This window comes from Rhinolophus ferrumequinum, chromosome X (genome assembly GCF_004115265.2).
Source record: "Rhinolophus ferrumequinum isolate MPI-CBG mRhiFer1 chromosome X, mRhiFer1_v1.p, whole genome shotgun sequence".
In the NCBI taxonomy this organism is placed as follows: domain Eukaryota; kingdom Metazoa; phylum Chordata; class Mammalia; order Chiroptera; family Rhinolophidae; genus Rhinolophus; species Rhinolophus ferrumequinum.
Window position 1 is genome coordinate 8836339 of NC_046284.1, and position 144179 is coordinate 8980517.

At 46.1% G+C, this 144179-nt stretch overlaps 1 protein-coding gene across 1 annotated transcript; it reads right to left on the bottom strand.

Moving 5' to 3' along the window:
• Positions 1 to 303: 303 nt before the first annotated feature.
• Positions 304 to 120980, bottom strand: MAMLD1 (mastermind like domain containing 1). The gene is made up of 5 exons (XM_033116015.1): positions 120716 to 120980; positions 58468 to 58627; positions 38211 to 40022; positions 2943 to 3027; positions 304 to 1681 (listed from the first exon to the last, which is right to left on the bottom strand). The coding sequence occupies exons 2-5, from the start codon at positions 58561 to 58563 to the stop codon at positions 531 to 533; spliced, it is 3144 nt and encodes a 1047-aa protein (XP_032971906.1). The 5' UTR covers positions 58564 to 58627; positions 120716 to 120980; the 3' UTR covers positions 304 to 530.
• Positions 120981 to 144179: the final 23199 nt, after the last annotated feature.

Genomic DNA, 144179 nt, shown 5'->3' on the forward strand with positions numbered 1-144179 from the left:
AATTTCCTAGGCGGGGCACACGATAACAACAGCGTCTGCTGTAATATGCTCATCAGGAAAGAGCTAGCGGGAGACTGAAAGTTTACAAAAGTGACTAAGAATCACACAAGGCGATCGGATGTTCAGTGAAAATGGAAAGAAATGGCTAAGTGGTTTTCTATTTGGCATTTATCAGCTTGCACGACACCTCTTGGTCACATCCACATCTCCCATTGCATCAAAACCATAAGCGACTCAACAACACAGTCTGCGTTTTTGCAACAATGTATAATAAACACAAACAATGCATAATAAACACAACTGTACTGAAACGAAAGCTGTCACTTTATTTACAAAGTCACAAAACGAAGTATAAATACTTCTGTCATTAATGTTTAGGAAAACCATTTACAAAATTTTTAAATATGTACAGGTAGCTTGAAAAATCACCAGCTTTCCATTTTGTCACAGAGAGAGAGAGAGGGATGGGCATGGATGGTTACTACTCAAGGAAACAATTGTGTGGCTGTCTGGGGCCGGTTGTGAATTTGCTATGGGTTCACGCCACTCCCTAGAGTGATGTCGACGTGGGGAGTGTTACTCTGGCTATTCTGGGTGACTTGGCCAGCATTCTTGGCTGCGGCATTTTGGGCAGCAGCGTGCTGCTGTTGCAAAATGTCATCGATCAGCCTCAGGTTGCACACCCAGTCTTCATCTGGGCTCACGCCAGGGCCTTTCAAGAGAGCTTCAATGAAATCCACCTCACTGCAGTCAGGTGGTGAAATCAGATCTTTTAGTGGGGGTTGGGGCTGGGGCAAAAAGTAATAGGGTGGCAGCTCACGGGAGGTATCCATTCTGTTGAATGGATCTGGGGACTGGCTGGCAGCGATGGAAGAGGCAGCGGCGGCGGCGGCAGCAGCAGCCACATAGCTTGGCGGCGGCTCGATACCCTGTATGGGACTCATGTGACCAAAGCTAGCTATGCCCTGCTGGAGGGACTTGGTGACATTCAGCACAGGCACGGGACCCCGCACTGGGCTCTGTCTGAGGCTGAACCTGGGGTTGGCCAGGGCAGCACTCACCTTATGGCCAGGCCTGCCTCCTGGGGTCCCCTGATTGGGGGGCATGACTGCTTGCTGTGATGGACAGGCTGGAGCTACTAGGGGGACTCTCATGGGTGCCTTGGCGAAGATCGAGTTGCTATCAAAATGCTGCTGGATGCTATTATTTACTTGGCTTGGGGGTGGTTCCCTCAAGACCACTGGGGTTGCAGCTACTGCTGCTGCTGCCGCCCATGCAGCATCACTGAACATGGTGGGCATTCTTGGCATACAAGGCTGTCTGAGCTGGTGGGGACTCAGGGACTGGCTGCCCAGGGGGCTGGGACTGAACCCGGGCAGGCGCACTCCCAAGGGGACGGCCTTGGGCATCTGTGTATGCCGGCAGACAGAGCCGAGGCTGCCCAGGAGATTCTGGCCAGAGCGCAAAGGTATGGGAAACGGGGGACTAGAGTTGAAAATTCCTTGCCGTTTGCCTGGGGTTGGTGAGATCATGCCCTCATGGCTTTGGTGCCTTCTGGGTGGGATCATTCCTGGACTCAGATTGTTCTGAAGGAACCCAGCTCTGGGTGGCATCATGTGCTGGTTGGATGGGGGGCTCGCCTTGGTCCGGCTACAATTGGAGGTGATTTGTTCTTGGACGGCTACAGAAAGAGAGAAGGCGGGTCAGTTCCAAAGGCATCCTCAACGCAGTCTGCAGCGGCCAGCAAGGAGCTACCAGCCCAGCACCGACCTCTCACCTTTTGCCCTTAGTTCCTACTGAGAATCATCTGCTCCCCGAATCTTCTCAACTTCCCTTGTTCCTCCACCCTCAGCCTGGACTACAGTTGCTCTGGGGAGCCTTCCTAGACTCTTGGGTCTGTGCTCACGGGCCCCACCCACCAAGTGCAGATCACGTGGGTTTGAAAATGCCAGCTCCATCTGTCTTTTCAAGTATATTGTAAGCTCCATGAGGCCACAGTCAAGGTCTGCTTTTATACTCAGTTCTCTGTACGCAGGCCTGGCACTGCCCACCCCTTCACAGATGGAATGGTTTTCCTGGACCTTGTCTGCTTTGTCCCGACTACAGTTGAAGCGTGCCTGATCTGGGCAGGTGGGACATTCAGTTGATATTAGGCCCAAAGGAACAGGGGTTTTGCACAAGAATGGAGACGCAATGGCGTGAGGGTGGCATTGGCTAAAATGAAGGTGCTGACCACCTGCTGGAAGGCAAGCAGCCTTCGCTGAGCCCCAGGTGAGAGTACCCTTGGCCTAGCACAACATCATGATTGGCTGATAAGGGTTGCTCAGCACACTTCTACCTGACTAGTCTGGAAGCTCTGCGAAGTGGGGACCATGCCTGATTTCTTGCAAACCCAGGCCAATACATGGTGATTACATTCACAGCTGCCATGGTAGGGTGGGGACCCTCGCAGTCTGTGGAGGCTCTGGGAATCCTCTACTACAGACTCATTGAGGCAGAGCTTCTCCAACCCCTTTTCCATGGCCCACACCTGAGAGATGGCCCAGGAGCCCATTAGAATGGGAGGTCCCTGTGGGGAGGGCAGGATCCGAACCCTGGGGTTGTGGCAGCCCTCAGTTGATTCTGATAAAACTCCAGGGGGTGTGCCCTTCTCTTACTGAGAATAACTGCTTTAAGGTGCTTGACTCAGTTTAGTCAATGTCTTGAATTAAACAGTAACATCAGTCATTAATACCTGACGTTCAATTGGGATCCTACTTAAGCTTCCAATGTGAGAGATCCAACCAGGGTGCCACTGAACTGACTCAAAGGCCCCCCCACTTTCCTTCAGTGTTTTAAGAAACATCCACAGTAACGGCTTATTCTGGGGTGAATTCTCACCTTACCCTCACACACATACACCCTGGTCTGTCCCTTTGGGAATATTGACCTTAACTGCTTACCTTGAAATTGACTCATCTGTTGGGTGATATATGCACTCCGCTGTTCAGGGGTCACTGCCATAAGACCTGATCTCTGTTTCTCTTGCTAAACAGAAGATGAAAAAGACGTGTTAGATTATAACTACCAAGAAATAATTGCCTTGGGATCACTGTGTGGGGACCCAGGACTTGGCTTTGGTGTAGCAGAAAGCATGAGTGAACACACCAACACACACTTGCATGCATGCCTCACCCTCCCGAGCAAAACTCCACAGATATAAATAAAAGTAGGATTCAACCTGGGTTAAAAAACCAACTGCGACAGCATAGGATGGGGTGGGAGACACAGAGCTTAAACAGCGAGAGCACGTAGAAAAAGATTTAGGCATTTTGGATGTCCTTCTGCTCAGGATGGGTCAGCAGTGAGATGTGGTCACCAAAAGAGCAAATGTAACATTAGGCTGCATTAATAGAAGCAGAGTATGTAGTAGGAGGGAGGTGACAGTCCTATACTACTCTGCCTTGGCTAAATCATGCCTATAGTACTGACAAGAGTCTGGGCATGCCAGCCTCAGGGAGGCCAGAGGAACTGGCTGCATTCAGAGGACACTAAGTGATGGGGGTAGGGCTTGGACTCCAAACCACACAGACAAGAATGGCTGAGCAAACAAGGGGGGCTGGGGCAGAGCCGACTCTGGGCTATGTGGTGGTAGGTGCCCAGCTTCTGCGGGCCTGTCACGGGGAAAGGGCTGAGGCTTGTTCTGGGTGGTCCTGGCATGGACAGCAGGATGACCACCTGGTCACATAGACGTACTGTCCAACACCCAGAGTAACCACTCATTGCCAACTTCACTTCGTTCTCTTGACTGGCTGCAGCATGAGCAACTGGGACGAGCTTTCTGTCTCCGTCTCCAAGCTGGGTGGGCAGGAGGAGGAGCCAAACTTCAGGGCCGCTGTCCCAGCACTGAGTGTGGGAGCAGCTCAAGGGGACAGCCTGGAAAGAACTAGATGAGGGCACGTAGAAGGCGCAACTGGTCCTTCGCCTGGAGACCCTCAGCCATTCAGTGCCTGGTTGTGACTGGGAGCCAGGTCTGACTCCCAGTCCAGTGCTTACCTACTGCCATCTCTACCCGCTTCTCAAGGAGCATGCTCACTAGTGTGCCAACCACCAAGGCAGCTGCATCAGGGAACACCCCCCGGAGTCCACTTTCTGAGCTGTGTCCCCCCAGATACCAGAAGACCCTACAACATGGGCTGGCCCGCTTTTCTGCTCTCAGAAGGGCTGGTGTGGGATGGTGGGGGGCGGAGCCAGCACTTGGGAGAGTGCCCGGCTCTCAGGCCCGGCGGCAGTTCCTGGCCTCAGTTCCTGCCAAGGCAGAGAGGACAAACACATGGCACTGGGCAGTTTACTCTAGAAGCGATTTCACCATCCTGCCCTTAGCCTGCTTCCTGTCCGAGCGTTTGCCCCCACCCCGGGGCTGCTGGGATGTGGGCAGCGGGGGTGCTGTTTCTCAGCCAGCCCACGGAGGTGCCCTCTTCCTGCTAAAGCATGGTGTGGAGGCAATAAGACCTCCTTCATGCGTGCTCACTGTATGGAGTGTCCTGTACCCATTACTGCACATCACCTCACAACAACCTTTGAAGTAGGCAGGTTATTCTCCAAGGGATGCTGATTTGAACACTGAGGAGCACAGCGGCCCTGTGACCTCCCAAGGAAGTGGGGGAGCGCTGGATGTGCCTGAGACGCTCAGGGTGGGCAGGCATTTCTGAGGCAGCTCTTTCACTTCTGTTCTCCCCTTCCATACTTACACCAGCTCTAGGAGATCTGGGCAGAAAATCTACAGACCCCAGCTTACTGACATGACAGCTGAGGCTCAGACAGACAGGTTACATGACTTGCCCAAAGCAACATGGCTGGGAAGTGCCGCGTCTCCTAACTGCAGACCGACCCAGTGCTTTTGCCTGGCCAGCCTGCTGCTTCAGGGAACCTGCTCCTGTGGCCAGGTAGGTGTACACCGACCCTAACTCCGTCCCCACCCACTGCCCTGTTAGTTTCCTCAAATAATAGTTGTACAGGGCTGGGGGCAGGGGGACAGGTAGAAGCCATAGAGTGCGACCAAAGGAGATGCACAGGGAGAGCAGAAGAGCCCAAAAGGGAAGAGGCAGAAAGGAAAGACATCCAAAGGCATGGGAGACAAAAGTCAGAGGGTGGAGGAATCGGCTAGTGTCTGCCAGAGAAAAGAGTGCTTCTCACACAGTCCAGGGTTACAGGATAAGGGGGATGTTGGCTAGTGTTCATCCAAGGAAACACAAAACCCGGAGCATCCAGAGTTGGAGGGAAAACCTGTCCAGCAGCATGGCTATACCAACTCCCAAGTCCAAAGGGCGTACTTGACGTTCAGCTTGCAGGCCCGGCCCTCCGGTGTCCGGGGGCACTGCGGTCAAGCGGGGGTCTCTTCATACTGCTGAGGTCGTCCAGGGCACCACTAGCCCTCTGCTCCCAGCCTGGTCCTGTTGTCCCTGGCCCAGTGAGCCAGAACCTTCTCTCCAGGCCTCCCTAGGAGGCTGCTTCCTTTGTTTTGCAGATGGAGGCCCCCAGCCTTTGTTCTGCATCACTGTGCTCCACAGATAAGCCCCAAGAAAACAGTGGTTGCCTTTGAAACTGACAATGCTAATCATTGGAAAACGGAGACATCAGGAAATGACAAATGTTTTCAGTGACCAGGAGGAAGTTGTGGCTGAAAATTGTAGCTTAGTGAGCAACACTCATGAATGATGGCCCAGGCAACCTGTGGCTTTTCTTAAGCATGTTTATGGCTGAAGTTATATTGTGCCAGGAGACAGTGACAGGGCAACGTCGGTGTGCCCTTTTCAAGCCTAGGTGCACTTCCCTCATGCTGCTCACCATGCTGAGCCTAGGTTGGTGCCAGCAGGAAGTCTCTCAGAGAACTCGGGCCATGGCTCTTCCCTGTAATACTTCCTCCTGGTCGCACTGGGCCAAGGGGCCACATTCATAGGCAAGTCCCAGCCAGGATGGCGACCTGGGAAGTCAAGGAGTTCCTTTTCTAGAAGCTTCTTGCTGACGTGCAGGAAGCTGCAAAGCCCTGGTCCATGTATGGGGGCCCATAGCAGGGCTAGTGCTTCATCCATGTGCTAGTCAGGAGAAAGAGACAAACGGCTGGCCCAAGCTCCACTGCTGCCCATGGCAAGCTGAGCCCAACACAGGGCCTCCCAGCAGGCCAAGCCAGGTGCTGTGTCAGCTTCGACCTTCATCCACCATCGGTGGAAGGCTCATTTAAGTCCCGTGGAATCACCTAGATGCTTCCTCTCACCACAGCAGGGGAAGAATGGTCTCAGGACTGATGCAACCATTTAATCTGGCAAAGGGGGTGGCGGATGCGGCCAAGGCATAAGGACAGAGGATCAGCAGGACTCGCACGCAGGTGCCCGCAAAGGGTTCCTGGATTTCAGCCAGATTCAGACTGAAGTTACCGGCCCCGTGATCCTCAGGAGGAGAGCATTCTGACTGGGAAGGGGATTCCAATGGACGGCCTTCTGGGGGACGCCACAGGATGAAGCCTTCCGGAGTACAGCACATTGAGGCAGGGAAGGAGACAGGGGAGGGAAGGAGAGAGGGAGGGAAGGAGGGAAAAGACAGGCAAGGGGGAAGGAAAGGGAGGGACAGGGGAAGGAAGGGGGAGAGAATAAGAAGGAGGGGAGGAGGGTGGAGAGGAGGAAGGGGAGACTTTTTCCCATCACTAGGGAACCCTCTCCTTTCCCAGCAGATGCAGCCTGTGAGTGCCCCCGCACAGAGCCAGCCTGCCCAGCAGAGGAAGGCACTCAGCTCTGTATTAACAGGTTCATAGGTTAATGAGCTCTAGTATCTGGGTTTGTTTATTACTCCACTAGGGAAAGCACCTTCTTTTGTAGTTTTTGGAAGCCAGATTTGGAAACACCTCACCCACCCTTCTGACTTTTCCTTTGAAATGCCAGGAAGACAGCGCTCTGAGTGGAGATCAAGAAATCAAGACCTGAATTCTGGGGCTCCCCCACCCATATGGATGGGGAGACCTCAGACTTGCCACAGCCCATGGATGGAGGCAACGTACACACTACACCGGAAGCCCTGTTTCAGGGGGTGTGAATGCTCTTAAGTGAAAATTTTCCTCAGGTGTTCTTCAGAAACTGCAAGGACTTCCTACAGTGAAGGCAGGCGAGGTTCTTTTCCTAGTCCCTGCTGACTCTCGCAGCCTGTGACTCAGTTTCTTCAGAATGCCTCCAGAGGAGACAGTATCATTGGGAGTGATCCGGTGCCATCACTTCTCCTCCCTTCAAATCCCTGCGGCCAAGATCTGGGGGCTGGGGGCGGGGAGGCTGCTCAACACCTGCCCGGGCCCTGGTACAGCCAGTGAGGTTTGGGCCTCACTGACTCGGGGGCCCCCAACGAACCTGTCCAAATACCTGATGGGAGGAGACGGTTTACTTGTTAGTCAGCTGACAGGCATTTCTCGTGGGTCTACTTGGGGAGAGCACTGTGCAGCTCTACTCTCACGGAGTTTGCAATGGAGGGGAGACTCAGAAGACACAATAAGTCAATCAGAGATCATTTCAGATGGTTACACATCTTCTAAAGAAATGATGATGAGTGAAGGGATCGGGAGTGGGCAGGGTGGGGGGCACGGCAGAAACCTCGGGTCAGGACGTGGGGTCCTGAAGGTAAATCAGAACCCGCCACACTGTTCTCTAAGTTGGGCAAGACCGGGAACAGCACTGGCCTGCTGGGGTCTTTCTTTGCCTCTCTGGGCTGCTGGCACAGGACCTGGGGACCTCCCTCACCATCATGGTGCTGCCCTGCGGTCTGAACCGGTCTGAAGCTGTCACTGGGGGCTTCAAAAAATCAATGACATCGAGAGTAAATGGCAGAGAGCTCTAGGTCAGCTTTTTCAGTCTCCATTTTCTGTCTTTCCAGTTGACCTCTGACTGCATGAACTCTATTCTGACTCTTCCCCAGTCTCCTTGGTGGTTTCAGGGCTGCCCGGTCCGGGAAGGGCTTGGTCTCAATGCTGGAAATATCCCAGGGCGGAGGAAACAAGTATCCTTGTAGCTCCCCTTTCTTTTTCCCCTGTGGTGCCTGCATCCTCTATCTGGCCTTCCTGAGTCACCGGCTGAACTTGCAAGATCCTGTCCCCCAAAGCGCTCCCAGGTGGGCCCAACTTCCAAAGCTTAGTAGGGAAGATTTGGGGGCCGAGCACCTGCTCCACCCACCCTTCACTGCTGGGTGGAAAGCCTTGGCTTAGGTAGAGACATAACAAGGAGGAGATAGGAATATGCGAGGCAAGTTAGCTGGGATCTCGTTTTTGACTTCCAAGGACAGGGAAGGGCTGGGTGGGACACAGAGACATCCTGAGGGGACAATGTCCCCATCTGTTTTCGCTAATTCTGTTTCCCTGGTACTGTTGTGCTCGACAAGATTTCTCAGGTTTCAGCTGAAGATTACTGTGACTCCGAGAGTACACAGAAAACGAGAAAAAGACAAAAAAAAATCAATAGCCCTTAAACGGAAAGCACTGCTTGTTCTTCCAGGCCAGGGCAGGCAGATAAAGAGAACAAGGCAGTACGTACCAAAGCAGAATTTCCATTAAAGGCCTGAATCCCGGAGGCCCTTTCAGCCCGATGACCATCTTCTGATCACTATCATTTAGTAATGTTCATTTCTCCAGTCTTCTCTGCAGACAGGGCAGATGTCCTGTGTGCAGTGATATTTCATGCGCCAGAAAAACAACTCCACGATCAAAATGAACTTCTCCGCAAAGGCCCACTCTGGCTAGTATCCACCATCTTGCTCTCGTGACCACTAATGTGACTCTTTAGGGCAAGTCAGGCCATTCTTTCTAGATTATGCCGGATGATCCAAACTCACAGCCATGTTGAACAGGCTTGGCTTGGATTCCTTCTGCCTGCCTTTCGCAGGCTGCCAGTCCTCCAGTGGGGAAATCCAACTGCCCACTTGTAGGGTACACGAGTCCTGGGTGGGGTGAAGGACCACCTTGGAGTGCAGAGTCCACAGTGGATTGCTGTCGGGAGAGGCAGTTCCTCAGCACCCACGAGGTGTGGAGCAGGCAGGCACTGGGGGGATTCGTGGTGTAGAAGCGCAGCCCCTGTCCCCCTCGGGCTCACAGTCTGGCCACAGGGACAGACAGGCAGGGAAGGAACTGGGTACCGAGAGGTGAACAGCAGGGAGGGAGCAACTGCACTCGGGGCAATCCCCACTCATTTCCCTGGAGGTGAGGCTGAGGCACCTGGAGCACTCTGCTTGCCTGGCTGTTCTCTGTGCCAAAGACTGGCCGGGACACAGTAGAGCAATCCCTCCTAGGTGTACAGAGCTTTATGGGCTGTCACCTCCTGTGTTCCACCCAACAACCCTGTGAGGCAGGCGGGAAGGCTGAGCAGGGGACTGTGCTCCAGTTGACAGATGAGGAAAGCGAGGCTCAGGGGAAGTGACTTACCTACAGCGTCGCAGCTAGGCAGGAGTGGAGCGGGCACCTGCCTCCAGGCCTTCGGATCCCAGCCGCCCCAGGGCGCTGCCTCTGAGGTGCCGTACGAGGAGGTGACTCGGGCCAGCTCATGAGCAAAGGAGCTGCCGGGCAGGAAGGACTCACTCCCCAGGGCCTGGCAGGATGGGGGCTGCCGCCCGAGGCTGACCTGGGGGGGGCTGGCTTCCCAAAGCTTGCAGGCTTTGTCTACATGAGTCTACAACAACCGATTGAACAATCCATCAGCTGCTTGGCCACAAAATGGTTCTGACTGATCTTGTCACTTCCCTGACTGCCTAGCTAGGTCGTTTGGGTGTCGTGGTTATACACACCAACTGGTCTGGGCAACAAAACCAAACAGCTTTGCAGTCTTAATCGTCTTGGGTCACAGACTCCTTCGAGAATCAGTTAAAAGCTATGGTCTCTCTCCACAGAAAAAGCATTTACAATGGTGTCTCCCCCTTCCCAGCCCAGCAACATTTTACATATAATTTCAGGGGTTTTCTGGACCACTTAATACCCATCCGTGGATCTCAGTTAAGGATCCTCTGCCTTGACCGGTCACTGTCACGTTGGAAACGGGAGTAAAGCTAGGTCAGATAGCTGGTTCATCGGCAATGACCTTGACCAAGCCCGATCCCCCCCTCCCCACTCCCCACCCCCCACCCCCCACAGCAGAGCACACTGCTTTGTAGGTATGTGTGGAGACATGCTGAGGAATCTGCAAAACCAAATGGTGAGTGCAAAACCAAACAGTCAAGTGGAAATCTCACAACAGCCACGTCCTGAACTGCAGCCCTCACTGCACTTCACCTTGCTAGGGCCCCAAGGTTTCGGGATTTGTGTGTGTGCGGGACCTCCCCTTTCCATCATGTTTCAGAAGACGGGAATTTCATCAGAACTGATCTTTGACCCAATTCTTTCAGCCAAAGGTAATTAAAAAACCCACACTTGATGTCCATGTTAGAGAAAGCTTCAAGACTCAAATGAGCTCCTGACATCCTCGTGAACACACCAAGTGCTTGGCAACAGTGGTGTCCAAGAGGACCAGGGGGAAGTCTGCTTGACAAGAAGTTCTTTCTACGTGAGACAACTTCTTCACACTCATGCTTTTAACACCTGAGCTGCAAGTGATCAGCTGTGTCTCCTACCAAACATTCCGGTAGGAAGGGAAGTACTGATCCCCCAAATCTAAACTAAACACTTAGAGTCACTTCGATTCATTGCAATAAGCACTTACTAAGCACCTACTGTGGGCAAGTCTCTTTAGTGGATGACAGGCCGGTAAATAGTTGGATGCATTATTTGAGCAACAATAAAGAATTGCCACCACTAAATTTATTGATTCCTTGCTATGCACCAGGCACGAACCCAAGTGCTTTCAAGATTCAATCTCACTCAATCCTTTAAAAAGCCGTGCATGAGGCGAGAACTGTTATTGTCCTTATTTTACAGATGAGGACACTGAAGCCCAGAGAGGTTAACTGAGTTGCCCAAAGTCACACAGCTAGTTAGTAGCACAGAGAATGCAAATGCAGGTTTACCTGGTTCCCAGGCCCACGTGTAGTTTGCCATGGTGTGTGTGTGTGTGTGTGTGTGTGTATGTGTGTGTGTGTGTGTGCCCTTACTCATTAACTTGCCATATGGAAAACAAATTTTGAAATGTAGACTGTTAAAATATGCCATTGAGAAAAGTACAGGCTAAGTTTTACAAGAGGGCTCCAGACAAATGTTTAAGAATGAATTGTAACTACTTAAAGATGGGTTTAGGAAGAGGTTTACAGATTACACCCTCCCCAAAACAAAACAAAACCAATAAACAACAGGAAACATTCTTAGCAAGTAAAAAAAATGCACTTGGGAAAGAAAACTTCTTTGCCATTTGACGGTGTACCAACTGTGGAGGGCCCAGTACCGCTCCCCTTGGGATAATTCAGCACAGAGCTGAGCTCACTGGCTCCCTCCAGCTTCACTGCATCAGGTTCCAATTTGTCCTCGGGTAAAAGTCATCTTGGACATGAACAGAAATGACACTTTCTACAATTGACAACTCTTTGTACCAGCATACCTAGTTCCTTGATTATCTTAAAGACAGCTTTATAGCCACATTGGAGTTTTTAACAATCCCAATTTGCTAGACATTACTAGAGTTCTGATTGCTGGCCCATTCCATGACGACACATTCTAAAAGCGATGAATGGGGCTTACTCGTAAGCTCTTGCTCAAGAATCCCGGGTAGCTTCATGTGACTTGTAGGATGTCAGTGATGGGTCAAGAAACAGATCCCCCCACCTCGGCATTAACATTCGCGTGCAGTGCCTCAGTAGTTCCTCAGGCAGAAACAACTACAGATGGCACGTGGGAATTACCGGCGGCAAAAGATGCCCCCACAATGTGGGTAGTTCTGTTCAGTAGCAATTGGGAATGGGCCTGGAGCCATTCATTCAAGTGGAAGAGAATGGGAGCAGGCAGTCCAATCCCAGTTAAAAAACAAAAGAAATAAGACAGATGAGATCCGATTGATTGACTCGACTGATTGACTAGGAGCTTTATAGTTGATGCTTATGCACCTCCTCCATTTTATGTAACTTGGAAAAGACACTGTGTATCACCCACCCTTTAAGTGTGAGGCCCAAGTTCCAAAGAAAAGGTTGTTAGGAACATTTCTACTCCTAGAGGTTTCCAAAAGTAAGGTACATCCATCTCTCTCCTTGAAATCACTAGAAGCTCAGTAAAGCAAGTCCATCAGTAACTGGTGGCCATGACTAATAGCTCTTGGACTGGCTGATTCCATACGATTCCAAATTTCATCAAATTTAGACCATGGGATGGGTAGGGTCTAACAGCAGTATCTGATTTCAGAAACCTCACACCTACTCAGCACCCGGAATGGGGGCTACCCATAATTACTAGAGGGCTTGCTGGAATGAAATTGGCCCAGGGTCCCTCTGTCCCTTGACTTCCCACCCGCTTGGAAGCCAGGTTTCAATTTCCATAGTGTCATGTACTCTACCCTTCAGTCACACTGATCTTCGTAGAGCTAGCCAAACAGGCTGCCACTTGTTTTCAGCCTTCTCATCTTGTGCTCCTTGGTTCACCCAGCCTGGAATGCCCTTTATCCAAGTTTGCAGTCTGGTAATCCTGCATGTCCTTCAAGATTCAGTTCCTCCACCCTGGGAATTGTGTTCTCCTTCAGTCCTGCTCCCGTGGCTGAACCCTGGGGGCCTGAACAGTCTTGCCGGGCCAAGTCTTCACCACCTCTGAATCCTTCTGGAGCCCAGACAGTGCCTCAGTCAGGTGAGGGGCCCAGCAAATACTTGGAAAAGTCAATCAACTTTACTCTGTTATGAATTTAGCATGATGTCCCAGGCACCTGGTGATCAGTGCACTGGCCTCTTTTGGGGATGAACGTTAATGATAAACCGAGCCTTGAACCTCATTTAAGTACATCTACTCATCCCTTTTCAGTGCCGTTGTATTAATAAAACCCATCAATAGAACAGAGAAGGATCAAAATGACATCATGAAAGTAACATCTGTTAACACATTTATTGAGCACACACTGTGTGCTGGGCACTGAACTCTGTGCACACATGCATTCGAGACTGTCTTTAATTTACAAGACAAGAAAGTGCAGATAGGCTTACCCAGGACACACAGTGGCAGGTCGGGGTAAAACCTGGATTTGATTTACAGAGTGACTAAAACCCAAGCAACTCCTGGGTTTGGAAGTGCAAAGGCTCCTTCTCTGCACATGGAGAGGAACAGTCAGCTGTCTTCATTCACACGGAAGTGGCACCACCTTGTTGGCTATTCTATGGTATCGCCATAACTCAAATGGGCTCTGGTGAAAGAAGCTAAGATTATGACTGACCCCCATAGATATTCAGCTGCTCTGCAAGAAATGGACAGAAACTGCTCGGACTTTCTAAAGTATTGACTGGATTAGAGATTGGTCCAATCTTCTCCACCATGGAGATTCGGAAGGAGGTATACATGTGTTGGCAAGGCTATAGTTATATAGTATAATTCTACTGGCTTCTGGGAGCTTAAAGATTTCTAGACGTAATCACCAAGGGGTTTCGGAAACAAACCCGGAACGCCTTTCTTTCCTTTCTCTGGTCTTTAATAACCACATAATGGAGGTGAGCAGAGAAAGCCCAGAAGAGGGAACTGGAGACTTGGCACATATGTAGGAGACTCTCAAGGCTCACGGTCCTTCAGGGCTGGCCTGACTTCAGAAGCCAGCTCCAGCTGTTAAAGTCACTAGTGAGATGAACATGGTAAGATACTAAATGTTTTCCAGATAGCCCAAAGAGGTCAAGGTAGGGCTGTGGAAGAAGCTGGATCTTTGGGCAAATTGGTGAATGCTCCTACCTGTCGAACAGAGGTGGCAGGAAACGATTTTGTAAATCTGAAGTCATGCATTGGAAAAGCAGGAAAATTTAACGTGAGTCAGACTTCTTGGTCTCTTGCTTGCTATTACGCTACCTGGCCAAGTGCAAATGGGATTTCAATATATCACAACCATGTGTCTATTAATAACAAGAAAACTATACAACTCAAGTCTGAGATTTTATAGGGAATAGAATCCCAGAAGTGCTATAAGCAGCACTGTCCAATGGAACTTTCTGAGATGATGTTGAATCATCATCCTAGAAAGAACAGAATGTTCTATACCTGCACTGTCCAATGTGGTAGTCACTGGCCACCTGTGGCAATTGAGCACTTGAAATGTGGCCAGTGCAAATGCAGAAGTAAATTCTTACTTTTATTTACTTTAAATAGCTACATATGGCTGCTGGCTACAATACTGGAGAACACAGCTCTTTGGCACAATGGCAGGCTTTGGAGAAAGAAGTTCTGGGCTTGACTCATGGATTTGCCATTTCTTAGCTATGTAATTGTGGGGATGTAACTTAACCTTTCTGTGCCTTAATTCCCTCATCTGTGAAAAGGAGGTAATGGCTGTACCTTACTTATAGAGTGGTAGGGGTTATAAAGAATAATTGAATTAACACATATGCAGTGCCTGCATGTTATATGCTCTCTTGGAAGGCTAATTAGTGGTAGTCTTAATGACTAATAACACCTCTGCCATATATCGAGCACTTTTACAATCCAGGCACTGTCCTGTGAATTTTACATGGGTGAGCCTGGAATTGGACAGGTTGCTCTAGGGGTGGTCTGGCCAACACAGCTCAGCAAGGCCATCATATCTCTTATCTTTTGGCAAAATAGACCAATAATAATGATAAATGATCATTTTGATAAAATTAGAAAACTTTATTGAGAATTCCTCAACGTAAGGCACTAGGCTCAGCCCTTTCTTGAGGTCATTTCAATTCTCAGAACAATCCTATGGGGAAGGTACTATTATGCTCCCATTGTAAAGATGAGGAAACTGAAGCACAAAGAGGTTAAGCAACTCGCCCAAGGTCACTACTACTGAGTGACCTTGCCAGAGCCTGGACTAGAACCCAGATATTGTCTGACTTCAAAGTCCATGCCCTGAGTTTTGCTTGAACAAACTGCCCAACTGAAACTTTTGCAATTGGTATAAGCAGACCAGCAGCAAGAAGATTCTGGAGGGCCACTAGGTTCCACAGCTGTGCAATGGCTTCTGGGCTGGCTACTGTGTGACCCAGTATTCTTTTCTTTTTACAACTGTATCGTAAAATGAGGGGAACTCCAAACTGGAGGAGTTCTGTTATGATACATGAGGTATTGAGGATGGGAAGGAGACAGGGCTGACTAAAGAGATTCTGCAAAGAACTCTAGGGTAGCACCAATCCTACCCATTTCCTGCATATCTTCTGTACATTTGCATTTTGTTGTAGTTTCCTTGGAGCAGAGAATTCTCTATGCAAGAGCTGGAAGAGTTGGAGCTTTTCTGGATTTTTCCTCTATAAATGCATATAATTTAACCTTAATATTTCAAAGTTTAAATGTCTAAGGCTGACTACAATTGATGGGGACCAAAATCAAGTTCACTTATTCAATCAAGTTCGCAGACTTGGAATTTAATCACAGGCTTACGCTGAACTGGGAAATTGCTACTTTGCCTAGAGAAAAGAAAAATAACCCAAGAACACAAAAAGGTAAAATCAATAATGTATAAATCAATTAAGGAAGGAAGAAATACACATCTTTTTCTGCACCATAATTCCAATGAATAAGCAAGCAGCCGATTAACTCCCTGGGGTAGACACTGTGGCAGACCCTCCCGTAGTGCTGGGCACAGAGCAGGTCTGCAATATACTCGGCAGTTTTCTGTGGGGCAGGTGTGCAGAGTGGCCAGTGCTGAGCCTGTCGTCAGCAAAGCTGGGTTATGAGGTAGGAAGACTATGTGGTTGGTCAGGCTAGTTGGGCCACTGGGAATCATTACAGGAGCAAGTTCAGGTTAAGAGCACTGTTGTGGGGACCCCCAGGGGCTGGGTCAAAGGGCAAGGACATCAAGGATCTCCAGAATCTGGAGTCTCAGTAGCTAGGAGAGACTGTGGCTCTGACAGCTTCTGGAAGGTTGCTCTTGTCTCATGATGATGGTGGTGATGATGATAACAGCTACCATGTACTGAATTTGTTCAACGTGCCAGGCACTGAACGAAACACTGTGTAGTTTTTATCTCCCTTAATCCCCGCAGCAACCCGGAAAGATAGGTACCATTATTATCCCCATTTTATAGCCGAGGAAAATAAGGTTCACAGAAGCAAAGAAACTTGCTCAAAGTCACATGGTAAGTAAGTGGCAGAGCCAGAAGTGGAACCTGTGTCTGACGTACTCCAAAATCCAGGCTATTAATCACCAAAACTAAAAATGCAATGTCCAAAGTCTAACCCTTATGCTTATGCATATCCTCCCCCCTATTTCCCCTAGTGTCTCCCTGCTGGGTACAGTGAGCACTGCTGACAGGTCCTGGGGTTCCAAAGGAGCCATCCAACTAACTATCACATTCAGGCAACCAAGGAAGGGAGTGGCAGGATTTCCTCTGGAGACTTCCGGATTTAGACAACAGATTTAATGCATGCATCTAAATCAAATCCCTCCCAAGTTCCCACTAAATGTACGGTAAGGCTCTGGTTTTGTTTGTGAAGATATGATCCCGCAATGACAAGGGGACCACTCCAGGAGACAACAGCATCATAACTTGTCAAGCTCAAAAGTAGCTAGATCAGAGTCAACTGACTACCCAGCTCCAGGGAAACTGAATCATAAGGTGGCAGAGGGGAAAGCGGAAAAGCAGGTTGGTCTACATGACAGAATCTTCATCAGGCTGTCCCTGCCGCTGGGAGGTGAAACGGACAGGGGTGGCCAATATAACGGGGTAGATCCCTGGATCGCCTCCCTGACTCCACGTCCTTGGGGTTCTGTCTCTCCCTCACCCTGGAAGAAATCTGGGTTGATCTTTGCTGCTGCATTTCCTGCTCTGCCTTCCATATCCTGCTGCCTGCATCAGGTGGGGACGCTCACTTCACCCCACAGAGGTGTTCTGCCTTGACCTACACACCTGGAGGCTGGAGGTCCTGAAGGCAGATGGGGAACTTGCCAGCAAACACAGAGCAGCCCACTCCCTCTGGCCATACGTCTGGTGTCCAGTGCCATGGCCGTGACTCTGCCTGGTGTCTGATGGTGGTGAGCTCCGTACATTCCCTTTATGGGAGGGAACATGCTTGTAGCCACCGAGTCCCCAAGAGGGGAGCTGGGGCAGCTCTTCTTTTTGAAGTCTTCATCTAATAGTGGCACTGTGACACTTTGCTGCTTATAGACGCACCTAGATTGTGCTTGCCACTCAGTTCTTCAAAATGAAGCGATTGTTTGAGTTCATGAATAAGTGGTGAAACTATATACACACACACACACACACACACACACATATATATATATATATAGAGAGAGAGAAACGCAGGAGAATGACTGTCGGAATCAAGACAGTGGTCACTTCTGGGGGGAGGGAAAGGCTGTGATCAGAAAGGCATACAGAGGACTTCTTGGGGATTGACAATGTTCTACTTCTCAACCTAATTGATGGTGACAGTATGCTTCTTTAAACTGTGCATATCGACCTTGCACACTATTTTGTATTTATGTTATATTTCACAATAAAAGGGAAATATATATATGTATGTATATAACTTGATGTCAGTAGTGTGAAATATATATTGCTGCATAGAAAAATAATGAAATATTGTACCCCAACATGTTAACGGTGGTTACCCCTGACTTACAGTATATACTTATGTTTTCTGTATTTTCCTACAGAAAGTTTACTACAAAGAGCACATATTATTCTTATAATCAGAAAATCATTTAAAAAGACAAGGTCCCCATGTAAGATTGAAACTAATGAAGATCAACACAAGACAGATGGAACGAGCCATCTGGAAATCCACGCAAAAGATACCTGTCTAAAGAGATTGGCGGTGTGCCTCATCTGACGAGGACGAGCTCGCTGCCCCCCAAAAACCTAGGGTGTACTCCTGGAGTCGGCTCCCCCCCAGAAATCAGTATGGTTGTTATCTCTGGGAAGAAGAAGGACTTCAAAGATATTTTGAAAGTTCTATTTCTTCACCTGCTTCATGGGTGTGTCAGTTTTATTCTATGTTTTATACGCTCTTCTGTATGTATCACATGGATTTTAAAAAACAGGAATTATGTAAGCAGAAAATACTGTGCTATGTCAAAGCAACAATTCAAGTTCATATAAAATCATCATCATGTAGAGGTTAAGAAAGTTGCTTCGGAATTTTGATTTTCTTTTCTTTCTTTCTTTCTTTTTTTTGCTGCCATTCCCAGCTCTTTCTGGAGATGCGCCAGTCACAGGAAATTAGTGTGGGGTCAAGGCTGCAAGGCCCTAGCCCAGCATACTTTTCATGGAATTTAGAGCTGAATTGGTGTTGGGTCTCTGAGTCTTATCAGGTATGCCACCCCTTCCCAGGCTCAGGATTTGGGGCCTGCCTTCTTCGCTCAGATTTTTGTCCACAGAGACACACAAGTAGGTATTCTGGAATTCCAACTACAAATGAACCCATGCTTTCCCGCTACTGCTCTCTCTCGTGGCTACCTATCTGGTCACCTTCCTTCCCCACCTGTATGGGATGGGGACGGGCATCATTCGCTAATTTCCTTTCACTGAAGGCCTCATCTTCTGCCTTCTTCTGACCCACTCTATCTCCCTGGAGCTACTCATCTCCCTACTACCCTACCATTTTACAACTTGGAGAAAGGAAAAATCACCTCCTCAAGCCATCACTCTCAGTACATGAGATCATACTATCTCCCCTGCCAGGTAAGCGGGGAGTTATTGTTTAGTGGGGACAGAGTTTCAGTCTTGCAAAATAAAGAGTTACAGAGAAGCATGGTGGTGACGGTTGTACAACAACGGGAATGTAGTTAATAAACTGCTCATTTAAGAATGGTTATGATAATAAATTTTGTGTTATGTGTATTTTACCGCAATAAAAATAATTGGGGAGAAACACTATCAAGCAAGACAGAGTCTGAGAGTCAGAGACACCTACAGAGAACATCTATCGCCATTGTCTCCGAGGGATCAGTCTCTGGGACTGGAGCCCTGCAATACCACCCTCTGAGAAACACTGGTTGCCACCAACTCCCTACTTGGTAGGTGGGGACACTGAGGCTCGTGATAAGGAAGGGCCGTGGCCAACTCAGAGCAGACCAGAACTCAGCACTCCTAGTTCCCAGCCCAGGATGCCTTCTTGCAACCCCTTTATCCCAAAGGAAGCCACTTTCCCTGGTCTGAATGCCAGGAAGGGAGGAGGGTAGAAGCTAGAGTACACAGCTTTACTGAACAGGCTTTTCACATCTATATGAAAAGCCCATGGCATGAGGAAGAAGAGGAGAGAAGAGGGTGTCCCACACAGAGCTGACCTCTATCAACCCCTCTGTAATTCTCTCTGAGAGTAAGTAAAAAGGATACTCCATACTTCTGAGTTGAACAGGCAGCCCAGCGCTGGAAAAGCCCTGTTCTGCGCACTGCTGAAAGCTACTGCACCCCACCATAACCCCCAGGGTTATGCCCCTGGAAATGGCCTGCAGCCTCAGTGCCTGGCTCTGGGGTGGACCTTTCCAGAACGCATTTTGAAGAGGTGAAAGAGGTTTCGGAGGCCCATTATGGGGGGGGGTAAAATGGGTGAAGTGGAGGGCCCCTTGATGGTGAACCAGATAGAGGAATAATAGCCAAATGTCAGGCCTCCTTCTTCTTGGCTCCGATCCAAAGACTCCTGGAGCCCTTCCAGGGAAGAGTCTCAGGCATGCCATCGCTCCAGTGCCTCAACAGCGACAGCAGTGCAATTTCAGGCAGCTGGCCATTTGGAATGCAACCTCCCTAATCTCAGCTGGGAGGACTCCTCAGGGGCCCAGCAAGGCCCCTATGAAGCACATCTGGAAGAAGCTAGACTAACTGGACCCTCAGCACAACTCCAGCTGGGATGCCCAGGTATGAGGCCAAAAAGAAAATTCTCTTTACTAAGCACTGGCCCAGATGCATCTCTCTCTCTTTGACTCTCTGAAATGTCTGCCTTCTTTCTCTTGCCCCATTAGGAAGCAAGAGTTCTCGCTGGGTTAGCCTCTCCCTGAGGTGAGGCCAGCCGGGCCCCCAGCTGCTCCAGGGGCCACAAGCATCATCATGCCTCTCTTCTCCCCACTGCCCTCCAGATCCCAGCCATTCAGCTTCTGGTTTCCCCAGAGCTGCTTGCTTACTTAGGATCCTCCAGTTCTTGCACATATGTCCTAGTTATTAGCATATGTAAATGGCCAGACTACACTGAAGTAGGTCAACAGCCTGGGCTCGGAGAGTTGTCACACACTGGCACAGGAGAGGAGGCTCTTCCCCGAGAGAATCTGGAGGACATTTTCATCCATTTATGGAAAAAAAAAAAAGCCCATCGACTTGGCTGGGCAGAAGATCATCTGAGAATTAATAGAACCAGGTTAATCTAGTGGCACCAATGAATGAGAGGCAAAACAAAGTGCCAAAGGGGTGAAGACCTTGGGTCTAAGTTTAAGTCCTCCATGTGCTTGGCAGGTGGGTGGCCTCAGGCAACTCGAGTTATCTCTCTAAGCCTCAGTTTCCCTATGCAGAAAGTAGGGATAACAACAGTGCCTACTGCCAAGGGCTGTTGTGAGGACAATATGAAAGGACAAGGGGAAAGTCCTCAATACAGGGCTCAGTGCAGTGCACGCATGTGTGCAAGGGCTACTCCCACCCTCTGTACCCACCCCTATGACTATTAAGAGCTCTGGCCTGGAAGTCAAGTGACCCAAGTTTAGCCCGGGCTTTGCCATTAGCTTTATGAGCTTGAGAAAGTCCCTTGGACTTTTGTGTCTATTAAGATGATCATGCATGTTTTGGTCTTTTTTTCTGTTAATATCGTTTATGACATTGATTGATTGTCATACACGAACCAGCCCTGCATTCCTGGGAGAAATCCCACTTGGTCATGGTGTATAATCCTTTTTATGTTACTGGATTCAGTTTGCTAGGGTCTTGTTGAGAATTTCTGCATCTCTGTTCCTAAACGATAGTGGTCTACCTTCTCCCTTTAGGGCCTCATGGCTCCACCTGTAAAATCATGTAGTCGAACGAGACAATCTCCAAGGTCTCTTTCAGTATTCATGTTCTTTAATTTTATGACACTAAGACAACTGAAAAATAGTGATTCTTAGGCACCGGATGGACAAAACTTAGATTCTTCCTAACACAATTAAGAGGCAGAATATTCATTTTGCTTCTTTCTCAAGTAACTTTAGTCTCTTCAATCTGCCCCATTTCCAAGGCCTGGTCATCTTTAGATGCTTAGCATGCAAACAAAATAAAGCCTGCCAGCAAATTCATTTTAAACTTCTTCCAAATGCACATGGTTATATTTTCCTAGACCTGGGGTCAGAGGGGAAATTGAACAAACAAGGGGAAAGGGGGAAACACCAAGAACCCAAACATTGAGTGAATAAGCAATGAAGAAGCCCAGTCCAAATACAAACCAATCAAACCAGCCTTGGTCTTGTCCTTCAAAGTAATCAAGCAGTTCCTTCTGCTGCTTCTGTTCTTGTAGCTACCTACTGTCCACCAGGGACCCAGGAAATGGCCTCCCAGGCACAGGTACTGAAGGAAGGATGTCCTAGCCATGCTAATAGCTGCTCAGATCTCCTGCCGCGGGGAGCATAATTGACTGATAGCCTCCCAGAAACCGCCCCCTTAAATCTGTTACTGCATTTGGCCCAAGCCCCACTCCCAACCAATGACTGAAGATGTAAGGTGGTTACTCTTCCAATGGTAACTTTGGCTCTCCAAAAGGCAAGCATAGTCTCATCTACCACTGTACCTGGGCAAACAGACATCCTTTTGAATATGTGACCATCCAATGTGATCGGGATTGATCTCATTCAACTTAAGCATAATCCTCAAAGTCAACATCTGCAGGATATACTTCTAGTCAGTTTGTGGACTTTGTCTATCATAAATAATCTGCCTTCTCTAAGTAAATTATTTTCATGTTTAGTTTGGTTTGATTTAATTATAATTTTGTGTCAGAGCAGAGAGTTACAGCAGTGGTGATAAACTACAAAGAGTATGGAAAGCTTATATCCCATTCACAGATCTGAAGCTGCCTGCCTGCTTCATGATGCAGAATGCATGAGCCTGAAGTCAGGAGACTCAAGCTGTGGCTCAGGGCCAGTCATTTCATGACCTTGCTGAACTTCCACCGCCCCAGTGAGAAAATGGGGTGGGGGGCACGGTTCACCCAGATCTGCTGTCTAGGCCCTGTTGGCTGGGGTATGCTGTGCATTGGAGAAGCCTCAGTTGCATTCACCCAAGTACCTATCTACAAACTGTATGGGTGTGGGAGAGAAGGGAGCTGGGTGCTAAACGGACGGTTGTCTGGAGAGGAGGCTCGGCGTGCCTGGTAGGTAGGGAGATACCCTGGCCCCTGAGGTACAAGGTTCCCAGAGAGAATGGGTGTGAGGCTATGAAAGAGTTGCCAGGAGCACCGGGGTTCTCCATCTGTGTGTTTGTTTGTTTTCTGAGGACTTCTCTGTTTTGTTCTTTTGGAGCACCCAACATCATACACTGTGGAACATATATACCGTGTTTCCCCCAAAATAAGACCTAGCCGGACCATCAGCTCTAATGTATCTTTGGGAGCAAAACTTAATATAAGACCTGGTATTATTTTAATATAAGACCGGGTCCTATATAAATATAATACAAGACCGGGTCTTACATTATTTTTTGCTCCAAAAGACGCATTAAAGCTGATGATCCAGCTAGGTCTTATTTTTGGGGAAACACGGTAGTGTAGATTATTCAGCCATTCTCCACTGTAATAAACTACTGTGGCTAGAATCTGCTCACAGTCTGCCTTTGATAGCAGTTGTGCAACACATATTTACTGAGCACCTATCATGATCCAGGCCCTGTGCTGTGATAACATTGGTGGACAAGGGGGACATGGTCCTCACCCTTTTAGGGCTGGCACACTCATATGTGGAAAAGCACTTAAACAAGAATTTGTAATACAGGTTGATAAACACTATACGAGAACTCTGCAGAGTACTAGAGAACAAATAACAGGAGAGCCCAACCTAGGCTGGGAAGGGTGGTTGGTTAGAGGAGTTTTTTGGCCAGGGGTGGGGGCAGGAACTAAGCTTTAGGCTGTACCCTAAAGGATGAATAGATATTGGCCAGGTGTTAGGCTCTGGGCAGAAAATTGGCCAAGTTCTCAAATCAGTGTTATCTACATCACAGTCTCACCCAGAGCCACTCCCATTGTAGGACCTGATGATACCCAGGTTATGTAGAGAGGATGCTTGTAAAACGAGGCCCAAGGATCAGGGTTCTCCCTGGAGAAAGGCTGCTTTCTGGAGTCACACAGTCATCCCAAAGGGTGCTATGCTACCACACTGGATGCGGGCAGGGAGGATGGATGAACAGTCTTCCTGTTTCTGTTCCTACCTTATTAAAGCCAAGAAAGTTGTCAATTTTCCTGAAGCCCTAAGGTGTCCTTCACTTTCAGCCCTGCTTGTTGAAAATTAGATTCCAAACCAAAGCTGGAGCTCCAAGATGTCTCTAGCTGTTCACATGGTAGTGTTGGGTGTGTCCCATTCGTAAAACAATCTGTTGTAAGTCAATGTAGAGCAGAAGAGAGTGCTGACAAAAATCCGCATCCTAAATATCAGAATCAGAAGGGCTCTTAGGAGCCATCTACAATAGAGGGTCTCAAAGTGGGGGTCCTTGGAGCAGCAACATCCGCTTGAAATCTGTTAGAAATGCAAATTTCTGGGCCCCACCCAGGCCTATGAATCAGAAACTCTCGGGTTGGAACCCAGTAATCTGCATTTTAACAAGCCCTCCAGGGCATACTCAAGCCAAGAACCACTGGCTTAATCCAACCCTCTCATCATACAGAATAGGAGACTGAGTCCCAGAGAAGGAAGGAGCACTTGACCCCTGTCCAGCAGGACATAATCTGGACGTTGGGTCAGTGACCACTGTGAGTTGCTTTCCAGCTCCCCCTTCGCCAAATGGGAGTTGTTTTTTTCTTTCCTGTATCCCTGCTCTTTCTCTGCCAAGGTGAGCATGGTGGCCAGGGAGCTCTGGAACACAACGAGCTACGCGGTGACCAAACTGAGAGGATGGCACATTATCCAGAGTTTCTAGATTGGAGCTGAACCACTTTGGGGAGGGAGTGAATGGCTTTTCTGCGGGCTGATCATTTTGAGAGGCATATGCATGGGAAGGAGAGGGACTTGGATGTGGATGGCCAAAGAGGTTGATTGTAGCAAATACAGTTACTTAGCCAACATCTATTCTTCCTTCTCTTGGTGCCTTCCCCAGTTTTCATTCAGGCAGCCTCGCTTGACTCATACTTCCTGTATGCTTTGGGGAAACCTGGCTCCACCTAGGGTTCTAGAGGTCGGGCACTTAGCTCAGCTTACATGAAGCAGCATAGTAGGCATGTGATTAATTCAAGGTTACTATGCCCAAAGTTCCTGGGGGGATTCTGGGAAAGAAGTTGCCTTGCTCTATTGACAGCTTCTAGAATGCAACGCTCTCTCCTACTCCCCTGGTAGCCCCTGGAGTTGCTGGCAGCTATAGTGTGCCCACCAGGGGGAGCCAGCCTTAGGCTGAAACTGATGCTACAAACGGCAGACTAGACAGCTGGAAAGAAATAGCATCTTTGGTGACTCTATTGAGGGGTTGATTCAAACCACCCCTGAAGTCTGCCCAACCACTGGACTTACTCTTACAGGAGACAGTAGGTTCCTTTTATTTTGTAAGGCAGTGTGAATCGGTTTTTCTGCTACTTGCTACTCAATATATCTTAACTGATAAAGAATCTAACCTGGCCCCTCAGACCTCTGAGTTCGTGAGAACTGCATTACAGCTCTAGCCTCACGTTGGAGAACATCCTATCTCTGATGATGAAGCATGGGGCCTGTTGAACCCTGCTCAGCTTTGAGGCATGCTCCTTTATCCACAGACCAGGTCATTTAAAGAGATATCCAATACAACTGACCTGTCTATAAAGCATGCTCCAGCAAACACATCCAGTGTGGATCAAATATCGCAATCTTGGGCTCCTCCTTCAGATCTCAAGAGTGGTACTCAAGCTCTTAAATACTCTATTTTGCATTAGTTGAATGTGATACACATTTTAGAAGCAATAGCCTAGCTTAACAACATTAAGGATTTCTAGATCATATTCAATTCCAATGCAAACGCGAATATGTACTTTGTGGGTTTCTGTGAAGAAAATAATTGATGATCCAAACTGCAATTCATCTATAGAAAACAGGCAGTGCTAGCTCCTAAAAGCAATTATTGGCACCAAGCTCCTGAATTTTTAAATCCCTTAAATAGTCCAAGAACATACCAGAAAGTTGAGATTTGATCTCAAGAGATAATAACTGTAAACAAAAAAATTAAAATCTTGTAAGAAGTATTGCTGAGTAGGACACCGATGGCTCTAGAAACAATCATGAGGATTCATTCTCTTTCGCAATCCTTAGTCCAATATTATTATCAAAAACTCCACCTACCAGGAAATAGTTGGAAATAGACATCGATCAAGTGCAGGGTTACAGAGAAACACTTAGCCTTCAAGAACCTCCTCTGTGAAGGGGTAGTTATAAATTGGAGTTCAGGCAGGCAGATGGGGGATGTGGCTATCACCATTGCAAGTGAGATTGGGCGGGGGGGGGGGCGGGCAGGTACAAAGCAGTATTGCTGGGAACAGGGGAGTGAAACTCCTGCTCTCCTCTGTGCAGAGTTGGTGCACCTGCAGCATTTTGGTTAGTCTAGTAGAGCCTTACCCACCCAGAGGGCCTCACTCCAATACCCTGTGCTCAGTTCAGAAGTAAGCAACCGGGACTGAGCCAAAGAATTGGGCAGGGGAGGGAAGACTCGGTGGGAACATCACAGCTGTCTTCAAATCTCTGCAGGGCTCTGAAGTCTTGTGGAGCGTATTGGACTAGAATGTTGATCAACATCAAGGTTTTGTAATTTGTCTCGAAAATGGGGCATGGTGAATAATTCTAAACCCTAAACTCGATGTCACTGTAGCTCTGAGAAGTCACAAGCCGATTTCTTGCTTACAGCAGAGACTTAGTGGAGTCCAGTAAGTGCCTGAGGCCACGCTATCATTCCGAAAGTCTTTTGATCAAGGGATGGGTCCTCCGTTACAATCCTGCCTTTTGCAGTGTGGGGTAACGACTTAATGACAGAGCTCAGAAGAGTGGTCCTGCCCACCAGCTGTTGAGGGAAGAGCCAGCAGAACAGATCCCGTATGATTCTAGATCTATATGAGGTCAGAGGGAGTCAACATAGTCCAGACCATTGCCGTTCTGCTTCTTTGATCTTTATCAACCTTGAACTATAGCAGTTAATAGAGCCATGGAGAAAGGCGGGAGGCCTTTCTGGGGGGTGGGGGTGGGAAGGAATCTCCTTATGATGTAATTATTCATAATAATGAAAAGTTAATAAAGCAAATAAAAGAGACTGCCAATACAGCTGTCAAAATGACAAAAACAAACAAATCAAACCAAAACCCCTGAAAGATCAATTCCACAAAGGATGTAAAAATCTGTGCTCATGAACTAGTAAAATACACCTCTTAATGTTTGGGTTTTTTTTAAATTTTTAAACCAATGGTGGCAGCTTATTCAACTACAACCGCGTGGCCTTTTTAAGTTACATTTTAAGCTTGACAGGAGAAGAACATATGCTTAACAGCCTTCAAAGCGTGTTCACTTAATAGTGTGCTAGTTTTTTTTTAAAAAAAGAGAAAAACTAAAAAGAACTGTGTAAGTGAATACCACTCACTATTCTCAGGATTGACTGAAATCGATTGGTTTCTGTCAGGAATATTGGTGCTGTCACAGAGTGACATGAACAAATCTTAACTGGGAAAAAAGCAATAGAATGAGTGTCCTGAATTCCTGAATTTCTAAGCCAGTTTTTTTTTTTTTTTTTTTGCTTTTCTTATATCATGTGCTACTGTCACTGTGGTATGTAAAATGGCAGGGTGTCTTGTTTTGTCCTAAAATGCATGACACCACCACAACAGAAAAACCAGTGCAAATTATCACTGGAGGTCTACAACTGGGTATTTGTCGGAGGTTCAAGAAATCACATGTATTCAGATACCACACTTGTAGAATGGTAGCCAAGTGTTTCCTAAGTGCTGTAGAAGGATAAGAGCACCACTGGACCAGAAAAATGTGTCACAGTCAGGGGCTGGGGGCCCTACGCGCAGATGCAGAGTCTTCCCTTCAGCCCAATGTGGAAACACGAGTTCCTCGGCCTTCCAGGTCTTGATGACTGGGAGTTTCTATCAATAGTTACTCTAAAACACTCAAAAGAGTCTCAAGAACTTAATTCGGTAAAGGTTAGCAGACGCAATTCGTTTATCAGTTCATTCCTTCCTGCATTCATTCATTTAGGTGTGTCAACTTTCCAAAAGGTATTTGGGCATTGGTCAGAGGTTCTTGCTCTCCACTTTGAGAGCCAGAGTCAAGACCTTAGGAGCTGGTTCTCAGTGTAGTTCAGGTCCTTCACCTTTTCTAGAATTCTACCCCAGAGCCTAGCACTTGCTCCTGAGGGACAATTTGCACAGAAAGCTAATCACAGACAGCAAGTCTTTAACATTATTGTGTTGGCTCTTGTATTAATCAGCAAACTGTGAGTCATCCTAGTATTTCCAGACTTGCAGATGTACCAGAGAACCAATAAAGCAAGTGGGGTTTCTTATCCCATTCAGAAGCAGAAATAATGTCCCTTCCTGTGTACAGTCATTTCTTTGTTCCCCCACCCACATGCTGTCATTTCTCCAAAATGTCCAGAAAAGGACAGAAATTGCATTCAATTTACCAGGAAAGTTATTTCTAAGCACTGGCTGTGCCCAGGAACCATATCCCGAGCGTTTAACATGCACTTCACTAAGACGTCCAGAAAACCCAGCTGGGCCACACAAACAATGAGTGTACATGCAGTCAGTACGGCTCCTCTCTCCGACAGAAAACAGGCAGCTCAGCTTGCTGCCGCCTTTACATCATGCGTTAATGTTATTTGAAAATAAAATACTGCTTTTGATTAGGAGAGGATTAGCAACTGTTTGAAAAGTTCAGTTTTTCTTTTATGGACTGTGGTAAAATTTGCCATTGTAACCGTTTTAAGCACATAGTTCCATGGCATTCACTACAGTGTTGTGTGGCCATCACCCCTGCTCCATCTCCAGGACTTTTTCATCTTCCCAAACCAAAACTCTGTCCCCATGAAACACTAACTCCTCATTCTCCCTCCTTCCAACCCCAGGCAGCCACCATTCCGCTTTCTGTCCCTATGAATTTGACTACTCTAGGGACCTCATGGAAGTGGAACTGTACAGTATTTGCCCTTTTGTATCTGGCTTATTTTAGTGAGAAGAAGGAATGTCCTGAGCATAAAGGTTAAGTTCCATCCAGGTTATATATAGCATGTGTCAGAATTGCCTTCCTTTTTAAGGCTGCATAATATTCCGTAATATGAACATACTACATTTGGTTTGTCCATTCATCAGTTGATGGGCATTTGGGCTGTTTCCACCTTTTGGTTATTGTGAGTAATGCTGCTTTGAACATGGGTGAACAGGTATCTGTTCAAGACCCTATTTTTAATTCTCTTGGGTATATACCTAGGAGTGGAATTGCTGGATCATAAGACAGTCCTATGTTTAATTTTTTTGAGGAACACACCATACTGTTTTCCACAGTGGCTGCACCATTTTACATTCTCACTAACAGTGCACATGGTTTTCGATTTCTTCACATCCTTGCCAACACTGGTTTATTTGTGTGTTTTTTTTTGTTGCTGTTGCTGTTTTTTTTTTTTTTTTTAAGTAATAGCCATCCTAATGGGTGTCAATTTTTTTTTTTTTTTGAGAAATTAGAAAGCCATATTTGAGTGCTTTGCCTGTTCCTATTTTCCGGTGCTCATTTTTGAAAATGTTGCCTAATGGAAGGAAAGGGTGATGGAGTTGTTCCCACTTATTCCCACTCAGGGTGGTTGGGGCCTCCCACACTTTCCAAAGCTTTGCCACATGGAACTAAACGATCATTACTCAAAGCTGCAAATGAAGAATCCACGTTCATCGACTGGCCTCCTGAGTCAGCTGCTTTGACAAATTCTCTTCATGTGCCCCCCAGACGTGGGCCTGTAAAAAAGTCTGGATCCCCACAATTACGCTCGTCATCTCTGCTCAAAAATGGAGGATGGACAAACGTGGTAGCAGGTGACAGAGGGGGAAGCCTGGTAGAACCCATGTGTTCAGCTTCAAATCCAAAGCTCCCCAAAGCAAAGCACGAGTTGGAATAACTTCTGATGAAGTAGGGGTATGTATCGTTCAGGTTTCAGGGCTATATGATAATTTAGGCCAGGACTACATGATAATTTCCTGAAGTGCCCACTTCTCTTCTTCCTGTGCACCTAGCTCCAATAACAGAATCAAGGTCTGAGGGCTCTGTGTGATTCCAAGCTGCACAAGTTCTAATCTAACACGAAACTTGGTTAACATGGGGAGAAGGACCAATGTATGGAAGAAATGGATCAACGTTGTGCCTTTACGCCACTCTCTGCCTTAGAAGCTGCTATTCCATTGGGAGTGAGGAGGCAAGGCTGGCTCTGCTAGGGCTGTCCATGGGCTGTTAGCATGGCCACAGACGTGAGCCTGGGGAAGGGGTGTGAGCCTTTTGGATCCTTACGTTGAGCTTTCAATAACCTCACTGTTTCTGATGGAGGAACTACCATGATATGCCCTCATCTAACAACAATAAAACAGAGAAAGTAGCATTTGTCACTATGGGCAAATGATCAAGATCAAATAAAAATCCAAACTTTTTCCACTTCTCAGGAAAAAGCAGAAAGTCTTTCTTTGGGGAGTACAGGTGGGGTGCTTTAACTGTAAGCAGTTTTCTACCCTCTGTTGCCCCCTTCAAGCTCAGAAGTAGCCAAGCTACACACACGGTTGCTTTATGCAGCAGGCCCAGGTCGTGGGATGTTTTTCAACCCCTCAGGGACAGAGGAGGCTAAGAGTACAAATGGACTCAGGAGAGGTTTCCATAAATCTGTGATATGGGGCCATTAATGGATTTGAGAGAGGGAATCTGGAGGGTGCAGAAAGGAGAGGAGGGATGCCATCGAGCCCTCTTCACACCCATCGTTTGCCTGCCTGGATGGGTCACATCTCTGACTCACATGGCCGCTCTGCCGCCATCCACTCCTGCACTCAGTGACAATACTACCTATAGGCGTTAGGGCCACAGCTGAACGAAGCAAGTCCACGGTGACTTTCCATCCATCCTAGACATGTTTTTCATAGTTTTCCAACTTTTCACTCGGGGCCATAATCTGGAACAGGATTACCTCTTCATGTACTGTTCTTCATTTTGGGTTTGTATACATTCATGCAGAGTTATAGTTTAAAGGAGCATACCATAATGATTAATTTGTGCCCTCTTCTACTCTTTGAAAAAGGAAATGAGATTCCTTTCCTTGCTTTACAGTGACAAATAAGCAGGTTGTTTCAATGAACTCAGTATAAAATTAATCATACACTTTGCTTTTGAAAGGTCTCATTTTGGGCACCCCAACTTCAGAAAAGTTCATTGTTTCCCTTCAGGAATGTTAAGACAAAGTGAGAAAAACGAAACAAAAAGCTTGACAGGAAGCTTCTGAAAATGGCTGCCTTTTCAGCTTTCGTAAGTCAATTATTAAGCAAGTACAAAACTATATTAATTGATCTGCGTTATTCAGGCATCTGTATCGGGGGGATTCTTGTATCCCCATAAACTTTGATGTTGACCTCCCTGAGTGATGGATGGCGACTCCAGGGCCAAAGTGTAATGCTGCCTCATCGCAACACGTCATCTCAATCCTGCTTCAACTTCCGACAGAAAAAAAGGTTGACGTTTAAAAGGCTAGCATTTGATCAGCAGCTCATTTTAAATTTCTGCTTTTTGAAAAAAAGGAACATAGCACCGAGGTAGAGGATCATTAATGGCTCTCAGAAACCAAAAAGAAACTGAAAAAAAAAATTGATTCTTGGTAATGTTTAGTATTAAGTGCTGAGCCTGCATTTCCCCAACAGCCTATGGAGTTTCATTTCCTGACAATTCAGAGTGGTTCAAACAAAACTTGCTCAACACAGAGACACCAGTGCCTAAATTTTCAAAATGTATGTTACACTGCATCTAATTATATTTCCTCTAAAACCAGCTAAAAAAAAAAAAAAGTTTCCCCAAACTAAATAGGTCTTTGAGGCCCAATTCAGAAAGAAAGGAAAAATCAAGCTTGTATGTAAAATCGTGCTTAAATACAAACTAAAGATGCTTATTCAGGAAAATATTGTCATGTCTGGTAGAGAAGATCCGAGCAGGACAGGACCCATGGGCTCTTTGAAACCTGACTCGTCTGTCCCCCCATCCTTCCTTAGTGCAGCCCAGAGCTTCCCCCAGAGGCCTCTGCTCTTGCATTTCAGCAGGACTAACCACTGAAATGAAATCTGTGATGTCCCTTGCCAGAATTAGTAAAAGACAAATGCAAAGAAGCTGTTCTCACAACACGAGGAGCAGTGTTGCTTTCCCCCAACCATTATCTTCAAAATGAGAGACGCATTAAGAGAAGGCACAGAAGGGACTGGCAAGTCCAAGGTCCCATGCCCGTCCTTGACAATATGTGGTACATCTGATTCTGGAGCAGGAGGGGAGGGGTCAAGTATTTCCACAAGACCGTGGTCACTTATTTTTAAATGTCCATGAACAATTCTGAGAATAGGAGAAGGCTCCTGGCCACCGTAGCTCCTGACTCTCCAGTGGAAAATGGAGCTGATGTAACTCCGACAAGAACAGGGGATTGTCTTGCTCTAACTAACCTGGTTTTAGCATTTTTGTTTTCAGTGGGAGGTCATGGTTCGAATGTAAAGACTTTAATTTGCAGTGCTAATTGAGACAGCAGTAATTAAAGGTTCTGCTCTACTGAGCAGGTGAGTCCAGCCTTGGAAATCCAAACCAAAAGGAATCTCGAGTTTTTGCAAAGGTTCTTTTTGGAGGTGGGAGTGAGTAGTGAAGAGGAAGGAGAGGAGAGGCGGGAAGGCCTCCCTGGAGGTTCAGCATGGGTGCTCTGCATGCTACGGCATCCACCCAGGGCCGGGTTTGAGTAAGGCTCCAAAAAAAGTGTAGGTGAGAAACACCAATCCCCCAGTGCCAGTGACCAAGCAGAACTCATGTTTTTGGTGGCACTGGTGCCGGGCAGCTGACAAGGCTGGTCCTCATGCTCCTTCCCATTTGCTCTCTTTGCCTCTCAGTAGCAGGCCCTTTCTCCGGATCTAGAAACAGTGGTGGGCAGCCATCAGCCTGTAGCAAGAAGCAGGGTCGGGACCTAGGCGGCTGCAGGCGGAATTGGGCTGCTCCTTACCCTCCTCTATGCCTACCTAAAGTTGGCTTAGGGTCCATTTGTTACTCAGCATCCACGCAGGATGCACAGCCCCACGTGGCTCCTGGCAACTCGCCTGCTGTCTGGGCTCATCAACCTATGTCTGCCCCTTGGCTTCTCCTTAGCCACCTAGCAAATGTTCTCTCTGACGTCCGTGGGAGAGCAATCCTCTGCCCCTACTCTCCAAGTCACCACTCACCCCGGCAGCTGAGGAGGAACTTCGGACACTGAGGCAGTCTAAACCCATTCCACGGGGTTACCGGTGTTCAGAGTTTCAGGAACTTTCTTGATATAGTAGCAGCCAACACTGATGGAGCATTATTGAGTGCCAGGCCCCATGCCAAGCACTTTTACCTCATCTCATTTAATCCTCCCAGCAACCCCATTAGATAGGTATACTGGTATCTCCATTTTACACCTGGGGAAACTGAAGCCTGAAGATGGTAAACGGCTTGCCAAATGAAAATGAGGCAGAGCCGGATTGGGAACCGAGTGATTCAAAGCCTGGGCTCTCCTCTCAAGCCCGATCTTAGGTCCAGCCCCCAGGACCCATGCCCTGCCAAGGGCCAAAGTCTCGGTGTCCCTTGTCCTATGTTGGCTCCTTTCGGCCCTGGGAGTGCTGCACTTCAGAGGGCTCAGTTTGCCAGGGACAAGAAGGACCCATGGGTGAGAGTAGCGAGAGGGCTTCCCCAAGGCGTCTCTTCAAATGCCCATCACAGACAGGTCCAACCCCTCAAGGAGGGAAGATGTCAAGTTCTCTCGATTCACCACCATCTCCACAACTGCTGGGTGTTCACGGCTGTCTACGCTAAGGATATGGGGGTGCTTATGTTAAAGGTAGAAAGTACAGCAAACTCAGGAGGGGCCCAGTCCAGCCTTCCCCAAGGCAGGCTTGTTTCCCGTCTCCTGCCCCTCTCAAAATCTGTCCAAACAGTATCATGTGCCTCTTTGGTTTGTTTCTCTGCAGCTGCCCCTTTCCCTCTGTGCCTCAGCCTGCCTCAAGGATCAGATTTCAGGCTTTTTTGTTCTTATTCCAACTGGCCACCCTCCCCATCCCTCCTCCCCATGAGGCTGCACTGCCAGCTCTGCAAACATGTGCCCTGAGGGCGCTCTGGCTGCTGCTCGCTATCCCCACTCTCCCATCTCCTCAATGGACCTGTTACTGTCTTTGAGTTCCATTCGCCAGTGGTTGATGGTAAAATTGAAATCCCAACCCCAGTGTTTTGATTTTTCCAATACTTTAAGGTAGCTCCCAGTCTTCAGGGTGAAGGCGCATTAAGTTATGGAAACACAATTCATTTTGCCTCACTTTGATTAAAAACAGAGAGACATCACCCAGCCTTAGGAGCAGCATGGGGGATCCAGTAAGGAAATTTGGGGTCACTAAAATCCAACACACCGGGACTGGGGGTCACAACTCCAAAAAGAGTCTCTCCCTTAGTAATGCCAGGTCCACATCGCTTATCTGTAATTTCAAGTCTAAAAAGCTCTGAAAGCTTATTTTATTTTTGTAAATTTGATGCCAAAATTTATTTGGGGATGCAATTTGACCTGGACTTAGTTAAATATTCATATTTCTTTGCAAAAATAATACAAGGCTGCCCAGATACCACTGGAGGGCTGTGTGATATTTGGTATATGCACCATGTTAACTTTCTATAGTCCCAGATGCCCTGAATTTGGAAATGCATCTGAGCCCAGGGGTCTAAGACCCAAGACTTGGAGCCTGCAGCAGCCCTGACTGAGCATGTGGTGTGTGCCGGGCAGGGGTCAAAGCAATTTCAACGAGTCTCCTTTGTCTTCCAGTACCCTAAGACATGGGGATAATTCTTTTCTCCATGTGTAACTGAGGCTCGAGGCAGTAAGTGACATTGCTTCCGGCATATGGCCCAGTCAGTGTTGGTGCCTGGACTTGAACCCCAGTTCTATCTGTTTCCAGTGCCCTTGCTGAAACCACCACGCTGAACTGCTGTCCTGACGTCAGATGGCGTTTGTCTTTTACCTTCAGTTCAAGCAAAGGATCCACTGAAACTGGATCGGTCACTGAACTGGTAAAGTAAAATTCCCCAAGATGAGAAATACTAGTCTGCAAATAAGAATGGGCTCCTACAGTCAGCTGGATTTGGCACTTCTGCTTGCTAATGAGTTGGTGTCTCATCTTACATTTAGAAACTACACCTTTAAAAAACTAGATCTGGGGGCGGCCGGTTAGCTCAGTTGGTCAGAGCGCGGTGCTCTTAACAACAAGGTTGCTGGTTCGATCTCCACATGGGCCACTGTGAGCTGTGCCCTCCGCAACTAGATTGAAACAACTACTTAAGTTGGAGCTGACGGGTCCGGGAAAAACACACTTAAATAAATAAATACAAGTTTTAAAAAAAATGTTAAACACAAACTAGATCTGGATCAAAATGAATGCCTAGTCCTTCCGCGCTGACCACCATCATCCACGGAAATACAATGAGCTAGTCAATGCCACGTAGTCAGTGAGGAGTGTCAGCTGAGGCTCAGTTTGGCCATCGTACAATGTGACAAGTTCACCCGGCTGGAAGCAAGAAGCATGTCCTGCCCCCAGCACTGGGGCTGTTGCCTGTCCTTCCATGCGTGACCTAGCGCTTTCCTCAAACACTCAACTCTTCTTTCTGCTTTTCTCACCCCTGGAAGACTGATCAGGGATGAGTTCTTAGGCCTTGAAGTGAGTAGGGAAAGGCTACGAGAAGGAACATCAGAGCTGTCGATGAGCCCAGCACGGAGGTCTGCTCAGTGGGCTTTGGCTAGAAGAATGCCATGGACAGAACAGGGTGCTAGGGAGAAGGGTGGAGTGAGCGTGTGATAGAGACCCAGAAAGAACGAAGGCACAATCCCAGCCAGCCGGGTAAAGATGGCTCTTTTTCCTTTCCCACCAAGCCTGGAGTTATCTAAGTGGTGCAGGGCATAGAACAGGAAGGGCCCACAAGGCAAGTAGGCCCCACAGCTCCTGTCAATCTCATGGCGGGCATGGGGTCTAAAGAGAGAGCACTGTGCATATTCTGTCTTGACCCAGCACTGGTTTTGAGAGCCACATCTTAGCCCCCAGAAAACACATCAGGAGGCTCAGGGCCAGGAGTTAAGAGCGACAGTGATAGCAAAACTTTGTTGGCAGGTACTTTGTTCCAGGCCCTGTTCAAAGTGCTTTAGATGTACTAACGCATTTTATCCTCAATCTATCATCATGCCCATTTTGTAGAAGAGGCAATAATGAGGAGGTTAACACAGGAACAGAAGGCTCTGGAGGCAGTGCTCCGTGCATAGGGTTACAAGTGTGGGCTCTGTAGCTAGGCTTCCTGCTCTGTCCCTGACTTACTGTGTGCCTGTGGGCAACTCCAGTGACTTCTCTGTGTCTCAATCTTCTCAGCTTTAAAGAGAACGGTAACAGCCTCTACCTGTGTGGATTAAAATGAGAAAAGGCGGGTGAAAGACTGGGTTGCATGCCTGGCCTGTGGCTACCAGCCAGCGCTGGCTGGGAAGGCAGCTCTTGGCAGCAGTAGCATTCCACTTGGGGAGTCCAGCCTCGCACCTCTGCTGGTGGAGGCAGCCTGAGCCCTTCGTAGCTGCTTGGTCTTTCTCCTGAACACTTTCTCCAACCCCACTTAGCTAATTGCTTAGGTTTGATTTTGACAACCCCAATCATTAAGAATTCTTCCTGTGAGGCAGCTGATCCAGGGCTGAGGCAACATACTCAGGCTACAAATATACCCCATTGAAGACATAAAAAACCCAAAAGGCTCATAATATTAGATGGTGACATGACTCCAGGCTGAGAATCTTGCCTGTTAGAGTAAAAGTTCCAGTGCTGATGCTGGTGCCACACGAATCCATGAAAACAGATGGCCACAGGCCTATAACAAAACCAAACCAAAGCGCTCCTGAACTGTGGATAAGGGCCTACTACTCATCCTAGCCACCCCCATGGGAGCTCTGCTTGCTGTGTGCATCCATCAAAGGACCAGTTCCCTGGGGGTGGGTCATTCTGCTTGGTTATGCTTCATGAGACTCGGATGAAAGGGACACGGTCTCTATCCTCTGGGGCCTGCCATGACCATGCTCACCCAGGGCCCTCAAAAAAGAGGGCAGGCCAACAGGTGCTTCCCTTGGGCCAGGTCCCCAGCCAAGCACTTTATGGCCATCTCCTCCTTGGCTTCTTTACAGAAGAGGGAAGCAGATTGGGAGACAGAAGTAGTAAGGACAGTCAGGGAAAAGCTTCTTAGAGAGGAGGGAGACTGAGGAGCTACAAGAGTGGGATAGGAAAGAAAAGGTGTGAAGGGAAGGCCAGGCAGATGGAACGGCAGGAGTAAAGGCTGGGAATGCAGAGTAGGCCAGGAGCTGCAAGCACTTCCGGGTGATAGAAATGAAGTGCCAGGCAGGGCCCAGTGGAGTCTGAGTCTAAGGAAGTAGATGGAGCCAGGTTATGTATGGACCTCTGGAAACTTCTGAGCAAGTATGAACCATGATCAGGTCTCTGTTATAGCACAGTAATGCTTTATTGGGAGACACTAGTCTAAGAGTCAACTATACGAGTTCAGACAAAGAATCAAGACGGCCTGAATGTAGGCAGGGATGAGAGCAATGGAAAAGAGGGACCAAGATAGACAGTATTCTGGCCGACATCAGTGACTCCTGCCTCTTGGTATTCACACCTTCAAGTAATCCCTTCCTGGTATTCACACCTTGCGCTTGCATCTAATGAACAGAATACAGAAAAAGTAATGGGATGTCACTTTCAAGACTCGGTTATAAATACTGTGACTTCTGACTTGCTGGTACTCCCCCTGCCTCTCTTGCTGGCATAGTTCTCTCTTGCTCACGCCGATAAAGCCAGTTACCATATTGTGAGATGCTCTATGAAGAGGCCCCCATGGCAACAATCTGCAAGGAACTGCTCCCTGCCAACAGCCATGGGAGTGAGCTTGGAAGCAGATCCTACTCAGCTGAGCCTTGAAATGACTGCAGCCTTACGAGAGACCTGGGCCCAGAAGACCCAGCTAAGCCATGCCAGGATTCCCACCCACAGAAACCATGAGGACACGCGTAGGGATCAGAACCATAAAACGTGAGAACGGTGACTGACCACCCAGCCAGAATCAGCTGAATTTAGTGACTGATAAGCCCGTAAAAAGTGAGGAAGAGAGAAGTCACAGTGATCTGGAGAAGAGCACAGGCTCTGGAGTGACATGGCCTGGCTCCAAGTTCCTGCTCTGGCCCTTGCTAACTGTGTGACCCTGGGCAAACCATTTCAGCTCTCTGAGCCTCTGTTTCTTCGTGTGTAAAATGGAGATGGTAAGAGTAACTGCCTTCCATGCATCTGTCCTTTCCCTTTAGGACCTGCTTCAGCATGCAGTGAGCTGTGCCAGCAAAGACAAAATTTAAGTGCTTTAGTACAATTCCCTTCTTGCATCCTACGAAGCCTCACTGGTCCTGTGTGAGGGAACGTGCTCCATGGCCGAGTGTAGGAGAAGGTAGTTCTGTGTGACTGTGACTTGTCTGCCCTGATTCCTTCCCCTGGCAGCACCTGTGGGTGCAGTTTTCCTCCTGCACAGGAACTGAAACCATAACCTTGGCCTGTGCTTTAACCACACAGAATGAGCTGGCTGCAATAGACTTTTCCAGAGTGAAGCCCCGTCTCAGAGAGGACTAGTCTGGATTTGCCTCCAAAGCCAGGTATCCACAGCACGAGACACAGTTCTTATTTCCAAAAGCAAGGAACCCAATCAGATATAAGACTGTCTTACCTGTCTGGGCAGAGGTGGCATGGACTCCGCAGCGACTCTTCGCTGAAAGCGCGGGGGCTGCTGCATCATCTGGTGCAGAAGAAACGAAGAACGGTCAGGCTGCTGCTGCTGCAGCTGCAAGGTGGCTGTGGCAGTGGAGGACGCAGTGGCAGAAGAAGCCTGCTTCGGCATCGGCTGCTGCAGGTAGTAGAGCAGGGAAGGCTGCCTAGAGGTGGCAGGCATGGAGGGCATCTTCTGGGGGCCCGGCTCAGAAACGAAATGTGATAAGGGCTTCGTGTTGCTGAAAGTAAATGGCTCTGGGGCTCCTGGGCTGGGGCTGGCCAGCCCCTGCTGCATGATAATGTTCAGGGTCTTGGGTGAGTTGGTGGCCCTGGGTTTAAAGATGACATTTGTTTGCTGCTGCTGCTGTTGCTGTTGCTGCTGTTGCTGCTGCTGCTGTTGTTGCTGCTGCTGCTGCTGCTGCTGCTGCTGCTGCTGCTGCTGTTGCTGCTGTTGCTGCTGCTGCTGCTGCTGCTGCTGCTGCTGCTGGCTTAGGGCATTACTGCTGGGTGTGAGGCTGCAGATCAGGGAGCACTGTGGGGTGAAAGACTGCTGCGGCAAGCCTGGGCTGGAGAGCTTCTCTGGGCGGTAGGGTGGGGAGGGCCCCAGGCTGCTGGTGGGCAGGGCAGACATCAAGTGGCCTTGAGGGCTTTTGATGGTAGAGGACACCAGGTTGGCAAGAATGGAGCTCTGTGGGCTGAACTGCGGCTGATGACTGAGAGATGGGCTGGGGAGCTTCTCGGGAGCATAGGACATGGTGGGCCCAAGGCCAGCATTGCTGCTGGACGCCATGCTTGAGAGTAAGGCATTGGGAGAGCCTTGGAGAGCGGTCCCCTGCAGGTTGCTGGACGACATGCAGGACACCATGAGACTCTGCGGGCTGAACGGCGGTGGCGGGTGTGGCGATGGCACTGGGCAGTAAGGTGGGGAGAGGCCTGGAGGAGGCAAGGCAGACCAACTGGCGGGGGGGCCTGGCTGCTTCGTAGCACATCCCTGCTTGCTGGCCGCCAACACCTTCAGCTGGTGGGCATGATGCCACTGAGGCCCCGGAAGTGGGGGCAAAGCCACAGGGTGCATTACCTGGACCTGGCTCTTGGACTGTGTCGTTGCAGAACTGTGTGAGACCATCTGCTTACTGGTGGAGGGAATCGAATAGCTGATCCCTGCAGAGGAGGGCGGGATTTGAAGTGACATGCCAGTGACCTGGCTGCAACCAGAAGCAAACTCCTTGCTGGAACCAATGCTCTCCAAGTGTGGCATCTGAGCCGCAGGCTTGCGACTTGTGCCCAGGGTTGCCTGGGGGTGATCTAAGACCAGTGGTTCAACTGGCTTGCTCCCCAGTATCTTCTCAAGGTCTAGCTCATTCTGAGAAGGGTCTTGAATTTTTGTTAGCTCCTCCAGCAGATCTTGAAGTTCCTGGTCCACAGCCGGCGTGCTGTTGGTTTTGTCGTAATAAGGAGCCACGGACCCTTTCAGTCCCATTTCTGCAGTCGGTGGTACAACAAATGGTGAGCCCATTACGTTGTTGTTCATGGGATTATTTTCGAGCAGTAACGAATGGCCCGCTACACCCATAGCTGTAGGGCTAGGGTTCATTGTCAATGGAGGAACCTGTAGCTCTGCACAGGGCATGCTAGGGTGGGCACCTGGCCCCACAGAAAGGGTGACATCTTCAAGGCAAGGTCTCTTGATTTTATTAGGGTAACCCCCATCAGCCATGTCTGGAAATTGGAAGTTGTCTCCTTCCTGTTTCCTCTTAATGGCTCCCTGTGACTGAAAGAGAGAGAAAGAGACAGAGAGAGAGAGATTTTTCAAATAAAGGCTTGGCACATTAAAGCTAATGAACAGGAAACTTGCAAGATAAAACAGATATCTCAGTTTCAGGAGTTATAATTGTCAAAACTATACCACACAGCCTATCTTTGGAACCATAATGCTTGTTTCCTTGTTGTCATGCTTCATGTAAACTGTCTTGTTACATTTCAAATAAGGCTTTATGCCAGGCGTGTCCAAACTGTTTTCAACGTTTTTCACCACGGGCCATATGCGGTAAAATACACAAACAGCCGGGCCACTCACTCGAGGTGAAGTACGTATTGCCTCACCTGGTTTATTTAAGTAAACTAAATATATTTTTGGAATTTGCTGCGGGCCAATTAAAAATGGATTGCGGGCCACAGTTGGCCCGCGGGCCGCAGTTTGGACACCCCTGCTTTATGCTGTCTACTAAATATGACAGAAAGTCACTCAGGATATTCTTTGCCCACTTAAAGGAGAGTTCAATAAAATTATGCAGAAGTCACCAAATCAACTGTGGTGCCAAAGAAAGGCATTTGAGAGCAAAGGTATTTTCAATTCCTACCTACCTACAGATACTTCGATTTTTAAAAAGTTAAAGTGTTAACACAGACATTGAACTTTTAGATTGCCTCCCTGTCTTGGTTAAATGCATTAGGCTGCAGTGATAAAATGGAACATAACAGAGCCTTTAGAGGAATGAAGGAGATTTGGGTGTGTTCTTTTGGGCAGCTGTCTAAAATACACTGTTTAGAGGAAACACAAGTTGTAGAACAGTCATCGTGGCATGATTCCATTTATTTTTACACACACACTGCTATGAGCATACAAAAATAACTTGGGAGAACAAGTTATATACAACTGTTTGGAGACGTGACCTCTTGGGGAGAACTGTCAATTCCCTTTCTATTCTCTACATTGTTGTATTGCTTGTTTGTTTTAATGGGAATGACTTATAATGCAAAAAAAAATATAGCGAGAGCTACCTAAATAAGAGATTCCTCTCTACAGATGAATCCGCAGGTTGGGGAGATAAGAAACAACAGGAAAAGGCCCCAGTCTGCGATCTGCACCTTGAGGGAACTGCCCACCATTTATAAATGCATACCTTTGGGTGCAAAGCAGTTAGTAATGCAGTATTTCCTACTCTTTCAAGCTTCACTCGCCTGTGGCTGCCATGTTAGTAACTATGACCTGGAAGTAAAGGGGCAGAGTGGAGTGGAGTAGAGGAATATGGGTGGGTAAAGAGGGGCTTGGAATTGCCTAAATGCCAATAGTCTAACAGATACCGGGGCTGCCAAACAACGTACACAAGTGGACACTTTGGTCAACGTTGCTCAAGCAGTAGTTCGCTGTCATCAGAAGTGTCTGGACGCTGATGGGAACCACTTTGAACACGCCTCATAATTGCAGAAGTCAAACGTGACTCGTATTCATTTTTTGTTATCGGTATATATTGAGCATTACAATTTTAATACAGTTTTCCTTTCTTAAAATGTGTATACATTTTTTGGCACCGTCTGTATATTTTTCCTGAAGTAGTTTTTCATGTAAGAACCCCATTTCTGCTTTGGAAGTCTTAGTAGGACATCCTGTGCTGATCCTCTGATGTCCCCTCATGTTTGGCACTCTGGCGGGGGGGGGGGGGGGGGGCGGTTACCACATGCCTAGGGAACACCTGCTAGAACAACAGTGGTCGTGACTCTCGTGGCAGATGGAATGTCAAAAGAGATCCCCCAGGGCTACACCTCTCAGGCCTTGCTGCACAACAGAACACTTAGAAACACCCAGATTCCCAGGCTATCTCAACACAAATGAATTGCTTCGATCTCATCTGGAGTGGGGCCCAGATTCCAGCTTTTTCAAAGCTCTCTGGCTGATTCGAAGTGGATAGCCAGATTGAGAACCACCGGCCCAGAGAATGGATGGTGGCAGTGTGGCATAGGGCCCAGGTCCTGAGGGAGACACAACTCGGTCTTGGCCTTGCTACCGAACCTCTCTGAGTCCCAGTTTCTTCGCTGGCAAAAAGTGCATCATTTTGGTTCTCTTGTGATGTTGCTGTGACTCTTAAAGTGGAATGGGGCAGATTCTGTGGCACATAGTAGGTCCTCACAACTGGTAGCTGACATTGCAAAGGGCAGATTTGGAAGGGTCTCGGATGTCCAACCCTGTCCTATTAAAGACAGGGACCCTTAGACCTAGGAAGGGGACAGGGCTTGCCCAGAGGTGCTCAGCTGGAGGGCAGATGCAGGGCCCCTCCACGACCACTCAGCTGCCTCCCGACCCACTGCCTTAATCCACCACAGTGGCAGGACACTAACTGCCGCGTCCCCATAGAAGGGGCTCCACCACTCTGAGTGAGGGCACTTGCCTGCTTCTTCGCCTTTTCTTTTGAAATGATCAGGCCACATGTTTTCCTGGCCATTCATTCAATCAATTACAGAGCAGCCCACAAACAAGCCACTGGGTCCCAAACTGAAATTTAGTCTCTTCCACATTGTCCCAAAGAGGTCAAAGAATCCAATATATTGAAAATAGCGGGCTGGCCCGGTGGCTCAGGCGGTCGGAGCTCCCTGCTCCTAATGCCAAAGGCTGCTGGTTCGATTCCCACATGGGCCAGTGGGCTCTCAACCACAAGGTTGACGGTTCGACTCCTCGAGTCCCACAAGGGATACTGGGCTCCGCCCCCTGCAACTAAGATTGAACAACGGCACCTTGAGCTGAGCTGCCGCTGAGCTCCCAGATGGCTCAGTTGGTTGGAGCGCGTCCTCTCAACCACAAGGTTGCCAGTTCAACTTCCGCAAGGGATGGTGGGCTCAGCCCCCTGCAACTAAGATTGAACACAGCACCTTGAGCTGAGCTGCCACTGAGCTCCCAGATGGCTCAGTTGGTTGGAGTGCATCCTCTCAACCACAAGGTTGCCGGTTCGACTCCCGCAAGGGATAGTGGGCTGCGCCCCCTGCAACTAGCAATGGCAACTGGACCTGGAGCTGAACTGCGCCCTCCACAGCTAAGACTGAAAGGACAACAACTTGAAGCTGAACGGCGCCCTCCACAACTAAGATTGAAAGGACAACAACTTGACTTGGAAAAAGTCCTGGAAGTACACACTGTTCCCCAAAAAAGTCCTGTTCCCCTTCCCCAATAAAATCTTTAAGGAATAAAAAATAGAAACATGTGAAATGGATCAGTAAGGAATGAGTGTGGATTTTACATAGGATTCCCAGCAGGGAGTCTATGTAGAACCAGGCAGGGGAAAGATGGGATTGGAGGATGGGAAAGAAGGGAGAGCAGGGGCTGTGAGCTGCAGCGGCCTGCAATCCCTGGCAGATTCTGTGGCCTAGGGGAGTTTTCATTTTAATTGTTGGTCTGCCATTCACCTGTTGGGACTAAGGTGGCAGGAGGTGAGGGAAGCAGGGCATGACCCCTGTATGCTAAAGGTAATATTAGGGACCACTGGCAAAAGACAGGGGTCTCCAGCTCTCTGAAATGAGAGAGTGTATGTACACAACTTTTCAGGCAAAATCAAGTGCAACGAAGCCAATGTCCCCTACTCAATTCCCATTCTGGAACCCAACCAGCTCCTCAGTGACAAAGTAGAACCACAGGATGCCTGTGTGGCGTGTTCAGGGCAGTTTTACTGCTGCTGGATCCCATTTGCTGGAGTGGGTACCACTCTGGCTGTGGCAAGTCTGCAGCTGGACTGCTGCTGATGGTCACCTCACTGAATGCTTTGGGAGCACGCCTAATCAGGGGACAGGCTGGTCTTGCTGTCCCGGGGATCCAAGGGGGTGCGGGCTGAGGCTACGGTTTTAGCAGAGGGGCAAACGGGAGCCTCTTCTGAGTTCCTGTTTTCAATGGACTTTGTTCCATTGTTCGAGGCCATGCAGCTCTGCAGTTCGGAGTGGATGGTGAGAGCTTTCAACAGTTAGCCTGCAGTACGCTGGCTGACGGGTCAGAACCCCAGCCAAGCCTAAACAAGACTGGGGAAGGTGGCTGTGTTTACACAGAACTGCCCAGCCTTGCTCTAAATGCATCTGCTTTCACCAGGCACTGGGGAGGCCTGGAGATCTATTACCCAGTTAATTTTGCTCCTAGACACAGGCTCGCCTCAGTGCCCCTTCTTGTGCAGTCCCATGATTTGTTACTCATCTCAACGGTGAGAAGCCAGCTGGGCTTTCCCCCATGCCCAGTGCACAGTGACAGTTTCGCTGGGTCACCTAGGCCAGTAGGTACTGGACTGAGTTCTGCCTGCCTGGGCTGGGTGTTGAATGACTCCCATGGCCGATCTTTTTAGATCAAATGCAGCAGATAGCTTGCTACTCCGGAATGACCTCCCTTCTCAACTTGGCACTGGGGGCAGCAGGTCCCCAACCACGTTTCCAGACCCTTCTAAACAAAACTATCAGCTTCACGCATGTGCCGTTTTCTACTCTCTGTGGACTCTGTGACAGCAAGCTATCGGTCACAGCTACCAGCCAGCCCCTACTTCCTTCAGGCCACCATCCTGCACATTCATGGTGAGACGTTTTTTCTTTTTTAATTTTACAATAAGTGAATCAGTAGACGCTGGCAAGATTTCTAGAGAGCACATCTCAACCTTCTCTTTTGATACAAAACAGAATGGGATATCATTTGCTTGTGGTCCCACAGCTAGTTAGGGTACAATGACAACACTAGAGCCCAGATGTACCAACTGCCAGCCTGAGTCCTCACAGGTCATGTCTTTGGTGTGCATAGGGGGCACGGGGAGGGGAAGGCCAGTGCCTTGGCATCTTTATTTCAATTCACAAATGCCTAAAGGCTCCCATTTCATAATCAGGCAGACAAAGCCACCAATGTGATCCCCTCAACCTGATACACATTCATTAAAATGCATTTAAAAGCATGTGATGGCTTCTCAACCCCTAAATAATGAGAAAACAAAGCTAACCCTTCTGATAGGGATCAAGTTCAGCTCTGAAGTCACTATTATTTCTGGTTCTCTCTGAACAGTAACATATGGCAATTCTTCCCTTTTCTACACTTTTAGTCCACAATGGCAAAAAGGGCAAAACAATTTTGGAAAAGGTCTATAAGAGTACAGTCCAGACTCATACAATGGGCATAAGGAGAATAAAGAAATATATATATATATATATATATATATATATATATATATATATATATATGCATGTTACTCTTCCCAAACACTTAAATACTTAATTTTGGACACTCTAGCTGGAGGTTTAACATGGACACCAATGAAAGGCCAGCAAAAATATGCACAGTTCTTACTAGATAAGAATGTAGGAGACTGAAGGTATCCAGGAGAAATCAGATCATGGAGACTCATTTTCCCTCCAGAGGGCCCTGGGCAAAATTGTCAAAAAGGGGGAAATCACCTATGGCTTATTAGTCTCCCCTTTCTCCCTCACTAATGCCTTCTCTAGTTGAGCTCAGGCCAGTCTACTTGCTGGTTCTTAGTCTCTCTCTCACAAGTACATCTGTACTCCATCAACAACTCTCTTCCATACTGTTTCATGTTCCCCTTATGAGTTTCCAAGACACTGATGTTGGCCAACTAGATTAGATTTGAAGCCCTCTGAGACAAGGGAAGTCCCCAGTAGACTTGCTCAGAAGAAATAAAGACATCAGGGCGCACGGTAGAGATAGCCCCAGAAGAGATAAGACAATGATTCGTCAGGATTGGGTTTGCAGGAAGAGAGAAAGGATAAGAAGACGGGTGTGTGTGTGTGGCGGGGGGGGGGGGAGGGGGGGAGAGGGAGGGAGGGAGGGAGAGAGAGAATATGCCTGAATATATCTGGATATATATATATATATATATACACACACACACACACACACATACATACATATATATATATATATATATGAGATCAGATGAGTATCCGTGTGTATAGTAGAAATGCCTATATTTGGGCATAGGTGTTATTTGCATGTTTGTTTTTCAGAAGAATGTCCCCACAAACTGACACTGACCTTTCTATAGAATAAACAGGATTTTCAGTGTTTCTAGAATTACAAGACATGAGGCTCTGGAGAATCCAGGGTAGCTGGGAAAGGCAGGAAATCCTGAATGCTGATTGGCTTTAAGAAGAGTCAGTTTGTCTCAGGAACAAATCTCTGCTAACAGGTGGTTTGGAGCAAGAATCTCGAACTACAAATAGGGGATTTCTTGGTGTCTCTGGCTTGCCTTGAGCCAGCAGACTGCATGCTCAGCACCCAATGCAGGCAGAGGGAGCACTGGAGCAGACACCAGAAAACTTGCATTTAAGTCCTAGGTCCTCCATTTGCTGTGTGACCATGGGCAAGTCACTCCCTCTCTCTGAGCCTCAATTTATCCTTCTGTGAAATGGGCATCAGCCTGTCCCGCGTGCTTACATCATCATTGAAGCATGCACATTGGGAGCAGTCATTGTTACTGATGTCTTTCTCTAGGCTCTGGGTCCCCAAGCTGCCCTATTTCCCTCCGCGTGGGCCTCGGCTTGCTCTTTGACACTAAGGATACATCCATTAGGATGGGGCATCAGGGTGCGGGTGGTGGGAGGCGAATGGCCTAGTCCTGATGGCACTGACCTGACAGCCAGCAGTGTTGCCTCCTGCTGCCCACCACCACCCACCACTCTCGGTTCCCCCATACTGTCTACAGCACTCAGCCACCCCAATGACTTGATGCTTCAACCAGCTTCAAGCAGAGCTATCTGAGTGGCAGCCCCAACAAATGCAGAAATGAGCTGCCCTGGGTGGGGGGTTTTCTAGAACTGTGTTCTCCCTTTCTGTAATGTAGATACACCATTAGAAGAATTGGCAACTCTAAGAATGGTCCCAATAGATGCACATGGATTTAACGAGCTCATGCCTCGTACTGTATCACCCCCTGAGAAGACTTGAAGAGTTCTGTCATCGAACAAGCCTTTCTTGAGCACTAAGCTTACACTCCTGGGCTGTCAGAATGCCATGCCTTTAGAGGTTGGTCTCTCCCACTCTTGTTAGGGCTGGTGAGGCCCAGAGCCAGGAAGAGATGTCTCCATGTATCAGCATCTCTGATACCCTGGCTGACCTCTTTTCACAAGAAGAAACCCTGAGCTAGTCACCTCCAAACATATTCGCATGGAGCGTGGGAAGATGATTGCTTGGGGGAAAAGAGAAAGATGGAGTTTGTTTCAAATGGCTGAAGGGATTTGGTAAGGCTGGCCTATAGATGAAGCAGGTTCTGCCTGGGGGCTGGAATAGAAGCTGAAGGTCAAAGGCAAGCGCACTCTCCCAGTCCAGAGGACCCCGTCTGTGCAGGACACAAGTTAACAAGCGACATGTGTTTCACCTGAATTGATGAGTCCAAAATCATGCAGAGCAGGAGAAAGTGGAGGCAGAGCTGAGGTTTAATGCCACAGACCCGAGGTTGGAGGTCGCCAGAGCCACTGAGCAGACCTGGATTTCTATATGTGAAGAGGGCAGAAGGGGTAGTTTGACCGGTGTAGGAATCACGCACCATATGGGGTAGCCACAGCTTTCCATCCAGAAAATCATTAAGACTTCTTCTTGTGACTGGGTGAACACAGCAGCAATATCTCTCCTCATAGCAAGGCCCCATTGGATTGCAATGGCAAGGTCAGGACCAAGGTGATAATCCTGACTTCCTGGGAGGCACTCCTCCCCATCCCTAAGACATCAACTTGAGTAGTTTACATGGGGCGAAGAGAAAAACAGTTGCTGATTACTCAGTAATTTCTCCGTTGTACCCAGGTACAGATTTCTGATTTATGGGAACTGAAGTTTATACAATTTGTGGGGTTTTTTTTGGGGGGGGGTTCCTCTTTATGAAAAAGAATAAAAGGTTAAAAGGACAAAATGAGGTACCAGGCCTCGGAAGTTCTGAAGGATGAGTCTTAAAGTTTTGTTACTTGGCATCTATCTGCCTGTGCCCCGACAATGGGCTCAACAAAATGGCAAAAGGCTTTAGACCATGGCAGGAATTTGCTTGCATGAGAAGCCCGACAACTGTGTAGGTGGGAGAAGAATCCAGACACCTGGGCAGCCGAGTGCATTCTGGAGGTCATGCTTACAGAATAAGCACATTGTAGCTGCTGAGCGACAAGTTCTGGCTATAAAATCTACTAACTGTCTGCAGACAAACCCACCCAAGTTAGGAGGTTGTAGAGCCAAGCTGTTTCAGCTCTGATGCCATAGAACTAGCGGCTGGGAGGGGACATGGCATAAGGAGCATCAGGTCAGTTCAGAGACCCTCCCCATGGTCCAGGTCCTCTTTTTTCCCACCTTAATTGAGGTATGATTGACAAAAATTGTATATATTTAGGTTGTACAATGTGATTTTCAAAAAGCATACAATTTAATATTTGCATACACGTGAAATGATTTAGTTCTTTTTGTAAATTGAGGTAAAATTCACAGAGCATGAAATTAACGTTTTTTTCAGTGGCATTTACTACATTCACAGTGCTGTGCAACCAAAATGAGGCGAGTGAGGCCCATTTCACAAATTTGTTATAAAGATCACATGAGCTTAGAAATGTGAAGTGAGCATACTGCCTGGCATGATATACATACCAAATAAATATTCTCTCCTTCTACTCCTGAAAACGCAAACACATTCTTGGTGGTCCTAAAATAGCCTGTAACATGGTTTACTCAGCAGCATTTGCCATTCAAGGCAGATCTGCCTTTATTCATTGGCTGTACTCCTGAACAGCTGTGTGCAAGGCTAACTTTTGTAAACCAAATCGTAACAAAATGCAACAAGAATTTACCATTGAAAGAAAATCCTCAGTAAATCCTTTTATGAAGTGAAAGTTCTCTCATCCAACTTACCTTTTTTTTTTTTTTAAGGTGTGCTTTGCACTTGGGAATGTTGGCCTTTCTTGCAATTAATCCTAATTTAATTTTGGCCACAAACACATGCTGATGTTCCACAGCCCCAAAACACCTAGCAACAGGAGTAGGTTACATACTGAAAATAATGACAATCTAAAAATATTTATTTCTTTCACTGTATGTGGAAAGTGTCTGTGATTGCTTCATGGAACGTGTTACACAACCTGAAAAATTTCCTCTGCGTGCACGTGCGTGTGTGTGTGTGTGTGGTGGTGGTGGTGGTGAGGAGGTGATGATAGTGGAGGTGATGGTGGCAGTGATGGTCGTGGAAGAAGTCACAGAGGTGAAAGTGACACTGGTGGAGATGGCAGAGGTGAAGGAGGTAGTGTTGGTGCTGGGGTTGATGAGGTGGGGGTGGAGGAGTCAGAAGAGGTGGTGAGGGTGGAGGTGATGGTGGTAGAAGTGGTGGTGGTGGCAGATGGGGTGGTGGCGATGGTGGAGGTGATGGAGGTAGTGTTGGAGGCGGTGGTATTGGAGAAGGTGGTGGTGATGGTGGAGGTGGTGGTGATGGTGGAGGTGGTGGTGATGGTGGTGGTGGTGGTGATGGTGGAGGTGGTGGTGATGGTGGAGGTGGTGGTGATGGTGGAGGTGGTGGCAGTGGAAGAGGTGATGGTGGTAGTCATGGAGAAGATGGTATGGTGGAGATGATAGCTGTAGTAGTGATAGTGGAGGTCTGGACGTGTGATGGTGGCGATGGTGGCGGGGGTGGTGGTGGTAGTGCTGCTGACGGTCAGGGAGTGTTCCTATAGGATATTTCCTTCTTTCTCTGTAAGAAGCTCCAGTGACTGGGCCAGACGAAGAAGACTCACTCTGAATGTGTTATTAACAGAAACCTCAAAACTGTCTCCTTGCAATCACTCATAATTATCTTTTTCTCACCTGGAAATTGAAGCTGAATTACTGGTGAAAACAGGAGACTTTTGTTTGTTAAAATGCTGCCAATAAAGTAATTTCATGTCAGATTTAACTACAGGAAAGGGCAAGGCATTTCTAAGTTCCTTAGCTGTCATGTGGCTTAAAAAAAAAAAAAGGATGCAATTAGCTACTGTACACTTAGCTCTTTGAAGCCATATATTCAGAATGCAGATGTCAGGTGTTGGTGTTTGGGGGCTGGCTTCCTGGAGGTATATTATATTGGTCAATTTCATTGTTCTAAACTCCAAAAGCTTGACTTGGAGGAGGAAAAGACACAAGAAAATGTTCCGATTTTATAACAGTGCCACACAGGCAGCCCTAACACTCGACAACTTTAGCTCCTGCAGCTTATTCTAGAAAAAGAGGCAGCTAAAGAATGGCACTGGGCTTCTGTCTACTACAAAGACGAAAGCTTCTAACTGTATAAAGCAGGGCTGTCTAAGAGGCCCAGAACAGAAATCCCCCCAGAATGAGCATGCACCAGGGATGGAAATGGTGAACCAGACTGAGAAGGAGTTGGAATTCTAGTGGGACAAACAGTAAGCGAATAACACTAATACTAATAAAGTGCAAGCAGTATTCTTCAGAGGACTCAAGAAATAGTGACGTGACAGAGTGTCCAGGTGGCTCTTCTGAAAAAGAGACATTTAAAGGGACATCTGAATTCAGGCCAGGAGACAGACTAGGGACAGAACGCTCCAGGCAAGAGGGCAGAAGTAAGAAGGCCCTGGGGGAAAGCTCTTGGCGTATTCCAGGGAAGGGCAGGTGGCCAGTGGGCTTGGTGCACAGCAAGCCTGGGAAGCAACTTTGAGCTCGAAGAGGGCTTTGCTGGCCACAGGGAGGGGGTGGATTGTAGGTTGTTGGCAGTAGGAAGCCACTGGGTGGAGGGTTAAGCAGAGAAATGATTGGCTCGATCTGTTCGTAAAAAGGTCTCTCTAGATGCTGATGGAAGAGGGAGAAATGGATGTTGCAGGAAAGACAAGGGTAGTTACCAAGGCAAGGACTCTGGAGAAGTGACAGGATCCAGAGCAGGGGTCAGGCCAGCTTTGGCAGAAGAAAGGAAGCAGAACCCTTGGGGAGGTATGAAGATCTGTGATTTTCCCTCAAGCAGCACAGAGGGGAGTACCCATTTATTAGGGGAAATTATGGCCTTGGAAAAAATGAACCCAAAGCCCAGTGACCTAGATTAGGAGATGGCAAACTTTTTCTGTGAAGGCCCAAATAGTACATATCTTAGGCTTTGCAAGCCATGTGGCCTCTGTTGCAACTCTGTAGTGTACAATATGTTAACAACTGAATGTGGCTGTGTGCTAATAAAACTTTATTTACAAAAACAGGCAGCGGACTGGATTTAGCTCATGGGGTGGAGTTTGCCAACCCCTGATCTAGAGCACGAGCTGAGCATGTTCTCCGAGGGAAATAGTGATTTCCATATTGCCCTCTTCACACTGTAGGGGGCCACACAGGCCTACTATTCACAAGAGAATTGTAGGCAACATTTTTTGGAATTGAAAAGCTTCGAGGTTCTGCCCGTCATACAAGTTAGGTGACCATTTCTAAACTGGACAAGGTATGCAATATCGCCAAGCGCCAAGTTTCACCTTCACTCATGACAATTGCTATACTGCGCACCTGTTGCAGGAGCTCCGCAGGTTCCAGTGAAAGGTGAAACCACCACCTCCTCCAGAATGCCCACCTGCCTTGCTTGTACAGCCTTTCTATACTCTTGAACAATTCTCATGCTGTCCAGCAGATCAAAGCACACCCTCCTCCCTCAGGCCTTCACAGGTCTCTAGGATAATACGATCTCCCCTTCTATCCTTTCCATTCCCAGCCCAGGTGCTCTGCTGGTCAGCCGCAAGGCCCACATGTTGGGGCTGTGCATTCCCCGTCTCCAGCGCGTAGCTCTCTGAAGGCCAGGGCGGTTTCCTCCTCATCTCTATACCCCCAGAGCACCTAGCCTCATGACAGGGCTCAGCTGGCATCTGAAGATTTGAATTAACCATTGGAGCAAAAGGTTTCCTGCAAATTATCTTGTTCTTTTCCTATTTCTAGCACAAGGCCAAGAGACAACCACTTTTCTGAAACTATAATGAATTTACTAACTGGCCCAATGACCTTGGACATACCCCTTCTCCTTTGTGTGTTCTTGGCCTCTTGGATTCAATAAGAAAGGTGGCTGGGATGATTTCTGGCCAAGAGGAACAACAGCCACTGCTTATTGAGTATTTACTATGTGCCAGGTACCGAGCTATGGGTGGAGGGGCATAAGAGTGGGAGAGACCAAGGTCATGGGAGCAGCTGTGCCAGCTGACAGCCTTAGGAAGCCACCGAATGGAGAAGCAGCTCTGGGTGGGGTGTTAGGAAAGTGACTGAACCCCACAGCATTAGAGGGAGGCAGACAAAGGCAAATTTGTGTGGAGGGACGGCGCGGGGAGGGGGTAGGAGGTAGCAGGAACTGCAGCCACGCCTGGGCCTTGGGTCTGGGGCCCCAGTAGTCAGGTCCAGCAGCCTGTGGCTCCCGCTTGCCTTTCTAACTTTGGTACTTTGGGTGTTGGAGATCTGGTGAGAGGGGAGGCAGGAAATGAAGAGGAGAAGGAAAGGCAGGAAGGAAGGGGAGGAGAAGGAAAGGCAAAAGGGGAGGAGGGAGCATTTGGACAAATTATTCTACGTTGACTGCAAAAATCAAATTCTTAGCCCAAAACTTAGAAGCACATGCTTTCCCCCACCTCAAGATCGTGGAACTCGGTACTCCAGGGGCAGCTTACAGCCCAAATATTTGTCTGCCAGCAGTCACACTGAGCTTTCCATTGGGGATTTTCAGCAAAAGCAAGAGGCCTCAGCTGTCACAGACCGGCCCAGAGTTTTGGGAGTCTCAAGCCGGCATACTCAGGGCTGCACCCCCCCCCCGAGTTTGCACACACCCTGGGGGGGGGGGTGCCTGCGCCTCAGCTCAGTTGGTATCTCCTGCAGCCCCAACCTGGGGTCCAACAGTGCCCACTCTCCTCCCTGGGGAGCTCACGCTCCAGACACCTGTCACCTTGGGCCTAATGTCAAGGAAGTTGGGGGTAGGAGCCAGGCAGGAATGCAGACAAGGCCAGCGTGGGCTCCTGGAAGTCCAGAAATAGGCAGTGCCAAGCTCCCAGAAGCCAGCAGAAGCCAGCTGCCACACGAAACTCCCCCTCCCGGCATTCTCTCCTTCAAACAGACTGCAATTTTCAGGTCACCAGTTTGCTGAACTGGACTATACAGGCAGGACCCAGATGCAGAGCCCAGCGGCGTGGTGAAAAGCCAAGCACTGCTCAGCCCTGGCGGAAGAGAACCGTCTGAAGGCAAGGCCTCTGCCTGGCGGCCTGCCGGTTGGGTGTCTGGAGCAGGAAAGGACCCTTACTGCAGGAGGACAAGGAGAGAGCAAAGGGAGTGAACAGCTGCGTGCTCCATGGGGAGGATCCCCAAAATAGAAAGGCGCATACGCAGTGCAGGCCTTGACCCAGAATGCTCAGAGCTACACCATAAATCCAGCTCTCTTCAGTGCAGTGCGGCTGTTGATGAGAGCGAGATATCCTCAGGGGTCCTGTGTGTTTCTACCTGAGCTCCAAGGACACACGTTTCCCACAGCCCTTCTGAGCCAGTGCCAATCTCTCATCATTAAAACAATAGAAGTAAGTGCTAACAGAAGTAACACCCTGTGTGGTTTATACCATGCTCATCTCCACATCTTGTTCATCGTTTCCAGAAATGCTGACGTGGGCCGAGAGCAGATCATTAACCCCATTTTACAGCGTGGGGACTGAAACCGAGACTCATGTAAGATCTCAGTGTCAGGGACAGCTGCCTCCCTGATGAGCTGGTTCCTGGACCACCCGGTTCCTGGAAATGCGGCCACACACATAGCTCCCCTTTCCTGGGGCCAGACCTGCACCTGCAACATGCCCACAGCCTGCGTGGAGCAGGAGATACTGGGCTTCTTCCCCAGGCTTCCAAGAAGGCTGTTTAGACAACTCAGTCCAGGTCCCAGCTGGCTCTCCTGACCTCCCTGTGGGGATTTTAATCAGCCCGGCTTGCTGCTCACAGGCTGGACAGTGGCTGATCCTGGCCAGAAGGTTCCAGGGAGCCACCAAGATGAAGAAGAAGATGTTTCCACTCTTTCGCTGTGGGCTGTCTCTGGGACTGTGTTTTGTCCCCAAGAGTAGTGCTGGCCTGCAGAAGGCCTAACTATCTGAGCTCCTAAGAAGAGAATGGGAAGCAGCAGAAAGGGAAGAGCTTCAGAGTCAGGGCGCCTAGGTTTGCAGTCTGAATTTCCCACCTACTAACTGTGTAACACCGGGAAAGCCCAGCTCCTCTCCGAGCCTCAGTCTCCTCACTGGTGAAGTGGGACTATTAATCCCCACGTCACAGGAGTAGATGAGCTAATACATACAAACTAGCTTACATGAGCGAGCCATCAACCGTCCTCTCCTCCCAGTTCCAGGGTGGGACAAGTAGAACTACAGAACAGGACAGAGTTGTTCCCAGTGGAAGAAACCTGGAAGTCATTTGCGCCTTGTAGCCCAGGGTCTAGACCAGGGCTGGGCACACAGGAGAGACCCCAGAGATGGGGCTTCAAGAGGAAAGGGACTTGCTAAAGGTCTCAAAAAAGCGCCAATTACCACCCTGGGATCAAATTTGAGGTCCCCTTATTGACTGCCATGCTCGGTGTACAAGGAAAAGCGTGGGCCTCCAAACATGGTGGAAACCGACCCTACACCTAATCACATATCCAGTAGGAGGTGAACAGACCTCCTCCTGCTGCGTATTTCTAAGGTCACCAGTCTACAGAAGAGGGCCAGCTAGAAGGAGGCCAGTATCTTTATAGCCATCCAAGTTTCCACATTCCCTGTTACACTCAGGCCTCCTCTCTCCCTCTTCCTTGGCCCACTTGCATTTAGAGGTGAGAAGAAGGCATGTAGTCTCCCATCTTTCTGCAGGTCACTGGATGTCTCAGACCGCAGTGTCCTCATCCATCTAGAGGGTGAATGGTTAGGAAGCGCAGAAGGAACACCAGGTGTGCAGACTCACTGTAACCTATAGGGTGAGCCACTTATTGTCATTCAATGACGAGACACAGAAACGAGCATGACCACCGTGTTTCCTCCCTTCTCCAGCTGTCTGTCTAATGCCCTCAGCACCCCCCTTTTTGTCTGGCACGGCCTCGTGAACAGAATAGGTAACTGCTCAGAGCTGGGGAATCTTTGCAACTGGCAGTGGGGTGTCAACTGAGACAGAGACGACACGTGATGCACACACTGAATTCCAATTCCATGCAGGCTCCAGAGCACTCCCATCTGGAGAGCTAATGCTTTGGATATTCTCGCACTAGTAATCAACAGACCCACCGATCTGGGGGAGGAATGGAGATCTTAACTTCAAAGGGAAGGACCGAACGTTCTGCCTTGTGCCACCCGTTAAAACTCCATACACTAACTGCAGACACTGGATGCCTTATTAACCTTGGGTGGATGCCCAAATGTTCAAAAGGTAAAATTCCTCTTTTCTCCTGATCACAAGAGTCATTAAGCAATCATGCTGCTGAATGAATAAAAATATGCTGAAAAGTTTACTTGCATTGCTGAGATTTCTTGTGATGACTACTGCTGCCTGATACGTGTTCAGTGCTTTGCGATATTCAATGTACTTTAGATCTAAGAGGCAGCAGAGTGCAGTGGTGACAACAGAAGGCTCTGACCTCTGCTAATTCTTAGCTCAGTTAGTTTGGCCAAATTGTTTCATCTCTCTGAGCCTCAGTTTCCTGGAGATAGCCTCTTCATCTCAAAGTTATTCTAAGCGTTACAAGAACTAATGCCCCTCAAATGCTCAGCATGCGCCTGGAGCTAGTCAATGTTCAACTAAAGGTGGCTATTCTTATTCCTGGTTCATTTGACCTTTGTCCTTGGGGAGGGCAAAGGATGGACAAAGCCCCACAGGTAGTTAGGAGCAGAATCAAGACTAGAATCTAGGTCTCCTGAACCCTGGTCTTAGGCCAAGAACAGTCGTCACATCAGATGGACATTTTCCTGCAAGGGGTGTGTCAATTATTCACATGGAAATCCCAGGGCTGTCTACAAAAACTCTCCTTTGGGACTGACAGAATTTTATTCACAGATCTTGACTTGAAACATGTTTTTGTTGTTGTTGTTAGTTTGTTTGTTTTTTGGGGAAAGGACAAGAGAACCAGGTAAGCTGAGTGTCTGAATCCGACCTCCATGTTGAGGATGCTTGCAGGATGGGGGAGAGTGGTGCATGGGATGTGCTTCCAAGTGTTTACAATTCTCTGGGGCTGGGGTGCAGGTTGTCATCCCTGGATGACAGGAAGCATCAGAGGGAGAGCAAGCAACAGAAACAGCTGAGATCAAGTTCAGGCCACACCCTGAAAGGGCAAGCCCATGTCCTCTAAAGGATCTCCTGCTGCTGCTCACATCCTGGGCCTGAAATAACTTGTTTAGACAGCAGATTTCATGGTGGACTCATGGGACAATCTGCTTTTAATCTGCCCATCTCTGTCCCTCAGTTGGCAAACACCAGGACTGCTGAGATCCTCAGCGAGTACAGCAGAGCTCCCGGTTAGCACCGGGTATCTTCCTGAGGCTGCAGGGATTGATCAGCCATGAACCAAGAGCTCAAACCAAGAGCTGCCCTGGCTGCTGGCTGATGACAGCAGCAGCGTCTGGCTTACCCAGGCTCCACGCATACGTACTGTAGGGCCCAGACAAAGGAGTGGGCAGCCTCACTGTCGTCCTCTTCAGGGACTATATGTGCCTTTCAAGATGACAAATTGTGGTTTTTACTGTGAAGAGGGCTCATGTCAGTGAGTTGCTTTTGGAGCCCGAGACATATTTTTGGATCCCCTCAACTGGGGCAAATCCTGGGTCTTCTAGGACAGCTTGGAGTTTCAGAAACAGGTCACTCAGAGCCAAGGATGGAGAACAAGGTGTGCCACGGAGGAGGAAGAAGGGCTGATTTTGATCAAGACCAAGGTACAACTCTAAAGCTATGAAGGTGAATTTTTGGCAAGGCTTAAAAGGGGCTCTAAAGGCCATCTGCAAAGACAAGCCAAGCCTAGAATTGGTGGAGCGATGGCAACTCCTTCAGAGTGAAGGCACAAATGGCCACTACAAGAACCCATCGAAGTAAAACCCTTCTAGCATTGAGATCTATGCTGATCAAAACCAAAGCAGTTCTTTACCAGTCACACTTTTTAAAAGGGATTGGTGGGGCCCCTGAGGAGAAGGGAAAGAGGACCCCTGCAACTACAACCCACCCACTCTTTTCTCCTAGGAATGGAAACAACTATGACATAAAGGAGAAACTGAAAGCCATGCCGAATCTGATCATGGGCTCTGGATGCATTACCAAGAGGGTTTGCTTCACTGACTCAGATGCTGACCATAAAAGAAAAGCAAGACATAAAACAGTAATTGGGGTGGAGGTTAGAGACTGCCTTCTAGACGGTGCCTGACGGAAGGGTTCGCAATGTGCAGAATAGGCTGCTGGCCAAGTAACTGCTCCGTCTCTGCCATCCCATCTGATGGCCATTCCTGTGAGAGCTGGAACTCCAGGAAACAAAGTTTTGTAAGTGTCTATATACTCAATTTGATATCACATTCTCAATACATTGTTGGTGGAAGACATGAGGGGGAAAAAAGGAAGCAAGGCTTCAACAACCTGCCACCACTCCTGTGCACGTAAGAGAATCCTAGACTAAATAGAAAGCTGACTTACTGAAAGTAGATTACCCTTGGGATTGGAGAAGCAAGCCCTCTAGTTATGTAAAATGACATTACCTCAGAGCCCTGAGCTCCCAGTTGTTTGAACAGGAAGGAAGCAGACCCACAGCTCTATAAGAGCCATTTCCTTTCTGCTCTATTAATTTGGAGATTAGGTCTGTGGACCTAGTACACTGAGATAACAGCCATTGTGTTTTCTGCAACTCCTACCAACTGAACTAATCTTGGTAGACTGGTGCTGTTGCAGGCTTTTATTGTCAAATTAAACTAACCAATGGCTCTCATGGCCCCTTTGGTAATCCTGGCTCCTAGAACTACTACTGGAATCCCTAACCCTGAGTTTCAGACACATGGATAATGTCTGAGTTCCAAGAGAGGAAAGTAGAAATTTGTCAAATGAGTTTTTAAAAGGACACAAGGGCCAGAGAGTTGAATGGGAATCTCTTTCTGTGCCCTACTCACTTGGCTTCATGTTCTCCGTGGTACTACAAAGCTAATGCAATACATCGAATGCCTGTCATTCCCACATTCCTGGTTTCTATTAAGAGAAAAATGCAGGCTTTTCTTCCCTCTCACCCTTCCTCTCTTTCCAGTTGAAGGGGTGCAGTGCAGAGATCGCTGGACTGGGAATCCAGATGAAGCCTTGGATTGTACATCCTACTCTTTCAGAAACTCACAAAGGACAAAAATCAGCACATCTCCTATAGCTTTTCTAGGTCAGATTCCAGTTCCTTTCGGGTTGGTTCCCTGCCATCAAGTTTGCACACAGAATTTCAATAATACATCTTACATTCAGGTTTAAGATTAGAAGCATTCAACACCCCCCTCCCTCCAATAGCCCATTGTCTGACCGATTCCTGGAGCTTTCTGGGCTCCTGACGATTTCCCACCATGGCGAAATGGGGAAGCATGCTCTTGATTACAAGCCGATTTTTCCAGTCATCCATTGTTTGACCTGCAATTTTATTCTTGACTCTCCAAGGCGCCTCCCAAACGACCTAGACAAAAGGGCTTAGGGAGACAAAAAGTACACTGTCTTTCAGATTCGAAGATGAGACCATTGACCGCGTGAATCACAAACTTTATTCTGAGGACAGATTTGGGCAGAGTGGGCCACATTCCTTTTCCTGTCTCTCTCCCCACCCTACCACCCTCATTAAGCTCCTCCCTCCCCCAGTGATGAGGGGCACTTCTGTGAGACAGTTTGGAAGGGATGAGATGGCAGTCTCTAGCCACGGGGCTGAGCAAAGGTCACTGGAGAGCTGAGGGATGGGTGGAGAAAGAGCCTGATGTAACTAAAATCACATTGGGCTTAAAGGCAGGGTTCTAGGCCTGGCTTTGCTTTGTGTGGTACGTAGTGAGACCTGGGTAAAGGCTCTTCTATTTTTGACACAGCTTTCTTATATGAAAACCAGGGTGGTTGGGTCAGGTGATGGCTTACGGCCAGCTCCTTCAGCTCTACTAGCATAAGCTTTATGGCCCACAGAAGGAGCAGCTCTCACTCCTGCCCGTTAGCACCTAGCCAAGTGAGCTAACAGTTCAAAACCTGACAGTCAGTGGAAGGAAGCAATGGATGTTGGAAGGGGCTCATGCAACCCCAGTGCACTCACTGGTTTATAAAAACCTAACCGAGAAGGATGTGATCATGGCTACCCCAATGTGTGCCCTCCATGACAGACGAGCAGACGTGTGCAAACTCAGGTAAAGCTGAGTTTTGCTTTCTTTCATTTCATTGTATTTCATGACGCAGACATGAAATAAGAGCTCTACTGAGGCATTCATATATAAGGGAAACTATCCTTCCCGTAACTCTCCTTGGCAGTATAGAATCAGGCTCTAACATTTCAATGTCCAGACTTCTGCCTCTGGAAAAATGGAGAATTACTTTTTCCATTTTCCTACTGAGTACAACTAAAACCTCTAGACATTATATATAAAACAAACATAAGAACACCCTGGGCTTCTACTCAAGGTGATGGAGTAGAAAAATGCTGTGTTCACCTCCTCCCAGACCACATCAAAATTACAACTAAACTACAGAACAACCACCATGGGGAATCGCCTGAAGTCTAGCTGAAGAGAAGTCCTATAACTAAGGACATACAGAAGTCACCTCGAGATTGGCAGAAGGGAGGGAGACGCGAAACAGGCTGGTCCCACATCCACGTGTGGTGGTTTAAAATCTGGAAGGATATTTCAGCTGTAGAGATAGCCCCTGATGGGTCCCAGCCTCACACCAGACTCTCCAGCCCAGGATTCCAGTGCTGAGAAGACACATCCCCATAAATTCTGGCTGTTAAAACCAGTATAGACTGTGGCTGAGTGAGACAGAGGGCGGCTGGAATCCCAGCTATTCCTCTGAAAGGGCCTATACATGCGTGTACTTGCTGACACTCATTTGCTCTGAGCGCCAGTGCTGGGGCAGTAGCTTGAAAGGCACCAGGGACATAGTGGGAAGAACTGAATTGTCTGGCTTCAGAGTGAGGGCTGGAAGGGCAGCTTTCTCCCAGACAGAAGCATTGGCAGAAGCTACTGTTCCTCTGTTGAGCCCTCCCCCCAGGCCTGCACGCACAGGCAGCCACCATATCTGAGTCTCCATCAATCTACCTAACACCATTCTTTGCTCTGTTCTGGAGATTCCCTGAGACTCCTGCCACACCCAACTTTTGGAACCATCCAAGCCACTTTCAGTGGCTTTTCCATACAAACAGCCTGTCTTGACTCATGCTGTGGACATTCCTAAAACCTCTCAGAGGTTCACAAACCCCAAACAAGCAGCATCTGGCCTCAGTGTGCCCCATAACTCTTGCTTTTCTTTGCCAAGCCCCAAGTGCAGCACTAGCGGCAGCTGACATCTGTTCAAGCTTAGCCTCTCCCAGGGACCTCCAAGCCCAGTACAAACGGCAACCATCTGCAGATAACATTGTAGCTCATACAATCTTGAGCCCTGGGCAGGACACAGGCAACAACTGATGTTGGCCTGCACCAGAGGCCCTCCCAAGAGGCCTCAGAACCAAAACACCCAATGGCCAGCTTCACACCAAACCAGAGCACCACCTAACCACCTCCACAAATGACTCACCCAAAGGGCAAGCTTGGCAGGCACCAGAGCCCTGCTAAAGTGAATCCTGCTCCATAGGGTCAGCCCCTGCACAACAGCTTGTCCACTGTAGTCACGGTCAATCCTCACAATCAGCCTGAGGGCCAATATCTGCTATTGCCATGCAAACAGCCACCAAGTCTCAACTACAACAGGAGAGCATACACAACCCACAAAAGGGACACCCCTGGAGCACCGAGCAAATGTGACCAGGAAGAGTGTGCCCCTGGGCTCCACAAGACACCTACTACATAAAGCCACTCTACTAAGCCCAAGAGATGTAGATGGTCCACCTAAAACATAGAAACAAACACAGGGAGGCAGCCAAAATGAGGAGACAAACATGTCCCAAATGAAAGAACAGAACAAAACTCCAGAAAAAGAACTAAACAAAATGGAGGCAAGCAATCTACCAGATGCAGAGTTCCAAACACTGGTTATATGGATGCTCAATGATGTCAGGGAGAACTTCAACAAAGAGATAGGAAACATAAAAATGGAGATAGAAAACATAAAAAAGACCCAGTCAGAAATGAAGAATATAATAACTGAATGAAGAGTACATTAGAGAAAATCAACAGTAGATTAGATAAAGCAGAGGACAGAATCAGAGACTTGGAACACGAGGGAGCAGAAAATGTCCAATCAGAACAGCAAAAAGAAAAAAGAATCCAAAAAAAAAAATGAGGATAGTTGAAGGGGCCTCTTGGAAAACATCAAGCATACAAACATTCACATCACTGGGGTACCAGAGGAGAGAGACCAAGGAATTGAAAATCTATTTGAAGAAATAATGTTGGAAAACTTCCCTAACCTGGCAAAGGAAACAGACATACAAGCCCAGGAAGCACAGATAATCCCAAACAAGGTAAACTCAAAGTGGCCCACACCAAGACAACATCATAATTAAAATGCCAAAGGTTAAGGACAAAGAAAGAATCTTAAAAGCAGCAAGAGAAAAGCAGTTGGTTACCTACAAGGGAGCTCCCATAAGACTGGCAGCTGATTTCTCAACAGAAACTTTGCAGGTCAGAAGGGATTGGCACAAAATATTCAAAGTAATGAAAAGCAAGGATTTACAACCAAGATTACTCTACCTAGCAAGGCTATCATTTAGAATTGAAGGACAGATAAAGAGCTTTCCAGACAAGAAAAAGGTGAAAGAGTCCATCACCAACAAACCAGTATTATAAGAAATGTCAAAGGCACTTCTAGAAGGAAAAAAAGGAGAAGGAGAAGAAGAAAAATATAAAAAATATGAATAATAAAATGGCAATAACTACATGTTTATCAACAATTACCTTAAATGTAAATGGTTTAAAGCTCCAATCAAAAGACATAGGGTGGCTGAATGGATAAGAAAACAAGACCCTTACATTTGCTTCCTACAAGAGACTCACTTCAGATGAAAACACACACACACACACACACACACACACACACACAAAGTAAAGGGATGGAAAAAGACATTTCATGAAAATAGAAACAAAAAAAGGTAGGGTAGCAATATTTATACTTGACAAAACAAAACAGACTTTAAAACAAAGGCTATAACAAGAGACAAAGAAGGACCCAGCACTTCCACTTCTGGGTATTTATGTGAAGAAACCCAAAACACTAACTTGAAAATACATATACATCCATATGTTCATTGCAGCATTATTTACAATAGCCAAGATATGAAAGGAACATAAGTGTCCATCAATAGGTGAATGGATAACAAAGAAGTGGTACATACGTACAATAGAATATTATTCAGGCACAAAAAAGAATGAAACCTTGCCATCTGAAACAACATGGATGGACTTAGAGGGTACTGTGCTGAGTGGAGTAAGTCAGACAAAGACAAATGCCATATGATTTCACTAATATGTGGAATCTAAACAATAAAATAAATGAACAAATAAAAGAGAAACAAACTCATAGATACAGAGAACATTCTGATGGTTGCCCAGTGGGAAGGGGGCTGGGGAGATGGGTGAAAAGGGAGAAGGGATTAAGAAGTACAAACTGGTAGTTACAAAATAGTCATGGGGATGTAAAGTACGGCATGCAGAATACAGTCCATAATATTGTAATAACTATGTACGGTGTCAGATAGGTACTAGATTTATCGGGGTGATCACTTCATAAGTTATATAAATGTGTAATCACTATGTTGTACACCTGAAGCTAATATTATATTGTATGTCAACTGTAATTTAAAAAATAAAATAATTATTTAAAAAAAAGAGAAGACCCTCAAAGGCGGGGAGAAAAAGGTCGACTGCATAGGATCCTTAGGATCGGAGGAATGACCTAGTGGTGAGTTCCCTGAGTTTTCTTTTTGCCTCATACATCCCAGATGTGAACCTGAAGAAGGCTGCAACCCAAAAAAAATTAGATGTTCTATCGAGAGGATTTAAATGGCCACAGTGGCAATTGGTAAAGCCTGCTTTGAAAGTGTTCCAGACAAATGACTACAGACCTGGCACTCCATGGTGGATAACTTCGCACTTTGGAGGGGATTCAGAACTGTTTTCAGGGGAACACTGCTGTCACCCAGCAAGGGGTGGGGTACATTTTTTTTAACAAGAAGTGCTCTAATTCAGCTAAGCACACAGAAGAAAGTGTGGTTACCCCCCTCCAGTCCCAGCAACAAAGGCTGAGGGCCTAGACTCCACCCCCACCTGACAGTAGTGATTCATCTCTCCCTGTCCCCACTAGGGTGGTGTCAGAATAGGCCCAACAGAGAGTCAGGTAATCAGTCCACATCCCATCCCTGCCAATGTTAGTGAGATCACATGGGGGGAATTAGGCACTCCGACCCATCCCAGCCAGGGTAGCATCAGCGGAAGACTAGTGAGGAGCTGTAACTATCAGTACTGCTCAGCAGTAATGAGGAGCGCAAACCTCCCTGGTGTCAACGAAGGCTAAGTGGGGAACCTGGACTTCTATACACACATGGCAGACATGAGATGGTGCCCCCATTCCCTGCTGGAGCATTGGTCATAGGAAGTCAGCTAAAACAGAAGATCTAAATAAGTGCTGAAACACCAGAACTGTCAACCCAGAATCCTATACTCAGTGAAAACAGGCTTCAGGTATGGAAGGGGAATCAAGATATGCTCAGATGAAGGAAAACTAAGAGGATTTTTAAACAACAGTCCTCTCCTAAGAGAATGGCTAAAAGAAGTTCTCTAAACAGAAAGCAAATTATAAAAGAATTTTAGGCATCACAAAGGAAGAGAGAATAATGGAAAGAAATATATACGTGTGTGTGTGTGTGTGTGTGTGTGTCTGTGTAAATATAATAGACTTTCCTTCTTTTTTCATGATTTCTAAATTATCTTTGATACTTGAAGTACCAATTGTAACATTGCCTGCCGTTCTAAATGTATATGGAAAATATGTAACATAACTACATTATAAACAGAGGAGGGTAAAGGGGTGGAAAGATAGGAAAGGTTCCTATATTTCACTGGAAATGGTATCATATTAACATCAGTAGACTGTTATAAGCTATGTATATATGATGTAATACCTAGAGAAATCACTAAGAATGCTATACTAAAAGACACACACACAAAAGCTATACAAGAATCATCAAATGGAATTCTAAAATATATTCATGTAACCCACAGGAAGGAGGTCAGGAAAAAGAAAAACAAAAACTAAGAACAAACAGAAAATAAAAATAAATTGGCAGAATTAAGTACTAACTTATCAGTAAATACATTAAGTGGAAATCATCTAAATACACCAATAAAAACCCAGAGACTGGCAAAGTGGATAATAAAACATGATCCAAGTATATACTGTCTTCAAAATGCTCATCTCAAATATAATGATATGGGCAGGTTGAAAGTAAAAGGATGGAAAAAGACATATCATGTAAATGTTAATTTAAAAAAAAAAAACATGTAGCAGCAGCGATTCTAGTAATAGCAGATAAAATAAACTTCAGAACAAAGAAAGTTACCAGGGACAGAGAAGGGCATTACATAATGATAAAAGGATCAATACACAAGAAGACATAGGAATCCTAAATGCGTATGCACCACACAACAGAGCCACATGATATATGAAGCAAAAATAAATAAATAAATAATAAAAGAACTGAAAGGAGAAATAGAAAAATTCCGTGCCCTTTTTTGGTGGAGACTTCAACATCCTCTCTCAACAACTGATAGAACAATTAAACAAAAAATTAGCAAGATATAAAAGAACTCAACAACACCGTCACCTAACAAAGTCTGATTGAGATTTATACAACACACCACCAAATAAACAGTAAAAAAAATACATTATTTTCAAGCACCCAAGGAATATATACCAAGACAGACATTCTAGACTACAAGTACAAAACAATCCACAACATTTTAAAAGAATTGAAATGATACATGATGTTTCCTCTGACTATAATGGAATCAAATTAAGAAAGAATAACAGGAAAATCTCCAAACACTTGAAAACTAAACACACTTAAAAAAAAAGAATCATGAGTCGGTGAGGAATTCTCAAGAGAAATTTTTAAAAAATACAATGAATAGACTTATTGGGATGATCACTTTGTAAAGTATACAAATGTGTAATCACTACATTGTACACCTGAAATTAATATAATGTATGTCAACGATAATTGAAAAAATAAAACCTAAAAAACCACTGAACTAAATGAAAATGCAATACATCAAAACTTGTGGAACATACATAAAAAGTATGCTGAGAGGGAAATTTATAGCACTAACTGCTTACAATGGAAATGAGGAAAAGTCGAAAATTAATCGTATAAGTTTACACCTAGGAAATCCAAGAAAAAGAAGAGCAAAAGAAATTGAAAGCTAACAGAAGGAAGAGAATGTGAAAAACAGATATTTATTAAAATTATATTGAAAACAGAAAAAAAAATAGTGAAACCAAATTGGAAAAAAGGTAGATCTCTGACAAAATAATAAAACTGACAAGCCTCTAGAAAGACTGACAAAGAAAAAAAAAGACACAAATTACCAATATTGGAATGAAAACAGGTATATATTACTATTGACTATGCAGACATTTAAAGGATAATAAGGGAATACTACAAACAACTCTTCACATAAATTTGCAAATTAGATGAAATAGACCAATTATTCTAAAAGTTCAAATTACCAAAATTCGCCCAATATGAAATAATCTGACTAGCCTTGTAATTATTAAAGAAATTAAATTCATAACTAAAAAAAAATTCCAGAAAAGGAAAACACCAAGGTCAGATGATTTCATTAGAGAATTATATCAATTGTTTAAAGAAGAATTAGCACCAATCCTACATAATCTTTTTAGAAAATAGAAGAGGAAGGAACACTTCCCAACTCACTGTATTATTCTGACAGCAAAAACAAAGGCTGTACAAAATAAGAAAACTATAGACTAATATTTCTCATGCATATAGACACAAAAATCCTTAACAAAGTTTTAGCAATGTATGAGAATTATACATAATGATTAAGTTGGGTATATTCTAGGGATGTAAGACTGGTTCAATATTCAAAAGTCAACCCACATTATCCATCATATTGACAAGCAAAAGAATAAAAATGATTACCTCCAAACAACATTGAAAAAGAACAACAAAGTTGCAAGATTCACAATTTCCAATTTAAAAGCTTAGTACAAAGCTACAGTAATCAAAACAATGTTATACTGGCAAAAAGACAGACATATAAGCCAACGGAATAGACTTGAAAATCCAAAAATAAACTCATTAAGTCTACGAACAATTGATATTCAAAAAGGGTGTCAAGATGATTCAGTGGAGGAAAGAGTAATTTCTTTAAATATGGTGCTGGGACAGAAGGATAGTCACATGCAAAAGAATGAAGTTGGACCCTTACTACATATCATATACAAAAATCAACTGAAAATGGGTCAATGACCTCAACATAGGAGCTAAAACTATAAAACACGTAGAAGAAAAACATAAGGGAAAGTCTTTAAGGCATTAGATTTGGCAATGGATTTTTAGATATGACACCAAAAGCATAAGCAACAGAAAATAGATAAAATGGACTTCATCAAAACTGAAAACTTTCATGTATCAAAGGACATTATCAAGAAAGTGAAAAGACAACCTAGAGAATGGGAGAAAACATTTGCAAATCATATGTCTGATAAGGATCTAGGATCCAAAATATATTAAAAACTCTTACAGCTCAACAATAAGAAGACAAACAAAACAAAAAATGGGCAAAGGACTTGAAGACATTTCTCCAAAGAAGATATACTTACGGCCAACAAGCATGCGTAAAGATGCTCAATATCATTACGCATTAGGGAAAGGTAAATCAAAACCATGACATACCACTTCTCACACACTGGGAGGGCATAATAAAAACAAGTGCTGTCAAGAATATAGAGACATTGGAACCCTTGTACATTGCTGGAGGGAACGTAAAATGTTACAGCCGCTGTGGAAAACAGTTTGGTGTTTCCTCAAAAAATTAAGTGTAGAATTACCACCTGATTTCATATAATTCTACTCCTAGGTATAGATCCAAAAGAATTGAAAATAGGTACTCAAATACTTCTACACAAATGTTTATAGCAGCATTATTCATGACAACCAAAAGGTGGAAACAACCTAAATGTCCAACAATGTATAAATGGATAAACAAACTTTGGTATACCCATACTATGGGCAGTTTTAGCCATACAAAGGGGTGAAGTATAACATATGACAGAGTATAATGAACCTTGACAACATTGTGCTAAGTGAAAGAAATCAGTCACAAAAGGTCACATATTGTGTGATAATTCCATTTATGTGAAATATCCAGTATAGGTAAATCCATAGAGACGCACAGCGGATTGGTGGTTGCCAGGGACAAGGGGGTGAGGAGAATGGAGAATAGCTGCTAATGAATCTGGAATTTTATTTGGGGGTGATCTAAATGTTTAGTAACTAGATAGAGGTGAAGGTTTAATACACTGTAAATGTAATAAATGCTACTGGATTATTATGCAAATTTCACCTTTATAAAAAACAATAGTGACTTCTTTTAAAGATATTTTCACTGCATATAAAATGCTAGGATGATAGGTTTGGCTTTTTTTCTTTCAGTACTTTAAAAATGTTGCTACAGTCATCACTTAGTTTGTTTCCAAGGAAAAATCTCCTCTCTGTAATTAATATGTCTTATTTCAAACATGTAGATACAGAGAATAAACTGATGGTTTCCAGAGGGGAGGGAGTGGGGGATGGACAGAAAAGGATTCAGAAGTACAAACTTCCAGTTATAAAATAAGTTACAGAGATGTAATGTACAGCACAGGGAATACAGTCAATAATATCATAACTATGTACGGTGATCACTTTGGAAGGTACATAAATGTTGAATCACTACATGATTATAATATTGTATGTCAACCACAATTAGAAATCATTAAAAAAACAATAGGGACAACACCAAATACTGGCTACAGTGGGAGAAACTGGATCACTCATACATCGCTCGTGAGAATAAAAAATAGTTCAGCCACTCTGAAAAACAGTTCGGCAGTTTCTTAAAAAAAAAGACAAAAAAAACAAAAAACTAAACACATGAGTAATATATGACCCAGCAATTGCACTCCTGGGTATTTATCCCAGAGGAATGAAGGCTTGTGTTCATACTAAAATTTGCAAATGAATGTTTATAGTAGCTTTATTCATAATAGCCCCAAACTGGAAACAATGCAGAAGTCCTTCAATGAATGTATGGTTAAACAAACTGGTACATGTATATCATGGACTACTACTCAGCAATAAAAAGATATGGCTATTGAGATATACAATGATCTGAATGAATCTGCAGAAAATCATGCTGAGTGAGAAAAGCCAATCCCCAAAACTTACATACTGTGTGATTCCATTTATGTAACATTCTCGAAAAGACAAAACTATAGAATAGGCTAATTAGTGGTTACCAAGGATTAAGGATGGGGTGTCTGTGGAAAGGAGTGGTTGTGCCCATAAATGGGCAACATGAGGGACACATGTGGCGATGGAAATGCTCTGTACCTTGACTGTAGCCATGGTAGCTTCCTGATTGTGATATTGTACTATATATTTGCAAGATGTTATCATTAAGGGAAGCTGGCTAAAGGGTACATGGGATCTATTTGCATTATTTCTTACAATTGCATGTGAAACTACAATTATCTCAAAACAAACAGTTAATTAAAATCATATGATCATATCATTTGATACAGAAAAAGCACTTCGCAAACTTCAACACCCATTCATGATAAAAACTTGGAGAAAATCAGGAATAGAGGGGCCCTTTCTCAACTTGATAAAGAATATCGAAAATAAACCTACAGCTAACATCACATTTAATGATAAAAACAGAATAGTTCCCACAAAGATTGGAAACAAAGCAAGGAAGTCTGCTCGTATCAAATCAATATGCTGTACACCTTCAATTTACACAATGTCATATGTCAAATATATCTCAATTAAAAAATCAACAAAAACAAAAACAGTACTGGATGATCTAGTTAGTCCAGTATGGCAAGAAAATGAAATAAGAGGCATGCGTATTAGAGAAAAAAATAAGTAAAACTATTTCTATTTGCAGTTGACACAACTGTCTTCATGAAAAGTCTTAATACATTTACAGAACAACTCCTAGAACTAATGAGTTCAGGAAGGTCTCAAATACAAGATCAACACATAAAAATCAATTGCATTTATACCAGCAATGAACACATCGACCCTGGAATTAAAAATTCAATACCATTAACTATTGCTCAAAAAATTCTTAGGTGCACATATATCTTTATGGATAAATGTTTTCAGATTTTGGGGGTAGACACACCCAGGGGAGGGACTGCTGGGTCATATGGTAATTCTATTTATTTTTTAGGAGGGTGCAGCCCACAGTGGCCCATGTGGGGATCGAACTGGCAACCCTGGTGCTATCAGCATGACACTCTAACCAACTGAGCTAGCCAGCCACCTAGTAATTCTATTCGTAATTTTTTGAGAAACCTCCACACTGCCTTCCATAGTGGCTGCACCAATCTGCATTCCTACCAACAAATGTCATCCCAATAAACTTTAATACAAAAAATTCTTAGGTGAAAATCAAGCAAAACATGTACAGAACTTGTATGCTGAAAACTACACAACACTGATAAAAGAATTTAAAGCAGATCTAAATGAATGAAGGGATACTCCATGTTCGTAGATTGGAAGACTCAACCTAGTAAAGATGTCAATTTTCCCCAAATTGACATATAGCTTTAACCAATTCCTATCAAAATCCTAGCAAGACTTTTTGTAGCTCTAGTCAACATTACTCTAAAATTTATATGGAAAGGCAAAGGAAGTAGAAGAGTTGAAACAATTTTGAAAAAAAAAAAAAGAAGAATGTGGAAGGAATCCATCTTCCTGGTTTCAAGAATTAGTATAGTATGACTACATTTATCAAGATTGTGTGACACTGGCAGAAAGGCAGACACATAAATAACTGGCATGGAACAGAGAATCCAGAAATAGACGCACACAAAAATGCCCAACTGATTAAAAAAAATTTTTTTTTAATTTTCAATTACAGTTGACATTCAATATTATATTAGTTCCAGGTGTACAGCATAGTGGTTAGACATTTATGTAACTTACAAAGTGATCCGTAAGTCTAGTACTCATCTGATATTATACATAGTTATTATAGTATTGACGATATTTCCTATGCTGTATTTTACATCCCGTGACTGTTTGGTAACTACAAATTTGTAGTTCTTAATCCCTTCAACTTTTTCATTCATTCCCTCAACCCCTCCCATCTGGCAACCATCGGTTTATTCTCTGTATCTATGAGTTTGTTTCTGTTTTGGTGTTCATTTATTTTGCTTTTTAGATTCCACATATAAGTGAGATCATATGGTATTTGTCTTTCTCGTCTGACTTATTTCGCTTAACGTAATACCCTCTAGGTCCATCCATGTTGTTGCAAATAGGAAGGTTTTGTTCTTGTATATGTATTTGTGTACCACCTCTTCTTTATCCAATTGTCTTTTGATTGGAGCATTCAATCCATTTACATTTAAAGTAATCATTGACAGGTATGGAATTCTTACCATTTTATTGTTTTCTGATTGTTTTTGTAGTTCTCTGTTCCTTTCTTATTCTCTTGCTCTCTTCTCTTCTGTGTTGATAACTTTCTGTAGTGGTGTGCTTGGACTCCTTTCACTTTTATTTCTTGTTTATCTCTTGCAGATTTTTGGTTTGTGGTTACCATGTGCTTCATATATACCAAGCTATGTTTATAGCAGTCTATTTTAAGTTGATGGTAACTTAAGTTCGAACTCATTCTAAAATCTACCATACTTACTCATCCTCTCCATGTTTGTTTTGTCATTCATTTTCAACTTCTTTTGTATATGAGTGTTTGTGTGTATTCCTAAACTTACTGCTGTAATTACACATGGTCTTCCTACTTTTGCCTTTTAACCTTTGTACTAGCTTTAGTATTGGTTGGTCCACTGCTTTTATTCTGTGTTTGCCTTTGCCAATGAAAATGTTTTTCTTTCTGATATTTTCTTATTCATATTTTTGAATTTTCTTCTTCTTCTTAAAGAAGTCCCTTTAACATTTCCTGTAATACTAGATTGATGGTGATGAACTCCTTCGGCTTTTTATTTTATCTTTCCTGTTCTAAATGATAGCTCTGCTGGGTAGACTAATCTTGGTTGTAGGTCCCTGTTTTTCATCCCTTTGAATATTTCATGCCAATCCCTTCTGGCCTGCAAAGTTTCTGTTGAGAAATGAGCTGACAGTCTTATGGGGGCTCCTTTGCAGGTAACTAACTGCTTTTCTCTTGCTGCTTTTAGGATTCTCTCTTTGTCTTTAACCTTTGCCATTTTAATTATAATGTATCTTGTGGGCCTGTTTGGGTTCATCTTGTTTGGGACGCTCTCTCTGCTTCCTGGACTTATAGGTCTATCTCCTTCACCAGATTAGAAAAGTTTTTAGTCATTATTTCTTCAAATAGCTTCTCAATTCCTTGCTCTCTCTCTCTTCTCCTCTGGTACCTCTATGATGTGAATGTTGGTACACTTGGCGTTGTTCCACAGGCCCCTTAACCTATTCTCATTTGGGGGGATTCTTTTTTTTTTTTGTATTCTGATTGGCTGTTTTCTGCTACCTAATCTTCCAAATCACTGATTCGATCTTCTGCTTCATTTAATCTGCTGCTGATTGCATCTAATGTATTCCTCATTTCATAGTCTTCATTTCTAACTGGTTCTGTTTTATGTTTTCTATCTCCATTTTTATGTTTCCTATCTCTTGATGAGATAGTCTATTCTTTATAAGTTCATTGAGCATCCTTATAACCAGTGTTTGGAACTCTGCATCTGGTGGATGGCTTGTCTCCACTTTTTTTTTTTTTTTTTTCCTGGAGTTTCGTCCTGTTCTTTCATTGGGACAATTTTTTTTTTTGTCTCCTCATTTTGGCTGCCTGCCTTCCTGTGTTTGTTTCCATGTATTAGGTAGGGCTGCTATGTCTCCCCAGTCTTGGCAGAGAGACCTTATATAGTAGGTGTCCTGTGGGGCTCAGTGGCACAGTCTCCCTGGTCACCTGCACTGGGTGCTCCAGGGCCATCCCCTGTGTGTGTTGTGTGTTCTCTCCTGTTGTAGTTGAACCTTGACTGATGTTGGCACATCAGTAGGTGGGGTTGACCCTTAGCCTAACTAGCTGTGAGGACTGGCCGAGACTACAGCAGACAAACTGTTGTGCGGGGTCTGACCCCACAGAGCAGGATTCGCTTTTGTGGGACCTGGTATGTGCTGAGTCCATCCTTTGGGTGTGTTGTTTGTGGCGCTAATGGATGGTGTTCTGGTGTACCCTGAAGCCGGCTACCAGGTGCTGGTTCTGGGGTCTCTTGGGTCGGACTCTGGTGCAGGTCAAGGTCAGCTATTGCCTGTGTCTGGCCCAGGGCCACTTGGTAGGAGCTACAAAGTGATCTGTGGTTGGTAACTGCCTGTGCTGTCCTTGGAGGCACCTGGGAGTGGTTAATGCTGTGAACTGAGGCTGGATGCCACTAGTGTAGGGCTTGGGGCCACTTAGCAAGAGGTATAGGACATGCCAAGGCCAGCCTCTGCTTGTTTGGGGTTTGTGGATCTTTGAGAGATTTTACGAAAGTACGCAGTATGGGTGGAGGCTGGAATATGCCTAACTGATTTTGACAATAGTGCAAAAGCATTCAGTGCAGGAATGACAGCACTTCTGACACATGGTTCTGGTGCAATTGAATATCTATAGGCAAAAAAAAAAATTAAACCTCAAACTCATGCCTTACACAAAAATTAACTCAAAATGGACCATAGAGTTAAATGTACGATGTAAAGTATACAAGTTTTAGAAAATAGTAAGAGAAATCTTTGGAATGTAGAGTAGGGCCAAAAGTTCATTCTTAGACTTGACACCAAAAGCATGACCCATAAAAATGAAATTTTGATAAATCAGACCTTATCAAAAATAAAATCTGTTTTGTGAATGACCCTGTGAATAGAATGAAAAACAAGCTATAGTCTGGAGAAAATATCTGCAAACCTTATATCTGATAAAGGACTAGTATTTAGAATACACAAAGCATCTCAAAACTCAAAAGTAGGAAAACAAGCTCTCCAATTAGAAAATGGACAAAAGACGTGAAAGAACATTCCACTGAGAATTTCTATGGATGGCAAACAAGCACATACAAAGACGTTCAATATCATTAACCATCAGAGGACTGCAAACTAAAACCAGAATGAGACACAAGTACATACCTACAAGAATGGGGGAAAAAATAAAAACATTGACAATACCATAAGCTGGTGAGAATGTGGAAAAACTACATCGCTCATACATTGTTGGTGAGAATGGAAAATGATATAGTCACTCTGCAAAACGGCTTGGTAGTTTCTTCTAAAACTAAACATGCAACTATTGTATGACCCAGCAATTGCACTCTAGGACATTTATCCCAGAGAAATGAAAATTTATGTTCACACAAAAACCTGTAGCAATATCAATTTCCTGGTTTGGATATTTGTACAACTCTTATATAAGTTGTAACCATCAGGGGCCTCTCTGTACCATGCTTGCAAGTTCCTGTTAATCTATAATTATTTCAAAATGAGAAGCTAACTGCCATTCAAAAAAGATTCCAATGTCCAGATCCACGGGGACACTGATTCTTTCTCGTTGCTTCTGGGACATGTCCTAAGTAGCACTCTTTTTTTCCCCAGCAATTTACAGAAGTTTGTACAGACCTTTTTATTCTTTTAAAAAACAATTCTCTCCCAATCTTTCTTGAGTATTTCAAGGGCCAAGTCCGAGGCCTCAGCTGTAACCTCGCTCAAATATTAGGGGCTAGAGACACCCCAATGAGGAAAAAGTGGCACATAATATACAATGCACCCAAATGAAAATGGAGAAAAGGAGACCTCATTTCCCGCTGAGGCCGTCAGTAACGGCCCAACATCTCTAGCCTGCGTGGGGGATGGAGGCCCAGATCTCATTTCAGAGCTGGCAACACAAAACCTATCAACATCAAACAAGCTACCTATTCAGCCCTAAAGAAAAAAGGCCAAAAAAAAAAAATGCCACTTTGGCTTTTAAAGACTCCACTCCACTGATTTCATGTCCTGCCCCTTTGTGGCTCCCAGCAGCCAACGTAAAGGGGACAGGAGGGGGCAGTGGCCAAAGCTTCCTGAACAAAGACGTGATTCTCTGGTGTGCAGTAGCAGCCTACTGGCCCAGTACCACATCATGGCGCTCCGGTACCAAATGGGCTCACGCCCTGGAGTGCAGTCAGTGCAGGGACGGCAGTAAGTGCTTCCCACCTGGAAACTGCCTTTTGTGGTCTAAGCCAGAAGGGGTCTCCCACCCTCAGCATATTAGACTCTGGCCATGAAATCTGGGCCTGGGAAACGCCTTTGGGCAGACCTTTCTGTCCATAGCAGGGGCACACAAACCTTTCTACCCCAGGGCCTGCTTGGTTCCTCTTCCCCTGGCATATCCGTGAGCACCTGTCCAGGAAGCCTATGGCCCCCATAAAAAGAAACCACGGCCTGGCAGTTTTTGTCAGCCAAGCACAATTCAAGGATGTAGATGAAGTCCAAAGCCATTGCCACACACTTTGGATTTCAGCCTCCTAAATCCATGCAAATTCACTTTCTATTTCCTTCTACATCTAGGTTGGCTTTAGTTACAGACAGAAAATGCCCCCATCCTCAAGTAGCTCAATGCCCTCGGGAGACGTGCTGCTGTATGGCTGTGTGGCCTGTACACATGGGAAGGTGGGGGGAGCGAGGGCATACTCATACCTCCGGATCAGAACAGAGGCCTGTGGACAGGCTCTCTTTCTTCCTCGGGCTCTAAGAATACACCTGGGAGCCCCTACCGCCTACACCCAGAAGAAGACACCTGGGTGATACCTTCTGGGCGCTATCAACGTGAGCTCTGGAGTCATCCCGTACCTCTGGGGTCTTCACTGGCTCACCCCTCCCGTGCTACTCAAGGCATCTAGTAGCTGATCTCTTGCTTCCCAGATCCATAGACTGTGCCAGATCCCCAATGTCCATCTCAAAAGTGCCAGCTGGGGCCAGCTCTACCTCGTTGCCACCGACTCCGAGCATAACAGAGAAGGAAAGGAGTAGCCAAATCAAAGGCACTTGGCAAGGAAGGAAGAGGGCCCTGAGGATATTGATGGAACAGCCCTGAAGCCTTCAATCCCCCCTCCCCCGGCTCTTACCAAATACGTCAGAGGACAAATGAACTAAGGTGCAGAGACAGCCTGGGCTTCGGCTGGCTCAAAAGGTGAGCTGCATGGAGCAGTCGAGTTGGGTGCCTACTTCTGAGCTGCACCCGGCATATCTGAGTGTGTTCCTCACCCTAACTGCTTCTTCCTCTGTGTTCCCTGGATGGAGCGAGGGTGACGAGCCAGGCGCCATGATGTCCCAGCCAAGTCTCTGGGTTATTGGACAGATTTCTGGTCAGGATAGAAGATATTCAATGTCAGAGACCTCATTTTCAAGCTAAAAATTTAGCCCCCAAAGCAAAGAAAAAGCCAAAATACCTCCGGGTTTCACATGGACTTAAAGAGGAATGGGACCCATCTAGTTGGTGAACGTCAAGTTGATGGCAAAATCATTCAAATCTATCTTCAAACATGTACACTGGTGCTATGGGTTGAGTTGCAGCCCCATCCCCACTCACATATTCAAGTCCTGACTTCCAGTATTTCAGAATGTGACTGTATTTGGAACTTGGGTCATTGAAGATGTAATTAGTTAAGATGAGATCATGCTGGAGTAGTATGGGCCCCTAATTTAGTATGACCGATGTCCTTATAAAAAGGGTAACTTGGCCACAGAGGCAAGCACCCAGGGGGGATGCCATCTGAAGACTGGAGTTGTGCTGCCAAAGGCAAAGAACTACCAAGCACTAGAAGAAAGACCCGCAATACATCCTTCCATGCTGCCTTCAGAGGGACTGTAGCCCTACTGACGCCTTGATCTCAGACTTCTACCTTCCAGGACTGTGAGGAAATAAGTGTCTGTTGTTTAAGCCAACCCAGTCTGTGGAACTTTGTGATGTCAGCCCTTGCAGACTGATACACTGGGGATAAAAAATATTTCTACAGGGAAGGCGCCGATGCCAGTAAGGACTAGCCTGTGTGAGCTTCAGAGCTTAGTTACTCTCCTGTGGTAAAGGTTCATCTCTCATTACAATGACTAAGAGCTGGACTGTTCCAAGCCCATGGTAGTCTTTGGCTCTCGGCATTTAGAGAACACCCAGTTCTGGGCTCTTAGTACTCTGCCTGCCCCACCACCTGAAGCCAGAATTACCTGTTCCAGGTAACTCGGAACTGGAGCACCTGACACAGTGCTTTTCTCATGGCAAGTGCTTTACAAACTTTTGTAGACAAAACTGGTTGTGGGGTTCATATGGGAATGGAGAGGAACCAATGGGAAGGAAGCACCTCCGATGAAGATTCATATGGCTTGATGGCTGGCTGCGTACAGACCAGGAGGCTAAGACCACTTCCTCCTCCAGACTTCCAGCCTGGACAGTGGGAAGAAGTGTGGGGCTGCTCCCAGGCAAGAGAACATCACATGAGGAGGAGAAACATCAACTCACTGCCATCGATCATGGCCACTTTGGGCTCTAACCACAGCATAGCACCCTGCTCTAAAAGGGACTGGCTGACTGTTCCTCACTACTATCTGCCACCAACACTCTTAGGGCTAAGCTGGACATGAGTCAAGTAGGATGTCCTGGGGCAGCAGGAGCCAGACCTGGGAAAGGCAGGTAAGAGCCCAGGCTGGAGACAGGCAGGCCAAGGGTTAAGAAGGCCAGGCTTCTAGATGGCAGTGGAGTCAGGGCTTTGGAGCCCAACAACGGCCAGCTTCTCAGTCATGAGGTATAGGGCTCTGGGAAAACTCTTTAACCTTAAAGACTCCGTTTCCTCATGTATAAAATGCAAAGTTCTATACAGAAATATAACAGCTACCGTTGGGTGGCCACTATGAACCAGGCATCTAGTTTAGTGATGGACATAGAGCCTTTCACTGGCTCTCTGCAGCATTCCTAGAAGGTACATGTAAATAACTCCCTTTGTGTTCCCATTGCCCTTGGCAGGAGGTATGTGTACTTGTCTAGCATGTGGTTCCCCCTCTAGACTATGAGCTCTGCGAGGGAAGGAAGCATGCCTTGTGTGTGTGTGTGCAGCTCCCTAGTGTTCAGGGCGTACAGGAGGGGAATCGTGAATGGTCTGCTGAGCGGATCTGCAGAGTGGCGTCAAGCTTGGGTGGAGGGCTGGACTACAAGCCTCTGAAGGAGTCTGTCAGCCTAGAGCCCTGATGACTTGGTATGTTGGAGAATATGTGTCCTTAGGAATGCATAATACATTGCTCAATATTTCTGTGCATTTCAAAGGGCTGTTTTGGCAGTACACAAGAGCTGCAAAGCACACAATTATAGCCTTGTGCTCATAAATATAGCAATACCCTAAAACACCACTTTCACTTCTTAAAAGTTGACTTGAAAAAGCCCCCAGTGATTGGGAGAAATTGGAACACTCATATCTTGCTGGTGGGAGCGTAAAATGGTGTAGCCACTCTGGAAAAGAGTTTGGTAGTTCCTAAACAAGTTAAAAGTAGTGTAGCTATGGGATCCGGCAATTCCACTCCTGAATATATAGCCAAAAGAATTGGAAACATGTCTCCACAAAAACGTGTACATGTATGTTCATAGCAGCACTAGTCATAATAGCCAAGAGGTGGAAAAGAACCTAAATGTCCCTCAACTGGTGAATGGATAAACAAAACGTGATATATCCACACAATGGAATAGTATTCAGCCATAAAAAGGCCTGAAGTGCTGATCCATGCTACAACATGGATGAATCTTGAAATCCTTGTGCTAAGTGTAAGATGCCGGACTAAAAAGGTCACATATTGCATGATTCCATTTATAAGAAATGTCCAGAACAGACAAGTCCATAGAGACAGAAAGTAGATTTGTGGTTGCCTAGGGACAGAGGGGGGTCGGGGGGGAAAGAATGTGGAGTGACTACTAATAGATACAGGATTTCTTTTGAGGGTGATGAAAATGTTCTGGAATTTGTGGTGATGGTTCCATATCTTTGTGACTACACTAAAACACAGTGAATTGTACACTTTCAAAGAATGAATTGTATGGTATGTGAATTATATACTAATTAAGCTTTTTTTATAAAGCCCAAGCTGTTATCACTTCTTAATCTAACTTGTGGTTTTAGAAAGATGTTCCTTTCAGATGAAACAACATCTTTTAAGATTTCAGAGGAAAAGAAAACTCATCTCCTCCTTCCTGGACTCTGCCCACCACTTGGCTTTGGCCCTGAAGTCACACACACAAGCCAGGCTCTTTTCTCCTTGAAATGATTGTAAAAACAATGCTGTCCCTAGACTTATCATACAAGAATAACTGGAAACGCTGGGCGAGGGAGAAGGAAAACATTGGAAATGGTTTGGTTTTGTAGCAATTTCAGCAGTTAATAGCTTCAGAGTATAGAAATAGCTTGTAAATATGTGCCACTTGGGCCCAGATGCCAGCCATAACAGCAGGCCGAAGCAAGCCAAGTAAAGGTTTGCGAAGTGCTTTTAGCTGGTGGTCTACGTGAAACACTGGACAGAACACTTCCATCTTAAACAACTCACTTAACCTCTTTGAGTCTCAGGTTCCGCCTCACCTGCAAAATGGGGCTGACCCCCTTTGCTCTTTTCCCCTCACATGTACTGTGTGAGGGTCAGATGAGAACTTGAATCTGAAAGCCCCTGGGATAGAGGTGTGGCAGTGGGCCACCCCTGTCTGCAATGCAAGAAATGGAGCCAGCACTCCCCTTTTTGTTCTCCCTCTCCTTTATGATAAAGCTTGCTTAGAATCCTGGAATGTTAACAGGGGGAAGGAAAGTTAGAGATTATAAGGCAATCCCCTTCTTGTACAGATAGGGAAATTGAGGCAGAGACTTGTCCAAAATCACAAGGAACGATGGACAGGGAAAGCTGACGCTAGAAGTCAGGTTCACTGAACCCCAAGTCAGGGCATGATTGCAGTGGGCTGGACTGAAGACAGACACTCGGTCAAGTATTCACTCGGGTCCACATTCTGAAGGGATTGGGCAGAAGAAGCCTAATAAAATCCCCGAGGCAACCTCCCAGGCTGTCCGGTTCCGGTGGCACTGCCTCTCTTCAAATAAGGGTCACCAACATTAAGGTTGCAGCCTCTTCCCGCCCAGGCTGACGAGCAAGTTGCTTCACCTCTCTGGGTTTCACTTTCTTTCAATAAACTAAAGAGTTTGGCTTGGAGGATCCTATGTGGTTTGCCAGCTGGCGCCATTCTCCATCAGCTTTCGTCTATGGCCATCCACCTATTATGACTCCTCAGCCAGAGTGGACAGACCTTCCTTTCAGGGCTACTGGAGAGGAACCTAGACCGGTTCCAGATTCCTAGTGGGGCTAGGATAGAGTTTGGTGTCCTCCCTTTCCACATTACACCAAAGGCTCGTGACCCCCTCCCCCGATTCTAAACAAAGCAATCTGGGGGATCAGAGCCCTGGACTATTAATTCGGACAATGCTCAAGAAGTCTTCATCAGCCTCAGAGCCCAAAGTGCTGTAAAAAGAAAGTGGGAGGGAACAAGGCCACGGCTGGGGGAGAAACGTGGGCACTTGTCACCAGACATTGCAAGGAGGTGTCCCTGTAGGTCTGTACCCACTGTCCAGCGTGTGTCTCCAATTATACTGTGGCAGGTCCAACTGAGAAAACTACCTAAGAAGGTGGACTGGGGGAGGGAAGGATGCTTAACAAGCAACCAAAAGGAGCAGTGAGTTAAAAGAAGAAACACAACAGCCAGTTTTCTAAAAAAAATAAAGACTATTACTAACCAAGGAAAGATTTGTGAACAGTTCATGTTCTGCTTGTCTACCTTAATGCATTCCACTCTTAGATGGATTTCAAATAATAGGAAAAAACTCTAGTGTTGCACTTAGAGACTTCACGTGGAATTTCATTGCTGGCAGGAAAATGTGCTTTCAGTACTTATTATGACGAAGAAATTCTCTCCATTCTTGGAAATGCTTTGCAAATACTTTAGATATTATTTCACAAATGAAAGAAAACAGTCAAAGCTACTACCATCAGCTTTGGAGGAAACAATCTAATTTTCGAGATATGTATCACGAGCTGACAACAATGGCTGTGGTTTCCAGAAAAACAGTGGGAAAATTGCTGGGCATTTCGGAAATGGTTCCCAGACACTTCCCTTCAAGAACACAGTCAACAAAACGCATACAAGTGGGCAGTAAAGACGAATGCAATTTACTAGGCAGCCATTCAGCTGCATGGCACGAAAAACAGGCAAGACCAATGTTGTGCAGACAGCCAGCTTTTGGTTTCTAAAAGAGCTGGAGAGGAAAACGGACACGAATACTTTTGGTAGGCTACTCTGGTTGATAGCAAGAGCAGATTTCCACAGTTCAAACTCTATGAGTCAACTTCTATTGCCGGCCCTATGCCCAGTTCACCTATTTATCAAACACAAAGCTCCATTGCTGGATCTACCGCGAGCAAAGGAAAACCTGCCGGGTCCCAAGCAGATCTTAGATGTAAGTCATTTGACCCACCGCTGCTACTACTCCATCCCATAAGCCCAAATGTTAATACTGGAGCGAATATGACATCTTTTCTTTGTCAAATCTGTCTCCCCTGAGTCATAAAAAACCAAAAACATGCCATTGGCTGGAGCTTCAAAATGTGGAGGTCACATGTGCAGTGTGCTAGATTACCGGGAGAAGGAGGCTTCAGGAAAGCAACCAGAGTCCTCCTTCAGGCTTATTCCATCCTACACAGGGGCTCCAGCCAGCTCTGCTCCACCTAAGCTTGACTTTATCCACTGCGTGTATTTCTTCTGGACTGGTTAATGGAAATCCAAATCAGTACCACCTCCACCACTTCAACAGTCTTTCTTGCTCTAATTCCTTCAAGGATAAATATTTACCTCCATTTTGGGATCAAATACAAACGTGTATTTCTGGAGTTTAAAGATTCAAACAGCTAGAGCTTGACAGGCATATTACTACAGCACATCCCAGATCCCCAGAGCTCCAGACTCTTCAATGGAGTATCATCCATTACCACTACTCAACTGTGCACAGAGGTGATTAGGAACTCAGAAACACTCCAAGTAAACACTTCTGTGCCAAGACTTTGCAGTTCATTCATCAAATCAGCCATCCATTTATTCATCCAATCGAGCTGCCTGTCATACTGAGTCATCCTTCCTCTTTTTCCTTACACAAAGCAAGTATGAGACAGTTGTAGAGAAGGTATAGGAAAAGAGACAACATGTTCATTTTGTATTGCAGTGAAGTTCAGGTCCAGTCAAGTCCTCTAAGCCATATAACCTCCGTGTTTCCAAAGGTATTGTTTTAATAATGCTCACCTTTCAAAATGGTTAAGAAGCCTCTGGTGGTTTATGAAATTCATCTCATATTCATTTAAGAAATTGCTTTTCATGAGAAAGTATGTCTGCTCGTTTCTCCTGGGCACTAGAAGTTAGAGGGGGTAGCCCACACATCTATAACAGCCAATAAGTTCTCTGTGTGCCATAAAAACGTCTTCCAGCTCTCAAAGTATTTGTCACTATCCCCAGAAGAAGCAGAAGGAAACAAATTCAAGGCTTGTTATTCAGTACGCTGCTTACAGGGTTCTGCACAGGCCTACTAAAAACCTCTGAAGTTGGGATCAGGAGCCCTGGGTTCAAGTTCCAGCACGGGGAGGTCACTGGCTGCCTGCATGGAATTTTGAGCATCCACATCACACTGACTCTCACAGCCTGGCCACCTCGGCTTATCTGCATCGTTTGATGTCAACGGAGATCCAGGCTCCAGTGGCAGTCAGAGCAGCACCAAACAGGTCATGGCTGGCGCTGCAGCCTGAGACTGTGGTAACACTGCCAGCAGGCCAGCTCACTGCTGAATCACACTGAGATCACGGTCAACTAGGAGTCCCTGGTTTGTTTCTGAAGCCATGGTTCCCCCATCCTACACGTGGGCAAACGAGGTTCGGGACCCACATGTAGGACCTGCCGTTTGTCCCTAGTCATTTCCCATGACGATCTCAAGCTCGTCCCATTCCACGCTACAGAGAATTCTCACCCTCTGGCACTTTGTCAGGGGCAAATCTGGTTGAGAGTGATTTCTCTATCTCATTCAGGTCATTGAGAAAAAGTGAAGCAGGCCAGGAGGGAGCCCTGGGACGTGCCTCTAGACTTCCCTCTCCAAGGGAAGACATTAATCCATTATCCATGGTCTTTGGATACAGTCCTTTAATTGGTTACACAATCACATAACTGGGCTGTAAATGAGGGTTTCACAACAGACGCTGCCAAATGCTTTGCTGAGGTCCAAAAGCACTCGCCTGCTTTTCTTTGACCTACCTGCCCAGAGAGCTCTTCCAACAGAAAAGGAGGCTATTCTACCACTAGCTGTTCCTGATGAACCCATGACAGCTCGGAGGGGTCCCTGCTCCTTCTGCTTCTGTTTTAGACCCTTTTCTTCTTTTTTTACTGGCTTTCTTTTCTGAGCACTCACACACTTACTAGTTCTCTCACAGTATGTTCTACAATTTTTCCAGGGAACCACATCAAAAACTATAGGCACCTAAGATAACCAGTTTAAGGGATTTTGTGGTCTGGATAGTTAGAAGTATGTGCCTATCTGGGGTTTATGGTTCTTTTTTTGCAGTTCTTCATGATTCCTTAATGCTCCATGATAAAGGTTCACAGTCTTGTTAGCAAGCGCTCTCTCTCGCTCTCTCTCTCTCAGTGCCCTGGCCTGTCATTGACCCTGGCTGTCAACCAGGCAGCCCTCTCAATCCCTTCATCCATCAGTCTTCAAGTCTAGCAGAGCAGCAACATGAGCCGATCTATTGCCCACAGGTTAAAGATCAATCTCTTCTACAAAGAAGCCTGAAGCTTTTCTCCAAAGAGCCTCCTTCTGTGGGACAAGTCTCTTCACTAATCGGGGACTCCAGGGGTGTAGTGTCTCTTCATCTTCTCTCTTTCGGAGGCACATCCCCAGCTCTCCACCCCTGACTGATGCTTCTCAAATGCTGCCGCCTCTCCAGAAGGTATAGAGTCTTCCTCTTGGTGTGATGAGCCTTTAAACTGATTGTTTCTTGCTAATGGAACAGGTTTTCTTCCATCTGCCCTGTCTCGTGCCTCTCTTCATGTTCCTGACTCAATCTTCAAAACAGTGTTCCTGGGTAATACGGGAAGGGAAAAGCCGCATTTCCGTAACCAACTCATAAATGGCCAGTTCGGGGTTACTATGAATTGCCTTGGGCTCACAGCCTTCCAGTGATAGCTGAGCGTCAATCACTGCATTTACAACAGGAAACATAGGACACTTACACAGAAGGGAAAGATCTGAGAAATACTGCGCAAGAGAAGTCAAGTGGGGACAACCAAGTGGTCAGTGAAAGAAAAAACAACAGACATCTCAGATGATTCTCAAGATCCCTCAATAGGTAGGACAGGTGATCTGATCACCCACAGTAACTCAAAATATAGGGACGACCAAGTGAACATTTCAAACATTCCAAAGGTGGGTTTGCAACACCTCACGTGGCTAAAAGAGTACTACAATGGGAATAAAATCAACAGTATTCACTTTAATTAAAAACAAACTCACAAGGCTATTTCTGAGAGAGGGAGAGAGAATGAAAAGCAGCTGTGAAATCAAATTAGTGGGGGAAGTTGTCACAACTCCATATAGACTTGAGGCAAAGCCCATCAGTCCGTGTGGTGACCAGTGGGTTGGGCTAGAGTAGCCGACACGATGGATGGCTGAACCAGGGGAAGGGCTGGCCAGGGGAACACACCAGAAAGTTGCAGATTGGCAGGGAGCTGGCCAAGAAGGGGAGTCCACCTGGAGGGACGTAAGAAGGAAAAAGCCCGAGGACAGCAGGAGGCTCTGCGGGAGAGGTGGGTGGTCCTCTATCTGTGTGGAAGGCTGAGTTTAGCAGGAGCCTGGAAGGGGTGTGCTGGGGTAGGGTACGATGCAAGGACGACTGGGGAGAGCTTCACATGTTGTTGCTCAGATAATGATGGAACCCTGGGGAGCCCTGGAAGCTTTCCCTCTCACACTCATGATGGTTTTGATGTGGTCTGATGTCGGGTCCGGCGTCTCAGGGTCCCCACGTTATCGTCTGCAGCTAAAATTACCAAATAGACTCTGAGTACTGTTGATTTGCTGACACATGGACTTTTCTCTTGCTAATGAGGGATTGCTCCCTTCTATGAAAATCCGTATCACCACACTAAAACCATTTTTAGCTTTGAGAATATTGTGTGGGGAACTTTTAAATCCTTGATTTTTCATGGTCCTAGATGATATGGTTTTAATTACCACACTTTGATTCCCTAAATTTGACTAAAAAGAATGTGATTTGTAAAGCAAATGGGCCAGTTAAATCAAGTGGATTCAATTCACTGGCAGCCTGCTTGCTTCTCCCGTCAGTAAGTCTAGTTTCTGCTCCTGGGGCTCTGACAGCTCCCAACAGCTGGCTTGCTGGGGACCCAAGAAAGAAGGAAATAGGCCAGAGAAAGATGTCTTGGCAGCAAAGGGTCCTGTTGGGTTGGCTTATCGGGCAATCTTGAGATCAGGGCAGTGTGGGATGTGGTGACAGCGTCCCAGACACATTGGCAGACAGCCTGTGGGCAGCCTGTGGTACAACTTGTACATTTCTCCTCTTCTCATCACCGTGGCCTTGGCTACAGCTTGTCAGTCCAGCTGTGTTGAAGGCCAAATGTAACATGCACGCCAAAGGCTGAAATGTCCTTGCAGCTGGTAAGACTGCTCTAAAGCACAGGTAGTGGTGGCCACCAGCTCCCCCAGCAAGAGAACAACGTACCGTTCTTTGAAAAACCCAGTGCCCCAGCTTGGCACTAAAAAGGGGGTGTGGGGGTCGGTCAGTGCTGATAATCTTGGAGGGGGAAGGGAACTGGTGTTATCAGAGCCTCACAATCATTCTGTGAAGCAAATAGGGCTGGGGTTCCTATCCCGCAGGAGGGTGCTTTGGCGAGGAAGGGGAACGGGGCATTGGCCAGGTCTGGCGGTACCCAGCTAACACATAGCTGCCTCGGAGTTCCTTCCAGGCTGATGGTGGTCACCCTTAGTAGGGAGGACCCAGGGCTGGATCCTGGCCTGGCTTTTGGGCCTTCCTTGAACTTGGTAGGGTCTAGACTTCAGGTTCTGTGCCATCCTGAGAGGCAGTGTAGTAGCCGAGCAGTTAAAGCATGGACTCTGGCACACAATGGTCTGAATTTGAATACATCTCTGCTACTGATTGGCTGTGTGGCTTTGGGGGAGTTACTCAACCTCTCTGTGCATCTGTTTCCTGATGTATAAAAGAGAGATAATAGCATCTGCTCCATATGGTTGTGATGAAGATCAAAGGCATGGTATCTGTAATGCACTCAGAACATTCGCTGATTCATAGCAAACCCCACCAAATGTTAGCTAGTGGTAACTGTCTTTCTCTAGGCCCCCATCGGGTCCTGGCAAAACAGCACTTGGCTGCTGTGGCCATAGCTGCTGGGTGGAATGAAACACTGTCACGGAGCACAAAACTATTAGGTAGGTGCAAAAGTAATTGTGGTTTGAAAGGTCAAAAATAACTGCAAAAACCACAATTACTTATGCACCAACCTAATACATTGATTTTCTGTCTAGTCTCTCCATACTAGAATATGCCCCATGCTGAATGCCAGTCTCTAGAAAAAAGCCTGGCACTGGGCAGGTCCATCAGCAATGAGTGAATGGGCGGGTGCAGGAACCTCCGCCCCCTCCCCCACAATGGCAGCGGATGCCTCTGGACAGTTCCCAACACTCAAAAATTACTAACAAGAGTGCAAACACAGTTGGGTGGCAGAGAGGAAAAGAGACTGAAGCAGGCTTCAGCCCTTCTACTGGGACAGAGTGAAGAGCTGGCACAAGAGCCTGGGGGCTGGGCTTTGAGAGGCTCTGCCGCTCCCTCGCTGTGGGGCCTTGGGCAGTAGTCCCTGCCTCTTTCTGGGCTTCAGTGTCCCATCTGGATGACAAACAATGTAAGGTGGGACCCTGCTCTGTGCCCTCCAGGAAGTTCCCTTTCCCATCAGGGCCAAGCACACATAGCTGCACTAGCAAAACAAGAGGGGAAGGGACACACCCAGTCCCAAGGCCTGGGCTCACTATCAAGTTCAAGGTCAGGCTCAATTTCGGACAGCAATATCCACATACCATTTCTATATCAATTATAGGAGCCAATTGCTCTGCTCGCTTTATAACATGTTCACTTCCCCTTCCCCCATTCCTAACTGTGAAACATATTTTAAAAATACACTTTAGAAAACAGGTACATTTTGACGAGAACGATTTTAAATTGCCACAGACCTAAACACACAAATAGAGACTGCTGTTTCATGTGCTTCTGAGAGGATGTATTCCATGGAGAGGCAGCTCAGCTGGCCACTTTATCTGAAGTGCACAGACTGTGCCACAGCAGAGAAAAGGATGAGCCCAGATTAGTCAAGTGGCTTGCGTTATTTTACATTGTTAATTTTACCACTTTTGCTTCCAGAAACCAGATCCCACCTTGGCAGCCATGGTCCCGATCCGTAACTTGTCATCTTCGGTTATTCACAACATTAAGGACCAGTCTGGATGGCGAGGCTGGCTCATCTACCCGTTGCCAAGCAGGCAGCCAGAGGTATTCTCCAATCGAATGGGGTTTTAACAAGAGGAAAAGTGAGAGACGTGACTGGTGTATGGACCACAATAGTGCTGATGACCCAGCAAGAGAAGCACCAAACTGATTACACCCACATTTCATAAAAAAACGATACAATCCAAGAGAAACTGCATTGGGTGGGGAAAGTGTCAGAACAATAGCTGAGCAGGCCATCCAACATCTCGGTGGAACTCCTCAAGGCCAGAGGGACTTTTGCAGCACACCTGCCTTTTTGGAGGATACAGGACCGATGGGAACGCCCTTCTCTGCCACATTCCACTTCTCCATAGTTATAAGTCCTCTTGCTTGCCACCCCCATTGTATCTCCTTTTTCCATCATGTGTCAGCACACTTAACAGGTGGAGAGCAGCATACAAAAGTGGCTTATACAGTTGTGGCAAGCTAGCAGAGAAGCATATGAAAACAGCTCATGCAACCAAATGCCAGTGTGTGAGTAAACTACCACCCAGGACGGACTCCCCCGCACGGGCCCTGCAGAGTCTAGCTACTCAGCGCTTCCATTTGCAGACATAAACATCCACTTAGGAGTTCTCCCTGAAAACACCATCAAAGCCAATATTTCGACTCAATTAATGCTAACCGGGCTGCATAATCGGTCAACTCACTTTTCTGCCGTGTGTCTTTGCAATACTCTCCAGGAAGAATGTACTGGAATCCTACAGATAAAACTTGACATGGAAATAAGTTACCAGTACATAGAAATATTGGATTTTAAGGGAAAAAAATATTGTATTCTACAGATAAAGAGAACAGAAATTGCTTTTTCCTTATCTGAAAACAGATCCTTTTGCAGAATGGCTGAAATGGAAGTAATTATCAAGAACTGAGAAGATTAATCAAGAAAAACCTGTTCTCTTCTTGATGCAAAACTGTGTAGATGGAAGAACCAATAGACTACAAATGAAATTAACTTGCACCACAAGGAACATTTCATTTTCTCCCCCAAAACCCATCTGATGTTTCACAGTTTCCCCGGATACAGGATACAGAAAGGTTGGCCTACCACCACTGTGGGAACAGCAGCCCCCTGACCCTCTTCCAGTGCTGTGGTCATAAATGTTTAACAAGCAGCTCTCCAGGGAAAAAAGCTCTGATTCAAAGCTCTGTTGCAGCAACTGATGAGTTCTGTTGTAAAGACTCTCACTGTGGCCAATTTTAAGCTACCAACATGATGTCAAAAAGTGAAAAAAATTGCTGAAAATGTAACAGTTGGCTTTCGGGGGCCAGGTTCAGCACACCACTGCCCCTCCCCTGCCTGTGGGCATCCTATAATAATTATTAGAGCTAATCTTTATGAAGGGCTAACATAGTGCCAGGATGTTTCATAAGCACTGTCTCATTTAATCCTCTTGTCAACACTAGGAGGTAGATGCCATTAGTATCCCCATTTGACAGAGGACAAAACTGATATTCAGAGAGGGTCAGCAACTCACCTAGTCACACAGCTCATAAGTGGGGGAGCTAGGACTGGAACGTAAGTTCCCTGGTTGGCAGTAAGAAGAAAGTAAAATGTAAGCAAATGTTCTAAGGTCAACAGTTTGACTTAGCTGAGAAATCAGGGGGAAAAAAACATCCCATCCAATTACATAAGTTTCAGTGTTGCCTTAGCTTGGGCCTCTTAACCTAAGGTTCATGGATAGAAATCTGTAAACTCAAATGGGGAAAAGATTACATCTCTATTTTCACTAACCTCTAACTGAAATTTAGCATTTCCTTCAATTATGGAGGCTGGCAATAAGCCACAGTAATATTTACAGAACCTGTGACTTTGTTGCCAAGAGAAATCACAGATATTTTTATATCACATTAGTCAGAGCCGGAATCTTCAAATATCAGTACCTTGAAATTGCCCTAGTTGTAAGACCTACTGCTAGATCTATATAATGTGTTAAGAAGCACTTAAATAAACATATCACAAATTTGTTAATATAAGTATTTTGATAACTATTTTGATCTAACTGGTATCCTTTGTGATCCCATTGTTTTGTTGTGTGCATTTAAAAACTTTTTCTTTCTTTTTTTTTTTTTTAGAAAGGTCCTGACATTTCACCAGAAAGCTAAGGGCATCCATGGCACAGAAAGGGTTAGGAATCCTGGCCTTTGAGTCATTTCACCAGCACCCAGTACTGATCCTCTTACTTTCCAGAAAGTCTGAGAACCAGCTTGGCCACAGAGAGCTCAGAAAGCACCCATCACAAGTGCTATAAGTACACTCCCCTACCCCTGTCCAGGTATAATGAGCCTTCTGAGGGCTGGTGAAAGAGGGTCTCCTGAGAGCCCCATGTCTGATTTCCAGACATAGGCGAGCTGGTTTATTTGCGATGGCTGGGCCCATTCAAATGGAGGCCATGTCCATGGCCTGTAATTGTCGCCGGGCACTCCAACATTTTTCCCCGGTGAGACAGCTTGGGATCATGAGTCAGACCCTCTTGGGAAACGGCTGAGAAGCAGCTTTCAGAGATGAAAACGAAGTGGAGACGGAGACTGAGGGAGGGGCAGGGAGAGACTGAGTCAGACCTCGGACCCCTGTTCTAGGCTATTCTAGAAGCCCTGCTCCATGGAAAAGGGGCACTTTCCTCCCCTCTAGGCCTGAATCACTCCAGGGAGGCTCTGCTCCTCTGCCTGTGTCTCCCTCAGTGCGGCCCCAAACCCAGCCAATGTCTGCCACAGAGAAATTCTAGAACAAGTGTGTTACTATATTGATGGAAAAATACTAACAGGGTGGATCTTTCAGGGAACATGGGACCCACCTCCTCTTGGCTCAAGCCTCAAGGTTTCCTGTAGGCACCCAGATGAGCCCAGGGACACGAGGGAAGTACAGCTGCACTTTGAGATTCAGAGTAGTTCAGTTTGGGTGGCCTTTGTTTGGAGTCATTTCTAGCCAGGCTCTGCGAGGAGATGGAGGGCCGAGGGCAGTGTGCCTTCCCTTTCTGACTTGCCTGCGTGGGTTGCATCTTGCTGGGAAAGGAGGTCCTTGCACGAATTCGTTTTCTGCTTAACAGCGCTGCCATGCCCCAGCTATGTGACAGGGAGCAAGGACGTGACCCTCTCTGTGCCTAAGTGTCCTCCTTTGTAAAATGGAGGCAATAATAATAGCATCTACCCATCAGGTTCTGCGAGGGTTCAAAAGAGCCACTGAGTGTAAAGTTCTGAGGACCATGTCCAATCCAGACTTGGTAAGGACGAGATACTGTCACGGACCTTCTTAGCATATGAAGAAAGTTCGCACACATGCTTGGCTGAGAGGACAAGCCCAGTTAAGTGTTCAGACCTTTCTCTTACTCCTCATCCCCATCACTTTAAACCCAAGGATGGCCCGAGGAGACTGAACTTCACTTCACCAGGGCACAAAAGACTCCATTAGGTGCAGTTAGAGTAAATTTCTAAGAAGAGAGGTATGACAGAAAATGTCTGCACCAAACTCCCTAGGGCAACTCAAAGACCAGGAAGAGGCCCTGAAGATGGGCTCAAGTTATCATCCTTGGAGTCAAGTACTGGAAGAACCCTCAGATACCACCTAGTCTGAGCCATATCCTGCATATGGGGAAACTGAGGCCCAGGGAGGGGAGCAGCCCGACAGCTCCAGAAGAGCCAGCGGTAGAACAGAAGTTGGCTGCCTCCAGGTCTGGCAGTCTCCCAAGAGCGACAGAGGCACAAAGGCCTCTGTCTGACAGTGGGACCTGTGGTATCACTCAATCCCCTCCCCACCTCGCCTCTCTCCAGTCAGCCTTTAAAGAGATAACAGGAAAGAGAGGAGGGGCTGTACAAAACAGCAAGCACTGGAAGGGTGGAAAACAGGTAATGTCACAACTGCCCTCTCTTTCTGGCTTATTCCAGGGTGTAGGCTTATTCCAGGGTGTAGGCTTATTCCAAGTACATGCTGCCCCATTGCAATGGTTCCTAGACCCAGGCAATAACATGGGCACACAGGTGGGCTCCAGGACCCAGGAGTGGGTGCTCGGAAAAACTGCCCACTCATTTTCCAGAGAGTTTCAATTCTCCAGCAGGCAGCCAGGAGAAAGGTTCTGAATACTTGGCTGTCCCCTCCCTTCCCTCAGCCACCCGCAGTTCTCAATCTTCCCTTCAAAGGGGCCAGTTTGACTCCTGTGGATGTCCCCTTATTCCCAAACCTCTGTCCCCCACATCCAGTTTTCCCTTCACCACTTGCCACTCCTTCCAATCTTGTTTCATAACATAGAACAGAGGTGATTTCTGGACCCAGCCCAATGTCTAATTTGCTGCAGAACATGTGTGGAAAACCACGAACCTCTTCCAACCCCATAGAAAGCCGTGGATTTTAAAAATCACACCAGCATGGGATGTAGTATTGTACAACTACCGTGTTTCCCTGAAAATAAGCCCTAACCGGAAAATAAGCCCTAGCCTGATTTTTCAGGATGACATCCCCTGAACATAAGCCCTAATGTGTCTTTTGGAGCAAAATTAATATAAGACCTGGTCTTACTTTCGAGGAAACACGGTACTTTGAAAAAAATCAGTTTAGGAATGTCTTCAAAAGTTAAACATACACTTATAACCCAACTATTTACCCAAGAGAAAGAAAGAGCATGTCTACATTAACGTTTGTACACTTATGTGGACAGCAGCTATATTTATATTCATCAAAAACTGGAAACAGCCCAAATGCCCATCAACAGGTGAATGGATAAATGAACTGCAGCATAATACATAGAACAGAATAATTCTCAGCAATAAAAAGGAATGAACCACGGATACACACACAACATGACTGAATCTGTCATTACGCCAAATGAAAGAAGCCAGACCAAAAAAAACAGAAGAGTTCCTATTCTATGATTCCATTTATACACAATTCTAGAAAATGCAAAGTACTCAGGATTGCCAGAAGACACATCAGTGGTTGCCTGGGGACAGTGGAGAGGGGCAAGAGGGAGGGATTACCAAGGGGCACAAGAAAACTTCGGGGGTTGATGGGCATATTCATTTTCTTGACTACGGTGATGGCATACACGTGTCAAAACACATCAAATTGTACTTTCAATACGTGTAATTTATTCTATGACAATTTTATCTGGACAAAGCAGCAAAATAACCCCCAGCGGCTCAGTTTCCTGTTTTCGGTGATATCCTTGAGCCTCAGACGATGGGAATATGGGCAATTTTCGACATCTCATAGGATGCATCCATGCTCATCACTCTGCTGGGCCTGTGCTTGCTCAGCTTTCTGGATGAGGGTCTCCCATATATTTTCACTGAAATTTTCTGGAGGGCTCCCAGGAAGCCACAGCCTAGGGAGAAGCTGATTGTGAAGGAAATTGCTCTTTAAAATCACAACCGTGGGGAGCGATCCTTTAACAACAATGGAGGGAATGCAGCAGGCTTTGCGTCCTTACACTTCCCTCTTATCCTTTTCCCACCACAGGGTACAGTTGATTCACTCGGAAGTCAGACGGAAGCATGTGATGTCCTACCATGTGCGTAGCCTGAGGGGGCTCTCAGGAGGGCGGGGCTCTCAGGAGGGCGGGGCTCTCAGGAGGGCCGGGCTTCCCCGCACTTCACTCCACGTGGACAAACGGGAGCGAATGTTTGCTCACTCGGGCCCTCTATGCCGCCTTCTACTTACGTAGCTCAAGGTGGAGAGACCATCCCTGGCCCCCTCAGGGCCACAGATGGGGTGACTGGTCTCCAAATTTTCAGAAATCAAATCATAAAACATGTTTTCAAGCCTGCAATGACTTTGTTTATTGAGGTAAAAGTCTCATAACATAACGTTAGCCATTTTAAAGTGTGAAGTTCAGTGTCATTTAGTATATTCACAATGCTGTGCCACTATAGGCTCTGGCTAGTCCCCAAACATTTTCATCGCCCCAAAGAGAAACTTTGGACCTATTAGCAATCACTCCCATTCTCCATCTCCCACCCTGGTGACCATAAATCTGCTGTCTGTCTCTATGGATTTACCTATTTGGGGCATTTCATATAAATAGGGTCACACAATATGTGATCATTTGTGGCTGGCTACTTTTCCTTAGAAGTATGTCTTGGAGGTTTATCCATGTTGTAGCATGTATCACGACTTCGCTCCTTTTCATGGCTGAATACTATTCCAGGGTACGGACTGCAATGACTTAATATTTTCGCCTTTTCTCTGCTTTCTAAATCAAAATCCTCTGCTAGAACACATATGTGTTGAAGTCTGTAACTGTCACAAATAAGGGATGAGGAGAGGGCTACTGAGGAACACCCCCTCGGGAGGGCGGGGTTCTAACCTCCCCAAGGAACTTCCAGTCTGTGACCAGGAGAGAACCACTTACGCCACAGGGCACAATGAATTTGGAGCTGTCTTAGGAAACCATCTTATTTCTCTGACAAGAGCTTGTGACAACTTCAGAGCAACACCCAATATATATATATATATTTTTCCTAATGAGGCTCCCTTTAAAAGAGCAATGGGACAAGCTGGGTCCAAAATACAAGAGGAGCTCTTCCCAAGCCACCAATACAGATACTGCCAGAGTTTTACACCATGAATCTCCCCCTATCATCCTCGCAACAGTCCGAGAGCCTGTGTAATTGTTCTTTCATACTATTTGTGTTCATTTTCTGTGGCTGCCATAACAAATTACCACAAACTGGCTGTCTTAAAACAACAGAAATTCATTGTCTCCCAGTTTTGGAAGCCGGAAGTCCCAAATCCAGGTGTTGGTAGCGTTGGTTCCTTCTGGAGGCTCTGAGGGAAACTCTGTTCCATGCTTCTCTGCTAGCTTCTTATGCTATTGGCCATCCTTGGTGTTCCTTGGCTTGTAGGTACATCACTCCATCTCTGCCTCTGCCTTCACATGGCCTTCTCCTCCTTGTGTGTCTCTGTGCCAACTTTCCCTCTTCTTATAAGGACCCAGTCAGATTGGATTAGGGGCCATCTTAATAACCTTATTTTAACTTGATTGCATTTGCCAAGACTATCTCCCAGTGCAGTCACATTCATAGGTTGTGCGGGCTAGGACTTCAACATATCTTTTGGGGGACACAATTCAACCCACAATACCATTCAAGTCTCCAAGTTGACACCCTGCACAGTTGTTAATAAAGTATTTCTATCACAGATTCTAGCCCACGTCTCTGTATGGATGAAACATCAGTCAAGCCGGTCTTTAGAGTAATAGCCATCTGTTGATTCTGCCTCTCAACCATCTGTCAGGTCTATCTCCTTCCACTGCCCTGGTTTATCCCCATCATCTTTCCCCTGGACTCCTGCCACGGCCTCCTCCCAGGAGACCACCTCTGTCTGCAGTCTCTGCTTTCCAATTTATCCTCTATCTGCAGCCAGAGCAATCTTTCCAAAACACTGATCTGACCATCTTCCCTGCTCAAAAATCTGAGTGGTGCCACACTCCCTACAGAGAAAGTTCCAGAGCATGGCCTCTGGAGTCCTGCACATTTTCCAGCCCCTCTCTGTCTTGTATTTAACCATCTGGACCCCCTACTGCTCTCAGACTCACCACCTTGAGGTCGAAGCATAGGTCCAGCTGCTTGAGTAATGGCTTCTGCTCTGTATGACCTCTTCTCCACTGCAAGTGACCTCTGAGCCATACATCCTCTCCTTTCCCTCAACGTCCATATCACTTCGTCTGGAACCATCCATCCCCCTGAGAGTTTACTCAGGGCTGGGCACTGGGCTTGGAGCTCATTGGGAGAAGTTGACCTATGACACACATCACACGTTGCTGGACACCAATATAGAAAGGCTTTGAGGGTCATAAAGCCTGATCTGATGGCAAGCTCCTCCAGGGCAGAAAGCACGCCTCAGCAGCATTTCATATTCAGTCCTCAGGAAATGTTTGTGGAATGAATTCTGCTGAAGAGACTGGAGAAAGATTTCCAGAAGAAGTGACATTCTGAGTGGGACCCTAGTGAGTGAATGGAATTCTGATAAGAAGACAGAGTGGAAGATACAGAGATGGATCCAACACAGTCCCTGTCCTAAAGGAATTAACCTTCTCCAAATAATTATACTACAAAGCTGCAAACAATCAATACTTCTAGAAAACAGAAATGTCCTATGGGGGTTCATGGAGGAGGCAGCGTTCTAGAGTTGGCTTTGTATTCATGGTCATTGATGTTCTATTTATTTATTGGCCTCGGTGTAATGATCACTGACAGCCTTCCTGCTAAGATGCCGATGCTGCCAGTTCTCTACCTCCACCGATAGAGAAGGAAAGAAGGACTATCCGCAATGAATGTTGATACAGGCCTTTGGAAAGCTAGTGTATTCTTGCTTCTTCTCCACCTCCTTCCCCTCTGCTTTTCCTTCTTCTTCCTGCCACCCAGAGTAGCTGGAGATGATATGGGAGAAGGCTGGGGTTCAGCTCCGAAAATGCCCTGGATGTTAGGCAAAGTGTGGCTTTCAGCCTGTGTACTGGACCCTGGCAGAGCCATGGCCAGAACTGTGACGGTGCTGCAGGAGAACCCCATTAGAAGTCCACAGAGAGGTCGGAAAGAACCATTGTAAGCTGGAGCAGCAGTCCAGGCAAGGGTCATAGGGTCATGGGTTCAGGTGGGTACCTGATAAGCACAGGGTGATGAGTTTAGCAAGGAGGTGATGAAAGATATATATATATCTCCAGAAATAAAATAGATTGCCACATAAGGAAGTTTCCTGTCCCTGGAAATATATGTTCAAGCACATGCCAGAAACCACAGAATGGAGACACTAAATAGAGAATTTAGGCATCAGAAGTATGGTTAGGCTACATGATTCTAATTCCGTCTAACATGGAGATTTCATGATCGTAACTTCTAAAATGCTAGAATATCAGGACTGAATGACCAATTAGCTGGTGAGTGGGTGTAAAAAGATGAGTTGGAAATAGCTCCACAGTTTCTGGTGTTACTATTATTGGAGTGAGGGTTGAAGAGAGCAGGGAAGAAGAAAAATGGATCCTTGCAGACATTGAAGGTGTGAGAGGGCTAGCCAGGTAAGCAGGTAGGATAAAACTGTTACACATCTGGATCTGGAGGTCAGGTGACAGACTGGAGATCCAGATTTCAGAGTCACTGGTTTACTTCATGACTCAATCAACCAGGGAGGGGACACACACAATAGAAAAAAAAAACTCTACTTACAAAAACAAACAAAATAACACCCTTAGGAAGAAAAGGAACAAGCACGTATAAAACCTCTATGAAGGAAATGCTAAAACACTCCAGAAAGACTGAAAAGTAGACCTGAACAAATGAAATGATACCCTTTGCACTAGAATAAAATGTCTTAACATCAAAAAGATGTCAGTTCTCTTTTAGCTTATCAATATCAAATGCAATCCTAATAAAAAAAAAACCGCCAACAAACTTTTTTTAAACACTGCTATACAAGTTGATATTAAATGTCACATGGAAATACAAGCATACAAGAATAGCCAGGAAAACATAGGACACTTTTGTTTCTGACCAGGATGGAATAGTAGTCAGACTCCTCCCCGGTCCTCCATCTTACCACTGCACATTGCCCAACAATGTAAATCCACTTAACAATACTGAATGTATGCTTACAAATGGTTAAGATGATACATTTCACAAGTATTTTACCACAATTAGAAACTTTTCAAAAAGCAAACTGCAGAAACAAACAAAACCTGAACATAATATGACATACAATCGTAGAAAGAGGTCTAGAAGGCAGAAAGAAACGGTGGTCTACCTAGGGACCTAGAGACTTGAAGAATAGCACAGCAGTGAATTCCCTGGGTTTCCTTATTGACTCCTATATATACTAGACAGGACGCTGCGGAAGCCTCTAACCTGGAACTGCCAGCAGGTACAATTGAAAAAAAAAGGTTCAATTAAAAGGCTTTTCCCACTAGTCAAAGCACTGTGGGAAAGGTGGCCTAAAGGAAAGAAAACTTTCCTGAAAAGCCCCACACTACTCCAGCCAACACGAAGAGAAAAGCCACCGCCAGCCAGACAAAGCAGGAAGATGATATTCCAACCCCGCTTTCACCCCATGTAAGCCATACTCTGATTACTCTGCCCAGAGGTGTCAAAAGTACAAGCATGCACCCATTCCCCCACCAGGGTAGTGTTGGCTCAACAAACAATTACAAATATTTTTGAAACAAATGAACAAAATACAAAATCTCAGCAAAGAAATGGAAGTTATAAAAAAGAATCAAATGGAAGTTATAGAACTAAAAAAATACAATAACAAAAATGAAATTACTCACTGAAGGGCTAATTATTACAGTGGAGATGAGAGAACATGGAATTAATGAATTCAAGGGCATATAAACAGAATTCAGGCAATCTGAACAACAGAGGGAAAGTAAACTAAAAAAGGAGGAGGAGGAGGAGGAAGAGGAAGAGAAAGAACAGGCCTTCAGGGACCTGTGGGACAACAACAAAAGATCCAACATTTATATCATTGGAGGCACAGAAGAAGACAGAGTGAGACTGAAAAATTGGTCAAAGAAATAATGGCTGAAAATTTTCAAAAATTGGCAAAACCATAAACCTAGAGACTCGAGTCCAAGATAAGCCAAACAGGAAAAACCCAAAGAAATCCATGCCAAGACATTCATAATTAAACCTCTAAAAACTAAAATGCAAAAAAAAAAAAAAATCTTGAGAACAATCAGACAATAATGACACATTACTTATAGAGAACTATCACTTCCAATGACAGGGGATTTCTTTTTAGGAACCACGGAGTAGCTCCTGCAGAAGGAAGTGGCATAACATTTTTCAAGTCCTGAAAGAAAGAACGGTCAACTCAAAATTATATATCTAGTAAAAAACACCCTTCAAGAATGAAGGGGAAATCAAGACATTCTCAAAGAAAACTGAGACGTTGTTGCTAATACTCCCACCATTAAAGAATCGCTAAAAGAAGTTCTCTAAGCAGAAAGGATATAACAGAAAAAGACTTGAAACTTCATAAAGGAAAGAAGAAATTCAGAATAGGTGATAAGTATAATAAACTTTTCTCTTCATGAGTTTCTTAAATCATATTTGATAGATGATCCAAAAATATAACACCATCTCCTCTGATACTCAGCGTGTATAGAAGAATAGTTACACCAATTATATTTAAAAAGTAAGGAGGGTAAACAGATCTAAATGGAAGTAAGATTTCTATACTTTGTTCAAAGTGATAAACTGCAGACTGTGATAAATTACTTATGTATACAGTTATTAGAGTAACACTAACTGGTCACTAAGAAAAGTCTACAGTGTGATACTCAAAAACACTAAATAAATCAAAATGGAATCCTAAAATACGTCCAGGGATGCAAGGAAAGAGAAACAGAGGAACCAAAACCAGAGGAAGCAAACAGAAAACAAATGATAAAATAGCACACTTAAGATAGAACATATCCACAATTACCTTACATTTATATGGTATAAACACATCAATTAAAAGATAGAGACGGGCAGAGTAGATTTTTAGAAATGCCCCAACTACAGTCTATCTAAAAGATACTCCAACTACAACAGGATAAGTAGGTTGAAAGCCAAAGGAAGGGAGAAGATACACCATGCAAACATTATTTTAAAAAAGCAGTAGTGGTTACATTAATATCAGAAAAAGACTTCAGAGCAAAGCAAATTATTGGATACACAGACATTACATAATAAAAGAGTCAATCTACTAGTAAGGCATAATGATCCTAAATGTGTTTGCACCAAACAGCAGAGTCGCAAAACAAATGAAGCAAAAACTGAGAGAGCTAAAAGGAGACATAGACAAATGCACGTTAGAGTTGAAGACTTCAACACCTCACTCTCAGCAATAGATACAACCATTCGTCAGAATCAAAGATGAAGAACTCAAAAGTACTCCATCAACTAACAGGATCTAGATGACACTCCATCCAGCAATAGCAGATTACACATTCGTTTCAAGGACCCATGGAACATATAACCACGGTAGACCATATCCTTGGCCCTAAAACACACTTCAACAAATTTAAAAGAACTGAACTCACACACAGTATGTTCTTCAATCACAATGGAAGCAAACTAGAAATCAGTAACAGAAAGAAATCAGGAAAGTCTCCAAACACTTAGAAATTAAACAATACACTTTAAAATAATCCATGGGTCAAAGAGGAAGTCTCAAAGGAAATTAAAAAATACATAGAACTGAATGAAAATGGAAATGTAACTTATATAAATGTGTGGGACACAGTTCATACAGTGCTAGAAGGAAATGTATACCACTAAATGCATACATTTGAAAAGAGGCAAAGTCTCAAATTACTATCTAAGCTAAACCAATCATCTAAGCTTACACCTCAAGAATGTAGGAAAAGAAAAGCAAAATATACCCAAAGCAGAAGGTAATAATAAAGATAAGAAATCAATGAAATTGAAAACAGAAAAACAATAGAGAAAAATAATGAAACAAAAATCTGGTTCTTTGAAAAGATCAGTAAAATTGACCTCTAGCAAGAATGAAAAGAAATAGAGAAGACATAAATTACCAATATCAGAAATGAAGCAGGGGGTATCACTTACATTCCTGGCAGACATCAAAAGGATAATAAAGGAATATTATTAAAAACTCTACACACAATAAATTTGACAACTTAGATGAAATGAAACAATTCCTTGTAAAGCACAATCAAAATAGATTTTTTTGAATAGCCCTATCACTATTAAGGACATTGAATTCATAATTTAACCCCCCCACCCCCAAAAAAACCCACCAAACCCAGATAATTTCATTGGAAAGTTCTACCAAACATTAAACAAGAACTAAAACCAATTGTACCCATCGTCTTCCAGAAAATAAAGGAGGGAATACTTTGTTACTTCATTTTATGAAGTTGGTATGACCCTAATATGAAAACCGGACAAAGACAGTACAAAAAAGAAAACTAGAGACCAAACTCCGTCATGAATAAAAATGCAAACATCATTCACAATCTATTGGCAAACTACCAAGTGTGCCAAGACAAAATAATAGTCTTTTCAACTAATGGTGCTGTGTCAACTGGATATTCACATGAAAAAAAAAAAGATATTGGACCACTTTTCCACTATACACAAAAATTAACTCAAAATGGATGACAGACCTAAATATAAGAACTAAAATTACCAAACTCTTGGGGAAAAAACAGAGCAGTAACTCTTTGTGACTTTGAATTAGGCAATGGTTTCTTGGATATGGCATCAGAAACTTAAGTGATAGAAGAAAAACTAGATAAATTAAACTTCATCAACATGAAAACTTGTGTGCTACAAATAATACCATCAAGAAAGTGGAAAATGACCCAGAGAATGGGAGAAAGTATTTGCAATTCATCTATTTGACAAGGGTTTAGCATCCAAAATATATAAAGAACGCTTACGACTCAACATTAGAAAGACAAACCAATTTAAAAATGGGCAAAGGGTCCGAGTAAACATTTCACCAAAGTAGATATACAAATGGCCAATAAACACATGAAATGATGCTTACTATCATCTGTTATAATGACAAAGACAGAGAGGGGGTGACATTCAGCTGGCCATTCAAGGCCATGGATTTTTCCATCCTAGAACATGGCCCAGTTTGTCTATAAAAGGCCCTGGCGCTGCTAAACGCTGCTATGACTTACTCGAAGTCTCGATTGGCCACATTTTGGCACTATGCCAAGGTTCGGCTGGTTCCTCCAAACCCTGCTGAGATCCCTACAGCTATTCAGAGCTTGAAAAAAAATAGTCAATGGTGCTCAAACTGGTAGCTTCAAACGGCTCACAGTTAAGGAAGGTATGCTGAATGGTTTGGTCACCACTCATGTTGGTGAGACCATAGGCAAGCGTGGCACCGTTGGCTATAATGTTCGAAGACCAATCGTTAACATGTTTCTTTTGGGTTTATTATTCAAATGTTCTTGGACCATGTGTGATCAGACTGGTATTTGAATAAAATGTGACAAAAATCAGTATTTTCTATATCAAACACTGCATGGAAGGTCACGTTTTCTCTTGACGTTAAGTTGGATTGTCTTTTGCTTTAATGATGTTAATATAGCTCTACATGCATGTCTTTGCTTAGCCTGAAATTGGAAAGGAAATATGTGAATATACCAACCTGGTATATATACGTGTATTTATGAGGATAACATTTTAATTTGAAGGTTGGAAATAACGTATTTCACTTCCAGAAAAGTTGGGGCAACGGCCTTGAGAAAACTAGACCTTGCTACAGTAGGAGACATAATAATACCATGTATCAAAGATAAATCATGTCAGTAGTACAAAGAACAAAATTTGGATGGTTTCTCTTTGCTAAAATCAGAGAAAGACTTTTTTGACAACACCAATGTCTATAAATGTTGGCATACTTGCTGGTATTCTATGTATCTTTATAACATCTTTAATGCTATAGGACAGAGTGAATGAGAGCCATGACTAAATTTTTAATCTCATTTTGATAAGTATATTATTAATCTATCGGTTTTATGATTTTTAGAACCTGTCTTTGCAAAAATAAAATACCCCATGGATATTTAAACAGGGTTGTAACTCAGTATCACCCATGTGTCTCAAAAGCATGTTATGCCCTGAAATAAACAGACGTGATTGGTTATCAAAAATAAAAATTAAAAAAGACAGAAAATTACAAGTGTTGGTGTGGAGGCAGAGAAATTGAAATACTCATATATTGTTGGTGAGAGTGTAAAATGGTGCAACTATTTTGCAAAACATTACGGCACTTCCTCAAAATGTTAAACACAGAGTTACCACATGACCCAGAAATTTCTCTCCTTGGTATATACGTGAGAGAAATAAAAGCAATGTCTACACAATAACTTATACGTGAATGTACATAGCAGTGTCATTCATAACAGTCAAAAAGTGGTAACAACTCAAATTTCTATCAGCTAGTGAATGAATAAACAGAATGGCATCGATCTATACGATGGAATATTATTTGGCAATAAAAAGGAATGAAGTACTAATACATGCTAAAACACGGATAAAATTTGAAAATTGTATGCTAGGGAAAAGACATCACTCACAAAAGGCTACCTCTTGTATGCTTCCATTTATAGGAAAGTCCACAATAGGCAAATCCATAGAGACCAAAACCAGATTAATGGTTGCTAGGGGCGGGGAGGAAGGGGAGTGGGGAACGGTTGCTATGGGTATGTGGTATCTTTTCAGGGTAACTAAAATGTTCTGAAATTAGATATTGGTGACGGTGGCACAACTCTCTGATCATACTGAAAAACACTGAATTGAACACTTTAATTTTGTGGTATGTGAATTGTATCACTAAAACTGTGTCTAAAAAACACAATACCGCTTACAACTGCTACAAAGAAAATGCAATACTTAGATATTATATCTAAGAAAATGTGCATAGGATCTGTACCCGAAAAACTGCAACATGCTTATGAAAGAAATAAAGATCTAAAGAAACAGACATACTGTGTTCACTGATTAGAAGACTCAATGAGTAAATACTTCTTAGACTTGACAACAAAAGCATGGGCTGAAAATAATCTTTCTGCAAAAGAACCTGTTAAGTGGATGACAAGACAAGCTACAGACTGGGAGAAAGTACTTTCAAATTACACATTAGACAATGGACAAGTATGTAAAATATATAAAGACCTCTCAAAACCCAATTTGGGATTTTGTTTTGGATGGAATGTATCAATGTTTCTATCCTAGGCATGACAGCACTATAGCTATGCAAAATGTTACCACTGGGGGAGACTGGGTGAGGCTACAGCTACATAGGAACTTTGTGTACCATTTCTTACAACTGCATATAAAACTACAATTTTTTATCCCCCCCCCCCAATAGTCTAGTACCTACCTGGTACTATACATAGTTATTACCATATCATTGACTCTATTCCCTATGCTGTATTTTACGTCCCCGTGACCATTTTGTAACTACCAATCTGTACTTCTTAATCCCTTCACCTTTTTTACCCAGCCACCCAACCCCGCTCCCATCCAGCAACCATCAGTTTGTTCTCTGTATCTATGAGTCTCTTTCTGTTTTGTTTGTTTGTGTATTTTGTTCTTTAGATTCCGCATATCAGTGAGATCACATGGTATTTGTCTTTCTCTATTTGACTTATTTCTCTTAGCATAATACCTTCCAGGTCCATCCATGTTGCTGTAAATGGTATTACTCGGCCATAAAAAATAACGAAATCTTACCATTTGCGACACCATGTAAATCTACAATTAAGTAAAAATAAAAAGTTTTTAAAAATCATACTGTAAGTCTTCTATGATTAAAACACTGTGGTATTGGAGAAAGAACAGATTAATCGACCAGTGGAATAAAACATACATCTAGAAATATTCTCAATTACATATAGGAATTGAATATATGATAAAAGTGACATTTTAAATCACTGGGGGCAAAAATAGATGTTTTTAAAAATGGGGTTGTAATAACTGAATAGCCATACGCAATAGGCAAAGATCCATGCCATATAACCATTCACAAGAATAAACTCCAAATGGATTAAGAATCTAAATGTAAAACCTGAAACCCTACAAATACTGGAAGAAAAATGGGTGCATTCCTCTTTAACCGTGGTGTGAGGAAAGGCTTTGTAATTGTGACTCAAAATCCAGATGCAATAAAATAAAATATTGATGTTTAACTACATAAAATACTTTTGCGTGGCAAAGGAAAACAAACATCAAAAAATGACAAACAAATCGGGAAAATTACTTGCAAGATACATTATATTTTTAAAAAACTGATTATCACTGGGGGCGACTGGTTAGCTCAGTTGGTTAGAGTGCAGTGCTCTTAACATCAAGGTCGCCGGTTCGATCCCCACATGGGCCACTGTGAGCTGCGCCCTCCACAACTAGATTGAAACAACTACTTGACTTGGAGCTGATGGGTCCTGGAAAAACACACTTAAAATACATAAAAGTTTAAAAAAACTGATATCATTAATATAAAAACTCTTAAAATTGAGGATAAAATACCAAAAAAAAAAAAAAACAACAAGAGAAAAAGGGAGAAAGACATGAACAAATAATTCGCACACACCCACCAAAAACGGCTCTAAAGCATATGAAAAGATGCCCCACGTCACTTATAATTAGAAAAATTCTAATTAAAATTAATCAGATACCATTTACCACCTATCAGATTTACAAAAATGTCAAAGTATACTAAACACTACTGGCAAGGCTTTAGAGATAAAGACACACATTTCTGATGGGAATGTAAATTGGTACTACCTGTCAGGAGGGGAATTTGGCAATACCTAACAAAACTATATATGTGTTTACTTTTTGACACACCAATTCCACTTCTAGGAATCTACCCCTAAGATACACGTCTAACAAACTGAAAATACATATGCATCAGGTTGTTGATTGCAGCATGATTTGTAATGGCAAAATACTGCGAACAAGCTACATGTTCATACATGGCAAGATGGTTGAATAATCTATGGTACATCTACATACACAAAGCCATATTACGCTGTAATAAATAAAAAAGAGAAAGATCTCTATGAACTGAAATGAAGTGATTGCTAGGATGTACTGTCATGTAAAAAAGCAAAGCCCAAAAGAGTACCTATAGTCTATCACCCTTCATGTGAGAGGAGTGTCGGAAAATGCACAAATATCTGCTCATTTGTGCAAAAAGAAAAGCAGGAGAACAAATGAAGTTGGTTATTTAGATGGGATGAATGGAATGAGGTGGAAAGGATAGAAGTAACGGGAGGTGTCACTTTTATCCAGTTCTCACTTTTGGAATTATGCTATTATTTCAGAAGCTCAGAAAAGAAAGAATTAAACAAACTACCAAAACAAACAAAAACAACTCATAAATACTGACAACAGAATGGTGGTCATCAGCGGTGATGGGGGTTGGGGGAGGGTGACTTGGGTAAAGGGGGTCAAATATATGGTAATAGAAGGAAACTAGATTTAGGGAGGTGAGCATGTATTAGAGCACACAGATATCGAATTATAATGTTGCACAGCTAAAATTCATAAAATGTCATTAACCAATGTTACCTCAATAAATTTAATATAAATTAACAAGTATAGGAAAACAGAAACCCCAGGAATCTAAACAGGAACAAGTGAACTGAACCATATTCAAATGACCACACTGGAGCCAGGTAATTTTTAACAGTCTTTGGACAATATATCCTTAAACTAAAGACAAAATGAATTCTAAACAAATATTGCACTCTAGTTAATAGGTTTGTTTTCACAGAGTGATAGGTTAGCAATTCTGAAACTACTTTCCGTGTATCCTAGGATTCAGTAAATGGGCAAATATATTATGGATAATAGCAGAGAGATTTGTCACTGTCATAAAAGGGAGTTACAAACATTGAAAGGGGAAAGATAGAATGAACTTTGCTGTTGGATGGAATTTAGAGGTATCACAGTAAACTCGTGATAAATAGAGAAGTTGCCACAATAATAAAAATTAATAGAATAACAAAATAAAATGAAGTATAGATGTGAGTTAATTAAATAGTTAATTTCCTAGCTTTGTGGACTGAGAGGGTCTACTCGCAATGATACTCCTGTAGAAATGAGCATACATCTATCTAGTGCCCAGATCTTGCTTTGTAAATACCATTCTCCACTAAAAGAAACTAGGTCTTTTTGGGAAAATGGCTGATTTTTAGGGCTGAGTCAGAAAGTGTACAAGATGAGCCTGGAGCATCTTGTTGTGCCAGAAATTAAGGCCATCCTCAGAGAATGATTAGACATAATGAATGAAAGACATAAGAGGCAGCATAAAGTGTCTCCCACTGGCCAAACCTGGGAGAACTTGAGCATCACAATAAATAATGAGTCAAGAATTATTAACTCATTGAACAAAATAATTATCTATGAGTTGACCTGATATAAATAAATATATAATAAATGAGGGAGGAAGGAAAACTCTCTTACCGTAGAAAGCCAAATAATAAGGATAGAATGGATGACAGAATTAGAAATTCATTGTTTGGCAACCAGCCTAATAAACTTGCCTCAGACAAGGACCACCAATGGATGCTAAACTAGTGAGTGGAAGTTTGCAGAGTAACGGGACATTAACATATCTTCAAAATATAGTCCCATATGATAATTACAAAGGGGAAAATATTAAATAGTAAGTTGACAGTGGAGAAATCTGGCAGAAACCACGTTAACCATCAGCAATAATGAGAGAAATCGACATCACGTACCTCACGATATGATGCACTGAGAAGGACACAGCATCACTTCTGTGGTATTCCTGCCAAAAAAGTGCAGAACCTGAATCTAATCACAAGGAAACGCCAGACAAACACAAAATGAAGGGCACTCTACAAAATAACTGGCCTGTACTCTTCACAAATACCAATGCTACAAAACACAAAGACAGACTGAAGAATTGTTCCAGATTAAAGGAGACTAGGGGAACATAACAACCAAATGCAACATATGATCCTGGAGTTTTATTTTGCTATAAAGGACATTTTGGGGACAATCAGCAAAATCTGAATAAGGTTTAAGATCTTAAGATCTAATTGGTACCAATGTGATCAATATCCTACACTTATTGCAAGAGAACGTCTTTGTTTTAAGAACATATACATCCAACTATTTAGGGATAAAGGAACACAATGGCTGCAATTTATTCTCACACAATTCAGAAAAAGCTGGAGAGAGAGAGAGAGAGAGAGAGAGAGAGAGAGAGAGAGAGAGAGAGAGAGAGTGTTAGTTGAGAGAGAGAGAGAGAGAAGTGGATAAAACAAAGAAACTGGTAAGATATTAACATTTGGGGAATTGAGTGAAAGGTACTCAGAACTTATTTGTATTATTCTTGCAACTTTTCTTGAAGTCTGAATTTATGTCAAACTAAAAATTTAAATAAAGCTTAAAAGTGATCAATTAACCCCCCAGGGAGAAGATGCAGGGGCAAAGAACACAGGCTTGAGGGCCAACCCTTAGAAAACGTTCTCAGCTGATGCATGGGGTTTCCAAGAGGCACCAGGACAGGAGTCTCTAGGCACCTACAGGTATTCAGGGAACTGCTGTTTTCATACGTTTCAAGTCGAAACTGGAGCCTTCCTTCTGACAAAAGATCTGCTGCCAATGCTCCTCAAAAACTCTGCTCAGTGTGGCAGCCACCAGCTGCACCACCGAATTTCCTCCAGATCCCCATTCAGAACCCAGCCCACAAGGCAGAGAAACTGAGAATTGGAGGACTTCTTTCAGGTAGAGCCATTGTGGAGAGTGGATGGATGGACGGATGGACAGGTACATGTAGATACACAAAGAGTTAAGATGTAAAAGGTTACCAAATACTCACGGTGAAAGAACTTATGCAGATTAATGATGGTTAACAACATCCATTATTTTCAATAATTTCAGGCCAGTCAGCAAAGAAAGCACCCTATAAAGTAGTTTATCAGGGACCTGCTAAAATAGGAACGTTTAACTTAAAGAGTCTAGTTAGGCGCTGTCCAATATGGTAGTCATGAGGTACATGTGGCTAGTCTGAATTGAGATGTGCTGTGAGTATAAACTACACAGATGGAATGCGAAGATTTAGTATGATAAAAAGAATGTGCCCCATCACAGTAATTTTTAAGTCGATTACATGCTGAAATACTATTTTAGATTTTGGTAGATTGGGCTAAATAAAATGTATTACATTAATTTCACTTGCTTCTTTTTTAATGTGGCTACTAGAAAATTTAAAATAATATGTGTGGCTTGCATCTTTGGCTTGCATTGTATTTCTATTGGACAGCACTGGCCTGGTTGATAAATGGTTTGGCAAGTTTCTGCTCAAATCTCACCTTTCAACAAGGTCCTTGCTGGCCATCCTATTTAAAAGTGCACTCTTCCCTGGCAGTCTTCAACTCCCTTCTGTGATTTATTTTGCTTCAAGACACTCATCACCTCGGACATACTATATTTTTTACTTATCAATCTGTCTATCGTTGGTCTCCCCCACTAGGCTACCTTCCATGAGGCTGTTTCGTCTGTTTCATTTGTATAAGTTCTTTACATTGGGTATTTAGTCGTCTTTTACATCTTAACTTTCATGTATCTGTCTCTTCTTCCTTCCATTCATCCCATCCATCCATCCATCCATCCATCCTTCCTGCAACACTGTCTGGCATACAGTAGACATATAAAACCTCTTTGTAGAATCAATTTTTCAAAATGACTTTTGACCCGTTCCTGAAATGACCCGCACCCAAGTTCTAATTTTGGATTACTTTGGGATCCAGTTTCATACTGACCTGTCCAAGTGGGAGGGGAGAGGCAGCCCAATGGGCTCCACCACTGGCAAGGGTCCACAGTAGAGAGAGAGGTCTTGGGTACTGCCTTCCTTTCCCACCTCTCTTTTTGTAGATTTCAAGCCAAGTCTCTTAACAAATCTGAGTAAGAGGGAAGGAATAGATACAGTTTTTTTCCAAAGGGCAGCCAGACATCAGGAACTATGTAGGCAGAGAAGTACCTACACTTAAAAGTGCTAGTATGTTTCACTTTTCTTGGACTTGATGTCTATCTACCTCTTTCAGTGCAGACAATCACTGAATTTTACCTCTAGAAAGGATCTAAAGCTCATATACTCCACTGGACAAATCAGCCTCCAAATATAACAATCCAACCCAATAAGAGGGAAATCTCAGAGAGCCCTCTACGCCTCTAGGCCAGCCCCTTCGCCAGCCCCTTCATTGTCATGATGGGAACCATGGGGGACCCAGGGAGGGGAAGAGACTTGCCCAAGGTCACACAGTGAGGTAGCAGAGCTGGGCCTGGCACCCAGGCTAATTCCTCACCACACACTGGTCCCCCGCCACACACCAGGCCTGAGGAGGGGCTGGCAGGGCACAGATAACAGGTGATTGGGTTGGAACTGAAAGAAACTGTCCTGGGGTGGCCGGATGGCTCAGTTGGTTAGAGTGCGAGCTCTGGACAACAGGGTTGTTGGTTCGATTCCCACATGGGCCAGTGAACTGCACCCTCCACAAGTAGATTGAAGACAACGAGCTGCTGCTGAGCCTCCGGAGGGGCAGCTGAATGGCTCAGTGGGTTAGAGCGCGAGCTCTCAACAGCAAGGTTGCCGGTTCCATTCCCACATGGGATGGTAGGTTGCGCCCCCTGCAACTAAGATTGAAAATGGCGACTGGACTTGGAGCTGAGCTGTACCTTCCACAACTAGATTGAAAGACAACAACTTGGAGCTGATGGGCCCTGGAGAAACACACTGTTCCCCAATATTCCCCAATACAATTTATTTTTTAAAAAAGAAATAAAACAACTGTCCAGATCTGGCGGCTTTGTGGAGAGGAGTCAGGCAGATTTTGTAAGTATCCCATGAACTAGTTGTGGTCAACATATGTATGTGATTTAAAAACAAACAAGCGAACATGCCAAGTACTGTGGGTGCAAACAGTTGAGAGACTAAAAGCTTCTTTTAGACAAGACAAACTGTTACTCATTAAAAAAATAAGGGCGGGGTGGCTTAGGGTATTTTTTTATATATACATAATGAAAATTAGCATATGTGAAGTTAAGCCTAAAGCAGCCCATATGTTAAAATTAAAATAATTCCAGGGGTGGCCCGTTAGCTCAGTTGGTTAGAGTGTGGTGCTAATAACACCAAGGTTGCCAGTTTGATCACTGCAAGGGCCAGCGTAAGCTGTGCCCTCCCTTAAAAAAATAAATAATAATAATAATAATTCCAAATAACAAGCTCCCCAAGGACCACACCCTATTATTTAAAAAAAAATCTGCTTTATTTTACATTAGGCATTGGTACAAGACCAACAAAATTAAATACTTACTGTAGCTGAGAACAACTCTTGGTTGTTGGGGGCAGGGGAAGGGGAAAAATTCCTTTTTGATAAGCTGCTACTTGATAGCTAGAAATCAAAATCTCACAGCCTAATATTCTGCTGACTGCAGACCCTAGAGCTGGACGTCTGGATGCTTCTTCTGTAAGGGTGTGTGAACTATGGGTAGGGAGATAGCCCACAGCGGGCTGAGAGTGGGAATGTCTGAGTCCTGGACTAGCTCACCTCCTAGCAGCTTGCAGGGGGCGTCCAGTCCCAGCATCCTCGTGTGTAAAAACCAGGATCTCTAAGGGAACGTCCACTTTCCCATTCTTCGGTCCTTCGTAAATACATAATTCTTTTTGTCTTTACTCCAACTTCTAGAACCGTCCTTGTTTATATAACAGTCACAGGCCTCACCTACCAAACTAAAATGAAACCCTCACGGTTTCATGTCTCTCTGGTCATTTCAAGAACAAAATTATGATTTAGGTAACTTAAGAGTTTAATTTGCAACTCAGAATGTCAGAGCTGGAGGCACGCTCAGATGCCACTAGTCAACTCCTTCACTGTACAGATGGGGAAACTGAGGCGCACAGCCAGACCCAGAGCACACATCGGCTGTCCCCCAGCTGGCCGTTCTTCCCAGTATTGCCCTAGGGATCCCTCGCAGACAGTGACTCTTCCAAAAGGCAAGCGCCAACTGTCACAGTTCCCAATTTACAGACCAGTATCGTTTCAGCTGATTATGTGAGGGTGCCTAAAATTGCTGGGTGGCATCTACTTTCAAGCGATTTGCAGGATTCCTCCCCCTCTAGATGAATAATGAAGCTTAAGACCCAGACACTCTAGCAAAGGATGGGTATTGGCGCCACTCTACATAATGACCCAGTACTGAACGCTCATTTTCAACTTGATCTCCAGTTAACCAGCCCTGGCAAATCTGGCTGGTTTAACAAAAGAAAGAAAGGAGGGGACCCTTCAATCTGTTTGCAAGCTAGTTCAAAGCAAAACAGCTCTCCTCTCTTTCTAAAGGAGAGGGAAAGCCTAAGCTCCTAGCAACAAACTCTCTTCCAAAAAGTTCCTAACTTAGGGTGGGGAGAGGGGGAGAATAACCAGCTCTACATACGTATGGCTGCCTCGACTCTTAAACTGCATACAAACAGGCTCAGCATGACCAGCATCGTCCTCTGAGGGTTCAAAGGGCTTTCCAAACCAGCTATTTATTCTCTCAAACTCACTTTGAGAACCTGAGCATTCATTAGGGCCAGGTTAATCTGAAGACAGGGTTGTGTTATTAAAAGAGGTGAAAAGATACTATTGCCAGGAGCCAGAGAGCCTGGAGGGAAGGCAGATCCAACAACGACCAAGAACATGGCTTCACACTCATCTATGTTCTCGCACGGCCAGCTCCTGACTTGTCACGTGACCTTGGGCAAGCATGGCCCCCTCTCGGGCCTCAGTTTCCCCATCTGTAATTTACCAGCCCTCTTGGCCGTGCCATGAGAAGAAGTCTTGCCACATTGCCAGAGTTGGACGTGGGCCGTGGAGGAGGGCTATTTGAATTGAGTCCAGCAGGCCTCTTTCCTCCCAGGCTGACATTCCCCCCCCCCCACCAAAGTGCCTGCAGACCCCTCTTGAGGCTTTTCTCCAAAAAGAACTGCTTCTCTCCCTCAGGACAGGGCCCTGGCCAGAGCCCGGGGAAGGTCCACCAACCAGTTTTCACAAGGAGCTGGCTGGACCTTTCCACCGATGTGGGCGCGATTCAAGGATCCACTTTTACGTCCCGTATGCCACGCCTGACAGGACTAGAATGTGGAAAACCAAACCATTTGCCTTGTCAGACTACATTTGCTAACATCCGTGGCTGGCTGACATGAAACCTCCTCCAGGGTACTGGGCCAAGTATATACATGCTGGCCCCACTCGGGAGCCATCGAGGACTGGGCAAGCAGGACCCCTAACCAGGCAGAGCCCCCAGAAATGCCGAGATCCCAGACACACTGCATGCCCGTGGAGGTCCCTCCCAATCTAGAGACTCTTTTATGCTAGCTTGCCTGGGTATAACTTACACAATGTCAAAGGAAGGGACAAAAGGACTTTTCATGTCAAAAGAAACCTGCTTTGCTTTTGTTAAATTTCACAGGCAAAAAGGGAAGGCAAAATGAGGAGTGACCAGTGACACCACAGAGAGCAACCCGAGAGTGTGCCTTATGTACGCAAGACCGGCTCTCCAACACCAGCTCATCTGAATCTCCCCCGGTGCCGTTAAGCTGGGTAGGACTGGCATTCTCATATTGCCATCTGACAACGGAGGACACTGCAGCTCGGGTAGGTTCAGGGACTTGCCTAAAATCCCACAGCTAGTCAATATCCTGTGCCGAAAGCGCAGCTCATGTTCTTTCACCACACCATGGTGTTTCTATGCCCATGTGGTGACCAGGCATGACCACGCAATCTGGCACAGCCCAAGGTGCCCTATTGAGGCATTCTTAACCTGTTTCAAAGGATCCCCAAGGGAACCATGAATAGGCTTCTAGAGGGTCTCTGAGCCCGAAATTAGATGCAACATTGCACATACTTGTGTGTGTGTGGGGTCTAAGGAGAAGACTCACAATTTTCATCAGGCTCTCAAAGAAGTTCGTGACCCACAAACGGCAAGAAGTTCGTGACCCACAAAAGGCAAAGAGCCGTCCCTACTTCAGTAAGACAGGAATCATTTTTTATGATTCGGGGCTCAGGAGACCAGGTAGAATCCACTTCTCTGGGAGCGAGTTCAGGACAGCCTGAGCAGCCAGGGGCTGCTCCTAGCCATTGTCCAATCTCATGAACAGAACCAGCTTTATGCCAGGCATGGTACTACTTGGGGGCTCCAAGAGGGCCTCCCTAACCCTTGAACACCTCCTGCCTATGCCCTAAAAGTGCATGTGGTCTCCGGGGCATGGTAACCCTTGCATCCCATAACCCAAGTTAGAGGTTCCAGATTCTCCCGAGGAAAGGAGTCACACTAAGACACAGAGGGCTGAGCATTTTGCCTTTCCAGGGAAGGGGGAGGGGCAGGTCTAAGATCCAGGAAGGGTGAGGTAGGGGGAATGAACCTGAATTTAGTTTGCGCAGGATTTGGCAAAGTCCCAACCCACAGGCATGATTGCAAATGTCAGACAGCCTCTCCCCAGCCATATGCGGAACAAGTGCTTCGGATCTAGCCCTTTCTATCTGGGTACCACCTTTCAGAAGGGATATGCTGAGAATAAGAGAGACAACGTCAGCTTCTAGTTCTCAAATCCAGGGCCGAAATGTACTCTAAAAGACAAAGTGCCTCTCCTTCCTGGGAGGAAATGAAGAGCCATGATCATGCTTCTCTGCCACTGAGGTAGGGGTGCGTGTGTGAGTGTAAAGTCTGGCTCCCCACAACTGCCCAGGCAAGGAGAGAAGCCCAACAACTGGCTAAACTGGTCATCACCCTCATCCCACAAGTTTACTTTCAAGGACTTAGAAAAGGAACCAAACCATGCTGCAAAGTATTCCCACCCAGGGTCTGAGAAGCCAGACTTTCCAGCCACCCCAGAGTGGGGAATCGGCCTGTGGCTTCCTCATCCACTGCTGCTGTTTGGGGAGGTGGGGATCAAAAGATATTGGTAGGATTGCCAAGGGGCCTCCCCTGGGAGAGTAGGGTGGGCAGGGAGGAGGAGGAGGCAGAGAAGCCTACTTGGAGAATCCCTGGCAGTTTAATCTTACAATTTCATCGTCGCCATGCTCTGAACAGGTTTTGCCTTGGGAGCAGGCCCTTGGGAGGCTCTGATTTGGCAATGGCCTCAGGTCTGCTGTGGGAGGAGACCTCACCACCTGCCCTGTTAGTGTGTAGGAAGGGCTCCCTGGCTGCCCCACTACGCAGGGCATTAGTCACGCTCTGAAGGCAACACACGATGTCCAGTGGGATTAGTGCAGTGACACTCCTCCACATCATCACGACTCATTTTGAGGGCTGTGGCTACGACTAACACAATAATGCTCTGTACCCCATCGCTGGGGAACCACTAGAAACAACCAGATTGTTCACTTTAATTCAAGTGTCAGCACAATTATTTTAACACCAAGTGTGTCAGATTTGACTCCATATCCCCCAAATTAATTTCAGAGTGGCAGCGAAATGAAATAGCATACTTCTTCGAGCTTTTGTTACAACATGTTCGTGCAGCAAACTGCGAAGAAAATGCAGTAATTAGAGGTTAAATTAATCCTTGACAGACAAGTGGCTTAGAAACGCTATGCCCTCCTCCCCAAACCTAGCATAATGCATGCCAGTCTTTCAGAATTAGACATGCAAAGCATGTGACGTTGGCAACTGCCCCAAAACTACTGTCCCACTTAAAATTCCGAGGTCGACACTGGAACTTCCCAAGGCAGATATTAACACTGAGATAACATTAAGAATAAAACCCAAACAACCTGCAACCACCAACAGAGCCCACCCAGCTGAGCCCTCCAAGGGGCTGGCTGCCCAACTCTCCATCAGCAACCTGAAAACAAGACCAGACACTCCTTTCTGAGGTACCAATGCCCGAGCCTCAGACTGATCCTTAACTTATAACCTTCAATGACCTTCAGCTAGTTCTAGACTTGGAGTTCTGATTCCAATGCACCCCTCTACTGTCCCAACAATGCTAAGCAAAGCACACACTGACACGGGCGGATTATATTAGCACCAGTTAACAATGGTCCTTCTCTGCCCGCCACATTCCTCTCACCATATTTGCTCTTCCGCAGCATGAGTGCAAAATGGGCGTTTGGGACCTAAGTACTTGACTGGCAGTGAGAGACCAGGCTTCTATTTCAAGAACCAAAGGCAGGATAAAAACTGCCTTTCCCCAAGTCCACTAGGCAAAGCGAGCCGCTGGGTACACTGGGAGGGGAAGGTGGCTGGGTCCCTACCCCTCCAGAAAGTGGAGGCACTTTGAAACTAAGTCTCGGGCTGTGCACAAGGCGTGCTGGCAGCCCTAGGGCTAGAAGGCAACCAGGGCAGGACTGGGTTGCAATGTGTGGGTTTCTCCTCCAGGGTCTGGAAGAGTCCACCGTCACGTAGGCCAGGAAGGAAGGGGGAGTCTGAAGCTGGGGTTCCATGAAGGCCTGGGGGAATCCCTCTGGAGGACAATTCTCAGAGACTTTGCAAAGGGCCTTTTCCTTACGGTGCTCCTTGGCCCTGTCTCTGGAAACCTTTACTCCTGGAGTCTGCTGCCCACAGCCAGCAAGGCCCCTCACTATACCTCACCTAGGGGGATCTTTTGTGACATATCGGTTTTGGAAATTATAAGAGGTCAGATTTTAGGAGGGGACTTGAAGCATGAAGGATATCGAGAAGGTTGTCTGAATGGGGAGAAAAAGTAAAGCAATGGGGTATGGGAGGGAGGGAACCTAATTCTTTTGCTTCCATCCCTTTTCCTTGCAAAAAACGCTTCTGGGGCTTCAGCCCCAGGGTGGTCATTTGGGAGCAGGACCCTCCCCCCCAGGACTCTGCTGTTCAGCCCACCACTCCCGGCAACACCTAACTGCCAACCAACACCTAACTGCCAACCGGCTCCATGGGCCCACTCTTCCTTTCTAAATGACGACAGCAGAGATGACAAAACCAGTAGTAAGCACTGCAATACAACCCATTGGGTTCATGCAGATTTATGAAGTTTCCCTCTTCAAAGTCCAGAAGACATTTAAGGACTCAATGTCTGAAAAATCAGACTGCTTCCAGCTGAGCTTTGCGAGGCTTTGCTCCTGCCATACAGATGACTGGTGCTGCCTAGGTTACTCCTTGGTGGTGTTGTGAGAGGTGTATGATGGGAATTGGTTTATTGTGCTGATCCATAGTAACCGACTCCTGTTCCCCCATCATTTATCTCCCTCCCCAGCCACATCTGGGTTGGTCTATTCACACTCTCAGCATTCTATCTGCTCCAACAAACACTCAGCCTTTTCTGCTTGGATAAGGAGATTTTTTAGTTACATCCATTATATGTGTATCAACATTTATGGCAGCAAGATAATTGCCAAAGAGCTCGGAGGATAAAAGGTCCTTCTTCATAATGTCCACCCCTCCCCCAATCCGTTTAAAAAAAATCAATATTAACATCAAGCAGGACAGTGGCAGATTCTTTCATGGCTGCTGCATCCTCAAAGTTGGAAATGTGATTTTTAAAAACGACGCAGCTGGACTAGGAAGAAAAGGTTCAACAGTGAGTTCAGAGCCCATACTCCAATGGGGAACATGTGTGTAGAGGGAAAGCCTTCTTGTCCTTGAAACCTTTGCTAAATAACTGCAAAACAGCAAATCTGCTCTATATTAGATGAGTCCTTTGGAAACATGCCAGTCTAATTTCAAAGAGTTTAGATCCAGTTATCTGTAAACTAACCCAACGAATAGAAAGCCTGTCGTCAATAGGCCCTGCGGTCACTAGATTAGGGGGATTGGACAAGAAAGCTTCCGAGTTGCTTCTCAGCCTCCACCATCCATGATTCTGGGTTAGAAGTTCGCACTGGCAGAAGACACAGAAGGAACATTTCCCATTTGTATATTATTTTGCTTGGCCTTCTGCCAGTTTTTACTCCTCCTTTTTCCCACTGCCCCTCAAAATCTCAGCCTCATTTATATATTTATATATATATATATATATATATATATATATATATATATATATATATGGCTGTTTTCCTCAATGGTGTTTCACTTTCCCAGAAAATGACTGTTTCATTCACAAGTCACAGTGCGTTAGAGCTGGAAGGAACTCAGACTCCAAGGTCATGGAGGGGAGAGAGAAGAACAAGGGGGTAGGATGGACTTGCTCAAGATTCACTCTACTAATTAGTGGGGAGAGTGTTCTAGTGCACAAGTTTCTCAGCTTCTAGGGTAATTATCTCTCCAACACACTGCTGCAGGAAAAAAAAATCAGAATCTTAAAAAAAAAAAAAGGTTTGCCGCATATGGGAAGCCCCTGTAAAGAAGGAGAGTAGTCCAACTACTATCTGAAAGAACCATTTGTCTAAGATCAGTTGCTACCCATCCCATAAGCCTAAGCGGTGCTTGAGTTTCCTAGGGATGCTCTACTAACAGGTGCATTTTAAGCCTTTAGGTGATCAGCTTAAAAGGGGGAAAAATGGTATTAACTGTGCTGGCCAAGCTTGAAAAATTCCCTTTCCTTAGTGAAAAGGAACGACAACAGTAAATCCCCTACCTTAAGATGCAGCAAATGTATAGCCCCCACCCCCTCCCCAGCAATAGGCTACTTCCTGGTTGAGTTGAAAATTCAATGACGTTCCTGTTTCAACCCACACATCTGTGTCACTATCAGCGTCAGTAGCAGGAAAACAGACGAAGTCACCCTTTGCTAATGATTTCCTAACATGGAATTTCCTTCTATCTCCTCGAGCCTTTCTTCTTCCAATGCCAAACTGTTTTTTTCCCCCTCTCAAACACATTGTACTGAAGGAAAACTGAAAATGGTCACAACCGGAAGAGGATGATTTTTAAGGAGATCTTATAAGGAAGAACTGCAGCTCCTTGTGATATATTTAAGTGGGGGGAGGACTGCTAGTTTTTCTAAAGCCAGTACAAATAAAACAGAGATTTCCTCCCTGGCATCTGGGAATTGGTCAGTCCCTCTCTCTTTCCCTTTTCCTGTCTCTCTTCCCAAGTTCCACTTTGAGCAACATTCTTACACCAGAGGAAACACTCACACACTGGAGGCACATGTGGGGAGAGGCTAAGGCAGCCCCCAGCGCAAGGGACAGGCGTTGCAGAGAACCACCAAAGCACAAAGCAATATAGGAGCCCATCAAATTTCTCCTCTGGAGAATATCCTATTTAATATGCAAACTGGTCATCAAGAGAAAAGAGGGCTGTTACTTTAAGGGGAAGAAGCTGATTAGCTGCTCTGGCTGGCAGCAAACAGCTGGTCTGTCCGGCAGGTTCAAGGCCATTTCAGCTTCTCTCTTATGGAGGCACCATATGTTCCATCTCGCACATCAGCAGCTTTATTTTCCAATGATCTTGCTCCAGACGGGAAGCACAAAGGGGGGAGGAGAAGGTAGAGCTCGTGGTTTACTCTTTGAGCACTTTCTTGTGGTTTCAGATGCAGTTGGGATGTGTGTGTTTGGGGGGGGGATGTTAACGCTTCACATTCTATTCTAAAGACCAGAGAACAAATGTTCGACCAACACTTACGAATAATCTCCGGGGAGGGGAGGGGAATGGGATAGGGGAAAGATATGCGGAAAGGCACAAATAATTTGTCGCCTTGAGATGGAAGAGGGGGCGGAGGCGGTGAGAGATCAGGAGGAATCTCACTTTGCTCCGGAGACCCACCAGTCGAGTTTGGGCCCCGCCCACTTCTCCTTATTTGTCAATTTTTCTATTGTCAGCATTGCCTTTCCAAACAAACTTTACGAGGAGAAAAACGGGCACTTTGGGGGACCGGGGCGGGGCAGGCCTCTAGGCTGGCGAAAGGTTACTTCTCACTTTATGTTTAACATTCCCGGGGCCCGCAAGTTTGGAGGGGAGGACAGGTGTAAGGGATAGGGGCCAACTAAATCCTGGCCACTCCCAAGTGCCCGGCGCCGGGTCTGTGCAGAGGCGGCAGGCTGACGCACGATCGGACGGTGCATCCTCGTCCCCACTCCCTGCCCAGGCTGCTTGAACCTCAGAGGTGGTGGTTCAACTCCCTCCCTGCCTCCAAACAATGCCCCCCTCCACCCCCGAGGAGCTCTGGAGCCTGTGCGAGAGGGGGTGGCGGCAGGAGGGCGCAGGAAGGAGTGAAGAGTGTAACCGCGGGGTGGCCAGAGCCTCAGAGTCGCCAACGTCTTCTCTGCCGTTGTCTCACATGGGCGGGCACGACAGCCGCCCAGAGCCCAGGCGGCAAGGGGCAGGGGCTGCAAAGCGAAACCTAGGAGAGGGCGCCCCCTCTGCCCGCGCCCAGTGAGTGCAGCGGCGAGCCGTGTCTGCCCAGCCAGCAGAGCGCTCCTCGTCCTTGGCCTCTGCCCCCGCCCGCCCGCCCGCCCAGCCGTCCGGGCTGCGGGGCCCAGGGTGTCCACCACCCACAGACTGGGCGCGCGGTGGGCGCCAGGAGCCAGAGGCTCCTACGCCTTCTGGGACTCCAGTGCAGGGTCTTCGAAACACAGCCCCCTCCCCCACTGCCTACATATGCCCTCCTGTCCCAAGCCGCTGGAAGCCACTGGGAGGCAGCCGCCCCCGCCCTCTGCCTCTGCGTCCCTTTCCCCTTCCCTCTCTCCAGCCTCCTGGGAAACAAAGGGGCTTTTTAGAAAGCGGATTGTTGGTCGCAGTGGCGGCAGTGGGTGGGAGGGAGGAGGATCTATAAAGACAAGAGGTGGGGTGGGGGAAGAAGCTGCACGGCCTCTGGGAGCCCTGAGCGGCGGTGGCCGCTGGGAAGCCCCCATGGGTGCGTAGCTTACCCCGCCCGGCCCGTGGGCACCCGGGCGGCGGCCTGTGCCTGCCAAGGACTGGGCTGCGCCGCTACGGTGCTGCTCGCTGGCTCACCAAAGCCCGGGAACAAAATCGCCCGGGCCTCGGGGCCGGGGCCGGTGGGGGCAGCGCGATTCCCGCGGGGGTCTCCCCTGGGAGAGCCGGGCCTTCTTCCAATCCAACTCTTTCGAAATTGCTCGGGCTGGGGAAGACTTTGCGTCTTTGTTCCAGCGTGGCTGCCCGCCTGTCGTATGCTCGTCTTGCTCGCCCTCACAATGTCCCGGAGCCAGCCTAGGTTGGCTACCCGCAAACGGCCAATTCGCCGTTGAGAAGTCGCCCCGGGGATTCCTTCTGCTGCCAAAAACAACGTCAAGCTACCTCAGCAAAGTGGGGTCCCTTCTCCCAACGTGCCCCGGCCATCCTGTGCTCCCTCCTGGGCACACACACCCACAATAGGGGTGCCCTGCTTAGCCGCACCCAGCTGCATGAGTGCAGGGGGCGAAGCCCCGGCCCAAGGTGCGTCTGCATGCTCAGTTTCCGACGAGTTCAGGGCAGTTTTCTGGCAGGCTAATCCTATTAGTGTATGCTCAGTCCGCATTTAATCATGGATCAAAATCAGACGGTATGGCCAGCTTTCCAAGCGGCTTCGGACACGCTGCATCGGGATGGAGCCTGGCCGAGCCAACTGGCCGAGAAAAGTATTTGGCGGCGCTCCGGGGGGCTTCCCGCCCGCCCTTGCCGGCGCCGGGCTCTGCCACGGCTCCGAGGCCTGGGAGCTCGGAGCGCGGGGGCGCCGGGAGCTCGGGCAGGAGCCCAGTCGGGGCTGCCTCGAGCCGCCAGCTCTGCTCGGAGCTGCTCTCCAGGGGAGGACTTGGCAGGGGAGCCAACGCAAGACAGCCGCCTCGGCGCGCGCACACTCCACACTCCCTCTCGGCGGCGGCAGCGGCGGCGGCGGCAAACCCGGTTGGGTGAGGGGGGGAATCCTGCGCCCGGCGCCCACTACCGACTGGCCCAGGCTCAGGAAGCTGGCAGGCGAAGGCAGTGTAGCCGGGGGCATCCGGGCTGCAAGCGGCCCAGGGGCACCGGGACAGAGTGGGAGCCTGCCGGTCGCCCGACTCAGCCAGGAAGCCCGCGTGGCTCGAGCCCCTCTGACTTCCCTCCCTAGTACTTGGCTATCCCCGCCCGATTCCAGACGCCCAGTGGGCTCAGGGGAGCAGGAAGAGGCCGCAGTCACCGGCAAAGCGAGTTGCGCTCAGCCCTGCCGGGCTGATTCGAGAGGGGGGCGGCCGCGCGCTGCGCCAGGTGGGCCGTGTGCTTGGAGCAAACTTTGGGGTCCCCCAGCTATCAGCACCCCTGGGCCCCGGCTCCTCCGCGATAGGTATCACAAATGGGGCCACCAGTGCACCCCGAAGCCCCCCAGCAGTTGGACCTCTCGCGCCTGCCTCAGCCTTACCGTGCTGCGGAGCTCCCGCGGCGGCGGCGGCGGGGGCAGTGCCCCAGGGGCGGGCAGCCGCCGGCGCGGGCAGCCTGGCCTCAGGCGCCCGCCGAGTGGCCTGGCCCGGTTGCAGATCACCCCCCTGGCTAGCGGCCGGTGCCCCCGCGCCCCCCCGCCGCCGGCCGCTTCAGCTCGTGGCCAAGTTCATGCCGGCGGCGCTGCAGTGGCGGCCTCAATCTGCTCGCTCCATTCCCACCGCCCGGCTCCGCGCCGTGCGCCCGGAAGGTGGAGTTTCGGGGGTTTAAGTTACTGATAGGCATTTCTCACTGCTGTGTCACTCGGGGAGGAGGAGACACGCACGCCGCACACTCACACACCCTCACACTCGCGGCGACGAGCGGCTCCGGCCTTAAAGGGGAAGCCGCGCTGCCCCGCCCGCGACCCCGGGGGCTCTGAGCCCCGAAATGCTGAGTTTCCAGGCCCGGATGGGGCCAGGGGCAGAGGAAGTGCGGCTGCCTCCCAAGGGGCCTCCCGGGCCATTCAGCCACTTTTTAGAAGGGAAAGCGGCCGCAGGCAGGCTTTGCTGTGGTCGTCTCATTTCTCCAGTCCACTGGAACCCAAGCAGCTGGGGAGGGACGGGAGGTGAGGAAGGGTCAAGGGGGGCACTTACCTCTGTGTATCCGAACGCAGCGGGAGGCGCTCGGTGTCCTCGGCGGCAGGTGGCCCGCCTAGACGGTGCGCTGATGGGGAGAGGCGACAGCGGGGTGACCCAGCGCCCCCGGGCACGAGCGGATAGGGCTCGCCGGAGGGCCACAGACGGAGCCCCGCGCGCTTGGGAAACCCGCAGGCGGCAGGTAGCCTTCCTGAGAGTGGGCAGAGCGAGCGGATGAGCCATGCGCGCCCCTGACGGACCGAGGGCCAACCGGGAGCGCGGGAGAACCAACACTCACCACAGACAGGCGAGACTGCGCGCGAGTGACGGGGACCGAGAGAGAGAGGCACCGACAGAGACCGAGGGAAAATGACGGTGATAGAGTGGAAGACAGACACCAAGGAAGAGAGAGAGGGAGATGGCAGATCCCTGGAGGACTCCGTTGCGTCACAGGGACCAGAGCCTCGTCGTAAAGTAGCCTATTCGATACCCCTACCCCGTCCCATTCTCAGCAGGGGCTGGCCCAAGAGCTAGCCACTGGGAGGGTGCTCACCTTCAGTCGGGGGCGCTGGATGGGTAGCGCCTGTCCCACTGCCGACGAGTCCGCTCGCTGGCTGCCGCTGGACAGCCCAGCCGACCTGCTGTGACAGCAGTGGGGACCAGGGCTCTCAGGTGGCGGCTACTGAACTGCACCCGCCACCGTGCTGCCTAGCCGCCCCCTTCCCCTCCTCCTCCCCTCCCCCTCCCCGCCCTCTCCCGCTTTTTCTGCCCCTCCTCTCCTCCTACGCCCGCCACTACCCCCCGCCCCCGCCGTCTCCGCGGGGACGCTGTCTGTGCTGCCCCCGGGTGTGCTCAGCCAGGAGCCCAGGCGCGCCAGCCAGTCTCCCGCCCTCCGGGCTAGGAGCGGCGAAGCCCCTGCCCTAGCCCAGCTGCACCGGCTCTCTCTCAGCACCGGGTTATCCCAGAGCGGACACCTGCGGCTTCTGCAGGCACACGGGTTGCCTGTGAACTGCCGCGCGGACCAGAGAGCTCCGTGTGCAATCCACCTGGCTCCGGGGCCGCCAGCTCCCCTCCCCCACCCAGGGGCTGGCCTGCGCCCCTTCTCAGGGTTCTCGCCGGGGCTGCTTTTGCTAACCTGGACTTCCCTGAGCTCAGCCCGCGGGCGGACGCCGTGTCCAGTCCGACAGCAGCAGCACTTGGTGGGCGAAGCCCCAGAGCCCGCTCACAGCTCCTGCCAGCACCTCTGAGGAGCGACCTGTCACCACCACATCTGGTCGCACTGGGCCGAGCCTCGGGCTGGGAATGAAGGGGTGGGCCCGCCGCCCATTGGGCCCCTCCTTCCCTCCACGCCCACGCCACGAGCCCGCGGACAGCGCAGGCCCTCTGAAAACCTAGCGCTGTCCCCTCATAGACTGAGTAGGCACCACGGAGCGAGGCGCTGGCCTCAGGTTTCCCGAAGTTCCCCAGCTGACGGACAACGGCCTGGCCCAACTGCGGTGCACAGGTGTCAGACTCCTGCCAAGCACCCGGGTACCAGGGCGAGCAGGGCCCCTGGGGGCGCGGTGGGCGTGCATAGCTCTCAGCTGGGAAGCAATCTACCTTGGTTGGGCCCAGCTGGGGCTGCTCTGCAGCGGGCCTGCAACCAGCGGCCAGGGAAGGTTATTTCTTTCTGGTGACATCGCAATCTTCACCTTCACACCAGATAAGGCCTCAGTGGAGTCCTGGGTGGAGTTGTGGCCCTTGGCCCTTTGGGGTCCTGCAGGCAGGGGTAGTCATCCTAGAGCCACCATGAACCCGTAGAGTTAGAGATAGCTCTTGAGTATCTTGAAGGGAATCCTATTGAACAAAGCAGTTGGAACCTGAGATGACTGTGTCTGTCACAGCATTGCAGCGCGTTTTTAAATTTTGATCCCCCCAAAGTGCACTGGTCAAGGAAGTGGAACACAGGCTTCTGTTCCCAGACATGTCCACTCCACCCTCATGTCACTTCCCCTCTGCTTCCCCAGGGGTATGGGTGATGCCCACTCCCCCCAGTGTCCTGGGAGCCTGTGACATCACAGCTGCACCTGTGTCAGATGGCCAACTGCCTACTTGGCATCACCACCCAGATGGACACTAGACACTTCAAATTCCACATGGCCAGAGAAGAGCTCTTGGTCACCCCCCAAACCTGCTTCTCCCATAGTCAGCCACCTCAGTTTATGGCAGCTCCATCCTCCCATTTGCCCAGGCCAAATGCCCGGGACTCTTCTTTGATTCATCTCTTTCGCTCACACCCCACATCCTCCTCTATAGATTAGACGCCAGGAGAGCCGTGATCTGTGCCCACAGCTGTATTCCCAGCTCCTAGTACGGTGTCTGGCATGGAGTGTCTGCTCAGTGGATGTTCGTAGGATTCTGTTTTCCTGGAATTTCCTGGAAACTTTGGGGGCCACAGGATTGTAAACACACACTGCAAAAGGGGCCCATAGTTTTCATTAATTTCATTGCAGTTTAACGAGGTTCATGACCTGAACAAAGGTTAAGAAGGATGGAGATCAGGTGAAGAGCTTTCTGTTTGTGCCTTGAAACCAGCCTAGAGTCGTGTCACCAAGGGGCACTGTGGCCTAGATGTATTTGGTTCTTTCAGTGACTGTTGGAAACAGAGGTTCCCTTGAGGTTGTCACCTTGGGTACCCCCAAGATTAATGGAGAAATGGGAGAGAAGGCCAAAAACGGGTGGGGTGAGGGCTTTCTCCACACTGAGTGGACTGGCTGTGAGACTCTTTTGTCACCCCAAATGCAGACCAAATCTTGATCTAACAGCACATCTCTCTCCATTTTCCTGTGCACCGCAGTTGGGCCAGGCCGTTGTCCGTCAGCTGGGGAACTTCGGGAAACCTGAGGCCAGCGCCTCGCTCCGTGGTGCCTACTCAGTCTATGAGGGGACAGCGCTAGGTTTTCAGAGGGCCTGCGCTGTCCGCGGGCTCGTGGCGTGGGCGTGGAGGGAAGGAGGGGCCCAATGGCCTACCATGTGCTTTATCTGCGTGAGCCCATATACCCTATGAAGTGTAAGCCTCTGTCACATTCTGTAGGAGGAAATGGGAGGCTCAGAGAGGTGAAAGGATGTGCCCGGGGTCACACAGCTTGAAAGTGGCAGAACAGTAAGCAATTGGGCTTGAAAGCTTGGGCTGCCCATATCTGCCCTGCGGCCACTCAAGTTTAGCGTGCATGGTCATGTTGGGGAGAGGAATCCCACTGGGGTCTCAGGGGGCTACCCGGCTCCTGGGGAACTCTCCTGGCTCTGTTACTGGAAGGCTGCCAAGCAAAGAGCTGGGCTTGGGATATGGGGTGGTCCAGGGACACCATGCCAAGGCCCATGTAGGCCTGCCTTTGGTTTGACCCAAACCTGGAGCTGGAAAACAATCAGCCATCATCGTCATATTCTTGTGAATGTATATTGAGTTTTCCCAAGTTCACATATCAAGTACTGGGGGCTTACCAGGCAGCCTCTGGAATTCTGTATGTGGCCTGCACAGGTCGGGGCCCATGGAGAATAGACATGCTGACTGCAGATAAGAAGCACATGTTCAGTTACTTTGTTCGTGGTGACTCCCTTGCTCCAGAGCCTTCTATGGCTCCCTGCTTCTGACAGCACTCAATCTGAACTCCGCAGCCTGGCATTCAAGGCCCTCTATAGGCAGGCCCCAGCCTCCATCAGCTTCATCTCCTAGTGCTGTCACACATGCCTTTGGGCCTTCGGCTGGCTGGGCTGTTGACTGGACACCAAACAATTCCCGATTCTTCTCACCTCCCCACCTTTGCTAATGCATTTTCTCCACCTAGAATGCCTGCTGAGGGCTAGTCTTAAAAGCCTCCTGTTCTGTGAAGCCTGGCCTGAGTCCCATGGCAGCATGGGTGCCCTCCCTCCTTGGCCATCCACCGCCCTGTCTGTACCTCTGACACTGTGGGCCTTCGCCCTCAGTTCTTCCTATTCCACTGTTTTACCAGACACGTTCAGGATTCTCCCAAAGCCTCCCTGATGAACTCATGGCTGACCTATGACTGGGTCAGAGGGGGTTCGGGTCTTCTCCGGATGGCAGAATGTGGATGCAGAGGGAGGAAATGGGGTGAGGGATGTGGCAGGACTCAGCATGGGGCCTGGATTCCCCCCACCTCTGCATATGTGCAGAGGCTGTTGGCTGTGCCTAACTGGAGGCCACCTGCTCTCCCTGCCTCTCTCTTGGCTCCCGGCAGTCACACCCCACTCATGCAGAGGCCTCCGCCAACCTCAGCCCAGTCTCTGAGCTCTAGGCTCCTAAAGCATTCACTCAGGACTTGTTGACTCCTCCTCTGCGTGCAGTCCCAACCCCAGTGGTGATCTGCGTTCTCTGACCACAGCACACTGCAGGCCACAACTGACAGGAACCAGGACAGACAAATGCCCGTGGGGGGGCCCAAGGGGGTGACTGCCCCATGCAGTGAAAGCACAACTTAATCGGGGAGACTAGAGGTCCAGGTATACATATATGCAGGTTCTGCAGCCTCCTAGCTGTGTAAACCTCCTGAGTCTTGGATGTCATAGTGGCACCTGCCTTACTGGGGTGTAGTTAGAGCTGCAGCCCCCTATGCATGGGACCACCCGTGGCAGGGTGCCTGGCATAGGTTGTTAGTCCTCAGAGAAGAGGCTCCTGTTAGGATTGCTATGGTAAATACCCCCAAAGACAGGAGGCAGATGTTGAATCTAACTAGATGAAACGCACAGGATGAAAGCTCAGGTTCCCTGCACATGTCCACATACCTTATGATATTGGGCAAACTGTGAGCATTCTGAGATGTCTGGCAAAAGGTGAGACTCTGCCAGGTGAGGAGCCCGATTGGGGCACTTGTGGGGGACACATGGCATTTTGCCCTGGTAGAGTGGAGGAGAGGCACTGGGAAACGAGTCAGATCGTTTCCCTTCATCGTGTTCTTAAACAAACAATTTTCATTTTCTCGGGGACGTTAGGGGTGATAAGTATTTTTGAGAATCACATGGAAACAAATGGGAAACTGTTAAAATATTGATTGTCATTTCCTGACGACTTCACCAACTTAAAAAAAAAAAAGGAACCTTTAAGAAGAAAAATCCTCATTAGCAAGCGAGCAGTTAATTAAGAGGCTGCAGAATGGCTGCATCAATTTCACCATGCAACCAGAAAACTGTGGCTAGAGTCAATTTCCCCCCACAACTCCTGGCTTACCATGAGTGCCACTTCCAGAATGCATAGGCAATTCCATCAAAGCATAGATAAGGATGGGAAACGGTTATCTAAACAGAGATGGAGCAATGATTTAGGGAATTTACATAAATCCAGATGGCTGCCAGTTTTCCTCTTGCACCATACATACAACTGAAAGACATTGTCAAAGCTTTTATACAGAAAAAAGTATGCAGATGCCTTGCTAATTATTACTCTTCATGCAATGACATTTTTTTCCAATAGCACAGGCACGACTCAGGCCCCACATGGGACGAGTCCCCTTCCATTGTTCTAGGACACTTCAGGCTATTTGCAATTTTGTGATCACACACACACACACACACACACACACGGAAACTCAAGCCTGTGGCTGTCCTAGCAAGCAGCAAGGCTGCTGCTGCACCACTACCACTACAATCAGTCAGAAGGTTAATATGACCTAACACCAGGGAGCCACCTGAGGCCCAGTCTAGTCCAGGCACAAAGTCCAGGCAGACATCTGGAGAAAAAACAGATGGTGTGTTCCCACTGGTCTGGGTTTGGAAAACACAGTTATAGTAACAGTAAAAGCAGCTTCAGCTTGGGGCACACCTACTATGTGGCAGGCTCTATGCTTCACATCCATGAGCTCAAGGAAGCCTCATAAAAACGAATTTCAGAACTAAACAAACTGAGGCTCAGAGAGGTTCAGCAACTTGTCTAAGATCACACAGCTACTCACTGGTAGAACCAAGATTTGAACATCCTAGGCGTTCTGGGGCTCAGCAACCTCAACAGAATCCCATGAAGACAAGCTTACCAGGGAGGAGGGAGGTAACACACACTTCACGTGTTTTTAGCTCTGTGCCTGGCACTTTGCTAGCCGGCTGGCTTGGCTGGCTGGCTTTCACCAGCTCATAAGAAACAACAGCTACATTTTCAGCCATTGTGTGAACCTGTTGATGACTCGTTGATAGCTTGGAATTGGCCCTGGTGGGAGTGTCTACACCACAGAAATAGGCAAATGCTGCAAATCAGGTCTGGTTGTTAAAGATTTACCAACATAAAGATTTACCATTGCATGCAGGTGTGATTTACCGACAGCCTCACTGCCTGGCCCCACCACTTACTGTGTGGACTGGGACAAGTTTCCTAGTCTGCAAAATGGAGCTGACAATAGTGTGAGTGTTAAATATAATAATCTATGTAAAGCACCTAGCGCAGTATAAGTGACCAGCTAGTGTTGTAAATTTTTACATCATCATCATCATCATCATTATTAGCAGCCTTCTGCTTCCATCTAGACTACAACATGTCCTAACTAGTCTCCTTGCCTCCAGTCTTGCCCCCTCCAGTGCATCTTCCCCCCAGCTCCTAGGGTAAATTTCTAGAATATAGATCTTACCTCATTCCTCCCCTTCTTAAAATATTTCCATGGCTCCCTATTATCCTTGGGGAAAGGTCCCTGCTCCAAAGTACCAATATCTCTTCCTCTGCTTGGGGTGCTGTAACAAAGTACCACAGACTGGGGGGCTTAGACAACAGAAACGTATTAGCCTCCAGGGAGGCCAGAAGTCTGAAATCAAGATGTCAGTAAAGATGGTTCCTTCTGAGGGCTGAGGGAAGGATCTGTGCCAGGCCTCTCGCCTTAGCTGGTAGATGGCTGTCTCTCCCTGTATCTTTGCACATTGTCTTCCTTCAATGCGTGCCTCTGTGTCCAAATTTCCTCCTTTTTATAAGGACACCAGTGATATTAGATTAGGGTCCCACCCAACCTCAATATCACCTCACCTTAATTAATTACATTTACAATTACCCTAGTTCCACATTCTGAGGTACTGGGGGTTAGAACTTCAACATATGAATTTTTGTGGGGCAAAATTCAACCCATCAGAGTCTGCCCTCTGGCCCCCAAAAGTTCATGCATCTTTCTCACATGCAAAATACACTCAACTTCCCATCCCAAAATCCCCCAAAGCCTTAACCCATTCCAGCAACAACTCTCAGTCCCAAAATCTCATCCAAATGTCATCTAAATCAGGTATGGGTAAGACTCAGGGTTCCATCCATCCTGCGCCAAAATTCCTTTCTAATTGTGAACCTGTGAAACCAAGTAACAAGTTTTCTGCTTCCAAAATGTAATGATGGGTGTAGTGATTATTTTTATGCATCAACTTGACTGGGCTAAGGGATGCCAAGAGAGCTGGTAAATCCTTATTCCTGGGTGTGTCTGTAAGGGTGTTTGTGGAAGAGATTAACATTTGAATCAGTAGGCTGAGTAAAGAGATCCACCCTCAACCAATCCACTGAGGCCCCAAATGGAACAGAAAGGCAAAGGAAAGACAGATTCCCTCTCTCTTCTTGAGCTGGGATATCCATCTTCTCCTGCCCTTGGCCCTCAGAGCTCCTGGTTCTCAAACCTTCATACTCCGGGACTTAACACCAGTGTCCTCCTGATTCTCAGGCCTTTGGACTCAGACTAAATTACACCACTGGCTTTCCTGATTTTCCAGCTTACAGACGGCGGGTTGTGGGACTTCTCAGCCTCCATAACCACATGAACCAAACCTATCATAAATCTATCATCTATTTATCATCTATCTAGCTATCTATTATCATCAATCTATCAGTCAATCGTCTATCTCTCTATCTCTCTATCATCTATCTATCTATGTATTCCATTGGTCCTGTTTCTCTCCAGAACCATGACTAATATAGAGGGACAGGCATAGGAGAGACATTTCCATTCCAGAAGGGAGAAATCGGAAGGAAAAAGGGGATCGTGAGTCCCAAGAAAGTCTGAAACCTAGCAGGAGAAATTCCATTTGATTTTAAAGCTTGAGAATGATTCTCTGGCTCAACGGTATGTCCTCCGTGTTTGCCCCTCAACCTTCACAAAGACAGCTCCTGTGGTGGACGCAGCAAACAACCGATTATTCCAAAACACATTGTTCTTTCACGAGTCCGTGCAGCGCATACAGCATTCCCTCTGGGCTTTCCCCGCTCACTTGGGGCACTCCTCTGCAGCCAGCATGCCTCAGCTGAAGCCTTAGTTCGCTGCTGTGCGGCCCTCGGTAACACCCCTTCTCCCTGAGGCCAGGAGAAGGAGCTGCTTTTACAGCAAGTGCCTCCGACATCTGAGCTCACTCTCCTGCGTCTTCTCCACTCTGGCCTGCAACTGCAGACCCACTGTCTCCTACTAGGCTAGGTGCTGCTTGATTCTGGGCACCAGGTCTCCTTTATCCTGTCTTCACAGCACAGGCTCCGGCACACAGCTGCTGTGCAGTATATACATGCCTGTGTGTCCGAGTGATTGACTGAGCCAGGGAGACTTTTCTGAATACCTAAGATGCACAGAGCACTGGACTTGGGTTGTACAGCGTTGCGGGTGTGGAGGTGGGGGGAACAAGGACAAACTATCTCACACTCATCATTAGAGACAACAGATACACCACACTTGAGAGCTGGAGGGGCCCTTAGCAGCAGGCACTGGCACCTGACACAGAGTAACTCATTGGACCCTCCCACTGCCCCGGTGAGAGATTACACAACATAGTGGAAAAGCAAGCAGCCAAGAGCCAACTTAGTTTCAACCCAGGCTTTTCCACTTACCAGCTGTGTGACTTTGGGCAACTTGCTTACCCTCTCTGTGCCTGTGTTTACTCATCTGTAAAATGGGGCTAATCAGGGTACCTACCTCACAGGGGTGGAGTAAGGATTCAGTGAGTTAATATCTGTCAGATATTAGCAGTCATTCAGGTGTAGCCAACTTCCATTTGCTGTAAATACTTGCTGAGGGCAAAGCCTGCTCATCTTTCCAGTGACTGGGCCCCTCCAGCTCTTGTGTGGTACATCTGTCCTGTCCATGAAATGACTTTAGTGCACCATCAGGCAGCATGGACAAATAAATGTGTATATGCGCGGAGGGGGCAGGCCCCTAAAGAGCCAGTGATGCAGGGTGTCTGGTGGTGGCAGCGCCATCAAATGAGAAGAGGTGCGGCCTGGGAGGCAAAACGCTGGGTTCTTGGCTCAGTCCTGCAGCTGGTCCAGCCTGGGACCTGGGGCCAGCTCCTTTCTCTCTGTGGGCTTCAGGTTCTGGCTGTCCCACAGGATTGGGCCTCCCATCTGTGGCATTTTCCATTAAGGCCCCCCACCTGCCCCGGAGGCTGAGAGACCAGTCCTGGGCTGCAGGTGGTTTCCAGTTGCGTTGGAGCTGTGGCTATACCTCCCCCACCCTGCCTTGTGCACGGCATGTCTGCCAGCAAGGAAGCCCTGCTGCCTCGAGGAATGAGGATAGATGCCCCCTGGCGCAATGTGAGTAACCAAATGAAAGGGCAAGGGAGTGATTTGCTGTTCTTGCCTGTGAGCTGGGACTTTTGTCTCCCCAACCCTTTCTCCTGAGCACAGAGACAAGTCCAGCCAGAAGATGCTCTGCTACCCAAGTGCATTCTCTCCGAGCACCTCATCACTCCCCCCACCGCCTCAGGACCTCACATGCAGAGCAGTCGTCTTGCTCCTGAGATGCTACCTGAGGCACTGCCAAGATGGCACTGTAAGGTACTGGGCATTTGCCAAGAGGAAGACAGTGTGTGCTTTACATGGGACTGAAATGTCCCTGCTGTTCAGAGAAAGGAGATTCAGAGAAGACAAAGTCGGTGCCTTTTGCAGAAGCCAAATTTCCATCACATTGCAGGCTGGTGTCACGTTGCATCAGCGGCAAAACAAACGGCTTTAGGAATCAAATCCCCTGGACCTAGTGGCATATGCCTGGCTGGTTAGAAGGGCCATGGTGCCCTGCTTTAGAGCTCTGGCATTCTAAACAAGCTAGACATGGTGCCGCGCTGACCCTTGCAGCGGGTATCTCAAAGCTTGCCACAGGTGGCCATGCAGGGCTTGGCTTCCTCCCCGTTGTGGCCTGTCCCTAGCTCTGTCTCACATCATTGTCCCTCCAGCATCCTGGCCCTGTCTGTAAAGCCACAGTCACACACTGGCTCCTCCTTCCTGAAGAGCAAATGTGGCAGTGTGCCACCTCACAGGCACCTCTCCGCCATGCCACTCCATAGGCTCAGTGATGCTGGGGGAATCAGAACAGAAGCCTTGAGAAGCTTCTGCAGCCCTAAGATGCTGCGGCCATGAGGGACCATATTTCTCTATAGTAGAATGAACAGCAAGCAGAACATTTCCTGCCCCAGACATGGGCCAGAACTAGCTATCCCCTGCCAAACTCCATGCCAACTCCTCTTGCTCTCTCCTCAGGGCTTGTACCTGCTAATGAAATGGCCATTTTGCCAGTGTAACATTACTTAGTGATTTATTAGTGATTATTGATTTTCAATTGTGGTTTCCTGGGACTGTGGCATGGAGCAAATCGAAGCCATCCTGCCCATGGATCTCTGTCCATTTGCTTGAGGCCATGGGCTCAGATGCAAGGAGTTCATCCATCGCTGAAAGCACTGAAAGATGCAGTTCGTGCTGCTTCTTGTGGCTCGGTTTCCACTCACTGTCTCCTGGAGAACCCTCCATCTCACTTCCTCTAGAGGTCCAGCTACAGATGGGAGCCGACATCTGTAGATTTAAGTGGCTGCTCTTATGATGTTTTTTTTCATGGCCCTGGATCCTGTTCCCACCTCCCAGGACCCACTCTGCCCTCTTGGTCCCCAGAGGCCTCCCTCCTTTACTCCCTGTTAAAGGATTCCTACTTCTCCCGAATGGTCCATTGTCCCTCAGCTTGGAAAATGGTGGTCTCCATCTCTTGGCAGGAAGGGAGCAGAAGCCTCTGGGCTAGTAGTCTGTACTGTCTTGCGGCCTTGATCCTTCCCACCACCACGCTCCTTAAACCTGGAATCCTAAGCCAGGTGGTCCAACAACTTTCCTCAACACTGTTTGTGACTCCCAGCTCCAGTGTCCAGCCTGAGAAGGAGCAGGCTCTCACTCTCTCCCAAGCATCTGAGCAGCTTGCTCCAGCACCACCACACTAGTCAAGGAAGAAAGATCTATTTAAAAAAAAAAAAAAAGAGGGCTACCAACACCTCATATACCATATCCAATTCACTTAGCGTCACCTGTGTCTTATTCCAGCCACCTCTGAAGCAACCAGTTTTTTCTGTGTGGGGTCCAACAAACTTCATGCAGGTATAGCTTGACAGCACCTTACGTCAGGCTTACATCACATGCCTCTATCCTGGGGAGCCTTCTCTTTTGACACTGTAGCATGGAATGCCAGGGGGACTTTTTCTGGTGTGCACACAAGCCAGGAAGCTAAGTTCCCATGGAGGGAAACTTTAGCCAATGGGGAAAGGAGACAGGGGATAACTGCTCCCCTTTTCTCCCCCTACAGTTCTGATACATATTTCATTTGGCTTCTCGTAAGGTTATATGGACTCAAGCAGCCAGGTACACATTAAGATGCAAAGCCTTGCTTTGGCTCTTCCTCTTTTCCTATTTTGCCCAACCCCATGTCTGACTCGTGCTCTCTGGAATAACATTTCCCAGTAAAGATATTGCATATAAGCATTTGTCTTATGCTCTGCTTTCTGGGGATCCAGATAATTTGTACTAGGAAGGGCCTTAGAAATCCTGAGGATGAGATTTTGGAGCTGGATCTCTTACCAGTCAGATAATAATATGGACTCCATTTCTGGTGGGAAAAGGGCTGGTGATAACTCCTGACTGTCACTTGTGAAGTATATGGTTATGTGGTAGTTGAAGCATTCAAATAGCATGGGTACAATGGTAACCATAAGGATTTGGAGGTTGTCTAGTTTTCATCACTTTGAGAAACATGCAATAAAGAAAATGACAAGCTTCTGTCAGCCAACCATCAATTGAAAACAACCTGTGAAAGCTAGAGGGCCTCCATGGAAGCTTTTAAAAGGATCCTCATCTCCTTCAGCAGTAGGGAAGAACTGGATGGAAATCAGACCCAACATCAAATTGTAAGAAGGGAGTGTTGCAAATGAGATTGTATACAGCCTCAATAGTGTCTTTTTCTTTTTTTGTTTTACTTTTTTTTTTAATTTATTGGGGTGACAATTGTTAGTAAAGTTACATAGATTTCAGGTGTACAATTCTGTATGACATCATCTATAAATCCCATTGTGTGTTCACCACCCGGAGTCAGTTCTCCTTCCATCACCATATATTTGATCCCCCTTACCCTCATCTCCCACCCCCCACCCCCCTTACCCTCTGGTAACCACTAAACTATTGTCTGTGTCTATGAGTTTTTGTTTCTCATTTGTTTGTCTTGTTCTTTTGTTGTTTTTGGTTTATATACCACATATCAGTGAAATCATATGGTTCTCTGCTTTTTCTGTCTGACTTATTTCACTTAGCATCATACTCTCAAGATCCATCCATGTTGTCACAAATGGTCCCATTTCATCTTTTCTTACTGCCGAATAATATTCCATTGTGTATATATACCACAACTTCTTTATCCATTCATCTATCGAAGGACATTTTGGTTGTTTCCATGTCTTGGCCACCCTAAACAAAGCTGCAATGAACATTGGAGCACACGTGTCTTTATGGATAAATGTTTTCAGATTTTTTTGGTAGATACCCAGGAGAGGGATTTCTGGGTCATACAGTATTCTATTCGTAATTTTTTGAGGAACCTCCACACTGCCTTCCATACCGGCTGCACCAGTCTGCATTCCCACCAACAGTGTATGAGGGTTCCTTTTTCTCCATAGCCTCTCCAACACTTGTTACTATTTGTCTTGTTGATGATAGCCATTCTGACTGGGGTGAGGTGATATCTCATTGTGGTTTTTATTTGCATTTCTCTGATGATTAGTGATGTTGAGCATTTTTTCATATGTCTATTTGCCATTTGTATGTCCTCTTTGGAGAAATGTCTCTTCAGGTCCTCTGCCCATTTTTCAATTGGGTTGTTTGTTTTTTTGTTGTTGAGTTGCATGAGTTCCTTGTATAGTTTGGATATTAGCCCCTTATCGGAGGCACTGTTTGCAAAAATCTCCCATTCAGTTGGTTGCCTCTTTATTTTGTCGATGGTTTCTTTTGCTGTGCAGAAGCTTTTAAGTTTCATATGGTCCCATTCGTTTATTTTAGCTTTTACTTCCATTGCCTTTGGAGTCAAATTCATAAAATGCTCTTTGAACCCAAGGTCCATAAGTTTAGTACCTATGTTTTCTTCTATGCAGTTTATTGTGTCAGGTCTTATGCTTAAGTCTTTGATCCATTTTGAATTAATTTTGGTACATGGTGACAGATAGCAGTCCAGTTTCATTCTTTTGCACGTGGCTATCCAATTCTCCCAGCACCATTTATTGAAGAGGCTGTCTTTCCTCCATTGTATGTTTTTAGCTTCTTTGTAAAAAATTATCTGTCCATATTTATGTGGTTTTATTTCTGGGTTCTCAATTCTATTCCATTGGTCTATGTGTCTGTTTTTCTGCCAATACCATGCTGTTTTGATTATTGTACCCCTGTAGTACAAGCTAAAGTCAGGGAGTGTGATACCTCCAGTATTGTTCTTTTTTCTTAAGATTGCTTTGGCTATTCGGGGTCTTTTGTGGTTCCAAACAAATCTGACGATTTTTTTGTTCTATTTCTTTAAAAAATGCCATTGGGATTTTGATGGGGATTGCATTAGATCTGTATATTGCTTTGGATAATATGGCCATTTTAACTATGTTGATTCTTCCAATCCATGAGCACGGAATATCTTTCCATTTCTTTGTGTCTCCTTCAATTTCTTTCAAAAATGTCTTATAGTTTTCAACATATAGGTCCTTCACATCCTTGGTTAAGTTTATTCCTAGGTATTTTATTCTTTTTGCTTCAATTGCAAAAGGAATTGTTTTTTGTATTTCTTTTTCTGAGATTTCAGTGTTAGTATATAGGAACGCAATGGACTTTTGTACATTGATTTTGTAGCCAGCAACTGTTTCTAATAGCTTTTTGGTGGAGTCTTTAGGGTTTTCTATATATAGCATCATGTCATCTGCAAAGAGTGACAATTTAACTTCTTCATTCCCAATTTGGATGCCTTTTATTTCTTTCTCTTGCCTGATTGCTCTGGCAAGGACTTCCAACATATTTTGAAAAGCAGAGGTGATAGGAGACAGCCTGTCGTGTTCCTGAACGTAGAGCAAAGGGCTTCAGTTTTTCACCATTAATTATGAGATTAGCTGAGGGCTTGTCATATATGGCCTTTATTATGTTAAGGTATTTTCCTTCTAAATCTATTTTATTAAGCGTTTTAATCATAAGTGGATGTTGCATCTTGTCAAATGCTTTTCCTGCATCAATTGATAAAATCATATGATTTTTGTCCTTTATTTTCTTTATGTGATGTATCACACTGATGGATTTGCAGATGTTGAACCATCCTTGTGCAACGAGGATGAACCCCACTTGGTCGTGATGAATAATCTTTTTAATGCATTTTTGTTTTATTGCATTTGCTAGAATTTTGTTTAGGATTTTTGCATCTGTATTCATCAGAGATATTGGTCTGTAGTTTTCTTTTTTTGTGTTGTCCTTACCAGGTTTTGGTATCAGGGTAATGTTGGCCTCATAAAATGAGTGAGGGAGTACTGTCTCTTCTTTAATTTTTTGGAAGAGTTTGAGCACGACTGGTATTAGATCCTCTTTGAAGGTTTGGTAGAATTCACTAGTGAAGCCATCTGGTCCTGGACTTTTTCTTTTGGGAAGGTTTTGGATGACTGATTCAATTTCATTACTGGTGATCGGTCTGTTTAGATTTTCCAGTTCTTCATGGTTCAGCCTTGGAAGGCTATATGTTTCTAAGAACTTGTCCATTTCTTCTAGGTTATTGAATTTGGTGGCATATAGTCCTTCATAGTATTCTTGGATGATCCTTTGTATTTCTGTGGTGTCCGTGATTACTTCCCCTTTTTCATTTCTGATTTTGTTAATTAGTGTCTTCTCTCTTTTTATCTTAGTGAGTCTAGCCAAGGGTTTGTCAATTTTGTTAATCTTTTCAAAGAACCAGCTCTTTGTCACATTAATTTTTTCTACTGTTTTTTGTTCTCTATTTCATTTAGTTCTGCTCTGATTTTTGTTATTTCCTTTCTTCTGCTGACCTTGGGTTTCACTTGTTCTTCTTTTTCTAGTTCTTTAAGGTGTAACATGAGGTTATTTATTTGGGATTTTTCTTGTTTCTTGAGATAGGCCTGTAATGATATAAATTTCCCTCTTAAAACTGCTTTCGCTGCATCTCCAAAATTTTGGTAGGATGTATTTTCATTGTCATTTGTTTTTTTGTATCTTTTGATCTCTCCTCTAATTTCTTCTTTGACCCAGTCGTTCTTTAAAAGTATGTTGTTTAATCTCCATGTATTTGTGTTTTTTCCTGCTTTCTTTTTGCAGTTGATATCCAATTTCAAAGCCTTGTGATCAGAGAATATGCTTGGTATAATTTCAATCTTCTTAAATTTGCTGAGGCTGATTTTATGTCCCAATATATGGTCTATCCTTGAGACTGTTCCATGTACACTAGAAAAGAAAGTATAGTCTGATGTTTTAGGATGAAGTGCTCCATATATGTCAATTATGTCCATTTCATCTAATGTGTCATTTAGGGCTGCTATTTCATTATTTATTTTCTGTTTGGATGATCTATCCATAGCTGTCAATGATGTATTTAAGTCCCCTAGTATAATTGTGTTTTGGTCAATTTCTCCCTTTAGTTCTGTTAGTAGTTGCTTGGTATATTTCAGTGCTCCCTGATTGGGGACATAAATATTGATGACTGTTATGTCTCCTTGTTGTATACTCCCCTTTACCATTATGAAATGTCCATCTTTGTCTCTTGTTATCTTTTTCACCGTGAAGTCTGTTTCATCTGATATCATTATGGCTACACCTGATTTTCTCTGGGTACCATTTGCTTGGAGTGTCAATTTCCACCCTTTCACTTTGAGTCTATGCTTGTCCTTGTAGCTGAGATGTGTCTCTTGGAGACAGCATATGGTTGGGTTTAGTTTTTTGATCCAATCTGCTACTCTGTGCCTTTTTATTGGTGAGTTCAGTCCATTTACATTTAGGGTGATTATTGATATGTGAAGATTTCCTGTCATTCTATCCTTAGTTTTCTGGTAAGGCTGTGTCTCCATTGTTTCTTTGCCTTTTTGTTGTTGTCTATTATTTCTGTGTGGTGGTATTCTATGATGTTTCCCTCTGTTTCTTCTTTTATTACAGTATACATTTCAATTCTGGATTTTTTTTTGAGTGGTTACCCTTAAATTTATGTAAAAGAAAGTTTGATATTTAGAGTATTCCATTTTCTTCAGCACGCTTACTTTCTCCATTCCCATATTCTGGTTCAGGCCTTTATTCTCCCCCTTTTTATGTTTCGGTTGCCACAAATTGTCCCTGTTGATGGTGGTGGAATAGCCTCCTTTAGTATTTCTTGTAGTGCAGGTCGTGTATTAGAAAATTCCCTCAGCTTCCGTATGTCTGGAAAGGTCTTTATTCCTCCTTCATATCTAAAGGATATCTTTGCTGGATATATTATTCTTGGTTCACAATTTCTCTCTTTCAATAGTTTGAATATTTGGTTCCACTCCCTCCTGGCTTGTAGAGTTTCTGCTGAAAAATCTGATGATAATCTAATGGGCTTTCCTTTATAGGTTACCGTCTTCTTTTCCCTGGCTGCCTTGAGGATTCTTTCTTTGTCATTGATTTTAGACAGCTTCAATACAATGTGCCTTGGAGAAGGCCTGTTGGGATTGAGGTAATCAGGTGTTCTATTTGCTTCTTGGATTCGAGGATCCAGTTCTGTCCACAAGTTTGGGAAGTTCTCATCGACAATTTGTTTGAATATATTCTCTGTTCCCTTCTCTCTTTCTTCTCCTTCTGGTATGCCCATTATTCTTATATTGCTCTTTCTGATGGAGTCAGAAAGTTCTTTTAGAGTTCTTTCATTTCTTTTAAGTCTCAAGTCTCTTTCTTCTTCCATCTGTGTAATTTCCAGGTTTCTGTCTTCGATGTCACTGATTCTTTCCTCCATCTGGTCAACTCTACTACCTAAGCTGGCTATTTCATTCTTAATTTCTTCTATTGAGTTCTTAATCTCCAGAAATTCTATTTGGTTCTTTTTTAAAATTTTAATCTCTTTCATAAAAAGCTCATGTTGTTCTTTGATTGTGTTTCTGAGTTCATTAAACTGCCTTTCTGTGTTTTCTTGCATTTCGTTGAGTTTTTTTCACAACTGCAGTCTTGAATTCTCTGTCATTTAAGTCACATATTTCCATATATTTAAGTTCCTTTTCTGGAGACTTTTCACTTTCTTTCTGAGCTGTCTTGTTGCCTTGGTTATTCATGGCAATTACTGATTTATTATGTCTCTTCCTAGACATCTACAGGAGTGGCTTCTGCAACAGGTTGATAGGAAGAGGTCTTTCTTTTGTTTTCCAGTACTTGTTGGTAGAATGTTTTATTTTCTCTCCAACTGCAGACTTTTTTTTCTCTCTCACATGGTAGTGCTATGTGTTCTCTGCACTATTCCAGCTTCTCACACAGTGGGGGATTCCCTGGGAGACGGGCTTCTCCTCTGTTAATAGTTCGCCTGGGTCATAGGGCGCAGTGTCCGTGTGGGTATACGTGGAGCTTTTGAAGTTTCAAAGCTCTTCCTGCACCAGTTTCAGAGCCCGTATGTTTCAGCAGTTCTGTTTACTCCTGCAGGGATCCGCCCAGATAGGTGGGGCCAGGGGCGGGGTGAGTTGTGTGAGGTGGCCCAGAGCAATGGCAGCGACCACCACCACAGCCGGTCCTGCTTCCACAGCTCCCTCCCCTTTGCCGGAGCTGGTTGGGCTGCAAATCTGTGTCTGCGGTCCACAGTTCTCAGAACAGCAAATATTCTGTTCTTCTGATCTGACACTGCTACTGTTCCACTTCTAGCATCGGGCAGGTGGCGGCAGGGCAAGCTCTGGGAGGGTAGGGAGGGGGCAGCTAGTCTCAGTGCCTAAGGCTTCCGTTCTCTGCGGCAGTGAGGGCTTAAACCACCATTTTCAGCCTTCTTCCCTCAGTCTTTTCTCCGAGGTCTCTGCCATGAGTGTTGGGTTCAGCCGTGTTATATGCTGCCCCCTCAGCCCTGTGGGCCATAAGCAGAGCCCTAGCAGCCCGAGTTCTTCCCTCTCCCGCAGCTGCGGTAGCTCCGGGATGCAGCGAGCTCGGAGCGCTGAGCTAGGTCTGCGCCCTGCTCCCTTCCCTCCTCCCTCGCTCGAGCAATTCGCCCACCTTTCGGTGAATTCAGTAGTGGGCCTCTTCGTCTTGCTTGTCTGCTGTGCAGGGAGTCCTTTGTGGAGTTATTGTTGTTCGATTATTTGTAAATTCCAGGGGAGCTTTACAGAAGCTCACCTCACGCTGCCATTTTGATTGTCTTTTTTTTATTTTTAAGGAGAGCACAGCTCACAATGGCCCATGCAGGAATCGAACCAGCAACCCTGGTGCTACCAGCCCCACAATATAACCAACTGAGCTAACTGGCTACCCCAGCCTCAGTAGTTTCTTATGTCAGGTTATTGATGCAACAATAGTGAGTACTTGAGAACTGGACTGGGAACATGTGGGTGGAAAAGCCTGAGAATCTGGGACCCCCGTATTCTCCAGAACCCTCCACACTGGCAGCCTCTTTCCTTTTGCCAAAGGAGAGCAGCTTGACCCTTTGTAGAGATGCTGAAGTGAACTCACCTGATGCAGGTGAATTGCAAGATGATGCTCTTCCTTAAGACCCACCTCTATTACCTCTCATTGCCTTCAGGCTGATAATGGGGTCATATCTCAGTATAGCCCAAGCTTGGAAGGACAATTCTTGTTCTTAAAGAAAATAGCTTACATGTCAAAGGAATTGCAAAAACTGGCTAATATACACAAGTAGCAATTGTGAGAACACTTATGGGAGTTGAATGTTGAAGGTGTTGGATCCAGGGAGTAGACGGAAGAGAATTTATTGACATAGTGGCACTCACTTGTGCCCAGGGATTTGATGTTTAGACAAAGACATTAGAAATGGGTCCTAACACTCTGCTGGGATGGCTCTTTGAAACTTTGATATGACAAAAGCCTACAATAAATAAGATGGAGCTGCTGTAACTTTGTTGGTATAGTATCAAGGGAGGAATCATAATATTCAGAGAAGTGTTAGAATAGATTTATTAGATGATACCAGAGAATCTACCATTTGACTGTGTTCCTTGGGTGGGCCAAAGAACACTCCCTTCACCAAGGCAATAGGTGAGAGGGGCACTAGCATGTTTGAGAAGCTTGATACGTAGCTGTTCTCTCTAGGTTGAGTTTTAAAGTATGAGGTACCACTATGAAACTGGGTTCCCTGGTATCAGTGAAGATGATGAGTCTCTAGAATGGGAAGAGCCAGGTGGCAACTTAGCCATTATTGTAATGGGAAGCAAAGTCAGAGTAGCAACGGGGGCGCCATACCTGCCGGGATCTGTGTGATAACCAGCAGACCCTTGTGTTCCTAGGGCAGATAGACGGAGAGAAGACTAGGGTGTCACTTAATGCGTATAATTTAAAAAACAAATGTAAAGCTTATGAGCAGAAGGCAGGTGTCAGCCACCACAATGAAAAAACAGTTCCTTACTCAGTTTCCATATCTAAGTTACTTTCCAAATCCAGAGCTGAGATTGAAAGGGCTGTTTGTGGAAGAATTCTATAGTGCCACCACAATTACACGTGACGAATATTCTTCCAATCTTATACTTTCCAATGTCTGTTGGATACAGGGCCTGAGTTTACACTATTATCAGGAAACCCAAAATGCCATCATGTCTTTCTTGTTAGAATGGGTACTTACTGAAGTAAGGTGATAAATGGAGTTCTAGCCCAATTGTCTAATGGGTCCATGGACCCACCCTGTAGTCATTTCCCCTTGCTTCCAAGTATATAATTGGAGTAGATATTTTTAGCAAGTAAAAGAACCTTCACATTGGTACCCCAACTTGTGGAGTAAGAACATTTTGATAGGAAGAATCAAGTAGAAAGCACTGAAACTGTCTGCCCCCTCAGCCAAGATAGTAAATCAGAAGCAAGCCTAGGAGAAATCGCAAAAATTAGTTCCACTATCAAAGACTGCAAGGATAGTGGTCAGATCCTTGTTTGATTCACCTGTATGGCTCTAGCGGAAAAAAAAAAAAAAGATGGATGGTGGCAGATAATGGTACACCGCTTAAGGCAAACCTAACCAGGCGGTTGCTCCAGCTGTGGCTGAAATGCTGGGTGTGCTATCTTTACTAAAGCAGACCAGAAGACCCTTTGGCATTTGGTGTGTGGCTATTAGTCTGGAGAATGTATTATTTTAATTACCATCAAGAAGTGGGATTAAATGCAATTTGCCTTTACATGAGAAGGCCAGTAGTACATATTCACTATTTTACCCCAGGGGTAGGCTCTCTGCTAGCTACTCTGTCACAATGCAGTCTGTAGGGACCTTGATCTTCTTGACATTTCCCAAAATATCACATCGGTCCATCATATCGATGAAATTGCTGACATCATGCTAGTGGGACCTGGTGGGCATCAGGTGATAAGTACCTCAGATGTTCTTGTAAAACACAGCAAATAAGAGTGTGGGAGATAGACCCCAAGAAGATGCATGGGCCTGCCATGTCAGTGAAATTTGTAGGGGCCTAATGATCTACAACCTGCCATGACATCTCCTCTATGAAAAATGACAAATTATTTTACCTTGAATCGCCTATCAGTAAGAAAGAGACACAACGCTTGGTGGGTCTTTTTGGATTTTGGAGACAGCATAGAATGCAGTTGGGAATTTTGCTTCAAGATATTTATTGACTTGTTCAGAGGTTGCCAGTTTCAAGCGGGGTTTAGAACAAGAGAGGGCTGTGCTGCAGGCCCACGCTGAAGTACAAGCTACTCTACCTCTTGAGCCTAATGACTCATGAGGTTCAGTGGCACTAGGGGTATCTGTGGTAGACAAGTATGCTGTGTGGAGTCTTTGGCAAGCTCTAATAGCAGAGTCGCAGTGCAGACTCCTCAGGTTTGGGAGCAAGGATATGCCTTCTGTGCCAGAGGTTTGTTCTCCTTTTATAAAACAGCTCTCTGCACCCACACATGCGCATTTGTGTTTGGGGGTGTTAACACCCCATGAGACAACTGCTTCTCTTTTTCTTCAAGCATGGATAATCTTGAGATGCATTTCGCAGGGCTTCTTAGATGGTACCATAAATTCAAGCGGCTGGTTGCCTTTCACATCGGCCAACTTGATAAACACATTCTTGTATTGACTTCCCTTTCTTCCCTGCATTGCTCCCCTTGTCCCTCACTTCTGCTCCCTGGGGTCACTCTCTCCCCCAAAGCACTCACACATAAGTCTTTGCCTCCAGTTTGACTTTTGGGGGAGTGCAGGCTAAGAGAGTAGGTACACATCTGCCCTCACTGAGTTTTAAGACTGGCTGGAGAGACAAACACAGGACATTCATACACCTGGTGTAATGTGCCCCGTACAGAGGCTGTGCCCAATGCAGTAGGAGTGTTGGAGGTCACAGGAGTCTTGATTCATCGGGGGGGGGGGGGTGGGCGGATTCGGAAGGCTTCCCTCAATTTTGAAGTTTCGGCTAATTTATGAAGCATGAGCAGATGGTTTGTCAGGAGAAAGGGGCGTGTACCAGTGTTTTTGTGGGTGTTTTTGCAGGGTGAGGATTCATCAAATGTTTCAGCCTTATAAGTAGGAGCGGTTGTGGAGATGTAGGAGAGGTTGAGGTAGTCATAGCGGAGCACTCTTTCTAGAAGGAGGACACAGAGGAGATGGGCAAGATGGGGTCCAGGGCCGAGGATGTGCCACCATGCACAGGGGAAGGAGCGGCCATTTTTCTTCTGAGATTGAATAGAAAGAAGGAGGAGAAGGAGGTTTACAGTGATTTTTTTTAATTATTAAATTTATTGGGGTGACATTGGTTAGTAAAGTTATATAGGTTTCGGGTGTACAATTCTGTAATACATCCTCTATATATCACATTGTGTGTTCACCACCCAGAGTCAGTTCTCCTTCCATCACCATATATTTGACCCCTTTATCCCCACTGCCCTCCCCCCTTACCCTCTGGTAACCGCTAAACTATTGTCTGTATCTATGAGTTTTTGTTCCTTCATTTGTCTGTCTTGTTCCTTTGTTGCTTTCAGTTTTATATCCCACATATCAGTGAAATCATACGGTTCTCGACTTTTTCTGTCTGATTTATTTCGCTTAGCATGATAATCTCAAGATCCATCCATGTTGTTGCAGATAGTAGTATTTCATCTTTTCTTATAGCTGAGTAACATTCCACTGTGTATATATACTACATCTTCTTTATCCTTATCTACTGAAGGACACTTCAGTTGTTTCCATGCAGTGATTTTGGAGTGGCAAGGATGATGGAAGCCTCAAGTTGGACGACTTTTGTCTTCTCTGCAAAGCCTGCTGCTGGCAGAGGTGGGTGGGGCCAGGGCTGGAGGAGGCTGGTGGCGAAGGCTCAGGACAGCTGCTATGGGGAATTCCAGAGGGATTGAGTTGAGGACGGAGGGCGCCTGCCTTACCTGCCTGCCAGGCCAGAGGGCACTTTGCATAGAGGAGGGCCCCAGGATGTTTGTTGAGTGTAGAGTGGCTTTGCCATTTG

Bases quoted from the DNA above. Each gene is read 5' to 3' on its own strand.
- MAMLD1 (XM_033116015.1), bottom strand. From the start codon at position 58,563: ATGGATGACTGGAAAAATCGGCTTGTAATCAAGAGCATGCTTCCCCAT. The intron at 40,023-58,467 runs GTCAGACAATGG...TCTCTCTTTCAG, and splicing joins CCAGAAAGCTCCAGGAATCG to TCACAGGGAGCCATTAAGAG. The intron at 1,682-2,942 runs GTAAGCAGTTAA...CTCTTTCTGTAG, and splicing joins ACAGATGAGTCAATTTCAAG to CCGTCCAAGAACAAATCACC.